The following is a 121,199-nucleotide window of genomic DNA, read 5'->3' on the forward strand; positions in this document are numbered from 1 at the left end:
GTAAAGAATACCCTTTTCCATTTAGTGCAGGCATCAGTTGCCAGGTGATGGCTTAAGGAGCTAAGCAGCAAGTTTGAAACGTGGTTGGGAATCACTGCTTCATATCCCACCAGGACTAGCTCAGCCCCTCTGGGAGGTGAAATTTTAGGAATCTCTTTCTAACTGCATTTTAATTTGCATTAAATGCTCTGGCAGGGTGCACCCTTCGCTTTCAGTGCAAACGTGGTACTTAGCACAGCCACCAGAGAGTTAATGGTGCCCTGGCCATGCGGTCGCTGGCACAAAATCCTGGGTGGATTTTGTAGAAGGGTGTGTATAAACGAACTCCAGGCTTCTCTGCAGCCACCTTAAAAGCACTTGTAGTAACAGAGCTGCATTACGCTGTGTTTCTGCCTTTGCTGGAAGTTATCAGTCACGATAGAGTCTGCAGCAAGGAGACACACTGAGATTTATCCGGAACTGATGAACAGAGAGATCGTTTCCTGACCACAGGAGAGTTATTTAATGCATCATTATTATACCATCGCTTCCATCGAGTCACTCTTACCCCAAATATCTGCCTTGCCTTCATTTAATTTCCTTCCAAAATCCAGATGAGACTCATACATATATGATAAAGCGTTACCTGCCTGCACTCAGTGAGGGGCCATCAGACATCATCTGCTTCATCTGTTTCCATCAATTACCTTTACTGGGTCAGCTGTGACCGCCACCGGAGAGTTATCCACTTGTTCGAGGGTATGATGCCAAATCTGTTGTTGTTAAAAAAAAAGCTTATTTTGATGAGGAGGACTCTCACACTTCACATGGAAAACAGAACACAGAAAGCACTCATAAAACCAGTGATTGAGAAATATGCTGACATTCATACCCCAGTCATGACAGACCCAAAGCCAAGACCCAGACGTGTGTCCCAGCATTTCTGTACTCGTCAAGCACTCACATCGTAACTCCTCACTGCCTCACAACCAGCTCTGTAAAACACACCCCAAACACCTGTGCATTTTCAAAGAGCCACAGGCAAAGGATGAGCACGGAGTGTTTAAAGGATGTCGGTACCCCAGGATGCCCACGCCACCTCTTACCACTGACATTATTGTGGACACTTCATAGGCCACTGCTTTTATTTCTTGATGTATGGGCAAACTTGCAGGTTCAAAATATAAAGATCTGCTAGATCTGCAAAACCAAGAACTGTTACTTCTTTGTATTTCTTAGTATTTGAATCTTTCAGAGTCTCGCTTCTGAGCTTTTCTCCACAAGTAGGAAAGCTAGTAGCTCGTCTGTGTGCTTGCTTATGTAAGGTACATGGAAATGCTGACAAATTCATTGATTCCAGAAGCTGGAGATTTAAGAAAAACACCCGGTACTGTGAGACTCTCAACAGTCATAAGACTTTGATGTTTTGAATGATGGAGTTTCCACCACTTCCACTGGAGACTACTCCATAACAGGTCCCTGTATACTCATGTTGCTGTTACTCAGCAGTTTTGTATTTTCACTACAAAACCACTCCTTTCATATCATTCTTGACATCCCGTACAGAGGAAAGCCAAAGTATGGAGGTTTCTCAATTCTCCATAACACTTAGGGATATGAGACTAATACATTTATGTGGTCCACTTAAGGTTATCACATGATTGCCTGCAGGAAATGAAAGGGGCCAGAGCTTTTACACAGTTTTAAGCATATACCAAAAATAATTATTAAAAAAAAAACCCTCTCCATTCTTCTTGTTTAACAAAGAAGATACTGTTTGGAAGATAGAAAATAAATTCATTTTCTACTATGACCTCATTAAAATTGGATTTCAGTTCCAACCCAAAAGAATTTTAGAACAACATTGGTCTCTTGCCCTTAAATCTCCATCTATTGAAGCTGGTCTATTTATTAATTTCCCTGCCAGAAAGCATATTTTGACTGGCCTGCAAGCTGAGCAGACAGTCTCTCCCCAGAAGCTCACACATGAGGGCCATTTCCTTATTCATTTCTTCTCAGCAAAGAGGGTGTTTCCAACCATATCATTTTTAATCAAAGCACTCTTGACTCAGACACAATTGTTCACATTGATGGACAGATGGGGATTTGATCCTGACCCAAGAAAACAAAAAAGCAGAAAGGGCAGCGCCTCTCTTATCTGCAACGAATGAACAAGATTAGCCATAACCTGTTTTCTTCTCACCATACAACAAATCCAGTGTGTGCTCTCAGCACAGCCGTAGATTCTCATCTTGTAATTTTTAATACAAGACATATATAGCCTGAGGGAACAAATTACTCTTCTGTATTCAACATGCTTCAGTGCCTTCAGAGGACTGTGCTTGAGAAACACAGTTACTTTGCTTGGCAGGAAAAGCCTTTGAAAACAAAGGAGAGGGCTCTCTGCGATGAAAGTCAAGTTCATCCCAAAAGCAACAAAAGCAAGCAGTTTGGGAAGTTGGACATGCTTTGGTGGAAAATTGTCAAGACACAAGTTTACTTTCTAAGTGGCACCATGCATCAAATTGGTTTTCTGTGCAATCCCAAAGCATGACTGTCTTAAAAAAAAAAACAAAATCAAACAAACCAACAGTTTGAAATCGGCAGAACTCTGTATCCCAACTTTCCTGTTGGGAACCTGGAGCTGAGCAGAAAGGAGAGAGGAGCCCTTCTCTTCCCTCTCCCCCCTTCCATCTGTCTGCTGTTAAAATCTCAGCTCTTCAGGACAGGCACTATTTTCTCATGTGAAAGTGCAGGAAAATGGAATCTCAAATGCTACTGAAATAAAAATACCAATGAGAGATGAAAAACGTGTGGGTCTCTATAAATAAGACAGAGTGGGCTCGCTGTCTGATACCCTTCTGCAGCTGTGCCAACCGCGTGTGCACTAAATCATAACAGCATAGGCCTCCACACTCAAAACAGTGACATTAATTTAAGAATCATGAGATTTTAAAAGTTATGAGGTTTGAGAGATCTTATTTGTTTCATTCAGCATGAGTGCGTTTTGAGCCTGTGAAAGCAATGAAAACTAGAAACTTATTCTATCACAAAAAATAAAAAACAAAAAAGAAAGAAAAAGAGATTTTTGTGTAATTGCCTGTCTTCAGAAACTAAAAACCCACAAACACTCATTTATTTTTACTGAGCTAGGAAATGGGGGTCTTTTATATTGAGTATTTGACAAATCACACCAAATGTTCCATGTGAATTTCCTTTTCCCCATGCTTTGCTACATGAAGATTTCTATAGGACTGCAAATGCCAAATACAGAAAATCTTTCTATTTCTCTGACTGCAGTACTTCACACTAACCAACCTACAATACTTCCACTTCTTTTTGCATAAGTACTCTTCATATGAACCTTTTTCAAGAAAAATCCAATTACAAAAACTACCATTTTTTTTGTTTTCCAGAAATGTTTTCAAATATGATATAATTCTATTTCCATTTTAAATAGTTCAAATGAAAATATCAAAATATTGCTGCTTTATACTGCACCCATTCAGAACATCATTTCAAGTTTTGGCAACTGAACCTTTTTGTTTTCCACCTCTGCTGGCAGGGCAGGAGGGTTTCCAATTTCTTAACTTTCTCCCTCTCTACAAAAAACAATATGGCTTGTAAGGAGCATGAAAAAGAAAGAAAAATGTAGAAGAAAGTGATATTGCTCTGCCTAAGGGATGTAAATGGTGTTTATTTACCCCCTTTCTCTCTTGAAAAGATTTAATTAGAATGCCATTTTCAGATACGGATTCTTCTTGTTTTTTCTATAGAACTGAGATTTTCCTATGCATTGAAGTCCAACATTCAAGTCCAAACTACAGTCCTATTTTCTCTTAAAAATGTAACCTAGTCCCATATGGTTTTCTTCCTAAACAGTTACACAGGTTTGGGAACAATGTAGGCTGTATTTTCCAGTTTACAAGCAATAAAGTGTAACATCCAGGAAGGAAACCTGGAATAAAGTATCCTATCATCTTTCCATACAGTGGCTGAGATATTCATTTGCAGAATGAAGTATGAAAAAATATACACAGACATTAAATGTAATTTTAGTGTACATACAATTGCATGGGTAATGACGATATTTTTGTTTGTTAGTTTGTGGGCATACTTCCCTAAGTGCAATGTTTTTCAGTCTGTTCTGAAAATCTGAATTCACATACAGACAAATTCTATCAAGTCTCTTCCTTACTAACAACTGTCATAACAACAAAGAAAAAAACATATGCAAAAGTTTACATATACAGTGCCTATTAACACAGGCTCAAAAAAAATCTTGCAAAAATAGCATATATGCTCCCTGCAGTGAATTTGATTTTGTCTGGTCTGTAAATTCCCTTGATACTCCAGTTTTACGATGGTGTGATGTAGTGGTAAATCAGGGCCATACTGATGATCTAAATCAGAATAAGCAGCATGTTTTTCATTTCAGAAGAAAAAAAAAAAAGTTTGCAAGAGAAAGTTTGCCAGTTTCAGCACTTCCTGGCCGCCAAGAACATTTACTGAAAATCAATGGTCTGTCCAAAACCTAATGTGAGCAGGAATCGTAGTGCAGCTGTTCAGAATCTATACTGCTTCCTAGGCAAAGTTTCTAAGCCCTTTCAGTCCTTTAGAATAATAAAAATGATTAATGGTCTTGAACACTGTGAACCAAGTGTTTTGAAGTGTAACCTGCTACTTGTAATGCACTCAATATTTCTGATCTGTATTGTACTGGCATGCAGGGCCTCTGGAAGTTAATGTTAAAATGGGCAACATTTTAAATGAATGAAGAGAGGCTCATGAAATCTGACGGCAAAATCATTTTCTCCCAAACCAAGACATTATTTTCCATCAGTTCATAAAGGCAAAAAAGAAGTGACAGTAAATATATATAAATATATATCATTTTCTATAAACGTATATTCTAAGAGAGCAATGTGGGTACCACACAATATTTTATCAGCAAAATGATCCATCTCGTTCAGTGCAAGAGTCTGCCATAAAGGGACCTCAACCTGTTCTGGAGAAACATAAAAGCGTTGGGTCTTCTCGAGACTGTGTGCAGCAGAAAGAGGCTCAAAAGTTTCACAGAAAAACTTCTTCCACCTGGGCCTTCTGTACTCCTGCCCCCTTCCCGGGCAGCCCTAGCCACAAGCACAACCCTTGGAGCCAGTTTGATCTACGTCAAGAGCTGGTAGATTCACCCAAACAATAAAATCCAGGGAGGCACAGTAAAATGCTGGTGACCAGCAGCTACCGGGTACCCGCAGCGTACAGTCACGGGGGCACCGCGGGGCACTCCCTTGGTTTGCACCAAGCCCGTCTCCAGCTGCCACACACCCGGTCCCCGGGTCTGCTCACACCAAGGCTGCAGTTGCACAACCGCCTTGTTCTGAAAAATTGGACTCAAGCCTAAGCTGTTAGCTGGCTCCCCGTTTACCCCGACTTGTTTGCTCATGCCCTGTACAAAACTCAAGCAAACAAACTGATGAATTTGGACCTCACCTATTTCCAGATATTGTCAGGGCCCTGAACGTATCAAGAGGCCTTAATTGCCCTGACCAGCCCCGCCTGGGACCCCCCCCAGCCTCTGCCCATGGCCCAGGAGCTCTATTTAAGCTCAGCCCCGGGGTACCTAGCTCCTGCCTGGGCTGGAGGTTTTTGTGTCTCTAGCCCTGATTCCTGCGTGGACCTTGGCCATGTGCTGTAGGTGGCTCATCTCTGGTCTTCTCTTTGGCCCCTTCTGCTTTTGTACCTGACTGGAGTCCCTGGATGGACCCTGGACCTGGTTCATCACTCCCTGTGTCTGGGGCTCTCAATGGGCTCCAAGTGCCAGCATCCACCACTGCCTGTGCTGGGGTCACCGTGGCTCCTGGGTCACCTTCCCTCAGGAATCTATTGTCACTTGCTGCTCCCTGAAAAACATAAAGTTTAAGTGAAGAGTTGTTGGGGGTAGAAAAACAGCAACAAAATACAATGGAACAGGAGAAAGCTTGGCCACTGGGTTGGACCTCCACTGCTGCTTCAGCACCCCTGCTGCCTGTACTTCCCCGTCTGCTTGTCGGGTGCAATAGAAGCTCAGGAAAGCATTATAAGGAACACTCAGTTAACGTTTATAGAGAGGTAATGTGCTAAGTTCTTTTAACATACTTTTTACTCTAAATTTACAGGCCTTATATGCAATATTATTTTGGGGACAGCATATTGTATTCATTAGATATTTCAAATGGTATAAACAAGGCAGGAGAAATACTCAAATTGCTGCAAGCCAGATGGAGATCTTATCATACTACCTCCCACAATTTAGAATAACTCCTCTTGAAAGCCCCACGTTATTCTGCTTATAGCATAGCAGATGAGTGAATCTCCTGGGTCAATGCTGAACAGTGCCATGTAGAGCAGATATTTGCCTGTCCCCTCTCTCTGCTGAGGACGGACACAAAGTGCAGCCTCCTGCCTGAGCACTCGCTGCACTAGTGCACAGTAGTGGGACATGCTTACGAAGGCTTAAACAAAAGCAAAGTAAAAATTAGATCATGTGAAGTCACATTTCTGGAGCATAAGGGAACATTTTAGTCTAATTATCTTCTTGAGCACAGAAAGAAAAGGAAACATTTTACCGGGGTCAGTTTTTAAAAGAATTATCCTAGGTAAATTGATCTGCAGAGAATTGCTCCCAAAACTATAAATCATATTGATTTACTTGCTTTACACTTCTAAAGGGTGACCAATGAGTTATCGGAACGGTGCATGGAGCTCTTGGTCTCACAGATTGAGGATGTGGCTTATTCCTGCCCATAATATGGATTAGCCAGATGCAAATGATCTCTCTGCTGTAATAAACAGAAAGGGAACTATTGTGTTTCTTCTCAATTAAAAAAAAAAAAAAGAGAATGGACTATTTGTGATTTCCTAGCACTACCTGACTAGATCTGAGTTTCTTAAATTTCACTGTATTTTCATGGCAGTTAGGAAAGAGCACTTATTCTTTTAACTTGGGGTGGATCTTTACAGCTTGTAATCGCATGCATTCGTTAAATGCAGTATAAGTTGCACACTGGAAGCATACCTCCTTTGGTACTTCCCAGTTCTTCAGCATATAACATTCTGCCCTTTCATTAGTTTGTAAAACAAATATAAAAGTCCAATGAATACTAATGATGGGAAAATAGCAAAATGCTTTTATGCATCTATTGTACTCTCGGTTTGTTTTAAAATATTTAACAGCCATGTTTTGGACCAATTTTTAAAATATTATGTTAAATTTTCTAATTACAGTTTTGAGGCAGCCAGATTGATGCATCTGAACAGAGCAATTAGTTTGGCAGAATTGACTCATGGTCATTCTACCTGACAGCCTTCCCTTTTGTGGGAATGTAACTCTTACTGTGAAAATGTTGTACTAAGCAAACCTTAGTTCCGCTCGTAAATCAGTTCGATGAAAGGTTTGAAAGCCTGTTTCTATGGTGTAGTTAAATTACATTGAAAGTACAACTGAATTTGTCCCTAGTTTTTCCATCAGATATAACGTGACTTAAAGTTCACTAAAGATAGAGTACAGTTTAGAAAGCCAGATGAGATTTCTTGAATGAAAGTAGATAGAATTTAGGTAAACATTCTCCAAGTTTAAAATAACATACTGAAGCATTTGTCTTCGATTATCAATTTTAACGTACATAATAATGGGACTTCATTCCTATGGGAACAGGCATGCTAAATAACGTTCCAGAGTGCTTGCATTCAGATTCCTAAAATCTAACTCCTCCTTGCAGTCAAAATCAGATGTAAAGATGGAAGAAGGATGGCTTTTGATTCACATGTGAATGAACTTTCCAAATACTTGCCAATTCTACAAGATAAATTAAATGGAAGGTTTCTGGAAGGCTAGTCAGCCGCTCCGTACCAGTGGTGCTGCTGAGCTGCTGTCACGGCAACAGCTGAGGGACATTGATGCTCTTGCATCAAAAGCTAATCAGTGCCTAATTTGGAGCCCACCCAAAATTCAGCTTTTTTTGGCTTACTATAACATCAGCTACCTGGAGAGAGACACAACACTATATGGGTCAGAAGCAACTTCAGTGATGTCCCTGAATTGCATTTTGCCTCATGCACGCTGCTCTAGTCATAAAGAATCAGAGCCAAAAGTTGTAATTCATGAGGAGGTTTGCCAGTCTATGGAATTCATAAGCCTTCCCTGAGGAGGAAGCTGATATCTACAAAACACTTCACCTGAAGTGTAAAAAAAGACAGAAAAGGCTAACCACCCATGAGAAAACAACTGGACAAATACCTTCCATTTTCCTTCACAGACACATGAGCGGACCATATGTCTTCCTTTCGGACAACAAATACATCCTATTTTCAAAGGGAATGTTCTTTTATTAAAATTTAATACAAGTTTTCTTAATCTGACTTACAATGCGTATATTGATTAGAATTGAAAACTGGCCATTTCCCAGCTCTGCTCTAGTGTGAAAAACCCACCGTTGTGCACCTCCTCTCCAAACGGATCAGTGTCCAAATTCTTCCGAGTGACTTTTTCATTACAGGTAACTGAAATAACATATCAAATCTTAACTTTAAAATATTGCCCTAGCTCTGTCTCGGGTCAGGTTTTCAAATCTCTCCTGCAGACCATCATCCCTTCCACCAGCAGAGCCACGGCCGTTTCCCATACTCAGAGCAGGGTTCATAACTGCATGTGCCGAAGTGAGTCAGCAGGAAGCGTATATTTGCATATAATGCTCCATCCCAAGCTAAGAAGGCAGCACAACACAAGAATTTTGCTCTCTTATTATGTTATTAAAAGAGCTGTTAAAAAAACTCATGAAAAAAAATCAAAACGGTCACAAAACTAATATTCCATTTTCATACCTTCCCATGCAAACTAATTGTTACGCAGTTGTGCTCACAGGTGAAATTGGTTTTAGTCCTATTGGTAGAGATGGCTGGCTGCAGTAAAGAGTGGCAGCATCCCACCCTGCAACAAACCATAAATTTTTTGTCAATGGATGTATTGTCTGTGAAATTTCATTCTCTTCATTGTACAAATCATTTTTCTGCTAAAGCACGAGGAACAGGAAGGATGGAGTAGAGGCATCTCTTGTTTCTACAGGAGAAATTCCAAGCAAAATAGTGGGAGGGTATTTTAAAAAAAAAAAAGTAGTAAAAAATTCTGGGTTTTTTTCATTTCAAGCCAGTAGTGGAAATTGATTAATGAAGCCCGTCTGTAGCCGGTACAAAGGGCCAAATCTTCAGTTAATATGAAATAGCAAGCTTCTACTTTTAAAAACCAGAAAGAGGAAGGGGACATAAAACTAAAAAACAAACAGGCATATTTGATCATTTAGTGGTGAAAAGATCAGGCACTCCTCAGTTGCAGGGTTTTATTTTTGTGCATTGTGTCAACGATTGGAAACCATATGTTTTAAGACCAGCTTCAATAGTATCAGTAGCTACAGTCCTCCTCTCAGATTACTTTTTACTGCCTGCCTAATTTTGAGCTTTAATAGCTAACATGCACTTTGTTTATCAGTTACAAATGTTCTGAATTTTGATGAAGCAGGCTAAACAACACATATTGGTTTATCATCAGTACTAAAGACCCAACTAACAATTTGTTTAATATTGTGGCCTCCGACTTTGCAAACAAGTATTTCTTAGAAATAAGAAGAATAATCTTGAAATTGATGGCTCTGGTTCCGAGTGCTGAATGTGAGATGTTAGCACGGGGATCCTGACACAGCTCTTGTCATTCCTGGAAGAATCCATCCTACGAGGTGCTGAGCCTTTTGGCATCAAAAGTGCAACCAAGTATAGCACCGTTAAGTGCCCCCGGATGGCACTCCTGTTAAATAGCCAGTCCTGTATTAAGTGCTTCATTGCACTGAGGTCAGTGGCGGTATTAAAATTAAATATATGTTTAAAGTCTTTCCAGAATCAGACCCTTAGTACCTTGCAGGATTGAGCACTAATACATGACATAGCTCTTTTTTTTTGAGGAATTCTGTTTAGCTGTACAACAAAGAAATTCAAAATAGTCTCTAGCTTGTGTTATTTATCCTCTAATTACTTGAGGACAGAGTACCTCTCCTCTGTTTTTAAAGCACTGCATAAATTAATGATGTTCTAACAATAACAGCAGCAGCAATTCTGGGCATTTACCAGAGAGGAAGCAACCATTAGCCTTGAGAATGAAATTTCACTGCAGTCCACAAAATAATGTGTTAGGAAATATTATGGTTGCCAACTTTCGCAATTTTGTTGAAAGTCTTCTAAAATGTGAGGGTTGGGGTGTTTTGGGTTTGGGTTTGGTTTTTTTTTTTGTCCCCCACAAAGCCTGAGCTCTGGCATCATGTGAAAACATGAAAATGTGATATTCTTAGTTTTAATTTTAGAAGACAAGTAAGTTACTCAGCATTGTGGTTGCAAAGAGAAATTGAAAACATGAACCCAAGGGCCAGAGAACAATTAGTAAGAGCCTGAAAGGCATTGCATCTTACGCTTTGTAAAGCAATTTCATGACACTCAGGGTCTGACTCGGGGGTGTTTCTATGCTTGGGGTTAACCATATTCAGCACCCCAATAAATCCTCTACAGCCTTTTGGGGGGCTTCCCACCTTGGTTTGTACCAGAGGGTGGCATCACATCTTAATTGTCAGAGTGGATGCTAAAGTTAAATATTGGCTCCTTTCTTGTTTTTAAAAATGGAACCAGTTGTTTGTACTGATGTAACTGTTCATTTTGACGATGAGGTGGACAGCAGAAACTGGAAATATCTCCTCAGGGGAAATACACTTTCCACAGTAACTAAACTTTGGGGTCTAGCTCCTTGCCTCCTCAGAGGAGAGGCTGAGGTGTAGCTGTAGGCTCTCCCACACCATGGATAAGCTCTCTGGATCCCAGGCTCTGGCAGAAGGCGGCTCCCCATGGGCCAGGATAGGGTCAGCTCCTCAATCTGTCCAGGACACTGTCACCTAGCCAGGTGATTGGGAGCATCTGGTGAATACGTGGAGCCTTCTGCACAGTTTCCCTTTATTCTTTAAGTTTATGGTACATGGGAATAAGCACAGGGTAACAAGTCAGGCAAACCCCCTTCTAAACCTGGCTTGGTCTTTGACAAAAAAAATTCCATCACTGAGAAATCCCTGGCATCATATGATTGACGATGACCCAGCCTGATGAAATGGAGACTTTTACTGAGCCAGCTACTAGGACTTGCTCTTACTTTCTCCCGTCTTGCAGGCTGGTCCCCCATGCAGCTCTGTGTCCCGTGCACCCCAAGCCATAGCCTCATCTGCGGGGCAGAAACCATTTCGTTCCCTTGCCTTTCTAAATTGCTTTTAAGGTCTACAGATATTCTGTGGGATACTAGCAATGATGAAAACACTTAAAACTCCTAATTGAAAAATATCCTTTATCGTCTGCTTTGCACCCTTTTCCCACTGTGCTCTTACCTACTTTTCTAAATAATGCATACAATGTTTTCAGTAAACAAAAAGGATATTAGAGTAGACAAATAATGTTTACCCACCAGCTCAGGAAAGGTGTTTCTGGCACCAATTCACAAGTTACAAAAATTACTTATACTGAAAGGGACAAGGAGTGTCTTTTTGTGTGCAGGGTGCTGTACAAACAATGAGGTCCTGGTCTCTGACTGGCTTTCTGTGGCATTACCACAAACAATACTACTTCTTAAATACCTGCCTGGCTTTAAGCACTTAAGTAAATAATTGTATTGATTGTTGTAGGACTATTCACATGCATAAAACTAAGCATATATTCAAATACATTGTGAAATCAGGGGTCGAGTGAATTTTGCATGCAAGGCATTTTTAGATGATTAGTATATATGAACTTACTTGTTAAGACCAGCTTCAAAAGGAGCTAATGTGGCAATCAGTTTTCTGGGCAGGGCAGCGGGGGACTATCTAAAGGCTTTCTTGTACTTCAGCGACTCCTCACCAGAACCACGATTATAGGCAAGAAAGGCAGCAAGGAAGTCCCCCAAACCAGCGATGTCTCCAAGTTTAATGTGAGAGCGGTGTAAACTCAGAACTGCAGATAATCCGTGGGGAAATCAGGGGGTTAGTGCTGAGAACTGATGGGGAATAACAACTGAGAGAGTTTTGGTTTTTCTAGGCCGGCGGGAGGTAGCTCATGCTAGGAAGCCTGCCAGCTCTGAACTGATGCTGGGAGCTTTGTCTCCTTTGGATTGTAGGAACACACTTTGCAGTCGAACTGATCTGAGAGATTTTGATAGTAAAACCAGCTGTCTCATTGCAATGATATTTTTGTTCCATTGTCAAAATTTTGAGTTAAATCCATGAGTGGGCTGCAGCTTGTTCAAACCCCTGAACTCAACACCCTTTGTGCTCCTTTGGCTTTTCCACTGCGGTTCATGGGATATCCCCTTCCTGAGGAAAGGGCTAGGTGTAATAAAAGCCGTCGGGGCGAGGACTTGCAGGTCTCCTCTGATGCCTCCCCAGTGCTGGAGAGACAGAACTGGAGAGCTGCAGCCTGCCTCAAGCTGGTGAGAAGGGGGGAATAAAGAGGAAGAGCAGGGTGCGGCAACAAAACGCCCCAATGCCGCTGTGGCCGGGCTGCATCCCCAGCGAGCAGGTACGCCGGCGGGAAGGGGCAGCTGCGAGGTACCTGTGCCGTGCGCGGGGACAGGCCCGCACGGGCAAGGTGAAGCCATGCGCATGGCGTGCGGCACAAGGGGACGCGTGGAGGGTGCACGCGGTGGGAGGCCCCAGCCCCATCTCCCTCCGGAGCCCTCCGGAGGTGCCTGTTGCCCCTCTCTTGGATGTGCGGAGCAGCAGATGATGCACCTGACAGAGGTGCCTGCCGTCGGGCCAGAGCAGAAGTTCCCCTCGAGGTGCACACGCCAGAGCCTGCCTCTGGTTTTGTGCTGGCATGGGAGATGGGGCAGCACCTCTGTATGGCCACAAATCCGCCCTGGTTCCCTTGAGACCAGGGCTAGAAGCAAGAGCCTGCGGGGGCCTTTCGCCCTGCGGGGAGCCTGGAGCTGTGTGATGCTCTGTTCGTGAGTGCAGGCGGATGGCTTCTGCAAGCGAAGCTATTTCTGCAGGTCTGCAGGACCTATGGCTCTCTGGCATAGCACGTGTGAGAAAAACAGACGCCCTGCTTTTTAAATCGATATTTAAAATTGTCACAAGAGATCAGTAACCCAAGGACTGCAGCGAGAATGATTATTTTCACGGAAGCACAGCCTGCAGATAAGGTGGTATTCAAGTGTCCAAGTTCTAAACCATGAATCTCTTCTAGAAACTTGCAGCTAAATGCACGCTCATAGCACCGGCACAGATAAAGCTGCAGCTATGAAAGCGAAAAAGCGTGTTGGGAGCGTACCTGCCAGCAACACCGACTGGCTTTTGGTGGGAAGCGCGGGGAAGCGGCGGGACAGCTCTCCCTGCCGCCGCAGCAGCGGCGCGGCTCCCACGGGGCGGCTCTGCGCCGCTGGCGGGGGGCTGCGGGGCGTCCCCGCGCTGCGCCGGGCCCCGCGGATGCGGGCGGTGCGGGAGCGGCGGGAGGCTCCTCCTCCGCCCGGCTCCGCGCCGCGGGCAGCGCGGAGGCTCCGCCGAGCGCACGCTGCGAGGCGCCGCAGCCCCAGGCGTGCGGTAGGTGCGGCGCGGCGCGGTGCGGTGCGGCGCGGCGCGGTGCGGAGCGGAGCGGAGCGGCCGCCCCCGACGGCGGGCAGCCCCGAGCCGGCCCCGCGGCGCTGGCAGGGGCCGGCGGTGCCGTGACAGGCTGCGGGGGGCGGGGGGCGGCCGTTCCGGGCCTCGCTACCGGGCAAGCAACAGGTCGGCGGAACCCGCTGAGAATCCCCGCCTCGCCTGCCGGCGGACCGGCCGGGGCGCTCCGCTCCGCTCCGCTCCGCGCCCGCGCAGCCGGCGGGCTCCGGCGGGGGTGTGTGGGCGCGCCTCGGGCGCAGCGCGGGGTGCGGAGCCGCCGCCGCCCCGCTCCGCTCCGCTCCGCTCCCTTCCGCGGGCATGCGCGCCCGCCTCGCACATGCTCACTGCGCCCGCGGCGGGCGCGCACACTCCGCAGCGCTACGGCCCCGCGCTGCGCCGCCGGTGAGTGGGGGCGGGCGGGGGGGGGGGGCGCGGCCGCGCAGCGGCGTCTCCCCGCGCAGCGCGCGCCCGCGCGGGGCTCTGCGGGCCCGCCACGAGCCCGCCGCCGCACCGCCTCCGCGCGTGGCGGGGCGGGGGCGCGGAGCGGGGCGCGGAGCGCGGAGCGGGGCGCTCGCCCCGAAAGCCGTCGGGGGCCGGCGCCGTGGGGCAGCGCCGTGGGCCGCCCTCCGCGGGCGCGGAGCGGCTCTGGGCGCGGTGCGGAGCCTTCCGCGGCGTGAAGCGCGGCGGCGCGTTGGGGTCCTGCGTGCGCTCCGCGAGCGGGAATTAAGCGAGGTGGTTAATTGACGCGCGGGGCAGCGTTTGGCTTTACCTTGAAACTGGCGTCGTTTAGCAATTTATTCAAAAACTGAAGCGTGCGTTTAAATAAAATGAGTTAACGCGCTTCTTCGCGGTTGTTCGCATGAGGAAAGCTTGCGCCGTGATTTATGCGGTTTAAGTCAACTTTTTTGAGTGTTAAGTTATGCTTGAGCCCGGTGAATGGCCTCTGAAGGAAACTGTTCCTGGTATACAACTACTGTTTTTCAGGCATTTCAAATAATGACATATTCTGCCGTATAAAATCTTAATTGTTAAAATGCATATGGTTAACCAATAAAGAGTTTATTGGTCTACATCAAATTTATTAACAGGAATTTTGTTCGGCGTAGTATCAAATTCACACATCCCTTAGCGCTGTTAAGGGCAATGGCAGCAATGTTTTTTTGTTTAACCTTTCTTGTGGACTTTACTAATTTACTGAGAATTTCTTATTTATTTATAGATTATTTATGGCATAATAGAATTTATTATGCCATCCATAGAGGGGTTCCCCCCCCCAGTATATTGAGAACGCATGTCTAAATTCTTTCTCCGTGTGTATTAGGGCGGTCTGGTCCCCAAAAGATGGCATATATTTGAACTACTTGTTCTGTGTCTAAACTAATGTTTCTTAGATCCTTTCGTACATTTAGTGTTGCATCGTTTTGGGTTACATGTTGCTACACAGAGGATAAATTCTTTCTCCTCATCCTTTTTGACATGAATAAATCATTTCTATTCTGAAACAAGGCTGAATTATTATTTCTGCTTTGAAATTCAAGGCATCATGTGGCCTCAAATGTTACACATGCAAGTAGGAAAGACTTGCAGTACAAATGCCTTGAAAGTAATCAGTGCTTGCAGCTTTGGAAACATTCCAGAAACTTTTAAAGCATGTTCTGAAAATTCACTTGAAATGGCACAGCAGCTGATAACTTGATTTAATTATTCTAACTTATGACTCTTAAAAAAAAAAAAATCCTTAATGTGTGATGCAAAATTAAATTGCAAAGTTATTGAGTCAAATCGTCCATGCAATTCTTGTGCCTCTTCTACTCCCCCACCAACAGGTCAAAACGTTTGGCTAAATAACAAGCAGTGTACTCTTTTGGTTTTAGGCTCATCGATTTGTTTTCCTTTGCGTTGCTTAGCCTGTTCCCCTCAGCTCATTTTCTTTTAAAATGCTACATAGAGACTTTATTCCCATGACTCACTAATCTTATCACCATTATTTGGTTGAAATGTTTGAAATGGGCTCCTGTTTCAAATGTCTCACAGCCCTGGCAGTCTTAAATTTCATTAGAAAAGCTTCATTAGGGAAAAATAAAAAAGTTGTTGATAATTCCCCCTCCAACAGTAAGTCCCATATTCAACTACATGATGCGTGCAGATACGCCTTGATTATAAAAGGAATTAACACTCAGGTATTCATACAAAGAGCTTGATCTCAGAATATCACTTAAAGAATCTTGTGTGTTGCTGTAGTGTTGTGCTTAGGTGGTTGATACGCTAGATTTTTCTGAAAATTAAATAATTTAACTGTTAATCCTGAAAAAATTAGTTGCATGTTTAATTTCAAGCCTGTAAGGCATCCTCCTGAAGTCGATGTGGCTGTTATTTGCATGTCAGTGTGTATATGTACACACTGCTGACAAAGAAAATAATTAAGTTAGTAATTTTCTGCTGTCTTCCCAACTGTTATTTATGATGTGTAGTAGTAAAATAACTATTCTGAAATCAGCTATAATTCTCTTCAGTAGGATTTGTTTCTTCTGTGCCAAATTTTGCAGTAACCAGATGGTTTTAAGGTGTCTTCAACTGGAGAACAAGCAAAAACAGTGCTGAAGACTAATTATTCCTTGCAATAAATTTCTTCTGCAATAAATTCACAGGTTGGTAGACTAAATCTATGGAAATGATTGTTAAGATTACTCGTGCAGTGAAAAATGCTTTCAAAATTTTGTGAAAACTATCAAAAGTTCTTGGAATGCTGAGAAAATATTTGAGTTAATATTTGAGCTGGAGTAAATTCTATTACAGACGAACTGTTAAATGAAGTTGCAAATTCAAATCCTTTTCATAAACCATGGAACGCTGCAGTTTTAATATGAAGATTTTTAATATATCCCGTAAGTGGAGGGGTCATCTGGTAGATCAAGTAGGGAAATCTTGTACTACTGTCTCCAATGTATAGTTACTGCATGCATGTGTATTATTCACAGCAATAGCAATATAAACTTGATTAGTACATGGTGTAGTCTGCTGGACTGACAATCAGGTTCTTTTCACTAAATTTCATGTTGTACTACACAGGACAGAAAAACAGTTATACTGAGAAGGAACAAAAACCTATGTTCAGAGCTATAAACAATGGCATATACAAAAATAAAGCCATTCAGGTGTTAGATACATCCTCCTTTTCAGTGGCTTAATTTAGTACACGTTTGGGGGGGTTTTTTTGTTTTGTTTTTTTATTTAAAAGCATATAGCTACTTAAAAAAAAGGTATAACTACTCAAACCTCTTGGCATAATATTAACTTTGATATAAACAGGTAGAACTCAGCAAATCTCTTTCCCTCCCTTTTCTACTGACCATCCTGGTTGGGACTGTTTGTTAAGAGGTCTCATCAGACAACAATTGTTCATGGCAGTCTAATTCTTAAAACAATAGTTCATCTTTATTTGCAGATCTTAACTCAAGTAATGATGTTTAACAAACACCTTGCTTTAATCAGGTGAGGATAAGCCCCTCAATTAGGATGCAAATAATTGCTCATCTTGGGTCATTTGGGGCCTGGAGGTGTTGCCATTTGCAGGTAGATTTGGTGCTGCCAGAGCACTGGAGCAGGAGGGAGGAGAAAGCGGGAATAAGGATTTAGGACTATGCAGTCATCTTGCAAAATATTTTTTTGATCACGGCATACAAAACCAGATCCAGTTCCCTTCTTTAGCAGGCTCTTCAGTTGCTCTTGATTTACAGCTGAAAGAGGTGTGAGAGGAAAATTGGATCCAAAATAGTGGTCACGGCATAGATGGTTCCAGTGAGTGTGTCAGAGAGTGAATATTTAATTAAAAATAGTCAAACCTCTTTTCACTCACTCTTTCTACTTGGGCTTTAATGACGTATTTGAATTATTTCAGAGGTGTGTAAAATGAGAGGAGAAAGATTACATGGGCATAATCCTTCCCATTTAAAATTAGTTGTCTGCAGCTGCTTAATGCTCCTAGCATTAGGAGTCATATATAAACATGTTTATTTAACATCAGCGTTATCTGTTAGATTGCACATGGTTCATTAACATGGAGAGAATACTTTTTGTTTAATAGTGTGTGGGAGCTGCCAGAGGTCAGAAGAGGTTGTTTGCCTGAAGTCGAGATGGCATCTTGGCTTTGCTCTCATTCTGTTTGTCACCTCTGCTGTCTCCGGGAAATGCTTCATTAGTGCCGTGCTAAGGGATTTTCCCTCGCGTTTATGTACGGAGGCTCTGCAGAAAGCCAGCACTCTGCTGCACGGCTGCGGTAAGCTTTATGGGGAACTTTAAGGAAGGTTTGTTGTAATTGTGGAGGATTGTTTTAGTTGGGGTTCGATTAGGAAAAGCGGCTTGGAAAGGGAGGAACAGCAGGGGAGCCCAGGATGTTGTGGTGCCCGCAAAGTGCGTGGCTGTAAACTGTGGTATTTTACAGAAGTGGGGAGATGGGGGTCTGATGGCTTGGGAAGTTCAGGGCGTTTTGTGTGCCAGTGAATAATGTCTTGTTGGTGTGGCTGGGTCACAGTCGGGCTCGAAGCGGCTGTACCTGGTGGCGATGCTGAGCCGAGGCTGGAGAGGTGGCACCTCCGTCTGCAGGGCACGGAGCGGGAGCGGGCCCTTCCGCCTCGCCAAAGCTCGCGGGGTGCTGCCCGCTCTTTCTCCTGTTGACTAGAAACGTGCTGGGGTATAGGAAACTGGAACACTGGAAATACCTTGTACAGTAAGTGCAGTCTCACATTTGAAAAGGTTACTTAAAATGTTTTAATATGATTTATGCATACGAGCTAATAGCCGTGCACTGCACACAGTGGCGAGGGAGAGAGGTGCACACACACACGTATACACAATTTCATTTTTTATTTGAGCTTCTTGAAAATCCTTCTGAATGTTTCCGACAATTTGTCCGGCCCGACTGGGATGGTGGGGCTATTTGGGCTTTTTCTGCCTTGGAGGGAGAAGATAATTTAAATTTCCGTTAGAAAAAAATAGAAAATTGACTTCTATGATTTTTATCGAGCAAGGACCCCTGGTAGATCATAACCAAAAGGCATTGAATAAAGTGAGCATTATTGTAGAGATCAAAGTGGCTGTGGAAGATGCAATGTGAATGAAGCATACCACAAATGTGCAGTTTTTTTAAAAGCAAAACAGTAAAAATAGAAGGGATCTTAAAAAAAATAAACTGAACCTCTGTGTCGATTACAAGTTGTAACTGAAGTGCACTGAGGGCCTAAATATTGTTTTAAAAAAGCCAGCAAAACAGCTAGTTCTAAAAAATAGTAGGTTCCCTCAAGGGTAGAGAGAGAACAGAAATAAGTGTTATGTTGGGGGGGAATGTCTGGTGTAGGGGGATTTTTTTCTTTGAATTATTTTCAACAAGTACTTACTCTGTTCTGTATTTTTAAGAAATTATGTGGACAGCAATTTTGTTTCTTTACCAAGGCAGTGAAAACACCAAGAATCCTTTTTATAATTTGGAAAGAATGTCAAAAGAATGAAGTAGTTAAACCTAAGTGTATTAGATCATACGCCTTAAATGCATAAATAAGCATAACTGCAATCACAGAAACCAATGTTAAAACCACCAGGAAAACTCACCCACAAACCCTAATGACTTAAAGGGAATGACCTCAGCCATTGTGAAATTTGTGCCTATTTGTTGATTGACATTTTTTTGTAGAAGCAGAGTGCGTGTTTCGTTGGGTGTGGGATTTTGTTGTTTGAAAGACTGCTGGGGGGTTTTTTGTTGTTGCTGCCAGGTTTGAATACAAAGAGTGAAAATGGGATTGAGGCCAGGAGAGCCTGGATATGATTTGGGCCTTAGCAATTTGAAAAGCAGGTACAGGGTTTGTTACTGATGGACAGAGACGGGTAGAAATTGATTGAAGTTTGTTTTTCAGATGTTAGAAACTTCCTTGACGATAGCCCATTTCGAACTTACTCCCAGCTGGTTTCCTCTTAAGGAAATGAAGGTTTAAGGTATTTGGTTACAAACCTGAGATTTCTTCACGTCCGTGTCTTTGCGCGAGTGCTGCATGAAATGCCGGTGTCATTCATCTCCCCTCTGCTTTTTGGAGAGGAAATTGATGCACGGTAGAACCTCAGCTTGCCTTTGCTGCAACACCGCCTAATAATTCAGGGAAATGGAAGTCTTGAATTATTTCAACAATAATGGACTTCTTTGGGAATGTTTTTGAATAAACCAGTGCTACAGACTGCAGGCCTGTTCAGAGCTAAGTCACTCTGCAGACAAGGTTTCTCTCTGCTGCCTGTTCCAGGCAGTGGGCTCCTACTTTTCTGGATTGCAGTAATTAAAAAAGGTCCAGATTTAATTGCCCCTTGTTAGATGTGCAGAAAGGTTTAAGCAAATTGGTAACTTTAGGCTGTTTGGTGCCTAACTCTAGGTGTTCGCTCTCATGGTGCAGAAATTCTCATTTGCCGTCCCTGCTTTTGAGAAGGAAGACAGCCCAGCTAAATAAATAAATAAATAAAAATCCTGAATAAAAATAACGATTTAATGCTAGTCAGCCCAGATAGTAACTAGTTAACCCGCAGAGAGCTGATGCCTCACTCTATGCTGGAAAGGGCAGACTTCACAGAGAAACTCAACCGGAGTAGGAAAGCCTGGTACTTCCAAACAAAGACCAGGGGACGTGGGGAAAATTTCTTAAACTCAGCAAATGCTGAAATGCCTCTAGGATTACTCAGGCACCCACAAGAAACAGTGAGGGGAAAGTGGGGCAGGCATCTGAAATTTTTTTGTTTTTTAAATAGGTTGAGTAAGCAAAGCAATCTGGGGGCCCCAGTTATTTACAACTTAGTCTGCGCACCACGCAGAGAGGCTCATCAGCTGTCTTAAAGGCAAGTTTTGCATCTGGTCCAAATTGCGTCTTTTGATGACACGTTTGATGCAGATTTTTGCCGTTTAATTGTCCTACAGCTACTTTGAAATAACTTTGATCAGTTTTGAATGTAGATCTGTATCACCAGTTTGATTCCCCTTGTGAGCGCTCTTCTGTGCTAAATTACCACTTTTAGAGTTTAACTGTAACTATCTGATGATTATTTGCAAGCCAAGTCAAAATGTATTTACGAAATACTTTCAGTAAATGTTGACAATGTATGCAAAATTATTTTTTCCCATTTCTGTGGCTGAAGCAACTCAAAATCTTGTTTAGAATTGAGCAATACTTTTTATTTGAAAAAGATTGGTTTTCCACCCTTTAACAAACTAAAAAGCACCATTTTTTATGGAACATGACACTTTCATAAGTAAAACCTTTGAATGTTATATTTGCTGTGCCCAAATTTTCCATTTTTTTAGTAGGCTAAATTTATTTTTTTTTAATTTGTAAGAGCATGTTTTTTGCTAGCTTATGTTTGGTAAGTGCTACGTTGATACCACTCCTCTCCGCTGAGATACAGAGTTAGGAGTAAGTCAGCCTCGATGTTTGTAGCAAAACAGATAAATTTTCTCCTTCCATGTGTTTAACTGTGGGTAAATATATTGGATCCAGTCCTGCTGCCACTGCAGTTCTCAATAATTTCACTCAAATAAGGGCTGACCCCTTACTGAGAGGGAGCAGTTTAAAATCTTCTGTACTTGTTGCACAAGGGCATTCTTTAAAAAAGTTTTTCTAAAAAAATCACATTGTAACTGCTGTCACTGCAAGTCCAATTGACTTCTTCAGTGCCTGAGCCTTGCAAAACGAGAGTAGCACTTGCCATCTTTCTGTGGTATCCACGCTCATAGGCCTTATTTGCAACTCGGCAAAGGTTTTCAGCAGCAGTTAGCAAAAGCTAACAAATCCACGCTGGGTGGGAAGCCAGTACAGGTCCCTGAGAGGGAGGTACCGCAGCCCCTGCGGGAACAGTGGATGTAACCTCCTGGCACCGAAAAGACCTTTGCAGCGGTGTGACTTAGTACTTGGTATAACATCTCCTCTGACCTAACACTCTTAAGTGTGTTGGTGGAGTTAGGTGTGTAGCAGGAAAATAAGGCAGGCGCTAATTTTATTTATTGAAATAAAATGACCAAGATCCTCATTATGTTTAGCCTTGGTAGCCTGTTGTGTAGATGTCTGCTTTAGAGGAATCTTGTTTTTAATAAAATTCAGTTCTCTGAATAAGAGGCAAGCCTAGGTCTCTGACCTAAAATACGTAATCGTTCAGCAATGCTGTAAATGTGTGTAACCCTGTACAAGACAATGTAAGATACCATCTGTATGAAAACTTTGACAGACCTTTGCTGTCTCCCTTTAAAATGACTTTGCCCTCTTCAATATCTCTGCACCTGAAAGTTTTAAGTTGTGGTTCAAAAGAAGGCGTATTCTGCCTATTATGTATGACTGAATTTTGTTTGTTTGGCAACCGTCCTTCCTGTTCACTGCAGCAGATGAAGATAATTTTGGGAAGAGAAATGGATGGGGAAGGGGACTAGGGAAGCAAACTGTGTCTTCTGTAAAATATTTGAGATCCAGCAAAACTTCTGGGCTAGATTAGTTTCGAAACATCACTTATGCCCCCCTGCAAAGTAGGGGTGTGGGCTGGAGACAAATGCTTGATTTAGAATTGAAAGTAATAAAGGATGCGGCTGCTAAAAGTCAGATGTGTTGATGCTGGAGCCTGGCACTTTTCTTAAAGCCTTCTCCTTTCCCCCAGTTCCACCCCCCCTGCCACAAATCAGGATTATTCAGTCACAACAGTGATTTAACTGTATCCGTGGTGGAGCAGGATGGTAGCTTAACGATGCACAGAAGCATCGTGCCCTGGCTTAGGACAGGAAGTGGAAAATGAATATTGTTTTGAACTTGAACTTCGTGAGCAGACGGAACTCCCCTGGGAGAGGCGGGGGAGTGATGCGCTGTGCTTGTAAGCAGCACTGTGGGATCTTAAATATCTAGTTGAGTTTAACGCTTTGGTTTTACATTTCTGCTTTTTAATTGATCTTCTGCTCCTCATTTTTTTCTTGGCAAATAGAGGAAGAAACAAATGCACATAGACTTCATGTACTGAATTTATTGATATACGCCCTCCCTTTGCTGGTTGGGCAGGACTCCTACATTTCTGTCTTGGTCCTGGTGTTATTTTCAGTTGTAAAATGAACTCTTTCACTGCCTGGGTTACTTAATGGGCCTATTATAACATGCAAAATTGACTTAATTGATAATTAAGAGCACATAATTGTGTGTGAAGCCATTTAATCAGAAGCCGTAAGCCACTTGTGTAGTATTTAGTATTAATTATAAACTATAGAGGTTTATCTGTTTTAAAAAGTAGAAAAGCCCACTGAAATAACACAAAGTCTGCATAGTTGTGAAGTTAACATTTTTAGTACCAACTTTCTAATAACATATTACTATTAAAATACTACTGTGCACTTTCTAGAAAAAAAAGGAAGAAGGCAAAGCTCTGCCTTTGCTGAATGTTTTTGCCATATTTCAATGCCCTGTGACTTCAGCAAACTACCTAAGTTTTTGGGGGTTTTTTTTTGCTCTACTTTGGCTACTACTTTACAAGTTCTTGAACAAAGAATAGTCAGTGCAAGACATCACCTGCTCTTACAGACTGTATAAATCTTCTGCAGATTTTTAAAATACTGTTCCCTATTAAGTTAGATAATTAAACAAAGGGAAAAGGTTTTTTTGCTAATTGTTTTGCTAATTTTTTGAAGGTGATACTTCTACCTTTGGTAGGTATGTGGGTTTTGGTTCTCAGAAAGGAATAATTTATTATTTTAAAAATAACATTTAAAACGTAGGAGTAAAATTACATGAATTTTCAAAGTAAAATTAAATATGTGCTCTTTATTATAATGTCTTCCTGATCAAGTTCACAAGACTATTTTAATCTTATATTAACACAGTTGTGGGATTCTTTATTTGTGGTTAAGTTTTAAAGGTAGTAAAATTAAGTCACTTTAAAAGAAGATTCTGTGATGATTTATTGTAGCAGAGTAGGCAAAATTCCCCTAGAGATTTTAATATCTTCCACCTGGTATAGAAATGGAGAGAAAATATTCTTTAGCTGGTGACTAATTTGTCACTAATACCCAGGGGTTCCTTCATTACAATGCAAAGATGTCAGTTTTAAGAGAAACGTACAGTGAAAAAGCTGAGTGCAACTTCCTGTTGTAGACACAAAAAGGAGAAAAATAAAGGTCTGGAAAGCAGCTGAAGCGGTGCGAAGGAAGGCTCTGAAGCTATCAATCAGGGCAAAATGGTTGGGGAAGGATTTTACCTGCAGGCTTCAGTGGAATTCATTAGGACATGTTCGAGGAGGAAAGTCACTCGATACGACTCCAGAGGAGGAGCTCTGACATGCAGGAATACCCAGGCTGACGCTCACTTCTCCTCCAAACTGCATGTACGGCATCCTGGTAATTGTTTGAGGAGCAACCGTATTGATAAAAAAAAGTCACGCTCTGCTTACTGATGGCTTTTATACTTTATCATGATGTTAAATGAATTGGGTCCAAGACTCACCGGATGAAAATGCTGCTAGAGAATATCTGCAGCTACCGACAGCTCAAACCTGACAACAAAGATCACAGTGTCTCTGCCACATCAGTGTCTTGACAAAACATTTTTCCCAGCGGAGAACTATTCCAGTGTCCAGACACTTGTGTAGTGTCATCACTTTGTCTTTTGCTGCAGTAACAAAACTTTGACTCCGCTCCTGTCCTTGCAGTACTGCGGTTTCACAACAGCCTAAGGAGGGGGAGCATGAGCCGTCGCAATACCAGGGGAGAGTGGAATGAGAATTTCAGCCTCCCTCCCTTAAGAAACCAGTTCTGCACTCATGTCGTATGCGAGTAGGCACAGTAAAATGTGGACGTGAATATTGGATAGAAGATACCTGCTTATGACCAGCTTTAGAAAAGTGAAGTAGGCGATTGGCAATGGCAGCGAAGTGTCGGCCTGTGGCAGCAGAATATCTGCAAGCAGCCTTTGTTGTCCTCTTTCCTGGTGCAGGAATCACAGCGACTGGTCTGGCTGCTGCTGCAGGAGCAGCTGCTCTCGGATGGAGCAGCTATCGCTATCCCCTGCCCCTGCAGCAGCAGCGGTCTAGCTTCTTGAGGGCTTTCTGGTTTACTCTTCCCTTACTTCTTAGTACAACCCAAAAAGTCACTCAGGAAGCGCGTTAGCGGTCGACGTCTATGACAAGTAATGATTCAGTGCTAGGGCTGCGGCGACGTTAGAGATTTCGGAAGAAGTAGTCAGTACTGTACCAAGCAGCGTGCATGTTGGAAACAACACGTGTGACGGCTTCGTGGTGGAAGAGTTTATGTAGCGGGGGGAAGCCCTGGCATGTCCTGCAGACTCCAGGCCATGTTGACATGGCTCGCTCTCTCTTGCTAGAGAGTAAGATTTAATCTCAGCTGTTCTGTCGTTAATTAGAGAAAAGGAAGATTTTATGTTCTGTCAGAAGCAGATTATTGGAAAGGAAATCTATTGGTTTTGCTGTTTGTTTCAGTTTTAGTGTATTCTTCAGTCAGAGCACTGAGGTGAATAAGAAACATTTTTGTATGTGTGGTGGGTTGACCTTGGCTGGTGGCCAGATGCCCACCCAGCTCCTCCCCCGCTCCCCATCCTCAACGTGCTGGGGGGAGAAAATAAGGTGAAAAAGCTTGTGGGTTAAGATAAAGACAGGGAGATCACTTACCAATTACCACAACAGACTTGACTTGGGGAAAATTAATTTATTACCAATTAAAATAATGTTGGATGGTGAGAAAGAAAGGCAAGAACTAAACCAGCTCTGCCCACTCCCCTTTCCAGGCTCGACTTCGCTCCTCCATTCCCGATTCCTCTACCTCCCCCCGGGCGGCGTGGTGGGTGGGGAATGGGGGACTGCAGTAATTCCCTTTCTGCCACCCCTTCCTCCTCCTCAGACGTCTCCCCTGCTCCAGCGTGGGCTCTCAGGGCTGCAGCTCCTGTCAGAACTGTCTCCAGCCTGGTCTCCCCAGGAGCTGCAGGGGATCCGCTCCGGCGCCTGGAGCGCCTCCTTCCCGCCTTTCTCTCAGGCCTTGTGCAGGCCTCGCAGCGCTGCTTCTCTCACGTTTTCCCTTCCTGCCGTGCCAAGTTTTGCCCTTTCTTAAGCGCGTTTTCACAGAGGTGCCACCAGCCGCTCTGACGGCTTGGCCGGGTCCTGCTGCGGAGCTGGCTGGAACGGGCCCGGGGCAGCCCCTCGCCTCCCCTCACGGCGCCCTGCGGCCCCCCCGCCCGCGCCTAGGCACACACCCCATACAGTAGCACAGAACCAGCACTTTATTAATTCATGTCGGACTGTGATTTGGAGTGGTTGCGCAACCCATCCGGTGGGAATCACTGCTGATTTTGGAGCCTCTTACAACAGGGAAGGAAGGGGAAGGGTGGCACAGGAGGGCATCCTTGCTATCCTGTGCTCCCACCTGAGGTAGGAGACAGGCCTGGTAATGAGGAGTGGTCCCTGGTTGCTGAAGCTAAAATTAGATTCATCTTTCCAAAGTCTCTTGAGTTGATGCTAAAAGGCTATTCAGGCATCTTGTGGGCATAAGTCATCCTGCATGGAAAATTGAACTTGTGCTTTACTAATGTTTAAGGGCTGAATTTTTTTGAAAATAATCTAATCACACTTGTATAATAACATGCTGGCTTTTGAAATGTGTTGTCATTTTTTTAAATGACTACCTAAATGAGGGATTTCCCCCCCCGCCATGTTCAGGATCCTTTATTTGCTAGATCTGTTTTATTGAGAGTTTTTTGGCGTTTAAGTTGCTTGTAATTTTGTAACTGCTTTGAAGATGGGAAAGGCTACTGTAGGGGACCTGTCCTCCTCTCTGTCTTTCCAGAGGCCAAGTCTTTTTATGCGTTTGAGGTTTTTTGCATGTGTTCTGCTAATATTCATATTAAGAGTGTAGAAACGGGTGAGATGGTCTTGCCATCAAATGGTGGAAACCCTCTGATTTTAATCATGTGTTCAGGGCTTGCTTAACACTTTAAATTTCCTTCAGATGTTGGGCTTCAGGGCTTTTCAAGCCATTAACCTGAAGCTTGCATGGCATCGTTCTTCTACCTGACTTACGCTACAAAGGAAGAACTGTGTTCAGTTCCCTATGAGCTGCTTGCCATTCCTGTTGGTGATGGCGGCTCTGTGCCTAGGAAGAGCCTGGAGTGTGCGGGGGAGAGTTTGTCTGAGCGGGCAAAGGATCCTGCTGTTCTCGGTGGAAGTAGGTTTACTTTGAGAGAGATCTTGCCAAAGATTTGCCTGTAGCTGCTGACAAGGTGGTAAGCGAAGATGACTATATGGTTCTAGTGTTATTGCACATACTAATGTGCCAGATGCTCTGTTGACAAACTAAGATTTTGCTGGGCTGCTTTCTTCTTCTCAAGAGAGCCTTACATTTATGCTTTTGTCCTGGGAAGCAAGCTAGAAAAGTAATTTGAATGGCAGTCAGCAGCTCAGGAGAGAGCGCTATGTAAGCGTTTTTATGTTCAACCTGACAAGCCAAAGCCTTGGCCCAAAATATTGTCTGCCACTCTACAAAGAAACTATCAGTCTTTCATTAATCATTCAGCGGTCCTTTAATTATATGGTAAACAAAACCCACCAGGCCTGTGTTGTCCTGCTTGCAGCCAATTCTCTTTTGCTCAACACCTCATGCAGAACTTGGTTTGAAACCCAATCTAGCGAGGTGCTGCCTCCCCCAGCAGACATACTATTAATGGCCCTGATGTCTCCTTAATGAAAGGGTTCTGTTGTGCCAACACGATGCTCTCTGCCCTTCCTCAAATGGATGCTCTCTGTGTTGGTGCAGATACCATTACCAGAATAAGTAGTATGGAATCTGCAATCTTGTGGTCACTGGAACTTTAAATTCTGTAATTATTCTTGGCATAGACTCTTAAAGGTTGGTACATACTGGGCTTTTTTCAGAGTCACTGAAAATCAAGCCCTGAGTTGTGTCACGTGTTTTGTTTTGTAGTGTCTCAAATGGTTGATAAACCCTTGTGACTTTTGAAGTGCAGTTTGGATTGTAATCCACAAATCAAATGTTAGTAAAGAAGAAATAGCTGGGATGTGACTTGTGGAGGTATTTTTCAGATGGTCCCCTGACAGTGAAGGGGGTGGGGGGGAGGTGCTTAGAAGTTGGAGTATTACATGTGCAAAAGGGAAGCTAGGGTTTAGTTGCCAAAATCTGACTACTTTGACTTGCGAGTTGACTGAATATAGGTATGCTTTGCCCTGAAGTCTTAGCCTAGAAGTTACACAGCAGTTCCTGACATTGTAAATTTGAAGATTGCTGGGCTCATTTAACTGCTGTCAGCCAAGGCTTGTGTTCAATCTTAAGCATTTTTCACTTCAGTTAGGAAGGCCTGAAATAATCAGTCCCTGGAAAGGAAGCTGTGTTATCCTGACATGAGTTTAAAAGAAATATTTCTCCCAGATTGTAAATGTCCAAAATACACTGCTCAAATTTGTTCTGCTGAATGTTAACTTACAATGGTGAAGGTAAGTGACTGTAAAGTCAATTTTCATGTTTAATGCGTAAAGTTGTATGCATGATTCTTTTTTTTTTTTTTTTTAATTCTCATTCCACTTCCTTGCCAGCCTTATTTTTATACTGCTGTGAATCTGTGAGTTTGTATTTCAAGGCAATACTTGTGGAGTGATGGCCATCGGCTCTCATCTTTCATGGACATACCAAGTGCATTTTTGATCTGAGGATTTTGACTCTCTAGATACTGACAGATTTTTTTTTTTGATACAAAAGGTATATGATCCAGTTGTCTTTAAGAATGCGTGTAATCTCAGAAGAGTAAACCCCTATGCTTATCCCTTAAAAAGCTCTTCAGAAAAAGAATTGCATGGAGGAAAGAACCTGCCAAGCTTTCTTCTGCTTAAAAATGCTTACAAGTACCCTGTAGCCAGCCACTATGTTCACTGATACTAAACACCAGTGAACAATCTCCCACCAGTTCCTAAATGCTATTTAATTTTCTAGTTATCTAGTAGAGCTTTTTGGCTCTGTTTTTAACTGCAGTAGATGGCTGCCAAGGTATACGCATGGCATGAAGTAAACCCACAAAGTAGTTTGATACCCCTGCAAATAGGACAGTGCTGCAAATACCTAAACTAGATGTCAAGTAAGAACTGCTGACTCAAAGTCTGCACATGAATGTAGTTTATGGATTAGGTGGGGTGGGCATAGTCCTCAAAGCCTTATTAAATTAAGCTGTATGTCAGTTAACATTAAAATAGTAAAGATGGTGCCAACTTCAACTGTATTGGAGTACGTAATTGTAATCCTGTGTTTACAGGGAAGTACAGGTAGCTGTCACCTAAACACTGGAGTAATTTGGGCAGGCTGTCTTACTTGGCATTAGAACTACAGTCACCCTGCAAGCAATGGGACCCTCCTTACAGCAGTTGTGTTAATAGACTGCAGGTATGGTTTGAAGACTGCATTAAGCCGAGTGCTGTGTTGACATCGAAACAAGTGGCCTTCTCAGCCTGGCTGCATGTTCCTGTCTCCTCTTCTGTGTTGGTGCTATCGGACATGCTACAAACTGAATCAACTTGCTGATCCAGCTGAGAAGAAAACCAGAAAAAAAAAAAAAATCAGTTTGTTGGTCTGGCTGTAAACAGACTTTTGTGGCTGCAGGAGCTTGTGGCTGGGCTGGGGAGAGGACAGGGTTGCATCTTTGGTCAGTAGTAAGGTCTTTGAATTTTTAAAGTCCTTTGAAGCTAATCACATCCCAAGAGATGATGATACAGTTTTGCTATTACCCTTGATAACTGAACTGCCATGTAACAGTTTGGGAAAGAAGTCAATTTACAAGGTGTAGTCAGCTTAGTTGTAGAGGATTAATGAGCTTGATGCTTTAGTTTAGGCATTTTTTTCATGTTCCCTCTTTTATTTATGCATCTAATGTATAAAATTCCAACCCTTACCTGGCTTGGACTTCCAGCAGCATGTGCCAAGTCCTGTCCTGCTTCTTCACCTGGTTCCCAAGGGCACTTTTGGGTAGGTATCTTTGGAATGTGCATCTTAAGCACATTCCAGAGGAGGTTCAGAGCAAGAGGTGAAGTTTACTGCTGCTTTCAAGACAGCCAGAGAAGCTGGAGGAAAATCATGGTTGTGTATTGAATAAGAGTACTTGCCCCAGTCATAGGAAGCCCAGGATGCTTTCCTCCAGGTGCAGGCTGTGTGTGACATCCTCAGTGGATAACAGTAACACACCGATTTCATTCACATTTGGGATCTTGTCAGAAGTGACCTGCCCAGAATCTAACACCATGTTAGTAGGACAACGATAAGAATCATGAATCCTTAATTTCTGGGTTTCTGAAGTCACTGGTGCGTTGTCTACTTGAAGACCTCACTGAAATGAGCTATAGCAATCCCAATTTTTTGGTTGCAATTTGTACTATTTGGAAATTGTATTTTAAAGTAGCATTAATTCTCCCTTCAGGTGGGGTTGGTAGGATTGACTGACTAGTTATTTTAATTACTGAATGTAGGTTACATATATGCAAGAAAAACTTCTCTCTGACAAAAGCATATTATATCTTGGCTCTCAGTACTAACCAGCTCAACTTTAATTTCACAGCTTGCTGCCAGCAGCTGCCTTACTAAGACATAGTACTCATAATAAATGAAATTTCACGAAAAAAGAAAAATGAAAACTTCGTTCCAGCTGGATTGAAAAGGCAGTTGGAGCATTTCTATCCTGCATATAAAGCTGCCATCCACATAAACATTTCAAATTACTTTTTCATTTTTAATAATCAGGATCAGACCTTTTCTCATTATTGAGGCAAATGCAAGATATTAGAAACATACAATTTCATTCAAAGTCCATTACTTATTGAATCCTGTCCAAAGTTAAGCATTTGAAATGTTTTAGGAGAAACTCACCTTCTAGTTTCAGGTTTTTGACAACCTACTTGGATGAAAACCCTGAAATGAGCAGACCGCTCTAGTCCCGCTTGGTAGCGCTCAGAGGGATGTTAGTTACATCATTTGCTCTTGGAGTTGTTGCCTGTGTATTGTTGAAAGCCCTGCAGCTGATGAGTGCTTGCCCGGACTACCAACGGGAATCTCAGTTAAATTATCACACAGCCTCTCTGCACATGGAAGAGATTAATTCTCATAGCCACAAACAGAATGAATGCTTTGTACTTAGTACCATAATGTAAGTTCATGCTGAAATACAGTGCCAGTAACCAGCTCCTTTACCAATAAATTCACAGTTCTAATAACCATGTGTTTTTACAGCATCCTGATCCCAAAGGATCAAAGAAACATTGATTTATTTAGCTTTGGGTCCCATCCCCCGTTGTTCTCGCTCCTTCCCCTTGCTCCCCATGAGCTCCAAAGAGCCATATATGAGATGAAACCCAACTGTTGTTGTATAGTCCACAGCAGGGAGGGACACTTTGCAAAACCACAGAAAAGAACATTTTAGCCAGTAGAAATGACAGGAAGTGTTGTGGGCAGACAGAACACAAACACTAGAGCCTGCTTTGGCCAAGAGTCGCTATCAACCTGTCTAAACTGCCGTAATGTTCTCTACTGACAATAAATGGATTGAAAGTTAAAAATTCAACATCTTAAAAAATTGCACTATGCCTGTGTCATACAACTTTGCTGCTGTGTAGAAAAGTTCCTTGAAGAAATCACTGACCTTCAGATGCAGCTAACAATTTTAGTTCAAGACAGTGAAGTTGAGAAGTGTTGATTTGAGTGTCTGATGGAGCAGGTATGCTATACTCAGTAGAGGTGCCAGCAGCAGAAGTGTTTGTCCTCTAGTTAGGAAGCGGTGAATAGTGCTCACCAAGAGCATTACTGCCCTGTAGCTCAGCTATTGTAATGTGATCATGTCCGCAGACCTCTGTAAAGGCCCCTTGTCCTACTGCAAGCGTGGGCTGAGACACCATGTCACATCTCTTGTAAGTAGTCCCTGGGGGCTGTTAGGATTTGTACCCCAAGGGTTTCCAGCGTTGTAGGACTGGTTGATGTTCCTCATCAAAAGGCCAACCCAATACAAGGTTTCTGAAAATTCGAGTTGACAAAACTGTTTAGCAAGCATTACTGAAATTACTTTACAAAAAGGTGTTTTATGGTTCAGACAGTATTTGGTGGCTGTTGTATTACAGCAGCACACAGCGGTCCCAGCCTCACTCTGTATGGAGATGTAACTAAAGTGCTTCTTGCATCAGAATATTTATTTCTCATGACCAGAGAAAAATGTGGGGAAAATCAGTGTGGACACAAGGTACAAATTGCCATGTCCGGGTCATTATTTTGTTACAAAGTAAACCAAATATTTGTTTTTTGCCTGTGAATTATACAGCTTTGGGAAAGCTCAATAATTCCTAATGGCTGAACATTCTAAGCCTAGAAATCCTGCTTCTGACTAAAAAAATTATTTTATAAAGAAGAACCTGAGGCTGAGTAGCTGCAACTTTCACTGTTTTAAATGCTTTTCAATTCCATCTTAGACCAGTGCAATGAAACAGAGTTACTGGTTGTATGCAGGCCTATGGGTCTATCAGAACTGGAGATTGTTCAGGGAAAAGAAACTGGTACACTGAACAAAAACCCTGTCAGCAATTGGAGAAAATCCTTTTCTGGCATAATGCTTCCTTTAAGATGTTTATGCTGCTGAAGTATACTGTCACCTTGAGCTTTGCTTTGTTTGCTTGTTTACTGCTGCCTAGGGTCTATAAAGTAGAGATTGCAGCCAGTACTTGAAGCAGCATAAATTTTTGTTGCCAGCAAGAGTCAGAAAGTGGTGTGGGGAGAGGAGGGAAGATGACATGTTTCTATGTTCAAGAGCATGTTTCTTAGGGTTTTTTTTGAAAGGGAAGGTCCAAAAACATGTGCTGCAAAAATGTCATTACGTTGTGTCTTTGTGGATGGGAATGGCAGAATTACGTACATGTGTCTTCCTATACAGAGAATATATGTTGAAAATATTTAAAAGTGAGAATGATTCAATATCTGAAACTGTTCCCAATTCTAATATTTTCTCCTGCATCCAACATGTAGTGCAAACTTTTTTTTGACATTTGATCTGTACTGTTCGTGAGTCTTTTTATATACACAGAGGGATTTACTGCTTTGTAATCAAGCTGCTGAAGAAAAACGTTGTCCTTTTATTCACCAGGGATGACTGTAATAAATTAAAATGGTTTCCCATTAGCCTTCCCTACTTAGTTGAACCACTTAAAATTACTTTGGACTTTGCCCTTGTCTGACCTCATCACCTTTGCTGAAACATTTCTGCTTCCAGGAGTGCAGCAGTGTTGGTCCTAGAGCCTTATTTCTGTGACTGAAGTTACAATTCATGTCAGGCTGGAAGCGGAATACCAAGGTGGAGCCCATTTGGAGTTAAAAGAAATGTTCAGTAGTTTTAAAAGCCTAAAGCACGGCCTAACTCACAGGTGATCTCTGGCATCATAGGTTGCTGTTCGTGTTAAGAGCTGAGTATAGCTTGATTGCATGCATATTTTTCAGTAAGACTGTATGCATGCAGATGAAGATAGGTTGGTTTTGGTTTAGGGTTTTTTTTTTTTTATTGCTCCTTTGAGATTTCTGTGGCAATAATGGCTTTACCAGCTTGTGGACAGAACTATAGAGTTGAAACAACCAAATCTCTGAGGCTTGTCTGAGCACAGAAGTACATTTAAACAAGCATATGTAAAGTTCTGTCTTTCTGCTGCCTATTAAATGCAACCAGAATTACATTGATGGACAAAACAAACTGCAGGTTTAAAACTGCTGTTCTGTCAAATGTACAACTCTTGTTTTATAACTGATAGTGCCCTAGTGTTAAATGCATACACGTTAATCAGTTGTGCTAATGTAAAAAGAAAGCCACAATAATTATTAGCATATATGCTGTTCAGTTCTGGATTGTCATTTTTAGTTATGGTATGAACGGAAGGGCTGGATTTCTTACTGAGTTCCCAAATCTTGTGTCCTCCTGCCTGTTACTTCTCTTTGTATTCAGGTTCTAAATTCAGGTTTTATACTTCTCGCGGGCCTGGAATAGTAAGTAACTTGGAGGTGGTTTGGGATGGCCTCAGTGCAATGAGCTTGTAATCTGGAGAACCTGAGAGACGATGCCGTGCTTGTAACAGTTCAGAGAAATACATGGCATTACTCAGTAGGATTCTTTGAAATACTTCAGTGAAGTAAATGTGCATGAGGAGTGGATAGAGGAATAGTGATGGGATTGAGAAGTTTTTTTAACAATATAAAAATCACTTGTTTACACATAGCAGTCTGACCAGATTGACTTGTTTCTGTGCCAGGAAAGCATGCAGGGCAGGCCCAGAATGACCCCACGTTTGTGGCGTACAAGGTGGTTCAAACGTCTGACTTCGGCTTATTTCATAGACAGTGAAACTGGATAGAGCTCCAGCTATGTCTCTGCACACCCATACGGGAGACAAGTAAATGCACTAGGGAGAGAGCTAACAGCACACTTGTGGGAAGGTAGCAACTGAAAAACAAGCTCAAATGGCATTTAGCAAAGGTATCTTGCAGTAGCCTACTTTTATAGGACTTAGTAGCTAATGCCAGTCCATACAATTCAGGAAGAGTTCCAAAACTGTGCTATAAATCCCTGATATTCCAATTTTGAAATATTTTTGTTAAGCAAGGGCTAACCTGTTGGAACGGAAGTAGCAGCCATAGGATTTTTGGCTGGTCCTAGTGAAGATCTCACATCTTAAATGTTTTCAGCTATCTGTCATTATTCCACATAGGTAAAAATAACTGATAGTCTGGATAAATTTGAATAAACACAAGGAAACCACAAGCTGACTGCAAATGTTACTTGAAGAAGAACAACATATCCTGTATGTCATTGATCAAAGTAATCAAATCATAACTGAAGGCAGTTTGGTATCACTAGTGTTTTCTGGTCAAGAGGATGCTGGGACTAGGGTAACTCGTGGGGGTTGTATTATGGGCTTCAGGTGCATTGGATGGCATAGGGAATATCTGCCCAAGAAATGTGAAAAAATACTGAAGTTTCTGAGGCTGTTTTTGGAATCTCTGCTCATGTATCTTGGGCTGTGGGGGTGCCAAGGGCAATATTGTGAGCAGTTGAGAAAAGGAAACTTGTTCCCTAGTTTTGCAATTGCTGGTGCACTCTTGCATCCTGGGAGGAGAGCAGACCAAGCAGAGCATTTGCCCAGTGAGGCTTGTGTCTGTTCCAAAGCAAACTCTGGGCTTTTTGCATATGAAAGTATGCAAGAATTCATAATCTGACCCTCTGTATTATTTGTGTGTATACATAACCTGCAATTCATTAAATAAATCCTTGCTGCAGATCCCTGCACTGTCTGGGAGCGATGCAGAGATGAGAATGGTCTTAGCAATTGCAAGAGGTTTTGTACAAAACCACCAGCTTGAGCGAGCTTATCACTGGTGAGAGAATGCTCTCTGGCATTTCATAAATCATCAGCAGTACTAACATGCTGTTTGGAGATTTGTATCATTAGCAAATTAACTGTGTTTAGGAACACTCCCGTAGCAATGTTGGATGAGGCGCTGTGCAACGCCTTTCTGCCAAATAAGCTGCAGAGAGAGGGGCCTGGGGGATGGAAGGTGGAGAGGAGAAGCCAGGCTCAGCTTTCGTATTACCTCAGTGTTGACCTTGATAGCAGTCTTTAAAAATATTTAAATAAAGTGACAGTGAAAAGCTTCTTAGCAGTTTGACTTATGCTGTTGGCAGACTATGAGGAAGGAGTGATTTCTGGTTCTGACATCTTTAGTTTCTGTCCTCACAGGAAACATCCACAGAAGTTTGCTCAGTTGCATTCCAAGTCTGTAACGTCTCTGCCATCCTCCAGCCCTGGAGTGCAAACGGTCACCAGGAATGTAAGGAAGAGTAGAGGTGCAGTATTTTTATAGGCCATAGGAAAACCCCATTTTGGAGTGAGAACTAAACCTGAAGTTCTGCCCACCTGAGTACTCCTGTCGTAAACCATAGAGCTTTTCTTGGCATGAACCCAAAGTTTTGGTGTAACTGAGGGTAAGTTTGCCAGCCTTTCTAGAACTTCATTTATACACTCAGTTATTCATAGATTCATGCGGTATTCATGTAACTCTGTTTTTCCCTTGAATTCACCGAGCTTCAGTTTTGAATTCTAAAACCAATTGGCAGTATTTCCTATGCATTGCACTCTTGAATGCATACTTGGATTTAAGTTTCCATACAGCTAAGGATAATGTTTATCCCACTGCTTCTCTGATGTTGCCTCCTCTTCCCTTTAAAAAATAAACATAAACATATACCATGGAAAAAGAAGTGTTGGACTGTTAAATCATGCCAGTTTTCAGTTGCTGGGTGTTGCCTGCAAATTCAGTGCTATAGCAATGTGACAGACCAGCAGAACCATTCTGTATCTAGATATTTGATAAATTTACTTGTATGTAGCCTTTATTTGGCTTTTTTCTTTGAATATGCTTTTGTGTTAACCAAAATTGAATGCTTCCACTAAGAAGTAATGAGACGAACTTCAGCAGCCTGGAGTCAGGAGAGGGTATTTCGGGTGTTGCCATACATTACATTAGTCCAGAGACCACCACTACTCATTTTGTGTGCTGGTATAAGTCAGATAACTACAGTTAATGACTAAACCCACAGCATAAATCTGCTGTTTCAAGACAGCTGTTAGATTAGTTCCTTCAAGTCTTCTTCTGTGCCAGTGGATGCCAGCAAGTTCCAAATTTAAATGCTTTTTAATGCTTTGTATAGCACCGGACGCATTTTATAGAGCTGGGTTGGAGATATGCTATATTGTGCTTAATAAACTACTCTAAAATATCCATGATTCAGCTGCTTGTATGGAAAAATGTGTGCTTAGCTTTGAGAAAAATCTTAACTCTTATAGCTCTCAGTGTCAGGCTATTGCTTTTAAAACTTGGATTTTTGCTTAAGGTGTGCATACGTCTTTTCAAAATATTTGTCCCACATATTTACTGGCAAAGTGGTATGTGACAGGACAAGGAAAAAGTTGCCTTTTTCAGTTAGATCTTGTTAACCTTTTCCGCAACAAGACAGAAACTTGAGTTCTTGTGGACAGTCCTGTGGTAGAGGGAAACAGATGGAGTGTAATTCTAGCAGAAACTCATTGTGTTTGTTTATAAATTGTAGGAGTTTTTTGTTTGTTTGTTTTTTTAAATCCAGTGCACAGAAAGGAACAGAGATTGTGTTTTTCGGTAGTACTCCATAACATTTCAAAAGGCTTTTCTCAGGCCCATGTCCCAGGATCTTTTTTACTTTTATGTCACATTCTTCTGGTTTTGTGTTATTTTCTCACTGATCTTTGTCTCTCTTAGCTTTCACTCTACTGACACATGCACGCTAAGGAAGTTGTTCCTAGACCAGTTTTAGAGGGAGAAGTTCTGGTACGGGCTGTCCTCTCTTGTGAAAGCTTGCAGTTTGGGATCTTTGTTGCACCAACTTACTCTGCAATATCTATTGCTGAAAATGCACGCTATTAACCTTCAGGAACTATGTTAGAAGTGAAAGATGCAGGATTTTAAGGTGTTAGGTAAGCTTCAATGCTAGTTTGTGAAGAGAAGCTAAACTAAGCGAAGCTGCTTCTCTTAATTGTGGCATTTCAATTCCTTCCTTAAATTTGCAGCTGAATTCATTTGCTGGGCTCCTAAAGAATCAAAATCCCACAAGCAGCACACAGACAGTCTTTGTGATGACAGCCTGTAAAACCAGCAGCTGTCCAGGGGTTAGCAGATTGGTTATGCTTAATGTGAACCATGGCAGGACATGTGCTAACAGAAGATGCACGACATACCTAGCACCTATTGCTCGAGGGTAGAAACAGACCAACTGGGGTAGAATGACTGGGATAGAAGAGTTACACAGCCAAATGTGAATTAAAGGGAGAATTTGGCCATACAAAAGTTGGGTGTAGGAAGGAAGAGAGGTGTTACGTGGTCTAGGAGAAAATAGGAATGTGAGACTTACGCTTCTGTATTGACAGCTGCAAGCAGTGTCTGCTCTCTGCATTGGCAGAAGAGCAGAGAAAGGTTGTGTAGTAAGGAGGAGTCAGAAATATGCCAGTTTCATGGCATTTTTAGTAGGTGTAGGGTTGCATTTCTGTCTTCGGCGTTTGTATAGTTTTCTCCCTCATGCCCTTGTGCTGACTCACCTGAGTGCACACATTATCTTCATGGTTTTGAGCTCAGCATGCTCAGAAGTGGAAAAATGCAGTAATCCCTACTTTACAGAGAAGGGAAATAGAGGCAAGCAGATAAAATATGAGTTGGCTTTGTAATATACTCCAGTAACAGGGAAACCTGTGGCTGACACAGAACTGAATCCAGGTCTCCCTAATGAGAGCCCTAGCCACTGGACTATGGCATCAAATTTGCTGTTTCTGACAATTCCACTTGAGAAAAAAGTAATTTTTTTTCCTAATTGCAGTTTTATTGGTGTTAGTATTTTAAGGTGGCTCTCTAATTAGTAGTTCAGGGAAATTCATGTAGCACTGCAATACAGTAATTTGTCTGAGCTCAAACCCCTTTACTCCAATTTTTGTTTTACTCCTGTATATACAGTAGTAAAAAAACCCCTGAAATTAGGCACACTCTCCTTTTTTCTTGTTTGTCACTGGAGTTACCAGGACTACTTTTCTGGGAAGAGGGAAAAGAGGTGAGCTGCTGTAGTTCCTTTGGAAGCCAAGCACTGCATTCAGATGTTTTGCCTGGTGTTTTTTTTGGGGGGTGGGTTTTTTTTTTTTGGTAGCTCTTTGCTGGAAACAGTGGGGGTCAGCAAGAGCATCTTTGCATGCCGCTTATGAGTGAATTGGTCATATCTGTGCCATCCTGTAGTAGCCAGAGGGAGGAAATTATTTGATTCTTTTGTCTGTTGTTATTCCATAAAAGTGTCAGAGATAAACTGTGCTGAAGGCAATGAGCTGAAGTTAATCCAATGTCGGGAAACGCATCAACTGTTGAACCAGGCTGTCGGGCTACTCTTCTGGTCTGTGAAAGGTTGAGGGCCTTTGAAGTCCCATGCGCGTAAGAGAAATTTGCCTTCAAGCTAGGGATATTGCAGATCAAATCTGAGTTTTAAGTCTAAGGCAGTCACCTTCTTAATGGCGCATGTAAGCTTGTTCTCAAATATCCAAGAGGCTAAAGTTGGCTTCTACTTGCAGCTGGATTTCCTAATCTGTACAGATGATAAAAATCTTTTCTTAGATTATTTGAATAAACTCTAGGTAGCTGCTGTTTTCTGTACCTGCAAGGAATTTTTTTGAACTGCCTTGCAGTCCTGTAAATGAAGCAGTCACCTCTGTTGCTGTTTTGAATCCCGACACTCCTGTGTTTACAGCAGCCCCCTGATTTGGCATTGCGCTTGAGCGGTCGCTGTTGACAGGTGGCCTCAGAGGTGATGAGCTGTATTGCAGAGTAGCTTGAGCCTTGGACTGGTGATCCCAAGGGTAAGTGGTAGGAGGAAACTGCTCTTTAGTGAAACAAAGTGGGCTTTAAGATGCTAGTTTTGTCATTGAAGCTGTAAACATCTTTCAGTAAAAGATACTATGGTTTGTGGTCACTTAAAGTTGTCCTCAGTTTTCAGATTTGACAGTTTTGTTTGAAGAATTTGAAGCCATCAGAGAAAACGTTAGGTCATAGTAATCAGATTCTATTTTTTTCAGTTTGTTTGATTTTGAGTGTGGGGAAAAAAAAGGTCAAGTTTTCACTTTTAAACCAATTCTTGCTTTTCATCCGTGCCTATGTTGCATGGGAGGCTGTAACTTTTAGATGCCTGCACACACAAACACCATATTGGATATCCCATTAGGAGTGCTTGTTGGTACTATTTATGAAAGTGCATGCTTACTACTGAGGATCGGATAAATCGCTTGAAGTCTGCTTTGAATGTTCTTACATGTTTTAGTACTAACCAGATTGGCAAAAAGCTGTTATGGCACTACACGTGCTTCTGACTTTTATGTGCCTGGTGAAGGTGGTCCCTTCTTTGAGAGCTGGTGCTTATAGAGTTTTAAAATTTGGGGAAATTTGGGATGGAAGATGGAGTTTTTCTGCTAGAGGTAATGAGTTTAAAAAAAAAAAATTAGTAGCAATTGAAAAATCCTGCTATTACATGGCTGTCTAGTTGTCCGTGTGAAATAAGCTGGTGGCATCTGTCCAGTTGCAGGCAGATGTCTACATCACAAATCATCAGACTTTTATATAGAGCAGAGAAAATCAGCCCACACTCTTTCAGTTCAAGCTGGGAGAGAGGGATACAGTGAAGAAAACTTGCATTTCTATTCTCTGTTCCATCTGCATTTAAAAAAGAAAAATACACATCTCTTTCCAGAGCACTGCTCCAGCGTCATTGAGTAGGAGCAAATTCCCTCTCAGGAAAGCATAACTGAAAAGTACTGGAAAGAGAAGTTTGTTGAGACAGATGTGTTCTTGTATGGACCAAGTATTTTTCTTTGAATAATCTAGTGGAACTTGCAGTTGTGCACAGAGGTTCTCCTGGCTGATAGATAGCTAGCTGGTGGGTTTTGTAGGCTCAGTTTGCTATGATGGACATATGAAAGGCACTGTTACGTTACACTTTGGTCCCTGCTGCTGCCCTTAATTTTGACATGCTGCTGTAAAACTCTCTAGTTTTCATATATAAGTAGGTGCTAGATTAAGTGGTTAGCTAATCGACGTCTTTGTTCCAGTAACAAAACCATGGTCTCTTTCAGCACTTTTCCGTTTACTGCTCTGTGTGCTGTTTATGGCAGCAATGGCAAACCTTTTCAGTGTGTCTGCCAAATTTATTTTAAAGATCATGGTGTTTGGTGCCAACGCTAATCTCTCTTGGTGCCAAACTTGGCTCCAGCAGCAGTAGCCGTACATTGTTAGTCTTGTGCAACACTTGCATTACATCATGGTGAAAGGAGGAAAAGGGATTTTAAAAATTCCAGTTATTCAAATGCAATAGTCACAGGGGGGAAAAACAAGACGGAAAACAAAACTCCCGCAGTTCAGATGTCAGTGTCCCTCTGTACTTTGCTAAGTCATTTGAGGCCTGTCTAGTATCATAAAATGACACTTTCAGGAAGTGTTTTTCTTTATCAGATCAGACTTTGCAAAGGAAAACAAGGACATTTGTGTGAATGGCATTGGGTTGGTTCATTTATCATTTGGTATTTTCACTTCCATGCTGCCCAGTGGTGTTACCAGTGATGGGATAGCAGGGTCTCTGCAAAGGTGCCCCATAATTCTTCCTTGTTTGATTATATCCTCTGGTCATCCCTGTAAAAATCCCTTCCCTCTGTGTTGAAAATAAACCTGATGCTAACAGCTTTGGGATCTTGGGTCCAAGTTAGCTTTCACCAAATAAAATGCTTCAGCCTACTGTCACACCAAAAGTCTTGGGAAATCAGACCTCAGTCCACCTGAACCAACAAAGTGAATCAAACCATCCCATTTGTTATTTCTATGTTGTTATTTTAGCCTTACTTTCAAATATCCACGGAAACAAAATATTAATGGAATAAATATCAAGGAAAACACTATGTGAACATTTGCTCTGAGTAAACTCCTTCTCCCTTTGGCTGTTTGCACACTATTAATTGGTACGAGAGAGAAATCAAAGTGCAGTTATTGCTCAAGCATTACTTTTGATTAGTTGTCTTTTTTCTCCTAACATCCCCAAGATATGCAGCAGTTAGATTGTGTTACTTTGCTTACTGCTGTTGTACTGTAGCTCTTTAAAACGAGAAGTCTGCTCCCCTTAACTTTTGTCTATAAACTACGATCATCAGCCTGTCTTCTGATTCAGAATATCCCTTTTGAACCTTCCAGTTAGAGATGCAGGAACAAAAATATTTGCAATTTGTTATTCCTACTGATGAAGTAACCAATTTTCACTACAGAAATAATATTTACCAGAAGAGTAACTCCTACACATTTCATGCAGATTCTTGAAGACTTTAATCTAAACAACTTCTTCTTGTGTTTTTAAAAGCATAGGAGGAGCTCAGTGCTGTAAAAATGCATATCTGGTATGCATACACAGTTGCCAGTAATGACAGCACAAACCTTTCTGCATTTGTATGGGCAGATGAAAACCTAGCACTTGCACATGCAGGTACCCAAGTTCCAGTAACCAAGAATTACTGGTGTGCAGAACTGCTTGTTCTCAAGTTAAATAAACCTTTAACAGCCCTATAATAGGGAATGGGCAAAGGAGACGTGCTGTGTATGGCCAATGAGGTAGTGTCAGAGCCGAGAATGAAAACCTTTGACTTCCTGGCTGTAACCTCTAGCAAACATTTCCTCCTTCAGATAAATTATTTGAGATTAATAATCATTATTAATTATGACATTTGATTTGTATTTTGTTAAGAGTCAACAGAAGGGAAAAAGACGGGTTTAATTATATCAGTGAACAAGAGGAGGGAAGGATAACTTCTTGAAGTTTAGCTGAGTGATAGCCTCTCTTCCAAGACCACCCTCTGCTCTTTTCAAAGAGAAAGGATCGTGACTAAGTGAATGTTAGAAGTTTATAAATTTGATTTATTTAACCACAATATTTACTAAATCCAGATTGGTAACCTGACTGACTTCAAATCAAAACCGGGCAAGTATATCGGAGTACAGTTGGATTTCATAATTCAGGAGCAAATCAGCTGTACATTCAGGCCCAATACATGGGTATTTGGAAAGCAGTTCCAGGGTTAAGTGGTAATGAACCTGCATTCGTAGTACTCTTCATAGCAACTGCATTAGTGCTGTACAAGCTTTGCCTACAGCATTTATGATGAAGAGTGTGTTAAGCAGGATCAAAAGGAGAGAAGCAGCTCTTTTTGCATTATTAGGCTTAACTAGTTTGACTCAACATGTTTGAAGATGATCCAGCCAGAAATTCACTGTTGATCACAGAATGGTCTAAACCTTGTGAATCTCATGTTTCCATAAACCTTAGCACTAATAGAGCAGTTATATTCAGACATCACCTAGGCTTATCACTGTTATTCTTGTTTCATTGATAGGGAGAGCAAGGCAGGAGGGTTGAAGGGTGGCTTTCCCTAGCGAGGGCACATGGGCCTCGACTTTGTTATTAGAAGTGCTGTCCTAATTTTGCAGAAGCAGGACAAGAGAGTCCTTCCTACCCATGCAGTGTTGAGCCTCAGGGCGAATCCGTTGCCCTGGCAGGCAGACTGCCTTCAGACCAGGTGGCAGGGCTTGTGTCCCACTGCTGCCACAGACGTGCTCAACCAGCAATTACTTGGGAACCACAGGTTCTGATTTAGTGATGCTTTAATTAAGACCACGGCAAGGAAAATCCCAAATGAAAAAGAAGAACCCAACCTCCTTCTCCCCTGTCCTGAAAACCGTAACCCAAAAATCTATCAGGCGAAGAGAAGCAATTAGGGAAGCCAACTTTGCAGGGGTGGGAGGGGTGGTGGTGCTGGTGGTGGTTAGAGTTTTTGTTCTCTCTCATGTATAGTAATGGACTACCACAAAGTTTTGGATTTTTTTTTTTTTTTTTAATATGAGGAGCTGAGCAATGGTTGGGAGGCTGCTTAAATTCCAGACTATGAGACCAAGCCAAAGCAGTACAGGGTTTTCGGATGCGTTGTTAAATTATATCACACTTCAGTTTCTTAAGAAAGTGTCTTCAGTTTTAGAGAGACCACAGACTTTGTTGCATTTCCTTCTGGTATGTAGGGCATCAGTTGCATTTAGGACAATGAGGCCAGCGTTTGTGTTTTCCCTCATAAAAATACTTCATAAATAGATGAAACAGTGTACTGAAGATATAAAACATGAGGCATTTGTTGCTTCTGAATCCTTGAAAATTATCTTACTTGGTTTATTCCTGCAGACAGATGAGGTAGTCTTCCCTTCCCTTACTGGGGGCAGGAGGAAGGGAGAAGAGAGTCCGAATCAAAGCAAGATGCTTTCAACCTTCTACATGTGCAACAAACCTTCCTCTTTGCTGTCTTCCCCGGTCAGAGAAAGTCTGACTTGGGGGATTTAACCAAGGAGAGGGTACGTCATTCTCACTCCAGCCTCACCTGTACTGTTATGCTAGATTTTTCCCTCACATCCAAGGTCCTTTTACTAACTTACATTTCATAGTTCTTTTCCCATAGCTCTCTTTGAATTATTATTCCCTGAATGCTACTCCTTTACAGGCTGAGAATGGAGGTGCTGACACAGGCCTGTTATAAAGGGGCAGCCTTACCTTTCTCACTGGGTTGTTGGAGCCATTGCAGGACTCTGACAGGTTTAAGGAGTAAATCAAAAGGGTGTAGAAATTCTCATAGTCTGGGAATGGAGAGCTTTTGGACCAAAAATGAGTGAGAGAACATGCCCTGAAGGACAGCTCTCGTGCCTCACCTCCTTCTTGGCTGTCTCATGTTCAGAATGACCATTATTCATCGGCATGGATATTGATACTGGAGTGGTGTAACAGATCACCTGAAGATTTCGGAGCACTTTCCAGCCCCTTAAAGGAGCTTAATTGGCAGTTTATACTGTATTTCCTAGTTTTACAGAGGCCTTAATGTAGTCCTGAGAAACTTGCCCAATCTGCTAGTGACAGAGCTTGGGAGCAAAACTAGAATTGCAATTCTCTGTTGTCTGCTTCAGCTGTGACACGCAGTTCTCCCTAGTTGGTGTCAGACCCAGCCTTGTGACAACATGCACCTTCGTACTGCACCACGTTGCTGTTTGTAGGAGCAGCTGCCAGCCGTACAGCATCTAAAGCCCCAGGGCACGTGGGCAGCCGAGGCCGCCTGTGACATCCTTCTGGCAGGGGCTGGTCAGGGCCTTCTGAGAGTCTGGGTTATTGAGTCCGTCTTGTTTTCCCTGGATCATTCACGTGATGTAGCTGCAAAGGTAAATATGACTGGTGGAGATATCCAGACCAGTAAAAACTCTGGGTCAGTGCATGCTTAGCTTGTACCAGGATTAGTGCAGGTCTGTGCCTCCTCCTGTCTGTCCATGAAATGATGTTTTTGTGGGACAATTTTTAGCAGTATCTTGCCTGAGGACAATGTGGATGCTGGTGTGCTCAAGACACCCAAGCACATTTTTCTAAAAATCTCCTGCTATTGATGCAGTTGTGGTAGCAGTGCTGAGTCTGACGTGGTCCAGTCATGGCATAAACCAAAGTGCTTTCCATATTGGAAGAACTCAGAAGAAGCTGCTTGGTGTTACTTCAAGATAAACTGCAGCCCTAGGGAAAATTATGTACGTATATTTTTTGTTATTGCTGTTTATTTAGTACAGCAGTACCTGGAGGCCCCACTGAGAGCAGGAGGCCATTGCACTGGTCGGTGCTTCACACGTACAGAAGAGGAACACTTGTCCTGCAGTCTGCAGTCTCTGTGGGGAAGGCAGGCAAAGGTCAGAAAGCACAGTGGTGGCACAAAGGATTTGCCTAGGGATCAGCTGAGTTATTAGGGGCAGAGTGGGGAGAAAACTCCAGGTTTTCTGAGTCTCAGACCAGGCCTTGATCTTCTGTTTCTCTGCAGCAGAGCTAATTTGTCCTCACTGTGTCCTCTGGGACAACTGTGAGCACCATCCTTTCCTGCACACCTGTGGATTTTAAGAGCGTTACCTCTCAACTATTGTGGGCAAGTATTTTCTGGTACATTCATTTTTCTATGGAAACTTCATGAATGATGCCTCACTACCCTTTGAATCAGGAGCTCTTCCTTAGGATCTGGCTGGTATAAATGTTTATAGGTAACTATGCACATTTAAATCCACAACAATGTGAAGCCATCCATCTGTGGAGAAAGACAGCTGCTGGCACTCCCTGCAGCCAGTGCTCCTTTCCCCAAGGTAAAGCTGTCCGGCACTAAACTTCCTGGAAAATGTTTCCCTTTGGCACTCGTTCCAGCTAATGGCCAACTTTCACTGTGTGAAACCGTCTTGGTTTCTCTTGGTGTTAAGAAACTACCCAGCTCCTCTCTTCCTTCCCCTGACTGCTGAGTAGCAGAAGGAAAAATGAAGTTGCTACTAATGTTCAGCTCAAACTGAAACAGAGTGAAAGGCTCCTGAGTGGGACGCATAGCTCAAAACAGGTTGTGTTTGTGGTGAGAGAATTCATGTTGCCCCGTAACTCATGGATGTGTTCAGCCAGCGGTCGTAGCTGCCGTAGCAGCTCGCTGCTACTTCAGGCCTGTCTGGCGATGGCTTTTGTGTGCTGTTTGCACAGTGCTTTCCTTCTTGAGCCCTCTGTGGCTTGTGAGGACTTCTTTGACTTGTCCTGCTTCATTGAATGTAGTTTTGCAGAGATGATTACCTGCTGCATTGAATATGTAGCTTTACACAAATTATTACCTGAAAATGGGTTCTCACATGCCGTGATGCAACTTGGCCACTGGAGTCTGGGCGGGTGTACCCAAGGCTCCATGGGTGGGAAAGCAAAGCTCTGTTTTCCACTTGTGATTTTTCACTTTTTGAAGCAGATGTTTGTCTGTGATATTTAGTGCTTTATTGTCTCTACCTCATCATACTCTGGTAGAGCTGAAGTAGTTTCTGGCTGCTTAATTTTGCTTCTGTAATTGCTTTATGTTACAAAGTATTAATATGAATGTTTTATGAAATAAGCCCCAGTTCTGCAAACACACACACCAGTGTTCACTCCTGAGAATGAATTTTCTGCTGATAAGACCAGAGTTTCATGTCCATAGATGCTACTCCTTCCTCACCGTGGCATGTGTAAAGCAGAGAACTCAGTGAAGGGGAAAAAAGCCCTAAAAACAACAAACCAAAATCAGGTTCAAACCCTACTGGCAAGAACTGATTAAAAAAAAGATTGAGAGAGGAAACAGCGTAAAAGTACTAGCCTCAGTCCCTGGTGGCAAACGTGGAGGTGAGCCACTAGCCTGGATGGGGGGAGCATGCTCAGAGGAGGATTGCGGGCAACAGAAAGAATCTTTCATGTCTTTGTCTGAGGCAGCAGCTTCATGGCTGGAAAAGTTTGACATTTTAAGAAGCAAGTATGATGATTTCAGCATTTCTCCTACTTACTGACCAGCATTGTTGAGAACATTCTGATACATTCTTACAGTTTTGACTTAAGTTACTATTCTGGTTGTGACCTATTCGGGTTTCCCTTTTGTTTTGCTTCCCCTGTGAATTAGCCACATGCCTGCTAAAGGCCCTGCAAAATACATATTTATTCCCATGAAAAGGTATGTTAGAACATTTAAGTTTTTCCTCATTCTGTGTCAAACTGTGCTGCTTTTAGTGCAGTTAAATCTATAGTTTTTCTGCAATTGCATGTAGATAGCTCCTGCAGTAGCAGCAGGCAGAGTAACTGCTTTCATCTGTTCTTGCATGGAGCATGGGGTGCACGGGGAGCACGCTGCTGCCTGCACCCATCCTTTCTGCAGTCCCATCCCTCAAACCCCACAACTCTGCTCATTCTGAGTACTGCAGAATTTGTGGAAGGAGTTATTTTATATATTTTCTTTTGGTAGTCTTCTCTGTGGAGGTTATTGTTCAAGAATTGTAGATGACTTAGTGTCTCAGAGCTCCTTTTCCTATAAATTTCAAAACTAGATGAAATCAGTGACTGGACTGGACTGGACATAAAACTAACAAGTAGACTACAAGACAAAACACATTCTTGCACACTCCTGTAACAGAACCCAGACGATTTCAGCACGAATATCTAAGTTATCAGCGGTTATTTCCTCATTCCAAATCTCATCATTTTTCTTAAATTATATTTTTGTGATTTACATTTAAGTGAGTTTTTAGCTGGTGTGATTCTGAAGAGAAGGGATAAAAAGCATAGTTCTTCAGAGTGAAAAGAGGTGCCTGAGCAGTGACAAATAAGACTCATGAGCCGGACCCTACAGTACCCAGTCTGTGAAGCCCTGTCTTTGGAGGCAGTTGTTTTGCATTATGGGCCATGATTCTGCAGCTGGAGCTGCCAGAGTGGTTTTCTGCAGTTGCGTGCAGTCCTGGCACGCTTGGGGGACTTGAACAGGGAGAGGTGTAATGGAATTAAAAAGCTTGTGAATGTCAAAGAGAAATGTGAAAACTGGAAGGGATTATATATGTACGTTTGTATGCTTATATATATATGTATGTATATACATACAATTTTATTTTTCAAATGACTGTAGCATTTCTTTACCAGCTTAGTCTGTTCTGTGTGGTACTTGATTGTCCACAGTAAGTCAGCTGACTAATTTTATTCTTTGTCAAATAATAAGATCTTTTGCAAGTGTTGCTCCATTTAGCAAACAGGTTCAATAGACACAAAAAAGGCATTCTGAAAAATTCAGCTTTCTCATTTTGACTTATTCTAAGTGAAATACTAGTATTGAAATTAATTTTAAAATACCCAGTGACTCAAAGCAATTACATAATGTATTTCCTGGTTAGGCTGCCAGATTGAAAGCCTGTGGCGCGAACCCCATCATTAGCTCACTTTGAATTTTCAAGCTACCTTTCAGACTGCCTTCATAAGAGACAGTGAAGGTAGCTCAGCTTGTTTGGTTTTATGTGCGCTGAATCCCCTTTACCTTGGCGTGCTCAACCGGAAAATGCTGATGCTTCCCCTGGTCTACCTTCCTTCAGTCACTTCCTGAGTTAATTGTAGGAAGCGTGGGGGGGATCACAGCCCAGCCTGGCCCCCCTCTTTCTTCTCCATATTGCTCTGTGTTTGCAACATGGGGATCGGGGAAGGAGCACCTGGAGAAGGGAGAAGCAAAGCCTTGATAGGAGTAGGAAGAACATTTATTTATATGAAGACAGCCTACGTTTTTTTAAATCAACAGGTCTGAAACTAGAAAGAAACAGCATGTTTTAAAAAAAAAAAACACATTGAAAAGGAGTCTAGAATAGCTGGTGCTGAAGCCTGGTGAAGCAAGCCAATGCTTCTGGAAATTCAGGACTTCCAGGGAAACAAGGCATGCAATTATTTTTGCCAGTCCCCAGTACTCAAAAATCTTAAGGCAGGCTTTCCTCAAAAAAAAAAAAAAAAAAAAAAGTGAAGTTGGCTCAGAAAATTCATGAGACACAGTTTTTAATCTGTTTTTTACTGTCTGGTAGAGCAAGACAGAAAACTTGCAGTGAAAGTAAAATTTTGATCGAAAAGACTGTCTCATTTAAAAAAACAAGACACAACAAAAAAGAACATGCGGGGAAGGATTTTTAAGTTGTTTGAATACTTTGCGTATTTTTAAACAATAGTGGTTTCAGAAGTGTGACAGAAATGGTTTATTTTGCTATTTTCTCAGTTATTTTTCTTAAAATTGTTTAGAATTAACACATTTAAAAAAGAAAAAGGAATTTGAAAATCTTAATGTAAACCCAAACCAATTTTTTTTTTCATGTGAAGTGAATCATTTTAGATGTACACAGAATTAATATGGAAAAGGAAAGGCTGTTTTTCTTTGTGAAAAGTTTTCCATTTGACTACTGAATTAACAAACCTATTTGTGATCCAGGTCTCACTTGGGTGCTTGTGCTCTTATTTCAAGTTTTGGGGTCGTTGTTTTTGTGTTGTTTTTTGTTTGTTTGTTTGTTTAAACTGAAGTGCTGTGTGTGTATGTTACTTTGTTAGAGTTGTACCTTTTTTTAACATAACCTTATGGCCAGCTCTGCCAGTGCTGGACTGAACAAAGGATGAATGTTTCGGAAGACCAACAGTAAGATTTAAAAACTGGGTGACAGTACGTGCACATGGGAGTGAGGAGAGGATGCAATGCATCGCAGCTGGAGACGGCAGGGAGGGCTTGGGTGTCCCTGCGTGCTCCGTGTGCAGCCTCTGCCCAGCTCTCTCAGCCGCACGAAGGCACTGCTCAGATGGGGCTTTCTCCCCAGCTCTTTCAGAAAGGGAGTGGCATCCTGCTTCAGTTGAAATGAAGATTTTCCTTGCCGTGGGCTAGAATTTAGCCAATACGCCTCCCAGCTCCTTCATCTCACCTGTTTATTTTTTCTCATTTCTCGTACTTGACTCAATCTGACCAGCAGTTGCAAGGAGGGTTAGCTGTGTGCCTGTCATCTGGAGCAGCCGCACTACTACCTCATTTAATTTCTGATTTCAGTCTGTTGTGCTTTGTCCCCTGCCTGTCTATCACAACTCTTGTCTCGTTTCCCTTGGTTTAATCCTTAGCCTGAGATATTCTGTGCTGGAGAATAATGCAACTACGTACCCCCACCCCCAGATGCTGTGTTACAAGCCATAGTACTGTGAGTCCTCTTACTTTTTGTGTCTGGAATGGGCTGGGCAATGATAAATCCAGACAAGTACTGCTGCTTTTATTGTCCGATTACGTCAGCGAAAGGCAACTTTCAGGAATATAAACAGCCTGAGGGATGCTGCCCTGCAGGTCACCTTGAAAGGATACCTTGTCATCGCGGCTGTACTGTCAGTCTTGTACATGAGCATTTATGCCAGCTCAGGTTTAACTTTATGCCTGTTCAGGCCTTTCCTGCATACATCTATCAGATGTACTTGTGGATGAGCTAAGATTCATTATAAAAGAGAAAATAGTGTCGTGGTTTTCACCTGCTGAAGCATTTTTGAGTTCTTGAAATGCAAGGAACAAAGGATCTATTATAGATAGAGAGAAAATGTCCTAACAGTGTGAGGAGGAATGTACTGACAGAGGAAATGAAATTACTTTCCTCTGCTTTTGAAACGTGTGCATAGAAGTAGCCAAAATCTTCAGTATGGGAGATTCCCTATTATTATACCACCTGGAAGGTGGCTGCAAGATAATAGCATTATCATTTCCCTGCTTATGAAGGATTCCTTTCTTTGTGCAGGAGCAGAGTAAAATGGGGAGTGTAATTTTGCAAGCAGTTAGTCCTGGCAAAGCTGGCTAAGCTGTCATGCTCCCCAAGGAATTAAAACAGCAGAAGTTTTAATTCCTAATGAAAATTAATGAGACATAGCAGGTGCTTTTTAAAATTTTACTTGTGTGGAGAAAAATTACAACAAATCTCATATTTCTTAGGAATGAAGAAAAGACAAACTTTCTAGGCTTGGGGTTTTGTTTGTTTTCTTTGAATCAGAGATGGAGAAAGCCATCTTCACACTTTTTTTTGCAGTTACCTTTTAGTAATTCACTTCTGAAACAAAGTGGGGAATCAGACTGTTTCCTTTTTTATGATGAGTAGCACTGGAGTCATAAAGTTGCAGATTTCTACTTAGTAATCTGCACCATTTTTTGAAGGAGAATAAAGGTGAAAGCAGTTGATCAAGTCATTAAAACCAGATAAAGTCATGGAAGCAAGACAAAAATGTTACTCTTGCAATTAGGCTGCAATCTCTGTCTTGCCTCCTCCCCTTCCCAGCAAAGCTAAAAGCAGAGGGCTTGGCTTGTACCACTCCTGCCTAGGGCTCTGTGTTGGCATATGCGTATGTTTAGGAAGATCTAGTGGTTTAAGCTTGTAGTTGGCCTCTAGCCACATACAAGTAAAAACTCTTGAGAAGATGATCGCATGGGGTTGTTGCAGGGAGAGTCATTTCTAGATTTGCCTCTTCCCTCATTGATAAACTTTCCTTGCAATTTCTTAAAGTACCTTGTCTTTCCCATTGTAGGATCTGGCAGGTTTTTCTCAAGCGCAGGAGTAATGTCTTTCGTTTCTGATCCATTTCATTCTGCACGGCTCCTAACTCATCAATTCCTCCACTGATGGCAGATGCAGAGCTCATTGTCTTTATTTTCTCCACAACCATGCCAGCTTTTTTCCCCCCCTCCTATCTTTCACTCCTGGTATGTCCTTTCTGAACTGTACCGTCAACCTCCTGTTGCTCAAATACTCTCCTACAGGCTGCTGTCACTGGGGCAAATTTTCTTCCTTGCATACATTCCCTCTGAAATATCTTCATCACTTGACCATTGAGTTTTCCCTGGTACTCCTTACTACCCAGGTGTCTTATTTACTCAAAAATGCCCTGGAAGTGCTCTTTTGAACATTTATTCCACTTCATGTATGATTTGAAGTCAGAATACTATCTTCTCACTCCAGAAATGGGGTAGAGAGAAGTGAAATATGCAGACTCCCGGGAACAAGTCCACTGCCTCCGCACTGGGGATGGAAATGCCCGTGGTCCTTAGATGATGCCTTTAGTGTGTTGTGGGGAGGATGTTAAAAGCAAGTTAGAGCAGACTGAGAGATGTTTTAAATTATGCCTGAGCAGCAGAGGTCCAAGTTTTGGAAGGAGTCTCCTTCATCTCTTGCTGGTGCCTTCTGGCCTTTCAGCCGTGCTGAGCAGAGCTGTGGTGTGGTTGCATCTGCCCACAACGCCATGGTGGTTTCCTCTTTTGTCCTTCCAAAACATTATCCATCAAGTTCTCATCACCATCAGTATCCAGAGCACCTTGCTGACTCAGTCTGCACGCTGGGTCGTGCTTCAGCATTGCACTTATGCCCATCTTTGAGTACTTTGCTGGAGAGAGATGGAATTGCTCAGTAGTTTGATCTTCAGCACACATTTGAGTGTTTTGAGTTGGGGTCTGGAATCACTGCCTTCAAAACGTCATTGTAAAAGAAAATGTGATTTGTAGGTTATCCCAACACCTCAATCAAAAATTTGAAACCTTAAAATGTTTAATTTGGCATTCCTAGCTTCAGAATGACTGAAAAAGACTTCTATTTTTCTTTTTTCCTTCCTTAAACATTAGTAAAGAGAAAAGTTTCTGTTCTTGGCAGAGATTTTGTGGGCCAACTTTCAGGGCAAAATATTGGTTTTTGAGTAGGGGATTCTAATGGAAAAGCTGAGCACCAAATTCACACAAGGTTCTTCTTAATTATAGAAGCCAAAAGCTCTTCCAGATGTCTGTCAGCCCAACATGCTAGATGCTGCCATCACTGGTTTTAATAAAAGCTCATATTCAGCAAACTTTTATTACTGATTTACTGTGCATTACTTAAGCCAGAAAATGTTTTTGCTCTAAAAAACAAGCAAACAAAGACCGATATTTTCATCAGTTGCACTGCAGCATGTCATTTACTGTGTTAAATACCATCCTGGTTCCATTATTTCACTGTAGATTTTCTGTAGATTGCCATTGTTAAAACTGGAATTTCAGAAACTTGTGAAGTGAGAAGTAAGCAAGAAATGCACATGAACAAGTCTGTAAATGGGGTGTGCAAAACAGGCAAAGCCACTGACAATGCAAACACATACGTGACATGCACAACCAGGCAGGCATTTCTGTGAAAAGTTACCTGTTTGTACATGCAACTGATACATACTCTAAAGAAAAGTGGAAGCTTAAAAAAAAAAAAAAAAAAAAAGCCCAGGGAAATGTTATAGAACAAATACAGGGAAGTGTGATGTGACTTTGTGAATACAAAAGTTAAGAGAACAAAACCAATAGAAAAATCATTAGTCAGAGAGTAGCTAATGAAATCTCTGAACAATGATGTAATTAAAGTGCATTAATCATTATAAAAGATCATTTCCCTTTAAACATCTGCTCCCATTCACTTGGCAACGGTCTGGGTAGTGTCATGAATGATGGTGTTTTGGATTATGCTGAGGGGCATGTGTTATCTGAGAAACAATGTAGAACATCCCCAGCTTGACGGGATCTGGGACAGCAGTGCTTTTCCTCAATTTAGGTATAGCATTAAGGAAATAAGGGGAAAAAAACTGGACGTTGCTTACACTGGAAAGGAAAACCTGGTATAAAACTGAACCCTGCCTTCTCAGCCGTGCAGACAAAATTTCATTTGGTGCCAATGGATTCAAATAAAGTAATTCCTCTAGGAAAAGAGCCCCCAACCAGCCTGCTGCTTTTAAGAGCCTTAGGAGCCATAGTTGCCTGTAGGAGAGACCTTGTTCCTCCCCACTGAGAAGTAAGCACCACAAAAGCCTTCCTGACCCCTTTTTCTGCAGCAGCCTGGCTGTACCAGTGAGAGTGTGAGATTAGCCGTTTCAAGAGAAAAATCTCTTTTTCCTCTGGCAATAAGCAAAGTGTGCAGAAGGGCCAGGATGGTCCCTTACTGCCTGACAGCCTGTGGCTCCGACGCATCTGCCTGCCTCTCCGGTGCCCGAGACTGCCTGCGAAGGGGATGCGCCTGTGCTTCGGTGAAGCCTCTGTCTGCAGGTACCGGTTTGGAACATAGCTTGCTCCAGTGCTATTAGGACTGAGTAAAGTTGCTCGTGGGCTGTGTCTTGTTTAGGGTTAGGTCAGGAGTCCTGGATTGCCACTTTGGCTCTGCCATTAGACTGAGTCACTTCCGGAGGAATTCATACAGCTAGGGACTATTTTTTTATCCTTGTACAAATCTGGCACCTTGTTGCATTTCCATGCAGTTGGTAGCATGGAGACTGGTTGTGGGCACAACTGGTGGCCTGTGGGCACCTGGATTTTTACTTGTCTTGCTGTGCTTTAGTATCTGTGTCTAAGGTGGGGCAGGAGCTGTGCTCGTCTTACAGGGACGCATCTGAAGGTGGAGCCCTTTGAGGCCCACTAGCAACAAAGATCCTCCAGCTGCAAAGTAACACTGATTTTTATGCTAGTCTTGTTTCCTTAGCAAATCAATAACACAAAGCAGCTAGGAAGCATGGATCTCACAAGTGTTGGATTCAGAGTACTGTATTTCTACCCCGTTGGTCATTTACTGCTGACCTAAGGTCACCTTCATGGCACATAATCAGGAAGCCTTTACTAACCTCTGGACTTGAGGCTACATTGGTGGTGAGAATGCGTATGCCCACATGGATTTCAAGGGAGGCAGACAAGAGGAGCCCAGATCCCATTTGGAGAAAGGAGGACTGGGGCTGGGGACATTGTACGTGGTTATGCCGCTTCATACCCGTTTTTGGCAGTTCTGCAAATTCACAGATGGATGCTTTTTCTGCCTGGGCAGAGTGCCTTTCCAGCTGTTAGGTGGGGAAAGTGAAAATAAACTCAGCTTTGGTATTTGCTGTTCAGTTACAGGTAAAATACTTCATCTGGTTTGTTCCTGTTCATAACAGTACTTACCCTCTTTGTAAGGGCTTTGTAAAAGCGATTGGAGAGGTTCAGATAAAAAGTATGTGGTTTATTGTTCTCTGTTTCTCAAAGCTGGTAAAGTCATACAGTGGTATTTAAGCAGAAAATCAAAACAAACCTCTCTGCTTCTCACAGAAGTGTGTAGATTACTATTGCAGAAGCCCAGTGTCAAGATTTCGGGTTTAAGCGCTGTTGTCTTTAACTTCATGATGGTTTAGGTGTGGTATGGATTGCTACCAGCCTGTTGCTGCCATGCCATATGCTACCTTTATAGTCCAGCTCAGATAGGTGCCAGCCCGCGAGCAGGGGCGTGCCAGCCGCCTTCGCAGGTAGCGTGTTCAGTGCTGAGCGAAAAGGGGAGCCCTTGCAGGCTGCAGTGAGGTGCCTCGGATCTGCTCACCACCGTATGCCCTCTCTCCCATCGGCTCTTGCCCGGGCCCTGCTCTGTCCAAGAGCACAGGTACACTTTTCCCTAATAGCCCTAATTCCCCCCAGTTGCCTCTGGGGGACTGAAGTGAGGACGTACTCTAGCTGGCTGCAGAAAGCAAAGAAGGACATGGCATCTTTGAGTTCTCCTCTTTTCATCATTTGTTCTGGACCTGAACCAAAAGCTGCAAAATACATTGGTGTAGTCTTAGAATATTCAAATAGGTTTTCATGGCATTGTGTGTATTTAAAAAAAAAAAAAAAAGAATACAATTAATTGACAAAAGTAGCTTCAGGTTTTCTTTGGCCAGTGGGTTCTTCGCAGTTCCAGCTGCAGGCATTGGTTGCGCAGGAAACGAGGGCAGAACGTTACGGGGGTAAAGGTGTCCAGGAAACCTGCCTTGCATAAAAGCCATCGTGCAGATATCTAATGTAACACACAGTTTCCTTACTGTACTCACCCCGTTGTCTTTACGCAACCTTGCAAACGTAGCTATGCAAATCTATGCACTTAAGGCCATGTTTTATACCCATCCAAAACATCCAACACTTCCAAGGAAAGCAAGCAGCTCTATTGCAAGCGTCTTCAGAGCCCACTTCTGAAAAGGTGTATAGCTGGTTATATTGAAAATGGTGGTATTTAGATGAATAGACCTATTCATGTTGTGCATAGGGTCTGAAATGATGATTTAGTCACTCTCTTTTCTGAACTCCTTGTGTAATGCAGAGTTTGTAAGCTTTCATTGTAGTGTAGGTCATGCGCACACACAATTATGTTTTTCTTTGGACACTCAAGTCCTATATTTTGGTTCATTTGAAATTTTCGGTTAAATCAGATGAGGTTATTGATGTGAAAGGGACTGTACTTGTATCACTGCCACCTAATGGTCAGGACATTGTGGTTAGGTGCCTGGTTTAGGTGTCTCCTGGAAAACTGATCCTATGGTCAGTACTGACCTTATTACCTTGTATGACTAGGTAATGCTGTTAACTGCCCTCAACTTCATTTTCAACCTGTAATAGTCTGTTCTGGAGCCTCACTGGACACTGGTGTGTGCATTCTCGCTCTGATGGCGTATGGGAGATAAGGGAGTTTAGTTTTCCTATGGCAAAATCCAGGAAGAAAGGGAAAGCATTAATCAGATGGGTGTAATCTCCAAGGGAGCAAGTACTTCATTTTAATTCAGCATTTCCCGTTGATGAAAACTTTAGTGAATGTTATTATGTGGAATTTATATGAAGCCTGGGTTTAGGTAATCAGCTTTAATATTTATACTCTTAGGGAAAAAAATTGAATCATTAGTAAGCATGCATAATTAATGAATAAATTATATTTTTCCTTTGTTTTCCTTCAGGTATAAGGAAATGCTAGATCTAGTGATATCACCCAGCCTGACTGTAAATAGAGAGTGCCCTGACAGACTGAAGCTTAACCTTTCTAACATTTATGCCACGGCTCCAGATGACATAGAAGGTAGGCTGCCTCTTTTGCTTACTGTTTACTGGCTTTGACATAATGTCTGTGTGTATATATATGTAACGAAAGGAAACTGGACACATGCAAGGCCTCTGCCTCTGACAATTAGTTCTACAGCATAGTGAGCAGCTGAGATTTTTGAGTATTTTTTTGTCAATGCTTCCGTTGTGGCTGAATCCTTTAGTTCAGCAGTATTTTGAATGCAAATGGAATTCAAATGTTTTGTATGTAGATATATAGCCGTGTATAGTAGGTGCATACATATGCACACGTGCATGCATATGTTTGCTCCACTGGAATAATTACAGGCGTAAAACATATTTTGTGTGGAGCTGGTAGTTTTTGTTTGGACCCCACTTGAGCCCCGGTGGTGGCATGCACGTGAGCCCTGTGCTTCGGTGGCTGTGCTGTTGGGGTGGGGAGCGTGGGGGCTCCCAGGCCCAGCAATGTATCATGCAGCCAGAAAACATTTTGCCAAAGCAGCCCCGTGCCCCATCGGTCTCAGATCATTGCGATCATCTCCAAATGGTTAACCCTGCTGGCCTCTGGTCTGAAGTTTCACATTTGGCAGGTACCAAGGACAAATTCTTTCAGTGGTTGAAGCTCTGATGGAAATTTATCTGCTCTTCTCCTCCTCCTTCCCCCCCATCATACTGTTCAAGTGAAGGAAACAGAAGAATGTTAAATCTGCTAAAAAAATTATTGGCAAGTGATGCAGCTGAACTAGTTCTTGCTAGTACAATCCCAGCTATTGTTTGCTGCGGTCAGGATCTGTCAGCCTTCCTGTTGGAGGGGAGTTAGCAAAAGGCACTGGCTATTATGTTTTAGTAGTATGCTTAACCCTTCATTTATAAGCTCTTGGAAGCCAAGGAGATGTTTTGCTTGCGTGTTTGCTAAGGCATTAGAAATTGCGTAATTAAATCACGTACATCATGACTGCCTATTTACAAGAGCAGTTGAAGGGATAACAATCTAAAGGAAACATCCTTTTAAATGTATGTGTTTGCAGAAAAGATTAGACCTAGAAATGATTTTTAAATACATCATTTTGTAAACTTCTGGTGCAGGAACTATTTGTTGTTATGCGATATAAATAAGAGCCGACAGCACTTGTACTGTTGGACACCAGTTTGCTAGTGACAGCTCATGTTACTATGTTTCTTGTAGAAATACTGTGGTTATTTTTCTACAGAATGATCTCCTGTGCTACCAAGATTATGCTCTTTCCCTTGAAAATGCTTCTTGTTAATTTGAAGAACAGGAAAATACTTGTGTGTTTGTCAAGTCTCAGACTGCTAGAGCATTTAATGCAATAAATGCACGCAAATGTATGCTCTGTATTACACATAGTTTCAATTTTAGGAAGTCTAGTTGTAATACTTATGTAGATGTCCATGTAGATGTCTGGCCTGCTATTTTCATGTGTATTTATCTTGAGATGTGCAATTATATCAATATAATTTTGAAATGCACATTTTGCCTGTAGTCCCACTTTTGGGTAGAAACACATGTAGGTTTAACTTGCTTTTTTTTGGCAATGACAGCATGATATTACATGTTCACATGCAGTAAATCCCCACTTGGCAAACGTATTTACTCTGTACTTCTTTCAAAAATAAAAAAAATTGAAGATGTAATGTTTTTCAAATAGAAAAGAAATTGAGCTTATGCTCAAACTGTTTGTTCTGCTGTTTTTCAAATGTAAAATGCATTACGAATTAAATGAATGAAAACTAAAAAAGTATATTTCTTCAATGCAATTCTCTTTCTCAGTGCAGAACAGTGTGACAGAAATGGTATAGTTTTTCTTTTCACAATGTAAAAATCTAATTTTCTAAACTGTTTTCTTTCAGGTAAGTCAAAGCAAATTTTTCATGGTAAGTTTGAAGGTGAGTCAGGTAAGCCCAGCTTTGGATTTAAAAATCTTTTTTTCTATATCTGTATGTGTAAATGAATATGTACATTTGTATAACACTATCCTTTGTCAATTTTTAATTTTTTTTTTTTTTTAACTAAACCTGTCTGCCTGTTGCTTGGGAAATAGGTTACTGTTACCTGCATTTTACAGGTAGAGGAACTGAGGCAGGGCTGCTAGTGAATTTTACTTTTCTAAGGTGTTTCAGGGTTGTAAGAACATGAAGAAGGAGTCCTTGTGGTTTTGTTTCTGTCAGCGGTTAGGGTGATTCTGTTAGCGATTAGGGCTGTATAGATTGCACAGTCGCTCCACCGGCACTCTCTCCTCCTGCCTGAGCTGTCCTTTGCAAACAGGTCAGCGTGCAGAGCACGTAGTGTCTGCAGGGGACCCTGGAAGAGGACACAAGGGGGTTCTGGCTGTGATATTTGCCCTTCTGCAGTGTTTTGGGGGTGCACTCAGCCAGAGGGAGAGCTCTGGCAGAACTGGGGGACAACTTAGGAGAGGTGGGATCAGAAAGGGCACGAGGCTTGCATTTGTTGCGGAGGAGGGTGCAGTGAGGGATGTGGCACAGGAAAGCACTTTGGAGGAGGAAGAGTGGGCAGTGGGTGATGAAAGTGTGTTTGATCACAGTGGCTGTATTTGGGCGAGTTTGTTCTGTTGTTTCTTCATGCCCAGAGAGGAGATGAAGGGGGTGGAACAGATGTCCAGCGTGGTGCTAGGGAAGACGATAGAGTCCAGAGCATAGGCTTGTGGATAGATGACTCTTGGGGTCTGTTGCTGCACAGACAGATGTACCCAAGCTGGGTTTTTCTCTTAATAAGCAGCAGTGCTGATCCAGTTGTGGCCAGCTCACTCTGAAACCTGTTCCCCCTAGTCATCAGTGGCTTTGTTACCAGAGCCACCTTCCCTAAAGCAATGATGCCGCAGTAACACTGCTCTGACACTGCACGTGAAGCATTTGGGAGACTCTTAAAGGTACGCATGGGGCAAGAAGGCGGTTGCAGTCGGCTTGCAGGCACTCGGCGAGTTGCTGGGGAGAGAGCTGAGAGGCTCGGGAATGCTACCAAAAAAGGTTGTTTGCTTTCAGATGCAGAAAAGAGTTCAGTAAGTACCTAAGCACGGGCACCTTTAATTTTCACATTTTTTATCTATTCTAACCTAATGTGTAGTTCTTATTAAACAATTGCAATTATCCTGGAGAAGAAAGGAAGGAGTACATGGATATTATTTAATTTTATTTTTTTTTAATAAAGTTATCTCTGAAGATTTCCGAGTTTGTGAAAAAAGGGCCTCCTTTTTGAAGAAAATGTGCATTTTAGATGTTTCCATCTTTTAATCAAATACTGTTGTTTCCTAGGAAATTCAGCTCGGTCTGATTAAGTTCAGTATTACGTTTCCTACAAAATTTAGAATTTCAGTATTGTTATTATATACAGTAAACATAATACAAATTAACATTAAAAAATCTTATAATTAATATTTGCAGTATTATTATTACATATAGTAGACATTATACAAATCAACATTTTAAAACATAGTATCTAGTAATTAATATTTTTAGTTAGAACTCATGCACCTCCGTGGGTGTTTTTCCATAAACAAATGAACAAAGATAAAAAAGCATTTTTTAATGAAATTTAGTTTGAAAAGGCATCAGATTAAATGTCTATGTTTTTACAAATAGTTTTGTGTAATCTCCATGTTAAGATGTAAAATGATAAAGCCATGAAAAATATTGTGAAAAGGGGTTGTGTAGGAAAGAACAATTTCAAAAGAGAGTTAAATCGGGAAGAAGGAACATTTCATATATGAGCATGTTGGATCTGTTTGGCCATTCTCTCCATGTTTATGGCATAACAAGTTACTCAAACGCATAGGACTATTTGCATGTATTTAGACTTTATATGTGCTTGCATATTTCATTACATAAAACGTGCTTTAAATGTTTCATTCGCCAACTTACAAACGGCTGAACAAATGAAGTAGTGCTGGTTTGGACAACTTCTTTCTGAAGATGATCCTTCTACAGCATTGCGGGTATGTCCCTGTCGATGCGTGGGACAGCACTGCAGATGTTTCCTGCCTGGCAGTAGCAATGTGCAGGCACTGGGGGCACTGCAGGAATCTCCCTTTCCACCCAGCATGTGTGCCTGCAGTTGAGAGACCATCTTCTGCATGACATTGGGTGATATTTCCTATCCTGTGTAACAGATTACACCATAGATGTCAGCAGCCAATGTCAAGTATGGTGGTGCTCCCATCAGCGGACAACATGATGCTTGATGTTGTCCCTGCATGGAGAAGCTGTGTGCAATTAGTCTGGTGTGTTCATTGATGCAGCCAGCAGATAGAGAGGCTGAATCTGTTGTGCCTAATGTCATTATTGATTGTGAGGGTGTTTTGGCATTTATAGTGTTGTAATAACATCAAACAGCTCCAGCCAGGAATGGAGAAGCAAAATTTGGATAGCATTATGGGGGCAGCCTGCACAATACTCATGGTGGCATTTAGGTATGATGTTTTCAGTACAACTTGCAGGTTTTAATTTACATTTTTTAAAATTTTTGATTAATTAAACCTAAATTTATCTCTAAATAAAGATGGTGGCACATTTTGCTTTGGTAGCGTTGCAGGACACAAGTGTTTGGTACATTGGAAGGCATCCTGCTCATATAACCTACATGATACGTTTTCTACTGGTTTAATATTTTGATTGCTGCCAGGTCAATAAGGTAGGTAATAGTTAACTCAAAAAATTCAAGAGTAAGGAGATTTACAGTGTTGTATTTTTAATATTTATTTTGATTTGGTGTATTTTAATGAACATTAAAAGAAAGTGAATCATGGTCTAGGAGAGTACTAAAAAAAGCAAAGAGGCAAAAAATGCAGTGAGCTTAAATCACTTCAGTAATTGTAGTAGTTGCTTTTATAGTGTTTAGCGTGTGAGTCATCCCACCAAAGCCCAGCTTCATGATTGATATCAGTCCCATGAGAAGAAGAAACCGGTAGCTCAATCAATCAGTATCACCCTCAGTTAAAAACTAAATCTATATTTATTTGTTGTTAAGTGGAGAATAACTTTCTTATCTACTTCAGTTTGTGGAGATTCACTAAAAACAGTGTCTTCTAATTCCTGTATATTTTTCTCAAACCAGCAGTGGTAAAAACAGTGGTATTGTCTCGGCCGTAGAACAGAACTTGATGAAAATCTAAGACCCTTTAATTTTGTTTTCCAGGCAGCAGCAAAGCAGCACCACAGTGTCCTCTCCATCTGTACTCCACAAAGTAAGTGCTCATGTCAAGTGCTGTAATTTAAAAACTGTGTTTTGCTGAACAGCCATTTTGTGCAGACTTCTGTCACCTTAAAAAGCATTCTCCTTAAGCCCATCCACCTGTTCCCCTGCATGTCCCTGGCCCAATGAAGTAACTGGTTCTTAATCTTGTTAGATATGGAGTGAAAGAAGGTTTGAGGTACTGTGCACTGTACTTTCATACCCCTGGGAATCCAAACCTTATTAGTTTGAATATTGTTGTGTTTATGAGTGATCACAGAAGAGTATGTTGAAATGTCAGAGGTTTCCCATGACACTCGGTTGTTTGGCAAACTCAAAAGGAAACATGAAAAATCGGAGTTTTGATTTTATTTTGTTTTTTTAACTTGCACAGTCTAAAAGTCCCCATGCATTTAGGTAGATTAATCTCAATAGCTCATATCAGGAGCTGTATACTGAAACAACCTTTTGCCTCAGTGTAGTCAATTCTGACTTCCCAAAACATTCACCATCATACTTCAGATATTATTTAATCAAAATGTCTAGAAATGTTCTACATGTGCTCTAGAAGATCATGTACGGTAACTATTGCCTTAGACCTTCTGTTTTCTTGTTCTGAATAGACATTATCCCCATATAGTGACAGTCCCGTCTTTCCCAACAATGGCAGCGTATGGACAGACTCAGTACACTGCGGGAATCCAGCAGGCTGCTGCATACACTGCCTATCCTCCTCCAGGGCAGCCCTATGGCATACCCTCCTACAGTGAGTACCCTGTCATCATGTTACCTTTCAGGACATCTTCCTCTTGCTCCTAGAAAAATAGATTTGAAGTCTTAAGCTGAATGAAAGGTCACTTCTGTCTTGGCAATGTTCTCTTCTTAGGCTTAGAGGAAGATCTGACTTTGTTAAAATTGTTAAAATCTAATAGCTCCTGATATCCTGGGTTATGGTCTTACAAACTAGGTAAGTTTGGAGCCAGTCGGTAGTAGGATATGAAGCAGCATATGAGAAACTCGCATTCAGAAGGATGTGCCTCCTAGGAGTAGTAGCTGGAGAGTGTTCCCATGACTCACTGCCAAGACAAAGTCTCTTGCAGTAAATATGATATTTAGGTAAACCACACTTTGCCTTCCTTGATTCTTCCTGGGGTTTCAATGTTACAAGGTACTTGAAGAAAAACTTTTTGTATATTATTAGGGAAGAACCAAGACACAGAGCAGAATAAGGTATGGGTGAAATGATAGAGAGTACTTCCGTTTTGGAAGACAGTTCATATTCAAATGGAAGGTTGTTAGCTGTAGGTGCAGTAAACATTTCTAACCCCAGTCAGCTTTGTTCCCTGCTTTCCTGCACAGCCGTGCCAGCAGCTGTGGGGAGATGGTGCTGGGCAGGAGCAGCTGGGGGATTCAGGCAAGGGGACTAATTAAACCAGCACTCCTGGTGGGGGAATGTCTGGTAAACCAAGTGTTAAAAGTGTCCTCAAGCTCTGCATGGAAATACTGAGCTTGTGAGGGACCTGGGAAGTTCTTTCCACTCCTAAAAACCAAATTGATACTGCTCTTGCTTAGGTACAGCTCTTTAGCATAAAGCTTTGGGCCCCTTATTCCCAGCTGATCCTGTGAGTGCTGACTCTTGCAGCATTAAAATGGCTTCACAGTTCTGTTTCCACTCCTGGTTTCTCTTGTGCTCTTAAACACCTTCATTTGTTTGGCAAAATACAGTATCCCTTCCCAACAAGAAGCTTTTATACAGCCCTTGACAAGGCTTTTACTGAAAGGAAATTCAATGCAATGGTCTGGAAGGCCAGGGAAATGGGCTTGGCAGAGCTGAAGCTCTACCAGGATGATGAGAGGAATGTTTTGAGACCCTTTTCTGGAGCTACTTGTGTGTTTGCATCAGCTGGCTGATTTCCAAGGCAAACTCTGAACAGTTGTCCTGTTAGAGCAGGTGAAAGTAGAGCCATTTGCTACTGCCTAGAGACTTTAGGGCATACATGTGTCAGGCCCATATGCTGCTTATAAATCCTGCGGATGACCTCTTAGCATCCTTGAACAGTGATTTCCCTCCCCCAGCCCATATACCCTCTCTAAGATACTCAACACAGCATATGAAAAACTCCACCTGGCTGACAACCAAGAACAATGAAGCAGTATTGTTTTTAGGCACAAAAATAAAACTCGGCCAGTTTCTAGACAAAACAGAACACTGTGTGGAAATTAATTTGGTGCTAAGTTATTTTGCTGTCTTACAACAATTTTTAGACTTCCAAAAAGGCCCATTCGCTGAAGATTAATTGTAGCTGGGGTGGGTTGAGTGCTTGCATGCGGAGTGCTGATGTAATTGAAAAGCATGGGATATTATGAAAAGCAGCTTCTCTGCGCACACTCACAAATCCCTTCGCTTCCCCAGCAGTAATGGAGCCGGACGCTTGCACCAACACATGTTCATTCACTGTCCAAATAAACTTCCTGCATTTCACAATGCAGCATTGTCATCTTGTTGCTAAGTTGTGCTCAAATTGCATTACAGCTATTCCCACCTAAAGCTAAAAGAAGCAATTTTTATTAGAGAAAACATTATCTGGGAGAACTTATTCCCAACCTGAGCAAATGCAGACTTTTTTGCTTTTAAGAGCAATAAAGCTAGAAAACAGCATGTTTGGTGAAAGGCGTGTGAATTTAACTTGTCTTTTGGCAAGTTTGCCTAAAAGTGCTAAAAGATGACAACAGGCTGGGAAGTGTATAAATCCAAGGCCAGAATATCAACAGGGCCTTTGTTTAGTCCCAGCACTCAGGGTGTGTCCAATGGCTATTTTTTGTTTTGTGCAAATAGGCATGCAAAGGAGGGAAGGATCACGCCCAAAGGGTTCATAATAAGACGCACCTTTCAGCTGTTTATTTTAATAACACAGCTGTACAATCTCAGCAACATCTCAGAATAAAATATCAACCCCTTTCACTACCAGCAAAGGTTTCATCTTGCAATGTTTAATTCAGCTATTGCTGTTCCCCCTGTAAATTGTCAGTTTAATTGCCTGATTTTAGTAATGAAAAGATTTTTGTGGCTTCAGGGCTTACCTATTGTTCCTGAACTGTATGTTACATCTAACTGAATAGCTGATAACGCTCCTGTATGACTTGCCAATAAATATTTTGCTACCAAAGCTGAAAATACAATGCAAGTAAAAGATAACTCTGTTGAGAACAGAATTGAGGTTATTTCACTGAAGATCCTGTTGCTTTGGTAATCATTGCTTGCATCTGATAACTGTTCAGAAAAGTTCATGAGTCAATGAGTTTGTTTAATTCTAAAACAAACCTATTTGTTCAGAATTGTTTTTGAAAACAATATTATTCATGGTTGTTTCCCCATCTTAGCAAAAGTTCATTCAGGTGTGGATACAGGATGTAGCTGTCTCAAATATTATTTGTGATGAAGTTACCTGACTATTATTTAAGAGACCCGTTCGGGTAATGCAGATAATTAAAAATATATATATATAAAAGAAACTGTACAAAAAGAAGAGTTTATTAGGTTAAAATCTAGCTGAAAAATTGTTAATTCCTAAACTTGCATTTTTACACCTTTATATGACAAACACTCATGTTCTGCTCTTGATTCCTACTATATGCCCCAAAGGCATCAAAACAGAGGACAGCCTGAGCCATTCCCCAGGACAGAGTGGGTTTCTTAGCTACGGATCCAGCTTCAGTACCCCGACCGCCGGACAAGCACCGTACACGTACCAGATGCATGGTGAGTACAGCTTGGTGTCTTGCAGGATGTGCTATGAGAAGTCAGAATCCTGTACCCCCGTATTAGACCAATTCTTCTTTTGCAATTACAATGAAAAGCTTAGGTGTAGGCAGTCAGAATAGGGAAGGGGATAAGTCTTCACAGATCTGTTTTGCTCATCAAGGAATTAATTTCTGGCTGAGGTACTGGATTTAGCACTAGTATACCCTAGCAAAACTTCACATATGATCAATATATAAGCTTTGCCTTTCTGCAGAAGCTGTGTTTTCTTTTTTTTTTTTTTAATTAATTTTGTGGCTGCATATCTGGGATTGCTGTGTTAGTATGAATTCCTAGATTCTGAGTGGAAGCAAAACAAAGGTGGTTTTACACTTCCTGCGAACAGTAATGTTAGTATTATGCTTCTGCCCTATGCTGTCCTGAACAAACTGCTCTGTAGTTAAACTGCTGTATATTCTCTCCACTTTTTTTTTTTTTTTAAAGCTGATATCTTGGTACTAAAAAAAAATTTTTTTAATAATAAGACATAACTAATACCTGCTAAGATACATCTGCCTGTTTTAACTCCCGAAGTACCAGTGTCATTAATTACCTACAGACTACTGAGGTAAGGTTCAGAAGAGCAGAGCTGAAAGCAGCTGTTTTTTCCTCAAGGTTACTGAGCTAAGATTTAGTAAGTTTAGAATAACTGTTTTATTATTGTCATAATAATAATTGATTATAAAATAATCAGTTGGATTCCCATAAGTCTTCAAAGACAGTGCCTTGCGCTTATAGCTTTGTAACACTTTGTTTTGTTGTACAACCAGGAAGGCCAAAACATACTTTTATTTCTAAAAATAAAACATAAAGTTCTTTTCTGGTCATTCCATTTGAGAGGCTGTATGAAACACCAGCACTCAGGAGATTGAATGTTGACTTGCCAACTCCAAGAAAGTCACGAAGGGGTTTAAATCTGAATTGCCAAGAAGGGTGAAGTAAATTAAAATGGTGCAATTTCATCTGTGATTCCCTTTAGCCCATTTCTAGCATGGTATTCAATTCCTTTGAGCATTTTGGTGCTGTTGGTCAGAAACCTGAACTGCATATGGCAGGTTTTCATTGTTAGGCTGGTATTCCACATGCTTTTTCGTCCAGGGTGTACTGTTCCTGATCTTTGTGAATTATGTTGATTTTTTTTTATTTATTTATATTTTTATTTTCCTAGGACTTGCTGAGTCATTAAGCATCAATTGGAGGAGGAGTACTAAAATTTGGATGTACTCTCTGTAATCTGAATTTAAAAACACCTGTCCAGGCAATCCTGCAAAGAATGATGATAAATTCTAACAAAACAATAGCAGAGGAGAGGAACCATAGCATAACCACTTCAGCTTTATCAATCGTTTTACATAGAAGAAGAATAATGAGTATATTCTGAGAAACAGATTATGTCCTTAAAATGTCACTCCATTTCTGTGCCTCTACCTTGAGTCCCCTGGGAGTGCAGTTTCATTTCTCACCTGTAGGCCTCATATGCTGAGTCCACTTTGGTGTTTGTATTGAACTTTACTAGTAAAAAGTAAAGATTAGATTTTTGTCTTCTGCTAAACCTCAGCCCACCTGCATTTGAAAGTGCCCTGCATTAAGCATGAATTGCCATGAGCGCATGAATTGAGCCAAGTGTTAAAAAAAATTTCCAAGAGATCAAAATGCGACTATTGTTGCTGTTTCTTAGCAAATATCTTTGTTACTGTCAAAGATGTGACAGTAGCACAAATGAACATACCTCAGGTAGTTTAAAATAGACCAATTTAGGTGCTGATGAATGGGAAGAGTCAGGAAGCCCATCAGCCATGCAGGCTAAACAAGCTGCACCCTTTCCTGCTGTGGCATATGTATCCAGATTCGCTAGTTTAAAAGCAGCTCTGGTACAACTGCAGCAGCTCCGGGCAGCAGTGTTGGTATGTCTACTACACGCACGTGAGCTCTCCGAGAGGCTGTTTCACTGGAGGAAAAAAGTCATTCCAAGGGGAGTGACTTTGCTGGAGGGAAGGCGAATTCACACTAGGATAAAGCTCTGCCTTGACTTTGTCCTTCCCTTGGAGATTTTCCAAGGGTTGGAAACCCAAAGAGGAATTGCATGGCTTTCCCAAGTTGTGGAAAGCATGGAAGGGGAGAGAGATCAAGTCTCTCACTTTGCTTTTTTTATATTGTTGGGGGTCTTTTTTAAAACTCTAGGCAAAATGCCCCTTTGTGTCATTACACTTAGCCAGCCCCCTTGCAAAACTGTCTCTGTCAATTCTCTCAATTCTTCCCCACCCTGAATGTGAAAGGTGAACAGACACCTCCACTTTGATTTTAAGTCTGAGAGCAAATAAAATCCTAAACAGTTACGAAAACTGGGAAACAAGGTAAACCCCATTTTATTCTAGAAATTATTTAAGAAAGCTGAGAACTGAGAGGTGACCCTCTCCTGAGACTTCACATACTAGTTTTGTCACACTAAGGTGGTTTCTGTGGCTTGAATCCCTCATGGGACATGCTGGATACACCTGGGTTTAATGTGGCACAAAAAAAAAAAACCAACAAAACTATGATTTGGGTGGGGTTTTTTTGTCACCTGGACTCCGACAAGCTTCATCTGTCCTACTCCTAACAGGAGTTCAGGTTTTGGCTTCTATTTTGCTATTTGAACATATCAGTCTTGTCTTGAGATTGTGTTACACTGTCAGCAGTGGAAGTCCTCTCTTTTTGGTAAAACTGTGGCTTGCAGTTACCAGCGGTTGTAGGTGCTGGAGTGTCAGAGCTGTGCTCTCCTGGAGCAATAGCAGCCATGCTGCCTCCTGACTCACTGCTGTGTGATTGGATACTGATGGCTGTCAGACTACTGGCATTTTCTTTTGCTGCCTTGGAAGATTGCTGTATTCCTGTCTAGGTTTCTGTTGGTTTTTGTTTCCCCAGAACATAGCTTCCACATGTGCTTTGTGTTAGCTTAGAAGAATCTGAGCTGTTTGAGAAGGCAAACTCTTGACTCACTTGGGACTGAAGTTTTTAAGATGGCCCCTTTGCTCAATCAAGAGATTTAGACAAGCAAATTTTGTGCATCAGGACTTGAAAATGTTACACTTGCAAACAATAGTGACGCAACCATGTGTTGTACCAAAACAGGCTGGGAGGAACTTCGTGCTTATGTGTATGAGCATGAATGTGCCCAAAGTGCTTTCAGATAAGGTTCTCTAGGGCGATGCTATGGTATTCGGTGAAATCACTTCTTTCCAGATTTTTATGCCGGGAAGATCATTTCAGCCAGCTCACTGAGCCTTTAATGCAAAAGAAAACAGAGAAAAACAGTTATTGCAAGTGGCAGGTGCTTACTCCAAGGCAAAGGGAGCAGGAGTAAATGTGTCTTACTGTTGTAAACAAATATTTCCACCCTTCTCCTTGCTCATGAGAGGAAGAGTCTGAAGCTCCCTGACAGTACGGTTTATTTACCTTGCTGAGTGCTAGTGAAAGGTTTGAGTGAGAAGCCAGGAGCCTTCCTGTGCTGAGTGCTACTGAGGAATGCTCAGTGCTTTCCCACGCCACAGCACTTGGGGGCGGGGAGGCGATCGCTGGTCTCCCTAATGCGAGCAAGCAGCTCTCCATGCTGCCCAGCTCCAGGACCACCGAGACTTTTGCCGGGTTCACATCAGTCCTTTTGGTCAGCTGAAAAGGGCAAATTTTTATTTACATATTTTTATAAAATCAAATTTCAGGGGACTTTAAGAGTCAAGCTCTTAACCCCTACTTCAAGGACAAAATGTTTATTGCATCATGTTGAAAGAGAGATCTTGAAGAGGGTGATGTGCATATCAGCAAGGAAGGGTGTCTCCAGGAGTGGGTGCTGCTCAGTTTTGTATTTTAAAGTGCAAGGAAAAAATTATTTTCTTAAGCTAAGCTCTGCAAGTATTGTAAGATGGTAATAGCTTAAGTATGTAAGTGAAATAACTTTGGTATTGTTTGCCTCCATTGAGAACCAGCTCCCAGAGTGTCGTGGTTTAGCCCCAGCCAGCAACTGAGCACCACGCAGCCGCTCGCTCCCTCCCCCTGCCCCGGTGCGATGGGGGAGAGAGTCAGAGAAGTGAGAAACACTCCTGGGTTGAGATAAGAACGGTTTAATAATTGAAACAAAATCAAGTACAATAGTAGTAGTAGTAATAACAATAACAACAATAATAATAATACACAAAGCAAGTGATGCACAACACAATTGCTCGCCACCCACTGACCGACACCCAGCCAGTTCCTGAGCAGCGATCGCTGCTCCCCGGCCAACCCCCCCCAGTTTCTATACTGAGCATGATGTCACATGGTATGGAATAGCCCTTTGGGCAGTTTGGATCAACTATTCTGGCTGTGCCCCCTCCCAGTTTCTTGTGCACCTGGCAGAGCATGGGAAGCTGAAAAGTGCTTGACTAGCATAAGCAGTACTGAGCAACAACTAAAACATGGGTGTGTTATCAGCATTCTTCTCCTACTAAGTCCAAAACACAGCACTGTGCCTGCTGCTAGGAAGAAAATTAACTCTATCCCGGCCGAAACCAGGACACAGAGCAATGTAGAGAAGTCATCTGCAGGTGGGTGTGGGTGGTCAGACTGTGAATCTTGAGCAGATTGTGCAGCCTATGCGATTCCTCCTCACTGTCCCCTCGTTTAGGAGTTACATGGTCCAGCCAGCAAATAGGCACCCATCGTAGGTGTGTTATGTCAATCACCAAGGAATAAATGACCTCTTGGGTGACAAAAACTTTGTCTCACAGGGGTCTAGGACAAATGTTCTGCTTCAGTAAGTGCCAACATAGTTGGTGCTGGTTTGTTTGCTCTCATGTTTCTTTGGTACCAGCACTAACTCTGGGTTGGATACGTGTGGCGGGTTGCAGCCTCACCTCCCTGATGGCTGTTGTCAGTAACATGGTACAAATTCTGTTCTCTCTTAAGTCTGTTCATTTTCATTACAAACACAGATGATGCAGGTGTAATAGGGTAGCATTCAGCTTTTCATCTTTAATTCCAATTATCAGCTGTATCCTGGTTCTTGAGCAAGAACAGAATCCACTAAAAAGCAAGAATGAGGATAGAACATTCTTTTGGCCATTAAGAATGTAAAGAGAAAAAAACAATTTTACAGCCAGCCGAAGGGGAAATCTATTTTCATGCTTCCCTAGCATGAAAATAAATTAAATATGGAAGGGTTTATAAGCCAAATGCAGTATGTCACACACATATATAAATATAAAAGATGAGATTGGCAAGTTCCATAGCTCATAAAAATGACATGAAATTATATCACAAAGGTACTATAGATTCAAATAATGATTTTAATTGCCATGTAACAGTGGATATGATAGTATATTGTCAAACTTTTATTAACATTCAAATAGACTGAAATTTGCTGTTCACTTACTTGCTCTGGAGTGACTTTTTTCTCTCTTTTTTTTAGCAGTGCTGTATACAGTGTTGTTTCATTTCATTATTGTATTTATGAAACAAAATTAATTTGTTTCATAATGAAGCAAAGATATTTGAAATATGCATGTGACCAGTCTGGGGATGCCACTCATTTTTTGTCATGAATTGGAAGGGGAGGCAACAACTTACGTTAGATTTTTGTCTTTAAAGTGATACATTTGTAATGCTGGTAAAGAAATAGTGCTTCAGGGTCTATGCCATTTCTTAATCAATCCTCATGTAATTGAACAATTACAGCACCAAATCCCCAAACAATATCCTAGGCTAGATAGTAGAAGTATATTGTGCTTTCTAGCATACGTTTTTCTAAGTTTACATTTTCTGACAATTCAGCAGTTGAGTGATTTGCTCAGACTTTTGGTAAAATTATTATTCCGTAATAGAAATTGAACATAAGGCACACAGATTATATTCAGCTTCTGCCCCAAAGAGCTTACGGTCTTAACTGGTAATTGAGGAAACTGCTTGTTGTTGCTGAGGGTGGGGGAGAAATCTTTGGAATATAAGAGACTTAATCATTTAATGAGCTATGGAAAATACAAAGAGAAGACTGTGCTAGCACATTAGCTACCATAGAGCACCATCAGCTATGCAGAGAGAGCAATAGCAGCCAGCTCATAGAGCATTTCCTGTGGTCACAGGAGCATGTGCTACCCCTTGACTGCACATCAGGCCATCTCCTCAGCTTGTCATTAATTCCTAGACAATGCCTTGCTCTTCAGTTATTACTACTAAAATGACATCTGGTATGTAACTGTGAAGTTGCACAATAGTTAAAACTGTGGCCAGAGACCACTGTGGATACTGTTGTTGGGCAGGAAAAGATTTGACCACTTTTTTTTTTTTTTTTTTTTTTAAATATCCAAATCCATCTACCCACAAAATAGTTTTTACATTACAAAGGAAAATTCAGTTATGTAACTGGGATAACTTTCCTTTGCCAAGGAATTGCAAAGCAGTACTGAGTTCAGTACAGACATAAATTTGGGGCCAAAGACCTACGCAGTGCAATTCTTTGCTACTGCTGAGCATTTGTTTAGTTTGTAGAGTCCACTCTGATCAGCTGTCAAATAATGAATAGAAGCATTTCTTTTGTGCAACGCTGATTTGAAATGGACTAATTAGATATGTTGCTTATGTTTGTGGAATGAATTGCTTATGAATTGTTCTCCTGGCCTGAGACCCAAGTAAAATCTGAATATTTAATCAATTGAAGTGTTTTCTTACGCTGGAAACATTTTGGCTCTTGTTAATATCTGGATAATCTACACAATTTTTTTTCCAAGAGATGCCTGAACTTCTTGCAATTGTGTGCCAGTTTGTGTATTACATATTCAATATGAGCCCATAAATATCTATTTGGCATGAATAGTTAGCTCTGCATGCATGAATTTTGCAAAGGAAGTGGCATGTTTAATTTTAAGCTTCAGTCTTTAAGTACTTAGTGATGAAATGCGTGAGAAGGGGAAATTTCAATCTGCATTTGAGAAATGTGGATCTCGCTTCGGCATACAGATAGTGAATCCATCTGAAGTTCCAGAAAATAAAGGAGAGTGAGAGCATGTTCTCAGCAAACTGTCACTCAGATGCCTTAGATTCATAAAATTAAAACCTCAGTAGAAAATGAGTAGTCTCTTTGAAAAGCCTCTGCTTCACAGCTGGTTTGCATTAGTTGCAGTCTAAAACTGTGGCGGTAAAGCTGTGCTCCACTCCATAGTGAGTTCAGCAGGGAGAGGCCTCTCTTCAGGAGGGGTCAGACCTCACTTTTTACAGTGTAAATACAAGGTTCCTCAGAATAACAGCACAGTCTCCCTTTCAAAGATTTTTAAACACCAGGGGCTGACCATGCTACATTTCCTTTGTTTTAAAATGAGCTATCTTACAGGAGAGGGAAGTCAAGGGGTGAGGCAAAGGTGTTGACAGTGATGCACTGTAAGCTGCAAGGGTCTGTGCTACTGCTACCCAAGGAGAAAGCCCTGCTCTAACTTTTCCCATTTACTGCTTTTTTGAGGCTGCATTCAGAACTCACTCCTTGGTCATTATTAAACAAGGAGGGACTTGGGAAGAGGATATGCTGTTGGAAGGAGTAGACACCAGGGTGGATGCTCTTGAAGCTAGGGGAGCAAATGTGTGTTTGCAAGAGAGAAATGGGCTGACAAATCATCTGTAACTTTTGCTCTGTCCGGGCTCATCAGGGCTTTATTGTCAATGTCTTTGTCCCTGAGGAACACCAGCGTTTGTGGTAAGGCTTAAAGCTTGTGTGGGGACACAGGTTCTCATGGCTGAATGGCACCCATGGAAACTCAGAAGTAATGGCAAAATGATACTAACTGCTGAGATGACGGTGGTACAGCCAAAACCAGGAATCTTCTCGGAGACAGAGCATTTACTTTGGAGGTATCTCACATCTGCTGTCTGCTGAGGTGCTCAAGAGAAGGTTTCACCAGAGGGATGTGTGGAGGAGGGCTCTGCCCACGCCCAGCTGCCTGCGGTGAAGAGCTGGCTTGCACTTCATGAGGCTTCATTCTTCTAGCTTATTTCCTACATTTCAGAGTGTCTGTCCAAATCTCTGTGCTTATGAACTACTACAGGTAGTTTTAGAAGGATATATTTGAGTGTAAGACAAGTCATTGGTTCACTGCAGGAAGTGTTGGATAGAATTTTGTGGTTGTCCTGTACAAAAGGTCAGACTTGATATCCATAAAGTCTAGCTGGCTGTCTGGGTGTTCACTCTGAAGCAAAATGTGTTAAGTGCTGCCCAGTGATGGTGGTGATGCTGTTTGTACATCAGCACTGCAACTATAAGCCTTGCTCATGGATTGGGGTGGATAAAGAGTTAGGAAAAGTATAAAGGAAGAGTTACAATAGTAATCTGCGTTAGAAGCAGTAACTCGAGCATCTTGGCCTCCTACTCAGTGTCAGAAGTTTTGGAGGAATTGCAGAAAATGAGTATTTTGAAACCTTAGTTTTTCAAATATTTAGGAGGAACCCTCTCCTCAGTGTGAAGAGCAGTGTGGGAGGAAGGTTGAGAGGTTTGTTTGACTGTCTGTCATCAGGCTGGCAGAGGATGGCATCGGGGAGATGGAAGCAGGCATGACAGTTATGAAAGAGAGAGAAGCAGTAAGGTAGGGGGCTGTCGTGGTTTAGCCCCAGTCCGCAACCAAGCACCACACAGCCGCTCACTCACCCTCCCCGCCTGGTGGGATGGGGGAGAGAATTGGAAGAGCAAAAGTAAGAAAACTCGTGGGTTGAGATAAGAACAGTTTAATAATTGAAATGAAGTAATAATAATAAATTGTTATGAAACAGAGAACAATGAGAGTGAAACAAAACCCAGGAAAAAACAAGTGATGCAACCTCTCGCCACCCGCCGACCGACACCCAGCCCGTCCCCGAGCAGCGATCGCTGCCCCCCAGCCAGCTCCCCCCAGTTTCTATACTGAGCATGACAGCGTATGGTATGGGATAGCCCTTGGGCCAGTTTGGGTCAGCTGGCCTGGCTGTGCCCCCTCCCAGCTTCTTGGGCACCTGGCAGAGCATGGGAAGCTAAAAAGTCCTTGCCTAGTGTCAGCACTACTTAGCAACAACTAAACCATCAGTGTGTTATCAGCATTATTCTCATACTAAATCCAAAACACAGCACTGTGCCAGCTACTAGGAAGAAAATTAACTCTATCCCAGCCGAAACCAGGACAGGAGGCAATAGTGAAGAGATTGGATAAAGAAAATAGTTTCTCTGTGGTATGATGAGGAAGTGGGAGCCAACAGAGAAGAAAGGAGCAATGTTTCCTTAACCTGCTGCTTGACTCTCTTGGGAACATTTGTGGAGGTCAGATAGAATACTCAAAACATGGGTTAATGAGCAAAATCAGCATAGAAAACAGTCACAGAGATGTTTGGATGTCACAGAGACTTCTGTTTGTGGATTTAATTTTCATCACTTTTGTAGGATGTCAGAAAAAAAAGCATAGGATGATAACAGCTTGGGAAATTAAGAACTTGGCCTTGATTATTCAGCTTATAGTGCAGTTGGCATAGAATATGCTAAAATGTTATAGAAGCTTCACTGAATAATTGATTCAATATCCCTAATAATGTTTTCTTGAAAATATCTAGAAGGCAATAGAAGAGCTGGTGTAAAATTACATATAGAAATCTACATCAAGAAACATCATACCTGCATAGTCAAGCACTTGAAAGTTAGGAAGCATCAGATTCATGATGCTGGTGCAGTAGCGGTACTGCTTTCTGTTGTATCTCATTTCCAGCCACTGTGTGAGGTAGTGCACTGATGGAGAAAATACAATGCAGTCATACGGTCAAAGACTGCGATGCTGTTTGTGGACAAATAAGGTCTGACCCCGCTTCAGTTAGCACAGGCTGTGCAGCTCAGGAGTTTCTTAACTGCTGTGCTGGCATTGGATAACATTTCTTGCATGGGCTTTTTTTATATGCAATTTGGATGCACTTTCTATTTATATTGGCAGGGTTTAAACATTGAAGCTTCTGCACTACAATACTGTCGCCTCTACAACTACGAGAATACCTGCACTGTCTGAAGAAGAGTCCATTGACAGTTATTAAAAATAAAAAGAAGAGGATATAAATTTGGCTGAGAAACTCTGTAACTGGCAGATTAATTGAAGCTGACAAGGCAATACCAGGGCAAAGATCACTGTGTTTTTGTCCTGTTTCTTATACTTTTCTCTGAGCATCCACTATTGGCCACCGTTGTGGTTTTCTACCTGGAGGCACTGCAGTACTGAAGCAGTGCATAGAGGGGCTGGAAAAGCCTTGGGGCAAATGCCTGGCTCCAGAGTGTTCGGTAGAGAGTTACCATGATCTAAGTGTTGCGTCAAAGAGTGGAGACACACTGCCCAGATCACTCTTTTCTTTTCCATTGGTGTTTAGATTCACCTTTCTCAAGGGGAAAGGAATTGCTAAGCACATGGCTGTGCTCACAGGCCAGATTTTTAACCCCAGTTGCATGACAGCAGATGTTATAGGGCTAGTTAGATTTTAATGCTGACCTGGGAAGTGGAATCTGGTAGCCACTAAACAGCACAGGAGGTGACAAATCCAGCTTTCCTTTATCATGTCTTGTTATCTATCAGTGGAGTATTGTGTCCAGGATGAAACTGCAGCTGGAGGAATCTCTAATCTTTGGTGTCCATAGAGTCACCCAAATAAAGTCATTTTTGCTGGTGTTTTTTTCAACAAGGGATTGCACAGAAACAGTCTACATTGTTGTTATAAGGATGTTCACTTTTTGGCCCAAAACATTTCCTTGTGATTTGTTTTTGAAGACAATCCAGTTTGATTTCCTTCTGTAGCTGCAGCATCATTTAATAGGAGTGGTTAAAAGGAACACTTTCCCAAAATATAATAAAATTTAATTGCTTTCCCATGGTTCAAATCCTGAGGGTAAATATAAACCATCCCAGCACTGTCAACACCATTGTTGAGCTGGATTGAGCTATACAGGTGACCAGGCTCAAAAGGATGGTAAAAGCCAGGCCCTTAAAACTGCTCCGGTCATCACTTGTTAAAGGTCTTTGAGGCTCTGTGGGTTGAGTACTCCCAGAAGCAAGCAGCAGAGGAAGAGCTTTGAGTCAGAAAAACTGTACCGTAAATGTGGTTTATATCACCATTCAGAGTGCCCTCAAACACCTGGTCAGGCTAGCAGGACTGAATGGGATTGTAGTGGGAGACAAATGGACATACTTTAAATGGGTTGCATATCGGTGAGTATTATCTGCAGGAGGTGTTCATACACCCCTGGGAGCAATGTCCTTTAATAGACACTGCTGATGTCAAGTGCTGTAACATTGTAGAATCGCGCTTTTCATCTAGGTTAATACAGTGTGCTCTTCCCTATACTGTCTGAGCCCTTCCAGACAGAAATACAAGACTGATTTTGGGGAAGGGTTCATTATGCCTAATGGCAAACAGTTGAGCAATGTGCTGCAAAGTACATATGGGTTGAGTTTTTCTTCTCCTTTAACAGGTCCGATAGTCTTGAAATACCTCTACAGCTGACAGCCATGCAACATTTTATGAGTTTTCTTGCCCAATAAATGCAGGCAGATGTTGTAGGATTTGGAACCTTACAAGGCACTGGAGTATAGCTGGTGGGAGGTAATTTTGATGAGTGCTTAACCTCTCACTAAAAAAGTAGCAGCTTGAAGAAGGCAATATTTACTGCAGGAAACATTAGCTTGTCAGAGAGCTAAAGCACTGCAAAGAACCTTTCTGAAGGACCATGCGAGTCGTCAGCCAGATGTTCTTCGTAGCACAGAGTAATGCACACTCTGCTGGGAGTTAGACTAAGGCCTTGCCTTGCATCACTCACAGTCAACATTGTTTCCTGCAGGAAAACAGCTTGCTGATGCAAGAATACACAAGCCGTTATATGCAAGCTTGTAAAATAGCACACAATTCAGCTGAACCCTGTAGGCATTTATTTTATTAGTGCAAACTGATCAAATAATCCTTTGAGAGACCTCTCCCTGGAACCGCTGTGCGATTCATCTACAAGTTAGAGGAAACACTTGGATCTAGGCTTCATTGTTCTATCTCAAGCATATTCAGAAGTGCCCATGGTAGCCACCCTCTGAACGCCCTCATCTCAGTCCAGTGTTCCATCTTGTGACTGTTCGTGGACTCACAATTGTTGCTGGCTACCCAGAGAGCTGTGATAAATACCCTGCTGTCCACCTGTGTTGAACCTGGCTATCTCCTCTGATTGTTGAGTATTTCATTGAATATTTTAAGTCCAAACCATCTGTTCTAAATATAGCAGCTTATTCTCTTTTGAGCGGCACAGGAGACTTGGAGAACGCCTCCCTGATATCAGAGCCCCTCTGACATGCAAGGACACAAACCTGATTTTCAAAGCTTGCTGTGGTATTGATCTGAACTATATCACAGGCCTATCCTGTCTCTGTAATCACAACTCCCTCAGACACCAATATTCCTGTTGTACTGTGTATTCATAAGCTGAAAGAAAACTTTTTTTAGCAATGCTAGAGCTTAGTTCTGAAGATACTGAAAATAACCGTGAATATTCCCTCATTTTCTTTACTTGCTCTTACCTGGAAAGGAGGGGAAGAAATGCAGCCTGTTATTGCTGTGCCTGAAAGATAGAAAGGGAGAAGCTGAGAGGAAGGAGAAGCTGGCATGAAATTTTTTGCAGGAACACAGTCCGGATCACACACCATTGAAATTGTCAATGACCATGGTATAGATTTTAAAATACTTGAATTAAAAAGGGAATGAGGGGAAAATAGCAAATGAAATCCATCTGTGTGAGAACAGGAATACAACATCAATCAGCTCACAAAGAGTTTCTCTATCCATGTTGCCCTTGGACACTCATATAGAGAAGGGCCACATCTACTTATCAAGGAAAAGTTGTGGCACTGAATATGTATGGCATATGCACGCCTTTTATGCGGTGTCTTTTCATGCAAGTGTGTTTGTGATATACATGCTTTACAGGAACATTTACAATACCATACATCTGAAGAGCTATCCTTCTCTAGAGTCCAGATTGTTTTATTACCAGCTAAATGTTCTTTAAGCTACCTGTGAATGAGGGCATTGTGACATTTAGCAACTGGTTTGATTGAACACAGATGTGAACCATATTGCATATAGAGAAGATCCAGAGGGAAAGATCCTAGGCTTGTTTCTGATTTGCAAGTAGGAGTTTGAATGCAATTACTTGACATTGAGCTACAAAGATAGATGGAAACAAATCACTTGCACATCTGCAGTATTGCAAATGTAAAATCATCTGCAGTTTGAGATAGTGCACTGTCTTCAGAGGTCAGGAAGAAAAGCCGATATATGTGAAAGGAGAAGTCCCGTAGAAATGGGCAGTATCCACTCAGAAATGAGAGGGGGCCAGGGATTCATGTACATTGCTTACCCAGAGGCTTCCTAGGTGTGCCCCATTCCACATAAGCACCACTTTCTAATGTCATTCCAGTCTCTCTCTCAATATTACAAGAAGCACTATTACCTGGGAAAGCATTTGAAAAAAAAATGGTTATGTGGGGAATTGGGCTAAATTGATAATGCCTGCATGCAAGGTCTGTTGATAATTTTCCAGCATTTCTTGAGTGTAAAATTTACTGATGCAAAACTGAACATGGGAGAATTCATTTTATTATGGAAATGTTTATCTCTTATCAACACCTTAGGAAGGAAAAGCAAATATTTGGGGCCAGTTCTGATACATGTTCTGAACTGCTGAATTCTACAAAGCTGCTCACAGGAACTAACTAGCAGGCCTCATTTTCTGCTCGTGAAGAGAGAGGGTTTATCCTTGTCTTCATTGCCTGTGATGCTTGTTTGTCTTCCTTCCATTTGAACTGATTGTGCATCACTGAAAACATCGTCTCTCCAGTCTAGCCTGCAGAGTGGAACAGGGACTGAGCTGTGGTAGTCCTTGTGAAACAGCTGTAGTCCCTAAGACGGAGGTTGATGTTGAAATGAAATATTTCTGAACGTGAATCTTCCAGAACTTTCTTTTCCATGCTTATAATTATTTTTTTTCTCCCAGCTTTTCATCCTTGTTCAGCTGGGAAGAAATTCCAAGTTTTTATTAGCTTTAGTTGTTTGGTTGTCTTAAGTGTCCTTATGTGTAACTATTCTGCTATAACAATACTGAGCTGCCAAGAGATACTGAGCTTAGCAGCTCTCAAGGTATACCATGGTGGGGGGGTGTGTGTGTGTGTGTGCATTCTCCAAATGCGATGCTGTAGGGGCAGAAAAAGGGTTGTGTTTGATCTCAATTTAGACAAACTATGCTCAAATGATACTCCTACTTAGTCAGGATACAATGACAGGGGCCAGAATAAGTGAAAAACCTGAGCTGCCAAAATCTGTTCCCAGGCCTGTTGAACTTCAGATTATAGGAAATACCAGTCTTAAGTACTTTCACAAGTATTTAAATGTGTAGGTAAAAAATGAGGAAGTTTAGTTTCTGTCTCTGCACCACAGTCCTTCCTTTTGAAAATCCCCTGGGCAGAGGGAGTGAGACTGCAGCAGCCTGGAGGGACTCCTGAACGTGGACCTGGGGTAGCTCAGCTAAAATGGCAAAAATATATTCTTCAAAACCACAGTGTAAAATCCACAACATAGGGTTTAGTCACAACGTACTGTGGGAAGCTATGGAGCACAAGTCATTCTCCATCCTCTCACCCCTATGTTTCTACCCTCTTCTCCCTGCTCACATACGCGCCTTGCGTGTGCATGGACATACTCACTTTGCACAGCTGGGGCAAAGTTCAGAGTAAGTTCATTCTAATTGTGCAGATCTCTCCTTTTTATAATTCTCTCTGATTGTTTGGAAAGCAGGAAGCTATGGTATCATGTGCAGGTAGCACAGCAATAAACATGTTCTCATCACAATTTACACATAAAGCGTGAGTCCCTCGAGGTAACTCATCCCCCTCTTGACAGCTTTAATAAAGGATGATGGATTGTTTCTAAATGACAGTTTAGGAAGATCAAAAATTCCCCCCTGTATTGTTTTGAGCTCTGGTGTACAAGAGCTGTTTTGTGTTCTGTGAAGTTGTTTTTGCCTGTAAGCACTGGGGCTGTATTACTCCCCTTCACAGTGGTGAGAAATGCTTAGTTACCACAGGAATATATTCATCCTGCTCCTGACTTTTTGAAAAACTCTGCAGAAAAGCAAAGCTTAGCACGGGGGCGGGAGATCGGGAAATGCCAATAGCTGAATGTGTTGCCACCTTTGGGATGCTGCTCTGGGCCGTCTCCCCATATGGGTTGTGGGGAGGAGGAAGGATTGGATACTGATCCACCCAGCGTTGCCTCCGGGGGGTGAATGCCAGGGGGAGGCATCACCTGAACCCACCTGCACTGGCTCAGCTCCCAGCCAGCACATACGGGGGACTTGGGGAGACCCAGGCCTCCAAGTACGTGGCAGTCACCTGCACCCTCTTTTCCTCCTCTCTGCCTTTTTCTTTTTAAAGACTACATTGGCAGCAAATTAGTTCTGGAGGGCAGAGTCCACCCTCTTGTTTCTTTTTGGCTTGAGATTTATTTCTTGGTGCGCGTGCTTTGTAGCTGCACTTGGCAGAGTGGAGTTTGTTCAGCTGTCCATTCCCTAACTAATCTGGCGTCTTAAAATAAAAACAAGCAAGTGGATCTTTGGAGAAAGGTTGCCACATGAAGACGTGCAGAGAGTCATATGGTTAAAACAGCATTGCTCAGTCATTCACATGGTAAGAAACCAGATAAGAAAAAAAAGCCAAGTGCCTGATTAGGGCTTGGTCTGATGGTACATCGAGGTGACATGAAGCCCAGACAAGAGCCTGCTGTGGCCGTGCAGCACCAAAATCATACCTCTTTCACTGTGGAGGTAGTGGGTCTGAGTGCTCTTTGGATTAGGGTGGAATATAGGCAGCTTTTGCTTTTTGTACATGAACATCCAGCCCTTGGAGCAAGTATTGTTGCAAAACACTGGAAGAAGACTTTTGGTATAGATTCTCATCAAACCGCACAAACTCAAGAGGAAGTTCTCCAACCGTGTGAAATGGAAAATTTTGAAATAGAAAACAGCATAGACTGGAGTTAAATCAAGGCTAGAACTTGCCAGGGGTGCAGGATCCAGGCGATGGGAAGCTTGCAGCTCTCTGACCACTTCCCTGTTGGGAGGCAAAGGGGGACTGTCCCTGTAGATCTTTTCTGAACCTTTTACTTCTCCACCCGTAAAATTTTTGCGGTAATGCTTCCTCCAGCTAAGGAGGCGTGGCTGGATATCAGCTGCTTCATATGGGACAGAACCATGTAAACTCACCTGTCTGTCCTTTCTCTTCCTAACACCCCAGGATGAGGCAATGTTTTTGCTCCCTGCTGTTCCAGAAATCTCATCAATATTGTTCTTATGTTTGGCTTATCAACACCAGGGAACAAATTTTCAAAGTCTTCTAAAAATTCCCAGGTACCTGGTCCATAAGGACAGGTTCCAGGGCATACCTATGCATGATAGAGTGTGTGTATGGTTGTACACGTAATCTGAGGAGTTTTCCTGCAGGAGAAGATGATAAAAAATACTCTTCCGTTATTTATTGGAAAAAGAAGTACCTGGATTTTAAATTTGGGTTGAATCCTTGTTTTCCAGCTTTGTTTTCTAGCTCCATAAGTGTTTGTTTTAGTGTATGTAATGGTTGTGTTTGAATGCCTTTCAGTAAGCAGACCTCAGTAATAGTCCTAAATCTTTACAGCCTATATTTGTCAAGATTTGCGATATACTTTTTTTCTAGTGAGCAGGTAATTTACTTCCTGTTGGAAATTATTTATATTAATATATCCTGTTACTTTGATTGCTGGTGTGGTTTATGACTGTGATATTCTTTCCCTTAGGCACAACAGGGATTTACCAGGGAGCCAATGGCCTGACAAATTCTGCAGGATTCAGTGCTGTGCATCAGGTATGGTTCAGCATTTATTATTGGCAACCTTGTCACTTACTTTAAACACTTGGAAGATTGGTAGATCAGAGAGATTATTCTGGTGTTTACATATATTTAAGGAAGGTACTGCCACATGTTTTGCTGAACACCAGTTTGCTCTACTCCTGTGGCCTGTCCATTTGCTGGACTTCTAGGTATCTTGATTAATTTTAAGATGTGTGTACCGATACACAGGCTTGCACAGAGTGCAGTCCTTGCAGGAGGAGGATGCCCCAGCAGTCTCTGCTGTGCTGCTGTAGCAGTGCCAAGAGTCTCATCATTCCTCTGCCATCTTACAACTTTCAGATACGTTTTCCATCCTCTACAGAGAGCTCCACTTCTAGGATCCTGTCATCTGCTGTTTTGGTACCGTGTAATAAATACGAGCAATTTGAAAGAGGCGTTGGCAGGCCCTGATGAATATTGAGCCATCTGAGCTGTCTGTGCGCTTCCTTCTTTGAGAATACACCTGTCTGTGGGCTTCATGCTTCAGATACCTTGATAAATGTGTGTGCATAAATAAACAGCATGCATATATACACGACAGATGTTTTTCAGTAGCAAATGGTTCTTCTTGATGTACACTGTACACTGTCCCAGAAAATGTGTTTTGGTTGGCCAGTGATTTCAATTCCTTGTTTGTAAGACGATTGTTGACTTGTATTTTTAATGACAACAGTGGACAATTGCTTTATTACTTCAGTTTTCGCTAAAAACATGGTCAGTAAAAGCTGATAGAAGTGCATTTGATTGAAATATGGAGGTTACCTAAAAAGGGAAAAAATAATTGGGCTGTTTTCATTATTTTGTGATATTCTTCAAGAGAAAACAATGAAATTCTCTCATTTCTTTTTCAGTTTAATTCTTATTATGACAACTTGAGTCTTTGTTCTTGAGAGTTCCTGGTGACTGAAAGTTAATGAAATAGCTGTGTTACAGACAAAGATGTAAGCAGTTAAGGAGGAAAGTGCTTTTAGTCTTTCTAAAGACTATTTATTATTTGATTTTATTTAATACCAGAGACTAATTAGCATTTCTGAGGAAATAAAAACCTTTTGCTGAAAGACAGTCCCCAGAGCACGAATACAGTTCTCTATCTGAAAAAGCGAATAGGTGGACAAGAGCAAGAGTTGCAATTAAAATGAAAAGAAACAAATTAAACCTTTTATGTTTTAATTGTCCAGAGAGAAGTTTTCTAAGGTATTCCAGTGTCCTGCTTCTCACAGAAAAAGAACATATAGGGATAATGGTATGAAGTTTGTTTAGGAGCCTTAAAATCAAAACAAAGGGTTTCATGATACCTCAGCTCCCCAAGGTCACTTGCACCTCATGTTTTTAGTTCATTTTCCTGTAGGTAGGGAAGATCACGCAGACATTTAATTCTTGCTGAGATAGTTGGACAATCTCAAATGTGAACATTTCTGCAAAACAATTGTTAACTTTCTTTCCCTTCATTTCTGTAACCTGTTCTAACGGCTGATCAGGAAATGTTGCTGATCATGGGAAATGCAGCCGGTTTTGCTCCTTCACTCACCCAATTATTCATTCCGTTCTTCTAATTTATCAAGTATTTCATTGTTTACAGAGACTATGTGTTCCATCATGGTCCTTTTCAAAAAACTGCCCTACTTCACTCTTACATAAAATTGTTGAACCCTGTAATACAAAATGTGTCAGCGCTGATAACTAAAATCCTACAGAAAAAGCAGAATTCACCTGATTTCTGACCTCTTGTTGATTAATTGATCCTAATAAAATAGGAGCATATTTGGGAGAAGCAGAAATGTAATTTCATAAGAGAATGAAATGTGGTTCTTGAGTGAAATATTCCTGAGCCATGACTTGCTGCATGTGTAGGTAACACTGCCTTTGTAGTGCCTTACTCATTTATAAGATAAAACCAGGTACACAGAAGTTAGATGTTTCTTTTTTCCTCAAAGGAATATTCATCATATCCAAGCTTTCCTCAAAGCCAGTACTCACAGTATTACAGCTCCTCCTACAACTCTCCATATGTGTCTGCAAACAGCATCAGCCCCTCAGCCATCCCAACTTCCACTTACTCTCTGCAGGAGTCTTCTCACAATATCACCAGTCAGAGCACAGAATCGCTGTCTGGTAGGTGCATCTCTTCTGTTTTCAGTTTGGCAGTCTGAGCCACGTGTAGACATAAATGCTATAACCTTGTTGTTGGGATTTTTAAAAATACATATATTTACATGGATAAATCAGATTTCCTAGCACTTAACAGTTCTGCTTACATGGTGCAACACAGTGTTTTGGGAAGAGATTAGAACATCCAAGCTCTCTGAAACCATCCTGTGTTGTTTTCATGAGTATGCGAGGTTTGATGTCCTCTGAGGGTAGTACAGAAAGATAAAACAGTTACATAGAAAACCCAGATCAGTACCGAGGGCTAACATGGGTAGCAGTGAGGTCAAAACAAACAGCCATGTTCTGAAAGGCCCCAGTGTGTCCTGATTGTCTGATGACTTTTTAGCCCATGTCTCTGTCAAGGTTTGTATTCACCTCTTACCGTAACACGTTAATGCATGCATTCATAAATAAATACATCAAGAAAAAAATCAGCACAAACTGAATGTCTAAGTTGAAAGTTCAAGGTGAATTCCACGCAAAAAGGCTTCAAAATTTGTGGCCTCTCTTTTGAGTGCATAATTTTTAAACTCTCAAAGCTTAAATGGTTTATGGAATTACTGATGGATTATGGTCCTCCAATGTACTGTTCAAGTACAATCTTCAGATATCACTTCCCTACTGAAGTTTTCATTGGCATGCAATAACATTTATATAAAATGCCACATAATTTGTGGGTGATCACAGTATACACCCATTGTAGGTCTGCTGACTTATGAAACAAATCTGAACATCTGTGGTTGCTCTAAAAGAAAAATAAACTAATATTGGTTTTTAAAAAAAAGTGATCACAGATTGGTCTAAAAGCAGTTGGAGGATTTTCTGTTCCTTAGATCTTATCTCAGCCTTTTTGAGAAAGGGTGATTTCAAAAAGGCTTGTTAGGCACAATCCAAACTTCTCTGAAGAAGAATATGGTTATTCTAGGAAGCTGGAGAGGCCGCAACTTAGCAAGGTGAAAAGAAAAATATGTTTGAAAAGGATTTGTAACGTAAGGTAAGTGAAATCCAGACAGGTTTATGAAACTCAAGCCAATCAAAACAGGTACTTTATACAAGGGAAGTTCACCTTTGACTGTCTCTTCTCAGTTATTTCTAAAATACTATCCTCTCTGAAATGGAATATGGCTAAACAGGCTAGTTCTATATTTTTAAATAAAAGTTGATGTTGAAAGTATATTTTTAATCATGAGCATTCATCAAATTTAAGAGAAAGAAATTTTTTTTCAGAAGTTGAATTGGTCTTGGTTTCCTTTTCCATTGCCTTTCTAATTTCTCCCTTGAAAAGCAGGGGAAGAGTAAAATTCAAGAAGCTATTTCTTTTTCAATGAAAAATGTGGTAAGGTTTTTGAAGTGACACGTCCAGTTAAAAATGTTGTATATACAGTCTTTGTGATTTTTGAAATTGTTTTAACAAACCTTAGGAGTTAAAAGTTATTTCTCTAACAATGTCACCTACTGACATGAAAAGAGTCAGATTTTCTGATGTTATTTTCACAATGTTTCTGTTGCTCTCCCTTAAAAGGTTTCATGCTTTAATTATAATGACACAGTGCAAAATTTAAGTTTACAATGGAATTTCTTGTTTCATAATAGGGGAATATTCAACACCACCAGCAAAAGATACGGAGACAGACAGACATCACAGAGGGTCAGATGGCAAGGTACGAGCCCGGTCAAAAAGAAGCAACGATCCTTCCCCTACTGCTGACAGTGAGATTGAGGTAATAACTTTAATTTATATTCCCTTAGTAAATCCAGCAAAGATAAACAGTTGCATCTACTAGCAAATCCCATCATCAGACTAGTGGGTTGTAAAAGCCAGAATAAAATCAGTAATATAATTGGAGCCTACAGACATGGGTAGTCAAAATAATTGCTCAATTTCTATATTATCAGCATCTCAAACTATTCTTCATATGTACTTTTTTTTTCCTTTGGGCTTTTTATAAGTCTGCTGTTTTGTTCCCCTGACTTGACGTGCAACAGGGGATTTCTGTGGTGGTTAGGAGGGCAGGCTCTCAGGATGGCCAGCACACATGTAGTTCCAAAATTCCTAATGTTTCATTTTGCCTGCTTTCACAAAAGCAGTCAGTGCTCCAAATGGGTCTGAGATCTTAAAAAGCTCTAGTCCAACAGGACATATTTCCTGACTGAACAAATTCTTGCAATTGCTTAATATGTAACTATATTTCTTTTTTCCACCCCGTCTGTCATCACAGCGTGTGTTTGTGTGGGATTTGGATGAGACGATAATTATTTTTCACTCCTTACTCACGGGAACGTTTGCTTCCAGATATGGGAAGGTAAAATTTAATTTTTTTAGCATTACTGCTTGTCCAGCCAGATTGCATCGGGAACTGTGGGGGCAGCTAACGAGACAGCTTTTCAAACAGATGCTGCCGATTTTATTCAGATGCATTTGTATAAATATGTCCTGTGGTATTTCCTTCTAACATGTGAAAATTTAATTTACCTCCCTTTCATGTTGCAAGTAGTCCCTTGTTTTTCAAAAGCTTGTATTGTTCAGCTGCTGCTAGATAGGATGTTGTTTCAACGTCTGTCTTCGACAATCAAGCAGCCAGACAGCATTAACTCTAGCCTGAATGAGGTAACCCATGTTTTGTTAGACCAAAACAGGTTCATTCTTATGAATCTCAGGCGACTTTTTAAGAGCAATTTTGTGTTGGTCAGTCTAGGTTGCCATGCTCTGCTTCCCACATGGCTGCTAAAGCTCACATTTTTAAGGGGTTTTAGGAACCAAACCTTTAGCTATCCATACTTTAGATACCCCCTTGGAAATGCAGGCAATTCCATTTTTTTAGGTAACTTTCTCTGTGGCTGAACAAACTGAACTTGGCTGCTAAGGAGAAAATGCTGACTCTTATATTTAGTACCATGTGCTTCAATTTCTTCCTAAGGCAGCTTTTTATGATAAACACTTAAGTCACTTGGAATTACAGAATGTCAAACACTTCTAAATGGGTAGGAAAAAAGACAATATCATTACCTAATTAAAGGTGGATGACCTAGTTGGCAGCTGTTTCCACACATGGCTTTGAACAGTCAGCTTCATCAGGAGACTGGAAAATAACCCTGCTTCTCTCTAGAAAGCAGAAATATGATTTGACATCATTTCATGGCTTTACCAGCTGTACTTGTTTTATGATGGTTATAACAAGCTGAATGTGTAATTAGTAAGATAGATTTATTGTTCGCTGTTAGATGTGCACAGTTGTAAAGGATATAAAATGGTGTTTGTGGTGTGGAAGTCTACTGCAGCACTTGGAATGCTGCTAGCACTTCTAACGGCACCCTCTGAAAACCAAGCACATGTTTCCAAGCAGGGATTTATTCAGACCCGTGTTGTACAAGGTAATTGAGGCGGTTACTTTTCCCAGGGAATGTAATGAACGAGGCAGTCTGAGGTATACATGTGTAAGCTCAAACCCACTGCCTGGAAAAAATAGAAAGAATTAGGCAGGATCAGGAAACATAAACTTACGCTGCGTAGATCTGCTATGTGGTCATGCGTAGCATTGGGTACGGGCTGCAGTATGCATATGGACAATTCCCTTAATGGGCTGAGTTTGTCCTAGCATAAAACCTCTGAAGCAGATGCCTTCATCTACCACCTCCTGCACAAGTTTAGAGGGTGTGGGGTTGGGATCTGTTGCATGGGGGCAGGTGGTGATGGACCGAGGGGTGTGATGGACCTGTGGAGGTGAGAAGCCCTGCCACCACAGTACTTGTGAGCTCTTGCTGATGGGCTGCCACAAAGGCAGAAGCTGCCATCTCTAGAGCAGCTGATGTGGGGAGGCAGTGGGGTCAGGGAGTGGAGCCAGAAAGGGTTTATCAAAAGCACTCACCAGTGGCCAAGCTGTTCCCGTTGGCCGTGAGAGCAGAGTTGGGCCAAGACAGGGCACTTGTGAACATCAGCCTGCAAAAAGGACGAGGGAGAGAGGAAAACAGGAAAATGGAAACTTGGGGGATTGTCTGCTTTGGAAGGCCTTTAAAGGTACAAAATGACAAACTTCTGTTGGCTGTTTCCTTTATACAAATGTAAAGAATGATACGAACAGGAATATTTTTTTTGAATGAATGAATCACCTTTTCTGTTAAGTTACAACAGGCTCTTTGAGAAACTTCTCTAGAAGAATTTTTTTTTGTAGTTCTTCATTTGTTTCATCAGTATTAAATTCCTTAGGGCTTTTCTATAAGGGAAATGGTTGTGTTATAAAAGTATTATAAGCTAACAGCTTGATCCAAAGACAACCAGAGGCTTTGGTGGGCTTTGGAACAGACCTTAAACCAACAGGGAAATACAGCACACTCAGACAGGCTGTCCTGGGAACCGTTAAATAGTAACACAATTCAAAAATGTTTAAGTGAGCTGAACTATCAAGTACAAGTGAAGCAGTGAGCCAGAGGTTAATAGAGTTTCAGAATCTCTTACTTGAATAATGTAGGAAGTGTTAATCTCAAAGCAAATTAAGTATCAAGGCCTAAAATTCTTATTTTTGACCATAATTGATCATAAAAGATTCATGTGCCTGTAATTAGACATGCACATGCTTTGAATTAGATCTCACACATGGAAGCCTTGGTTCTGTATGTCTTCCTCCAGAAAAAGTGTCAGTTTGTATCATCTTCACCATTCCCCTGACCAACATTAATGTCCCAATATCATCCTGTCTGTTGCACTGGTAGAGCTGCTGTGCAGCCACTCAAAGAATTAGTCTATAAAGTTGATCAAACTGAAGAATAATGCTTCTTTTTGGGGTGATTTTTCTCAGAATAGGGGAGGAGGAACATTAACCATAGCTTCAGAGATTTGGGTCTAAACTCCTGTGTTCTTTAGCTACAAAATCTCATATGGTTCTGTGTTGCCCCTTTCTTGGTGACGGCAGCGATAGGGAGCTGTCCAAAAAAATCTCATTTTGAAAAAAGAAAAAAGAGGGGGAAGAATTCACAAAAAGGATTATCAACTGTAGTCATATTATTAATCATTAATGCTTCAATGTATGCCTTCTGGCCTGATTTCATGTGAAAATTCTCTTTGTTTGGTTTCTGAGGGAAACCTCTATGGTCCTTGCCATAGATATGGGCTCCCCAGAGCATGGACAGTTCATCTCAGGTGTTTAGAAAATAATTTGCTCACAGCATTAATAGAAGTTAAAACACAAAATTTACTCAAGGTTGAAGCATGAATGAATAGCCCAACCTAGGTTGCTCCGTTTTTAGTCCCCTCTGCCCAAACTCTGGTCTGTCCCGTGGATTACACAGTCATCAGACATTTGGTCTTAATGTCTTTCCCATACGGTCACTGCAGTATAACCTTTATGGTGGCAGTGGCCTGCAAATTCACATCTCCTTTTGCTTTCTTGCCCACGGTTGAATGGATGCATACCTGCACAAACATACGGAGTCACGGTCTAACTGATTGGGGCAGCAAAGCTGTCAAACCCGAGGAAATCTCTCCACCCTTTGGTTTCTCAGCAGGAGGCCCTCTGACAAGAAAAGGCCCCAAAAAAAAGTTCCATAGGCAGTGAACCCTGGATATTATGTTCGGGAGGGTTTAGAAACCTGTTCTGCAGGCTGCTGATCACTGTATGGGTGCAGAATATTTACCATGTGCCCAGAGACCACAACAGATCTAGACCATCATTATAGCTTAATGTACTGTCCACCCAGCCCTTTTAATCCCTTCAGGCGTGCATAGTAGAGCTCCCATTCAACAGGAAGATGGCTGCAGTCTTTGCTATGTCTGCAAAGATCTGCCTGCCAAATCACTGACTAAACATAATGGAAAACCGGGTCAAAATCCATAACAGTACTGCTGGGGTTTCACATGAGTTGGGTAAAAGTCAAGGGGCTTTGGCCATTTGCTTGAAGCAGCTAGGTACAATACAGAAAGACTCTTTTGGTGGTATTAATTCAGACACAATAAAAAGACATTGTATGCATTCCCGTGCCAAAAAAAATTGTAAGTCTATTTCCCTTTCCCTGACTGAGATATTTGCAAGCTTGTTCCATATCTGTGTTGTCAAAGCATTAAAAAAAATTTCTGCGTCTCTCTCAGTCTGAGAAATTTTAAGTATTTTATTACAGATTCATTCTCGCACTTTTCGAAGGACTAGTATCAAGAAAAAAGGGGGCACTGGGTGTGTTGTTTTCCCTAGCTGAGGAGTATGTGTGAAGCTGGTACCTTTTCTCAGTATTTTGTATTGTTCCCAGAATGTGTGTTCTTGTGTGTTGGTATACTTCTTGGGATTGTAGTGTCAAAATGAATCGCGAGTAAAGTAAAATCTGGAGTTAAAATTCATCTTTACGTGCAAGTTACTCTGAAATTCTGGAACCAAATGGAAAGTATTTTATTTTAGCACTGACTTAAAGAACCAAATACATAGGACAGTCTAAATTCTTGAATTGTGTTGGATCTTTATCAGTACTTTGACGATGTCTGCTGATACCTGGGAGTTACGATCTATAAAATTCCCTGCAAGATGCATAGCAATTTCTGAGATTGTTCAGCACCTTGAATTGGCTCGAATTAAGAAAAACATGCTGCAAAAAATAGTAAAGCACATTATGTCCCAGTTTTAAATCAGTCGTGCAAAGTCATATTCTAGATTTTAGTTAACCTTAACTGATTGCGTGTATTACATTGTGTCCCTGTGAGCCTGGTCACTTTGCCTGGAGTGGCCACTCTGGCTGCTGTCAGTGAGGACTTGCATTTTGCCTTGTAGTTGCTTGATTGATTTAGAGGCTTGCTTGATGTAGAGGCTGTTTTTCTATGATAGCCATATTTTTTTATTGCTTTCGCATTTCAGAAGTTGCAGCATGAAATTTACCCAAGTTGTAAGCAGACAGGTATTGGTGAGATAGAGAAACCATGCGCACTCAAGCTTCCAGCCTGTGCAAACATGGGCTCTGCCTCTCTGATGAGGGGCTGGCAGTGGCACAGGTATGTGAAGGACTAGGAGAGGGTCCTCCAGCTGGGGCGTCAAGACCTTTTGGACAGAGCATCTAAAGTTGCTGCGTGGCCCAGCTGAGGACAGGACATAAACATGATTTCCTAGCATTTCAAGCAAATGTCATAGCTGCTGTATGTTGGCTGTCTGTGAACTGGACTGTTCTGTTCTCACAAGAAATGATGTTGTGGACCTAAGAAACCTTATTCCTCAAAAGTTTCACTGGCAGTTTTATGTTCTTACAAAAAGTTTTCTTTTAAGTGAATTATAATTTCCAATTAAAAAAAAAATCATTGAAAAGTTCCTGCTTGGCTCTACTCGAGATCCTTGTAAATACCTAGGGTTGATTTTTTTTAAAATTTTTTTTTCCTGCTTTCATTGAATGCTTCAAGTAGCTTGTGCTTTTCCTTGCTTTGTTCTCTCGCAGGACCCTAAAGCCAGGACCTGATTGAAACGCCATAGGGATTTAATCAAATCTGATGGTGATTCATGCTTCTAATGGCCGAATCTGTCCTTTACTGCTTTACAAACTGAGAAGGAATAAAACCCCATTTTATTGCTTGGCTGTTAAAAACTATTTGTAGAAGTTGCTAAGGTTCAAATCAAAAGCACCCTCCCTTGAGAACTATTAGTTAATTCTAAGTGCCATGGCGTCGCTTTTTTTCTTCTTCTCTCGCTTGAGATGTGGTCTTATATCACTACTGCTGTTCCAACATCTGAGAGTTTTCCATTCCTTTGACAAACATGAGCCAAAGTGCTTAAGGACATCTGTTTATTTTATTTCTTTAATGAGAAAACCTTCCAATTTCTTACTGGCTCAGCTGTGTTTATTTACATTTTGTTAGTCATATGTGTGGGGCACCTTGGGACATTAAAAACCTGCAGAGGCCTATGCCGAGGGCTGCTAGCAGGCATCCTGGTCAGAAAGGCAGAATAAGCCCTTCCTAAGGAAAACACAGTCCTTGGAACTCCATAAAATAGATTTTCAAAACAAATAGAGCCTAATTCACTCAGTAGATCATGGATTAAGTCAAGATGAATACAATTTGGAAAGGATTTTCTGAGGAAGTTGAAGATTTTTTTACCCACTGGAGGCTAAACCTTGTATTTAATGCCTTTTTAAGTTAAATTAAAAAAGCATTCAATCACTGCAGGTAATAAAAAAGTCTGTTACTTTAGACATGCTGCTGTATCAATTATTAGTTCATTATTGGAGAGAAGGGAGTAAATAATTCCAGCCATTTGATTATTTCAAATGTGTATTTCGGGAGCAAACATCTGTGTTTATCATCTGTACTGGTTGATGAGAAGCAGCAGCAGAAACAGCAAAACCAGATCCACAGCAGCTTAGGTGGTGGGCATGCGAGATGCTCTGAGCTTGTGTAGATGTAACCTCTTGTCCTAGAGCTTAGGTGAGCAGAGGGTTTTCTAAGCAAAGTGCACACATGGCATTTGGAAGTATTAAAGGATTATTTTTGACATAAAGTATGTATCAGAAACAATGCTGGATTGTCAAACAGGCATGAGTAAAGGGAACCTGCTTTCCAGTATCGCTGAATCGTAACTTGATTTTAAGGGAAAAACAGTGTAAAAAAACCAAAGGGACATAACTTGTGTTAGGAAGTTGCACGTGCAAAATACACAGTTGTGCTGATGATTATACACCGTGATGTGTTTCCACCAAGCTTTCCAGGAGTTTTGTATTTTTCACAGAGCTGTCAAAGGCTTACGCATAGAAATACAGTGCTTTTCCTGTGTTGAGGGGAAGGGAATGAAGACGTATTTTGTTTAAATTCCACTCCCTCCTTTGACATTTATGCCCTGTATAGTAAAAAGAAATTATTTGTAGATTTTTGGTCATGAACCTTTTGTATTACTAAATAAAAATAATTTCCATTTGTTCTCAAGTATGGCCCAGCTTTTAACCTGTATTTAAGCACGGTGTTCCCACAGGACTGGAATCCATTTCAGAACTCATGGGTTCAGACACTGGATAAATTAGTGTAGTCATTACTGCTTGTCCCTAAGCGTAGTTCATTTAGAGAGGGAGGAGAACCTTTTCGACCTCTGTGTGCTCTTGAATGTGAGGATTTAGTGACTGACATGCCCATTTGCTTATTGGAATAATTTCCAAGGTGTACTCCCCAACCATTTCTGAACAGATACATGCCAGTAAAAAGAGGGTCCTTCAGTAAATAATAAGCAATACTTTGGAAGTACCTCTCAAGTCACAGTAAGGGTGAATATGAAGAAAAGGTATCTGAAGAAAAGGGATTAAATTATATTTGCTCTCCGTCTAGCCTGGACTTTTCACACAGTTACACTGTGATGACTGTAGATGCTATTCATTTAAATTTGGTAGATTGTCTAATAAACCTGAATATATCAATGTTTAGATAAAACAGTATTTCTTCATTTTGGGGGAAAAAAAGTTTAGAGCCTGAAAAGCTGAGTGATTCTATTTGAAAAGGACAATCCTTTTTTAAAAAGTCTGAAGTGTAGTCACTTAAGTCAGTCACTTCTGAAAATGGGTTTCAGCTCCTGAGCTACTTTGGTTACTTAAAACATCTTTTCTCACGAATACCCACTCTCTCACTTGAAAAGCTCTGAGAAGCTAGGTCTAGCTGTAGCCCGTGTCTATTAAAAAGATAAAATTGCAAGCTAAGCTACTTAAGTGTAGTAAAAGAACTAAATGTGTTCTCTTCCTCAAAAAGACATGGATTTACTTGAACTAGAATTGATGCACATGGTTAATTTCCCATTGTTATGGGAAAGCCTTGTTCATGTCTCAAATTCTGATCAAGGTATAAAATGTTGCAACCAAAGAATGATTATTCTCACAGACTCTTTTTGTTCAAACATGTGGCCCAGGCATTTGTGTCTTTGCTTTTTTTATTATTATTATTATTATTTTTACACTACAACCAAGCTGGTCCATTTTCCAGGAGTTTCCAAGTAATTAAACCCAATTAAAACTATTAAATTCTTTCTTTTGGTGACAACTTCATTATTAACAGCTAACCACAAGGAGGAGATTTAACTTAGAAAGCCCTTGATTGTATACTAATCCGTCTCTCACCTCTGGCTGACACCTGTGGCAGATAAACCCTATAGAATAGGAGTCTGATGAATACTCTTAATTAATACTTTCTTCCTTGTAGAAAAGTAATTATTTGCTCACGGCATAAACAGGTATTTGGCAGGGTTTTAAAGAGACTGATTAGTTTTAAATACTAGGGCTTTATTTTGTTTTTTTTAAAGTGGGGTGTGTGTGTCTGAATCCAAGATCCACGCTCAGGATGACTTTGTCCTAACATTTTGAATGTCGGGTTAATTGGCACATTGCTAAATAGAAGGAGAGTCAGACAACAGGCTGATTTGTTATCCATCTCAAAGGAGCCAGCTTTACCCCGTTGCTAATGGCCTGCAAGTCTGAACAGGGTACCTGTAAGGCAGAGGCTTGGAATGGGCTTTGGAGCCAGGATCGGAGGCGAGAGTGACTTGCACTTGAGCGATTGCCAGAGATAAGTCTGCTTCTCTCTTCCTTTCAAAATTACGGTGTACAAGAGGGGAGAGCTGGCTGTGGACATCCAGCCAACTGAATCAGTAGTAGCTGCAGGTGTTAACAAATACATGTCTTTTTAATGCGTACTCTAGGGCAAATACAAGCAGTTTATGAAAAATCAATCTCAGTGTTTCAGGAGAGCAGTGGTAAGAAGGTTTTAATACAGAGCCATTTGGGAGGATGCTGACGGTGCAGTTTGAAGTGTGGCTGCAGTGTACGTGCGCTTTTGTGTAGGTAATGCCAGTACCTTTTGTAGTGAAGATAGGGCAATGCAGGCTTCTGTGTTGGTTAGCTCCTGAAAAAGGGTCTAGGGATCTACACAGTTCATGCTGCAACATACTTGCAGCTATGTGTACTCCCGTACTGTGGAAATTACCTTGCTCACAAGGTGTGGCTGTTGTCAGCAGTAGGCAATAGCCCATCAGTCCTTAGCTGAAGGTCACAGCTGTGACAGAAACAGCAGAGAGATGTGTCCAAGGATGCTCTTTAGGGCAAACGGTTTTGATCCAAAATGTTAAAAAAGGGCTTATCTTACTCTTTGTATGTTTTGATCCTTTATTGTTTATGAAGGAGTAGTAGGGAATGGGAGCTTTTTACCGCTCAGTTCCCTCAAGATAGGCACTAAGCAGAAATGGGCAGCTGTGAAACTACGACTCCTGTTCGTTCAAAGTGGGAGTGAAGGGTGTATTGAGGAGGGAGAATTAACCTCTTTGAGAATGAATACTTCCAAATGACCACTGCTCCCCTGGTGCTTATTTCCCCCAGCCGATGGGAAGAAGCCTGTTAAAGCTGTGTGTTGGAGGGTCAGGAGCGCCTGGTCCGTCATGTCTGAGCACCAGAGGTTAGCACTAAAAGTAATTTGTGGGGTTGTTTAATTTCGACCCTGAAGGAAGCTCCAACATGGTCCATGGCAGAGGTGAGGCATATAGGGATACGCTGTAGTGCTGGAGGTTTTATTTACAAAAGGAGTTTGTTGCCTGCTTTCTATCCCTGCCTCTCATTGTCCTTGTTTGTGAAAGCATGACTCGTAGATTAGCAGAGGGGTAGGACCTCACTCTTCTTAAGTTACTGAACAAGCACTCAGGTTTGAGTTTTCAGATTAATCTGTTTTCACTGTAAAAAGTGGTTCCTGGAGAAGATTTGATTTCAAGCTGTCTGTGGCCCATTCTTCCTCAGGCTTCATATGCATCAGAAAACATTGGCTAGATCTGTTACCCAGGAAGCTTGTTCCAGGGCTCCAGGGTGCACTTTTCCTGTGGAAGGACATGTTAGCAGGGCTCATCGGTATGAATGCAGCAACTTTACGTTGCTCTGCTAAACTCACACTGGTCTGACGTAGGCATTACCAGTCCACCGGGGCATCCCCTGCAGCACAGAGGTATCCTTCAGTGGTGCAGGATTTCTGTGCCTAGGAAGGGCTCTCCATCGGCATCTTCAGATAAATTTCCTAATTCCTTTCAGATTACTTATACACTGTACAGAGAATTTGGACGACACGTTGATTGCTAAACCTATCTCATTTTGGTGCTTTCTCGTCAGTGTGATTTTCCTGTTTATTCATACTTGAATTGAAAGCTGTAGTGACTGTGTCCTCTGTGTGGGTACAACCTCTAGCACAGTGGGGTTCAACTCTGGGACTAGTGCTTGTGGATGCTACGGTAATGCAAATAAATAACTGCCAGCGGAACCCTGGCCTAGTGCCTCTAGACACCTATATCATACTGGGAGTACTGATTTGCCTTTTAACTTTATCAGCCTCTTTAAGACTTGGAAGCATGCCTTGCTATAGAGGAAATGTCCATACTGTGAAAGCAGCGATGCCAAATCATTTCCCCAAACGACTTCCCCTCTGGGTGGTAAAGTGCATTTTTCTGTTTTATTTTCATTCCATCATATTCTCTATCTCAAGAGAAAGATTTTTTTCCTCTCATCTACAGTTTAGTTTCCATATTGTTTAGTTTAAGAGAAGGTAACTTCATACACTGTGTAAATGTTTCCTACTCCCCATTAGTGATTAATACCAATAAAGCTAAAGACAAAACTTAGAGGATAAATGACAGATACCAACCAATGAGATTTCCTGAAATAGTTTTAAAGGCTAATGATCCTTGAAATGTATAAAAATAAATTGCTTCATTAAAAACTATTTTACAAAATAATTTCTTCCTAGCAGCATATTTTCTTCAAAACAGTTCCCCCATGTAACTACACCTGGGTAGTAAAATTTGATTCAGTGCTGTTTGCATGGGGCCACGGTCAGATGCCCTGATAATGCCTGTGTCCCTGTACCTCGTCAGGGGAGCAGGTTTGGGGCTTAAAATCAGAAACATGTTCAAGGCAAGTCTGTTGAAGTTTACTTTTTGCCCAGAGGAGAAAGTGCCCTTCTTTCTGGGACAGGAACAAACATGTTTAAACATGAGTGACAGAGTTTTTCTTTAGATGGGCACAATGCTTGTGAGTCACACACATGGCTGAAACCACAGCCATTCTGCTCTAATTAAAGAGAACTACACCAAGAATGCGTAATAATTAGGTTAGCGTGTAATACACCATCCATGTCAACAGCATCTGCCACAAAGGTTGATTGAAATGTACTCATCCTCCGAACATTGTGCTCCCTGTTAGAGCTCCTCAACTAATTCATTACTGTCCTGTCATACAATAACATGACTCCACAGAAATCTGCAGAAAATTAAAGCAAAGACTACATATAAATCTGCCCTGGTTTAGCATGGCTTGTAACTTTAGTGGAGGAAAACCACACCCATAAACATAAAGATGAGAGATCCCTGTCCTAATGAAGAGGAATTACAAATAAAAGCCTGTTGTGGGAATGCTCTTTTTTTTTTTTTTTCCAAGTTGTCTGTTGTTGTTTAGGTTGAACAGGCACAATGCTTTTGAGCTATGAGTGTTTATCGAATTAACCACAGGTTATTTTTGCTTGTGTTTTTGAAGTATTTAATGAATAAGAAGATGTTCTGCTGGCAACCTTGTTTGCATCAGTGCATTTTTATGCTTTTGCTGTGGGTTTAGGAACAAGGTCAGTTGTTTGGGGGTGGGAGGGGTGGTTGACTTTATGCATGAGAGACATGGAAAAGTGACTTGAGACTCATTTAATATTGCAGTGCACCAGGCTGGATACAGCATGTCACTTGATTGTGTTTCAGAGTAACAGATCCGCAGAAGCTGTATCCAGTGCCCACTGGGCAGCTTTGAAGCACTAAGCCAAGAGCTTAAGGAGTCCTGCGGCCGCCATCCTCCATCCAAGGGGCAGCTTGGAGGACCAAGTAGATCTGCTGTGCATATGCACTCAGCTGTCTTTTAATTTTCCGAAACGAATCAACTAAACTCACTAAAGTAGAGCTGCAGGTAGTGTAGTCCTTCTCCAGGGGAATTTACTTAAGGCTTTGCTGCTGATGTTGGTCGGAGCAGGATCTAGATGTGAGAAAGTTCACACGTGCTTAAGAATGTGTAGAAGCTGTTTTAGAGCTGCTGGCGTGTGCATTTTCACATTCTCATAGTCATTAAAAAAGTGTGTTTTAAAAATGCTGCAGGCAGCCAGAGCTTCTGCATCTTCCCTTTTAGGAAGCAGTTTGGACCCTCCTGGGGAAGGGCCAAGGTAGACCCACACCCAGCCAGTCAGGGGGCTGCTGACACAAGAAAGTGGCAGAACGAGCAAACCGTCACAGTCAGCCAGCCCACGCAGGCAGGAGCAGCGGGTGCATGTTGCCATTTCTAACACTAGCTAGAATGACAGATGAAACCATCCAGCATTTTAATGTGCTGTGTCTTGTCTTGTTTTGTCTTTTTTTTTTTAATCGATGTAGTTATTTGGGTGTAACTGCCATGATGGCTACAGTTCTGGCTCTGCAAGCGTGCTTTATACCACTGCAGAGCACAATCTGTCCTGAGCAGGAATAGTCATACTTGGACAAGCTTTTTATCATGCTATAATTGAGTTTACATGGTAGGATGGGATTGTTTTAACTCTGCTGAGGCTGTTAAATAAGTAGGCAGCTTCAGTGGGGATGAGGCTGTTAAATAAGTAGGCAGCTTCGGTGGGGACGGAAGAGCTTTGCAGTAGTGTGGCTGCCCTTGCATATCCTGCCCAGGGGCACGTGTGCTGGCGAGGACAGTAGATACTGTGTCATGCACTGGGCACTGATGCGGGAACAACTCTTCTGCCTTTCTGCCCTGTTCTGTGTGGATCACCTGAGTTAGCATGGCAGTAAAGACCTAAGCCAAGTGTGCTGAGACATGGATGCTGCACCCTTTAGAGAAAGAGACTCAATTTATGTTTGAGCTCCTGGGTTCTGTTTTCAGATTTTGCTCAGCAAGTTGCTGTTTGACATTAAAAGAGAACAATGCTGACCTTCTATGGCTGGTTTGGAAAACGAAGTCAGGAAAGGATCACTCTCTGTGTGCTCTGTTGCTCGTAACTATCCCCTAACCATTCACTAATGACGCTATAGGAAATCAATTCTTGGTCTAACCTACTGAAGCAATTCTTACATAGTCTCAGGTGTTTAAAGGTTCTTGTTATATCATCTGAAGTGTGTGGGCTATTATTGGTCAATGCAAGCCATAGACATCCTTCAAAGAACAGAATTTGATTATCTAGGAGAGCAAAAGAAAGGATGGGAAAATCATGTTAAGATACACTTGGGAAATAAGATTACTTTAATGAACATATCTTCAGAAACAGGAATGTGTAGATCCTATGTTTGCTTTAAGATCTCCCACCCCACCCCCCCAAAAAAAAAAGAAAAAGAAAATCAAAGTGAATGGAAAAAAACTGATTTTCCCCTAACAGGACACTACAACGTCTGTGCGGATAGGTCTTATGATGGAAGAAATGATCTTCAACCTTGCTGATACACATCTGTTCTTTAATGACCTGGAGGTATGTAGCTGCTTATTTTATTTAACATCTCTCTCTCTAATCATTTGCATCTGGTCTACAAACTTGTTTTTCTGGCCAAGAAACTTTCATTTTTGACCCCAAAGAAATGGGCTTTAGATGGCTTATTGGAAGCATACTTTACTGTGTCCCTTTGACATCTTCATTCTGTTAAGTAATTTTTTTTCTAAATACACAGTAACAATGATGGCTTTTGGCAGTTTTACTAAATCTAATAATGAGGACATTGCTGCTGCTTCTCCTGAAATTTGCTATTTAATAATTTTATTAAGCTAAATTAGCATAGATCCTATGGGGCAGGTAGCAATTAGCTATAGCCAGTGCAGAGGTTTTAAAAATGGTCTCTGTTCTTGAGGAAGCTCTGTTTGCACACACAGACAAAGCAGGAGGTCTGCTCAAGCTCAGGGACACTGCAGGATGAAACTGTGTGAGTTTCAACATAAAAGACAAAGAGGAAGAATCCTTCCTGTTTGTAGCATGGTTAGATCTGACTATGCCTTATACAAAGCGAAAATCCTTTTGAATATATGGTAAAATTCAAGCAAAATTATGTTAGCAGAATTCTGTTACCAGCTGAGAAACAGCTGTACAGTGCTGATGAAAATCTGTTTGCATTTGCAATCAGTAGAAATAGTCTGAATGAGTCACATACAAAGTGAGTAAGATGAGGTTTGTGCTGTGGGCACCTTGGAGTCAGAATACTGCTTGGAGGTGTTTGGAGGAAAAAAGTCTGGCATCCCTGGGCAGACTTCTATGGTCTTTTTCTTCACTTGAAAAAGGAAGAATTTGTTTCTGTGCCAGATGAAATGCAAGAACTTTTTCTGTGCCTGATGAGTTTAGCGAGAACTTCTGGTTCCTTCACTGCACTGTGGTCCTCTCCATTACAGGAGGTGCAACCTTTCCTGCCACCTGTCTCCTTGCAATCTGAGGTTTCACTTGCTGAGAATTTTTGTTTTGTTTCAAAGACAAGTAGTGGGTAGCACCTGAACTGACAGATTTTTCCTCTTTCAGCTTTTTTCAAAGAGGGAATGGGTGATGAGGGTACAGGAAGTGCAAAGTGAACAAATCCTTCTCTTAGGAAAGAAAAAAAAAGAGCGTGCTGCTGTTTGAGAGAGAGTCCAGGGCACTATATAAGTAGTGATAATATTTAATATGCAACTAGCACTTTTCACCCATCAGATCTCAACATGTGGTGCGACAAAGCTCCATGCCCTGCACAAAGCCACCCTCCAGAAACCCTCTGCCTATCTAGACTTTTGCAAGAGTATAAGTTGGCAAATCATTTTAAAACAAGTTTTCTCCTTGTTTCACTTACCGCTCTAAAACATGAAATGAAGTAGCAAATTGTCTGGCCTCAGTAAATTCTGCCCATATATCAGTCAGTAACAGCTTTGCCTGCTAGAAGCAGAGTCCTTAGGTCAGTTTTGTCTCGCGTGGCCTCTCAAGTTCTTCTTCAGCCGCTACAGTAGAACAAAGTTTTTAATTATAAAAAGTTAGTATGTTGGGTTTTTTTCTTTTGTGGGTTCTAGACATTAAGGAAGCAAAAGCTAAACAAAAGTCCCTCAGATATGGGACTCTCTCATCCAGCAGGACTATGTAACTGAATAAGAACTACTCCAGTGAAGAGCTAAAGTTTAGCACTGTGTCTCCGAGTAGAAATCAGAACCTTCTGCAAGATACCTGGGCTCCATCTCCAACACAGGCAGAGAGCCGTGTGCTACAGGACACATCTGTTCAGCAAAATATTAAGGGAAGTTGTCTCTAAGTAGTTTGGGCTACAAAGATGATAAATAAAAACATTTATATTACTAGTGCTATTTTGTTGTTGAGAAAAGAGAAGCAATTTTTGCTGATTTCTTAGGCTATCTTATCAGCTTACCTTCTTTTACTAAAAAATTGAGAAAAACCAAAGTTGGCAGCTGAATGAGTGAGTCAGTATAGCCTTAATGGACTTGCCAGAGGGTGTAAAGGGACAGCATAGGCACCTAAACTTGAGAACAACTTACTGCTGGACCTGGACAGCTCAAAACCGTGAAAAACATTAAAAAACGTTGAAAACAAGTAGTGTTCCAGCTAACCAGAGCAGAAATAAGCAAAGAGATAGCATTGTGAGACAATTTTATCTTAGGTCCAGCACTAAGATAAAAACACTAAGCATTCTAAATGATGATACATGGCCCACGTAGCTGGAAAGAGAAGAGCATTTCATACTGAAAAATTGTAGTTTTCCCTTTTCACACATGCTTGATAAGTGAAACAAACCAAAGTTTTTCTCAAACCAAAACCAAACCAAGGTGGTTTGGTTTTAGCTGAGCCTTTTCGATGAAAAAAATTAGGGACGAGGGAGAATTCAAGAGAAGTACATGTTCTTTACAAAATTTCACTTTCAAGAAAGTCCATTTTGGTTTGGAAGAATTTGCAACAACAGAGTCATCCATCTCTGTTTGTTAACCATCCTACTCCTTCATTTAGGATAATAAATAAAAGTCAGGTTTGAGTATTCACAAAGCGATACTTAAGGATCATACATCACCAAGTGTTAGGCTTAAAAAAACCACAGTGAATGATAGTCTTAAAAAAGAAAAAAAGAGATTGATAAAAAACAAGCCCAGGAGCTGATTCATTTCTAGTCCCACAAGCATTACCGTATACGTTAGCACCATCATGTGGTATAACACTGGCCTGAACAAGACAAAATAAGCTCAAACAGCACAGGGCTGAAACCGTTTCTGACCATCTTCTGTGTTGGGGCAGGGTGAAAGAAGCTGTAACTGAGACAGCCGCAGGACAGTTGCCCCATTCGAGACCAAAGCAAGAGTACCTGTACTAGAAAATGCTAAACATAACAAAACATTTCTCTGGCACCAATCCATAGCCAAGTTCAGGCATTTTGGGGGGCCCAGCAGGCTGAACCAACAAGAGCATGGCTGGCCTCGGTCCTAACAGCGGAAGCAGGGGGAGAAGTGGAGGAAACGTCACCCATCCTTGCCAGAGAGGCAGGTTGGACACGGAAATCAGTTATTACCTTGCTTTAGCACAGGGGAATGGTTTATTTTGCTGTTTGTATTTGCAGTTTTCAGTGCTGTGCAAAGCAGAAGGTGCTGCCACGATGTAAAGCCCTTTTGAAGCATTCCCAGAAAGTGTCTGATGAGGATGAAGCATTTGTCCTTAGATACAGCAAGGTTTGCACAGCCTTTATGAGCATTTGTGTGATCCTGCTTAGCCTGGTGAGGATGTGATTTCACATCGTAGCAAAAAACTGGCCTCAAAGTCTGAGTGAGGAGCCTGAACTGGAATACTCCCTTTTTTCTGTCAAAAAATGATTCTGAGACTTTGTTGTTAGCCAGGACTTTATGTGTTTTCAGGGTTTACCCAGAAGGGATTCAGGCAACCGTTTTCTGGATGCATTGTCTGGATGCATTTTTCCTGCTATGCTCAGGAGTGGGAATCTTGGACATGTGAAAGGGCGAACCAGCAGATCCATTCGGATAACCTGCTTCAACCCATCCTCCTTTAGTCCTGCAGCCTAGTAGAGGGCAGTTTCCCATTCGATTCTCCCCGAACCTCAGGCTAGTTGGATAGAAGGAGGCTGATCACTGGTCCCCAGGGCAGGTGGGTGACTGGAGAAAACTTAGACCTGGACTCCTACCAAACACTTTTGGTCTTTTTAACAGAGAGGGATTCTCTGTCAGCAAGTTAACTCTTAAGTTGTACAACTTAGAAGCTGGACTTCTTTCCAGCTGATTCAGGGCAGGAGAGGAGGTCAATGCTTGTTGAAGCACAGCTTAGTGGTGTGCCTGCCCCGTAGCAAAGAATCAAGGCACCGAACCGTGACGGGGGCAGTCGGTGTGTAGCACTTCCAAGGCATGCAGTGGCACAAGCATTGCCCCTTTCTGGAGGTTGTTAGCAACACAACCCAGGCGAGCAAGGCCTGTGTTTGCCGAGCCACATGTTGAAATCATACAAGTGTGGTTTTGTCACACTAATTCATCCACTCATGTAGCACTTACATGCCCGTCGACCACATCATCTCTGCCTGCAGTTGCAACAGTACAGGCAGATTAAATCCCTACAGTCTGCAAGTCTAGGCCACGCAAGGTGGTGTGTACAAAGGGCATGGATTACTCTGCAGAATATATCAGCAAATAGTCACTTGAAAGGAGGTATTCTCACTCTCTGTTCCGCTTTTGGGAAATCGGGGAGAAGAGGAGTTGCCCAAGGTTACAGATCACAGTCAAGTTAAAATACAAACTCTGGGCTTTCCAGGGTTGTGCTTTTTCTCCCAGATGGCTTTTGTTCACAGTGCAACACTGGCTAAAGATTAGTACTTTCCACCCCCAGTCCCTCTGGAGATACTATTGCCTAGCACTCTGGAAAACAGGTATTAAGGACGGGGGACTGGCAAGGGGATGAGGAATTAGCAAACAAGGGGATTAGTGTGTTTACAAGTTACTGCCTTTCAGAGCCATCCCTGGAGGTGGTGTGTTCTGGGAAGTGTTAACCCCCTGCCTAATGGGGGATGCAAGCTCAACTGGTCAATGAATCCACGAGATGTTTAAAAATACCTCACACAGCCCTGATACACAAATAGAAAAACTATGTGTTCATAAGTTGTTTTCATATGTGCATGAGACATACCTTGAGAGCATTCAGAGGGAGCGTAAGTGATAATAGAAGGAGCTTCTCCACGCGTCCTCAGGAACAGCTTGTATTTCACAAGGAGGCAGCAGAGGCTTTCTCCAAGCCTGCAGTACCATTTCAAAGCTGCCTTAGCCCAGGCTTCTTTACTTGCGGGTACAAGGGTCTGGTCTCACCTGGAGGCAGGTTGTGTAGCACAGACTGACCTAGAGATATCACAACAGTAAAAACAGTTCAGTTCCCAGAGTTGCGAGGGTTGACTGAGGTCTTACACATTTGACTCGGTTATAGGCTGTACGTGCCGCACATCATATACCTCTGAGATCCTACAGTGTAATTTTAAAAAGTCAGCAGATGTGAAAACTGGGATATGTCCCCCTTGCAGACTTCCATTCGAACAGTCTGGACCTTCTTTTCAGCTGCCCACATATCCTGCCTTGATTCCCTACTCACCAAGATTTCAAGGAAATTCTGCAAGAATGAAAAATTAGTCTCATAACCAAGTAGTAAAACACGGTCCACATTCTTGCTTTAACCAGCTTCCCTGTGTTTCACCCAGTAACACGATAGGCTCAGCCGGCGGACTATGAGGTAGCGTCTCACCAAGTGTCATGGTATTTTATTAAGTTAGAAATGTGATAGCTACTGTTGTCACACTTCAGTGTACAGAACAATTCATTCACAAATGAGAAAAACAGATCCCTCCACAAATACCTTTCTCCTGACTTAATGCCCTGCATCATACAACTGGAGTGGAGTGGGCTGCTTCAATATTATCCCAGCATGGCTCACAACAGCTATTGAGAGGGGGGCTTGAAAAATGATGGGGGTGGAGGAGAAAGAGAGGTGCCAGCAGAGATCTGCTGTTCAGCTGCTTGGCTTCAATTATATACAGAAATACACACCACAGTGATAGGTTGATAAGAGGACTGATGAGATGAGAACAAGATAAAATGGTGTGTCTTTTTGAGAATTACCTAAAGTAAATGCTGCAGAAAATCTCATGATTATGGACGAGAACTATCTGTGACTTTTTGCCATTGATAGAAGGTTTGGCTACTTGTTTGGGCATTCTTTCTTTTTTTTGAAAGGAGCTAGTTTAAAGTAATTCATAAAACTCATAATTGTGTAAGGAAGGTAAGACAAATGGTGTGGTTTACAGAATACTGAAGTGGTGAAGAATAACTGTACCTTGGTTAGCTGCAGTTGTTCTGACTTCAGAGTCCTGTTGTACCAAGTGCTTTTACCTCTGTTGAAAAATCAACCAGAACAAAAGATAGTGTTCATCAGCTTGAAGGCTTTCTGTTTTGTTCTTACCTGCAAGGGTCATGGAGAAAGGAGATTTAACGTGGTGGGAAAAGCTTCCTGATTTTTCTCTTTCTAATCTTAATGCTAAGACTAGGAAAGAAACCAAAGAAATAACATTTCTCAAATGTTTGAGGCAGGGCCTCCACCATTCAAACAATGAAGAATTTTTGGAAGATAAGATCTAGAATACATACTTCATGCAGGCTGAGCTCCAAGTGTATATTCTGGTTAAATTTCCTGTGCATAGATTTCCTCATTACTGACACACTTTATTCCTTAACTCTGTCTGTGGCTGGGGCTATGAAAGGGTGTTGCCTTCAGTGCTTCAGCCCACCTTCCCTGCACATCAAAGGAAGCTCAGCCTCCTCAGAACAAACTGGGAAAACACCAGCAGGACAGGCGTTTCTTTGGGACAGATCTACTCCCCTTGTAATTATGTGGGCATACACCTCCTATCCAAAGCAGTATTCTCACAGGGGGAGAGGCTGCCAAATCTCTGCCTTAGCATGCATACAAAGTTTAAAAAACACAGTTTTCCTGGTTAAAACACAAGCATCTCTCTCCCTCCTGTCTGCATTGGAAGGAGTTTCACTTACTGTATTATTCAAGAGCTGTTGTGCCCTTAGATAACAGCAGATCTCACACACAAACACTCTGTCTGTTCATGTCTTGTGGAAGTGCTATGTGATACTTGTCCCTACAATTAAATGGCTAGACTATGCCAGACAATACTAGCAATATGTAAGATTTTATCTCCTTAATATCACCCTTAAAGTAATTTTTCATTACATTTTTTCAGAACTTTTTTCAAAGCATTTACTTACTGCTGTATTTTTTTTCATATGCTTCTCAGGACTGTGACCAGATCCACATAGATGATGTATCATCAGATGATAATGGTCAAGATCTAAGGTACGGGATCTCCAGGCTGGAAGCTGCAGGTCAGGTAGTCCCCAGCTGTTGCAAAATAGCAGGGGGCTGGTCAGTGATGTAAAATAACATTCTCAGCCACGCGCCCTCTCCCCTCCCTGGCTCCACGCTGTCTGCATTTATTAAGCACACGGAAGCACAGGAGTCCCCTTTCTCACATAAATATGCCTGTGCCTACTGTCAAGCGCTGACTATACCGAGCTTTGAACCATTCTGGGACATATATCTAAAATTAGGTTGAACTCCAGTCAGGCCACACTAGTTTCTGATACGGTTTGGCCAGCCAGTGGCACAGGTGTGGCCAAAATGCTTCAAAACCAGATTGAAAGGTTTCCCACTGCCCAGTCTGTAATGAATGGGCCTGGTAGTGAGGATTGGCTCTAGCCATGCTAGAGCCTTGTCACCAGGAGAAGCTGGTACCAAAACTGCACCAAACGTTATTATTATCTGTATAAGTTAGATCATCTTGTACATAAAAACTACTTCTGCATAATTACATCTACCTTTCCCAAAGTGTTGCCTGCAGAGTCATGGTAATTGGCACAAAAATTAAATGTGCAGAGCTCATATAGAGCTTTATAATTTGTATTTTTTATGGCTGGTTATTATGAGAAATAGGTGCAGAAACAGCACAGAAAACAGTGAAGTGTTTTAGGGAAGAGACTTTTCCTTCTGCAGAGAGCACTTGAAGGATTTCTTGCTGTAACCGAAATGCTAGTTTGTGCTTTGCAATGCGCTGAAATGGTGCATGCGTATTTAGGTCCTTTGGCTCCAGTGGCCTGTAAGCAGGTGAGTCTGAATGCTTGTTCAGGCATTGATTAAAACATTAATTTGGGTTTTATCTCAATCAGTGCACTTACTTTGAGTGAACAAAAAAATCCATATGCTAATTGCATATCTTGAATCCTGTGAAAAGCTCCTGCCTGAGTGGTTTCAGTTGTTTCAGAAATACTGCTCAGTTGCTCATGGCTTGTGTATGTGGGAAATAAAGCTGAGCTGTCTCAAGTATGTTAAGCATGTTAAACTCCTATCTGGATGCTTTAATAGAGAAATAAAGTGGCATCAGGGCTTTCTAGAAGGGAAAATAGCTGTGCAGTAAATCAGGCTGTGACTATACAAGCACTGGCTACTCCCCCAGTGAGGTGTCAGAAGCACTACGAGCTGAACTAACTTCAAGCTGCAGCTGAGAAGGCTCAGTCTGTGTCACTGAGCCTTTCTGTCCTTTCCCTTGCTCTGGTTCAAGCTGAGTTTGTGCAAATCTGCTGGGTCTGTGACCTGATCCAGCCAACTGTGCCCTAGAGCTGCAGCTGCCCTCTTCCATTTGCAGCTTAGTCTGAGATCTGCTGAAACCGTGAAACCCATCCTGATGCTGTCATCCGGCAAACATTTTAAGATGACGTGGGCAGGTACTGCCTCTTTGCGTGCCCCCCCTCCCCGAAACCAGGGAACTTATCCAGCTGAAAAGCAACTTCTTTTTTTTTAAAGCTGTATTATCTCTCAACTGGAACAGTTCCCTGATCTGACTCACCTCAGTGCTGAAGGAGCACTTGTGCTGGTACAAAGAAAGGGACATCGAGGAGGGCTGAAGACAGGAACAAATGCCTGGTAGAAGGCAGGATTGCTTCCTTCAGAGACTGCCTGTTTAAGGTGTTTGTGGAGCTGCCACTTGCCCCCAGTTCATTGTGGTAATTACTCTAGAGTTGCTTTGAAATATTAACTCAGTTACAAAAAAACCAACAAACTTTACATGTTGCAGGCAGTTAAGGCTCCTTTAGTTAATTTCTTAATTTTTTTTCTTGATCTAATGTGTGTTCAGAGCCTGTTTAGCAATGTAGCCAAGCAGTCAGAAAGAACCTGTAGTCCAGAGAACCTCAGAATTGGCCGGGAGTGCTAAGTAATGTGTGTTGTGTTTACGGTAAGAACATTTTTTAAATCTGTGCTAGTAACCATGCTAGAGATGAACTCCAGTTCTGTACAGCGTGTCCTGTGTATATCTCTGCTGCCACTTGTCTCCACATTTCTTTTCAATTGTTTCCACTCCCTGCTGGCACTGTATAGAGTGTAATTATACTGACCTCTCCCCTTCCCTCCTCCCTTTCCCAGCACATACAACTTCTCCGCAGATGGCTTTCACAGTTCAACCGCCAGTGCAAATCTGTGTCTGGGCTCGGGAGTTCATGGGGGAGTTGACTGGATGAGGAAATTAGCATTCCGCTACCGTCGGGTGAAAGAGATGTACAACACCTACAAAAACAACGTAGGGGGTAAGTGTCTATGGCCAGGCAACAGGCGTGCCTTTCATCTTCCCAAATGCTTCTGACCCTGCTAGGGACATGCTATGGAGGAGGTGCAGAGAGCATCGTGATTAGAATACTTCACACTGAGCTGAGCAAGTGTTCCAGCAGTCATCTTTAAATAAGGTTCTGTATGGGAGTTTCAGGAGGTATGCTAAAATACCTGGTTTAGCGGTTGGAGGACTCAAGTCTGAGTGTGGGGCTTTATTTTATAATTTCTTTGGCAGGAAAGCAGCCTTCTTCAGTTTTCAAAAATGCTTATTAAGCAAGCAATCATATGCTTTTAATAAATATGCTTTTTTTTCCACAGAACACATGGCTGATCTCTGTCCGAAGGCATTCTTGTATCATAACTGCTTGTTCTTAACTCCCCCCAAACAATACCACCAGATACCAGGTTGCCCTGGGTTCCTGCATCTCAGCTAGTTCCAGATAGTTCTTCCAATAGGCTGCTCTGCTTCTCTTTTGGAACATCAGTGCCAGGTCTCTGACTAGGAAGATAAAGAAGCAAAACTCAGAATATCTCCACAACGCTTTTTTTTTAGTTGGAAGAAACGTACCTGCATGTACTGGAAATGGTGCACAGCTTTCAGCAGAAACAAAACCATCCTGGCTTCAGCTGTCTCTCAGCTCAGGCCACTACCCCTATACACAGCACTTCCGTCCTCCTGCTCACCTCCCATACGAGCTTTATGCTAATTCCAAGAAAGGTGTTTTAGTGAGGTCCCACAGTGTGCCGGTGACTGACACCATTCCTCCGGAGAGGAAGGAAGCTGAGCTGCAGTAGCATAGCAGTGTGCTGCAGACGGGCCTCGGGTACCTCAGGGCAGAGCCCTGGAGTGACATGGCAGTGGGCAATGGGAAACAGCCGGCACCACGGCCGAGAGAAGGGCAGCGAGAGAGAGAGGGTTCAGAACACAGGCAGGAACTCTGGCATTCTACACACAAAGCCATGCAACTCCCTTTCTGTGCTTCTGCAAAGATGCTTTCCCTGCTTACAGGTTTAATAGGAGCTCCTAAGAGGGAAACCTGGCTGCAGTTAAGAGCAGAACTTGAAGCGCTGACTGATCTCTGGCTCACACATGCTCTGAAGGCACTGAATTTGATACATTCCCGGTAAGAACAGCTTAAAGAATTGCCTACAGGCTTGATCCAGGATCTCCTTTGCTTCCCTTCCCCCCCCCCCCCCCTCCAAACAAATCGAGACACATTTATAGGACTTTGCTGGCCAAACCTGTGGGAGGCCAGTCTGCACATGTTTACCAGACTTGAATTATCAGGGGTTGGAGTGAGCTTGAGATGATGAACTGAGCAAAAATAAAACCAGTCCTTTTTCTTGCCTTTCCTTGGCTACCTCATCTGTGGCACACTTTTCATGTGAGCAGATCTGCAAAAAAGTAGGAAAGAGAGAAAAGGGCCCTTCTATCCCTGAACATGTTCACTCAAAGAACCCAGCATGGACATTACTACATGGGGTTTAAATTCCTGTGAAATAGATCCTGGCATGCATGCAGTAAGGCTGCATCACTGCTGCTAGTTTGGTTTATGGTTTTTTTCATTCTACTACGTTGATAAAAAGACAGTACCAGTACTCACATTATCTGCCACTAGCTGCGTAATCTCCCAGTTGGCTTGGGAACTTCCAGTTGCAAGAAAGGTTTGCTCCCTGCCATCTTTCAGTCTAGAGTAAAAGAGAGAAACACAGATTGCCACTTCGGCTAACTTTTATTTTCTAGGCCTAACTGTGTGAATGTGTTGGTCACCACAACTCAGCTCATACCAGCTCTCGCTAAAGTGCTTCTCTATGGACTGGGCACTGTCTTCCCCATTGAAAACATTTACAGTGCAACAAAAACAGGTAAGAGCAAACTAACTTAGGCCTCACTGAAGATAGATTGAAGTTTTGTCCCCCAATCAGGCACATCCATTCAACCCGATCGCAACAAGCAATGTATGAGCTTTATTTTTAGCTCCATGTTTACGCATCCCTAATTCACATCCTGAGGGCCCATGCGCAAGCTAGTACAGACTGGGGAAAAAAAAAAAAAAAAAATCTTCCCAAGTGTCTCCATGGGGGAGTGAGCCTGAAAAATACCTACTCTATGGAGCATCTGCTGCATGTGGGTTGTTCAGCTGTACCCAGCTAAGAGGAAGACAGTCCGGTTGGATCCGTTACATATAGAAACTCTGTTTGGATCCTCTTATTCTTGCAGAGGGGTTAAGTCTGCTGCAGGAGCTTTATGAAGCTGTGTGAGTAATAAATACTGGTAGGGTTGGCTTGGGGCTTTTTTTGTGTTCTGTCCTTTCTGGTATAAGTGTTTGAACCTCTGAGGTTTGTATTTTTATGTTTTTACTGCAACCAGAATGAACAGAAGGGGGCTCTCGAAACTGCATACTGTGAGTGTCACATCAGTCTACCAACTGCCGGTCTAAGCAGTGCATCAAAGTCACAAAGCTTACAGAAAACTGGCAGCACTTGGAAGTCCTTGGCTGATAAAGAAAATACTAGTAGCTGTCATGAGGTGCAGAGAATCCATCTCAGATGAAGATTCAGTCAGGTTCTAATTTCAAAAGAAAACGAGGAATGTAGCAGCAAGTTCTGTTAGGTCCCAACTCCACTTCCAGTACCTGAATGTCAGCCCCACCTGCTGTATGTGTCCAGATTAAAAAATGTCTTCTCTTCTGTTGCTTAGGGAAAGAGAGCTGTTTTGAAAGAATAATGCAAAGGTTTGGAAGGAAAGCCGTGTACATTGTAATAGGAGATGGCGTTGAAGAGGAACAGGGAGCAAAAAAGGTACAGTTTGTGGATGCCATGCTGGATTCTTCCAAGTTTTCATTTCAATGACCCTTTCTTTACTTAAGCATTCAATGAAGCTCCCTCCATTTGAAGCAGTTTACAATTGGTCTCATTTCTTAATATGCAAAATACTCAACAACCTTGTGAGAAATTTCCTACTGTAAATCCCCCCCACCTTGGCAGCTAGTGCAATTATTCAGGTAGTCGCTGTGTCACATGTTCCAGGAATCATTCTTGCTTAATAAAGATGGCTTTAAACACATGAAAAGGAAAACTCCAGTGTGTGATCTCAGATGAGCAAGCAGGGTGAATTTCTGATCTGCACATGCTGTTTTTATAAATTCCAAATTACTGGAATTAGTTTTGAATTACTTATTAGAATATGCATATATACATACATGTACTTACATTTAGGACTCATTGAGATCATAGCGTGTAACATTGGTAGAGTGAATACCAAACGGACTAGTACTGAGTTGCTGCCTTTATCAATGATCTGTGGATCAATGTGATTGATTTCACAAGGAAAATGAAATTGGAAGATGTAGTGAATACAAAGTAGAACAGAAACTGTGAATGCAGTATGGTCAGGAGTAACAAGCCCTCGGTAATATTTCATGCTCACTGCATAGATGTGGCCTGCTGACATAGGCAGCCTTAGAAAGAATTAAATGGACTAACCTGTGCGTCCAGTTGAGTCCTCCAGTCATTAGTATCCACAGTCCACTGACTGGGAAATGAGAACTGGAGTTTTAGGGACCAGTTGAAGCTTCTTTGTTTTGGGTAGCCTGTAAGAGGAGAGAAGCTGGAAGCCCAAAGCTTGGAAGAGATAAAAGCAAAATTTGAGAAGACCAAAGCTTGCGTTCTGCTTACAGTGACTTGGGGGGGGGCGGCACAGGGCTAGAGATCCAGCAAGGAATACCCTCTGCCATACACATGGGATACCAGTGTCTTACAGAAATCCAGGAGTGGTAGAAACATGGAGAACACCAATGACCTGAAGGAAAGCAGTCAGGTACATCAAATGAATTGTACAACGTGAGAATTGAATAGCCGAAGATTACATTTCCTAATCTTTAGAACAGAAGTCTGCCTGGAATCTCCATTTATTTGGCTTTACAGGGACAGGAATACAATTTGTTAATGGCAAGCATTATTTGCGAGATGTCTTTGGGCGTCCTGGGTCTTGTGCTCCTGATGTGCTGCAGAAATGTGATTGAGCTGCATTTGCTTCAGGAACATTGCACATGAGTTGAGATGCAGGAACTGACTGCATGAGTCCCATCTGCAGCAAACTAGTTAATTTTTAATAGGCACCCAGATTACTGTTGTAGCTCAGGTGATGTACAAAGTCGTACATCACAGGAACTCAGCTCTACAGCTGAACCTTGTGCTGGAGGACCTCACATCTCATTCTGAATGAAGATCCTGCAAAGACTTTCCAAGCAAATTTGAGCTCATTGGGTGCACAAGCCCAGGAACAAAGGGATCCCAGCAAATAAGGTGATTGGCACATGTTCTGTCCCCAGAGCTGTATCTCAGATTGTCTTCAGCTCAGCAGAAACCCTCTTTTCTGTAGTGTATTTCCCCCGGTCAATAGAAGCAACAATGCCTGCCCCCACCTTGGAAAACTAGCTAAATCTGCAGCTGGTTCTCTAGTTCATGAAGGGTTAAGGAGTCATCAGAGAAGAGTCCAAAATGCATGACTGGGAATGAAGTGATAATAGCGGCTGCTTTTGACAGCCCAGTGCCTACTTCAAAGGCAGTGGGTCAGTGACCATGACTGCATCAAAGGCTGCAGGGGCTCTCTGCCTCTCTGGCGAAGTGGGAAGGTTCAACGATCTTCTATAGGCAGGATTTCAAGAACCCTCTTGCTTGTGTCTCTTGGCCTAAGCAGCTCTCCCATTAGTAGAGCACATTCTTTGCTGGGCTGTCGCCTCCTTTGACTGATGACAATCATTAGTCAAGGCTTCTGCACACCTGAGCTTTATACAAAAAAAAAGGGGGGCAGACAGAGACCCTTTCACTGTTTTGCCGACAGCGCTGATAATATCTCCATTTTAGTGGGCCATTTTTCTTCACCTGTCTGATGAGTGATAAAGCAGTAAATGCTGAACAACAAGAGTGGCTGGGAGGCCAAGTTTTCTTCTCATTTAAGAAAGAAAAATAGATAATTTAATGGAATGGGTTTAATAACAACCAGGGGAGGGAGAGGGAGAAGGAAATAACTTTTCCCCTTAAAGTGAAATTGCAGAGCAACAGATTCCAATCGCTTCAGATGTCTGTGCTTGCTTGCTGTCTCTATACACACTGATAAATAGCTTGAAGGAAGCATTTGTTTACTGATAGGCAACATACCAGAGGGAAGCTTGAGTTGTATTTAAACATTAGAGGTGTGTAAATAGACACTGTAAGACAAACATCTGGAACCACTGGATTTTTTTTTACACAGGTAGGTACACTTGGAAAAGGAACATCTCCCTTCAGCAGGATCATTTATCTAGGAAGTATATATTCTCTAAAGCGTTGTCTAAGCTATTTATCCAGAAGCAGTATGCTTACATTTGAATTTTGTACAGTGATAAAATACTCAGAAATTTTATTCCCACACTGGAAGGGAAGTAAGCTCTGTCAGTTAAGGCTTTCTATATGTTACTGCATATGTGTCATTGACTGTACGGAGACCAGAATTTTGGGAGGAAAGAAAATCACAAGCCCAAATGTTGTTATAAAATCTAAGCGCAGAAATGAGCTGTGTCTTTGATTTTTAACTGTTTTGGATAAGAAACAAATCAGTTTGAACCCCAGGCTCACCAGAACATACCAAGAAAAGCTGTATCTAAAAGCAAGTTCTAATTATTTTGAGATTACCTCTTTGCAAGTAACCACCAGGAGCGTAGCTGTTGCTAGTGACTGCAGAGCTACATTGATACGATGATGCTTTCAGACCATTTTTTGTACTTTACCAGATTACAGTTTCCATCTCGGGTCCCCTGCGTAATTGAACAGCACTTGTTTCACTGCACTTTAAAAAGCTGGTACTTTATCCTCTTACAGATGCAAGTCCGATTTTCCTAGAGTATATTCACAATTTTCAAGAGATGAATCAAGATATACAATAGGTCACAGATAGCTGACCTTTCCAGATTTTGACCAGATACTAAGGTTTCAAGTGGAACTGACTGGTTTGAATTTGGACATTTGTAGCATGACTTTAGAGTTATCACAGTGAATATGAACTGAAAAACAGGGAGAAAAATATCCACCTATCAGATAGTCTCTCAAAAAAGGGAATTAGGGAAGTTTCTTGAGGACAGGCTGTCTTATCAGCCTTTCTCTGAGGCAGCAGTGTCACACTAAATGAATAATTGAGCTGAGCAGTGATACCAGTTCCTGCATTTACTCTTCCAGTTAACTTGGAAAGGGAATTGTTACAAAGCGTTTTGACTCTGTGTGGTATTATATTCTTTTGTTTATATTTTTGTAAATTTTAATAACTTCATTTTGTGCTATATATCGTTTACTTGTCTGTGAAGCACTGGCAACAGCTTTCACTAGTAGTAAATAGGACAGCTTTGCAATTGGTGCTATAGGACAGGATTGTGATGCTTTCTGGAGAGTAAGATTCTTGTATAGCTTGTTACCATAGGTGAACATCACTAAGTGGCAAGAAGAGTGTTTCTAGGAGTACTGCAATTCTAGAAACATTCCTAATTAATCCATGAAAAAAATAGAGTAAAATTTAGTAACTAGTATGTTCAGAAGGTCAGCCCACATCCTCCATGATCTCTGAAGCAGGACACTCCCACATGGTGGAGGAGCTGTCTTCCGCTCTGTGCAGGAGAAACGCGCCGGCACAGACACTGCCCGCTCCCTCCCTCCCTCTCCAAGATGAGCCTCCTTGCCTGTGACACCGTGACAACCTGGTGGCCCAAGTACAAAGCTCTGTTCCCGAGGGTGCAAACTAAGAAAGTTGTTTTGATCTCAGTATTAAACAAAAACCCAAAAATACCCTCTTTTGGTTTCACTCTAGCACAACATGCCATTCTGGAGAATCTCTTGTCACGCTGACCTGGAAGCTCTTCGGCACGCCTTGGAACTTGAATATTTGTAGCAGACCCCAACATCTTAGCACTGTGAGGGCTTCACTCAAACTATTACATCGGTTCCACCTATTCCTCAACATTTTCTTATTAAAAAAAAAAAAATCCCACAGCAACTGCAGTTTTTCTTTTTTTTGAAGGAGAACCCTTTCAGTGGAAGCCTTTAAGAACTTGCAGCCAAAGAACATTGTGTCAAGTCCTTCTTCCTTTGGCCAGAGGAAAGCCTTCAGATAACTCACTGGGGATGCTGCAGTTACACGGTTAAGGCGGCTGCATAGAGCTGTAACTGCCTTTTGCCATCAACGACAAACACTAGAAGTCTTGGGTCTACTTGTCAGTTTTCTTGCTTTTGAAGGGGGAAGAGGACATAGTGAGGAGTCTCTGCACAGTACATCACATCACATGGGACTTTTGGAAAATAAGAGTGAAACTGTTGATTTTTTTTTTTTTTAATTTTTTTTAATTTATGAACTAATCTCATTACTCCGGTATTAAGCTCTGTACCTGTGTTTTTAATCTGGCTTTTTGGGGTGGGGGGGGTGGGGAAAGTCTTACTGTTCTAAATTAATAGTTCGTTTCTCCAGAACAAACTCTGGGGAAAATCATAGTGTGTACATTAATAATAAGGACACATGGTACTGTTGGTAAGAACTATAGCTGTGTTTTTAAAATTTACATAGATGGTATGTGGACTGTGCATGTGTCTACACGGTGCCTTATGCTGCCATCTTGGTTTTGGGGGTTGGGGGTGGGAAAAAGTACCTTGTGATGAGTGAAAGGCATTAAATAAAAACGTGTTTACATTTCGGGGGACTAGATTACCTGCCTTCTCTTCTCTCCAGCCACTCTTGGATCTAGAGGTACACATAGAATACATACTGCCCGCTAACAAGGTGGGTTTAGGCTAGAAGGACTCTGAACGGAGCCCCTCGGGTGCAAAATGGAGTCTGTAGCCAGCTCTTCTGTCTGCTGGTGCGGCAAAGACTGGGCAGTCGGCGACTGTGTCCGCTGGGAGAGAACGTGGGCGCTCGGCAAATCCAACCTGGCCTGCAAAGGAAGATAAAGGGCAAGCAAATACTGCAGCTGTGCATATTTATTTTTGTGTAAATAAATGCATCTACAAGTAAGCTTCAGCTTTAGGATTTCTGCTGAGCTGGCCTGTTAATTATTGCTGTCAAAATATTTCAGTTCGCTGGGCCTGGATGAATCCCTAATTCACTTTCAGAACTGCTCATTCTGCTTGCTGTGGCACCGAATAACCGCAGAAGGCTCAGACCTCACTGGAACAAGGTGTTAGAGAGATGCAGCAGGTAACACAAGCCCCTTACCTGTCACGTGTGAAGCAAGATCAAACAAGTAAGGGTTATGCAAGTTGTGAGCGTAACACAAGCCTGAGTGGCGCTCCTAACATCTACAAACATTCACCTCCGGAAACAGATTCATTGCTGGATCTGAGAGGGGATTTTTCTGCTGGGCTAAAACAGAAAATCTGATCTCAAAATGATCTGATCTCAGTCTTTGGCTCAAGAGGTAGCAGCCATGTAGCAGCTGTAAAATACGTTAGCTGTACTTGTCAACAGCAGGCATGAACAAAAAACATCCTTGAAGTACATGCTTTGGAGGCCTTTGCAAAGAGCTGCTCTCTGGGCTGAGTACAACACAAAATGATTTTTCTAGCAGAATTGTTGCTTGTCACAGGGCCTGCTGAGAAGCAAGTCTGGCAGAACTTTTCCCTCAAGGTTTCCAGCTGTAAGCCAGTCACAAATGGGAAGCTTTAGCACAAGTCAAGGAAATCAAACTCGGTGGAGAACTGACAGATGCTTGCAAGATAAGCACACCTGTAAATAAAACCTTTGAAAGAAGAACAAATGCCGGGATGGCAGACTCCTAAGAAAGCACAACTTTAGCTTTTAACACACTGTCAGGCAGCTAATTGCTCTTCCTTGAAATTCCAAATTTAACAGCTGCCTTAGTTGAGTCAATTATTTGAGTACTGATTTTTTTCTCCTGAAGTTTCTTAGGAAGCTTTTGCTTGCTGAATGTGTTTGTTTAAAGATGCTCAAGCTCTTGTTTCTGTCTCCAAAGTTCTTGGCAGAGGCCTGTGCTCTGTTAGTGCCTGCTCGTGCTCCACGTACCATTGCTGTAAGTGACTTCCCCATATTCCTCCCGGCTGATTTTTACTTACCCGCAGGTTACACAGCTGATTAGGGTGGTGTACACCAGCATTAGGCACACTTGTTTGTCAGACAGGCCTACCGCTTCCTTCCAGCCAAGGGGCACATGTTCATCTCCCGCTACAGCAAGGATTTACTCTTTCCAGGGGAGCTGTGATGGCTAGAACAGGGGATCTATAACGACACAAGCATACAAAAGGCCTGGGAGCACACACGCAGACATGTACAGGCCTTGCTCAGCTCTTGCACCTGTGTTTTCATGTATTTCTACATTGCTACAGCCTAAAATCCTTTCTTAGTTGCATCACTAACCAGACCAGAATACAACTATGATGTGACAAAGGTCCCAAATAAGTTGCAGCATAGCTGAACCCGAGGTGAACAAACCAAGCAAGTCATGTCAGTACCATTATCAAAATGTATAGCTGATACCAACGTCTGTTCTGTCAAAAATGTTCAGTATGTTAGTACACATCTGCACCTCTACTACAGACTATTTGTAGCTCAAATAGAAAAGGGGACGTGAAAGATCTATCTGGTGAGATAATATGGGTTGAAGTCTTGAATGGGACTGTAAGCATGATGAGGGCACAGTAGCTGCTATCACAGCTACCATACACTTTCCCAAACAAGGAAAAAAGAAAAAAAAAAAAAAGGCCCACCAAACCCCACCACCTGTGCACTGCTGGGACATACGGCATTTCCAAGAGTATCCTTTGCTCTATTGCTTCCTTATAGATAACTGGTATGACTACAATGCTGCACAGTTAAAGAAATCAGCTTTTTAAAACTACCAATTCCTGATCGCTGGTGTTCCCATAATTTCATGTTCTAGACTGTTTCTACTCCATAATCTTAACAAGTTTCATAATCTTTTGTAAAGGAAGCAGTCTCTCGCCTGGCAGCTGGGGTGAATACTTCATTGCCTCTGCCACCACCTGGGCCCCAGCCATATGTATTCTAATTCTGAAAAAACCCGGGGCTTAAAATGCTAGTTCTAGAAGTGCTGACAACCTGCACCTCGAGTCATGCCATGCGAACCCCTTAAAAATGGTTGTTCCTGTTCAGCTGTAGCGGAGCAGAAGAGCCACACTGGACCCTGTTCCAGAAGGGTGAAGAACCAAGTCCTTTTGAAGCAGAGAGCAGGCATTACAAACCTGAGCAAAGCTGAGCGCTAGCGGGGAGCGTGTAGGGCTTCCACTCCAAGCACCGCTTGGGACGGTACCGCCAGGGCGGGCAGGGCTCGGAGCCACGCTCCCCGGAGCAGCAGCCTTGTGCCGAGCTACCACCGCCAGCTGCATGCCTCCGGTTTAGTCTGGCCAGATAAACACAATGCACCAATGCTAAAAAGCCCATCAGAAACAGCGAAAAGCCTCCCCCATTGATTTGCCAAGGCTGCGATCAAGGAAAGAAACCAAATTCTGTTTTTTTGTGAGGAGCACCTGCTGATCTGGGGATTTTCCCCCAACAGTGCAAGGCAGACTGCTTTGTCTTTTAGAATAGAGATTGGATCTAAGTTAACAGCAGAGGCACACACTGCAAACTTTTAAAAATATTTTACAGCACTTTAAGGGTATTTTCCAGGCTACTGCACACTCACGGCATGTTTACTGTTTGCATTTTTGATAACTTGCTAGAGCAATGAATGAAAAAATTGGATAATGCAAGTTGCCTATTTGGGCCAGAAATTCCTGAGACAGGAGAACAATCTGACGTAGTTTGTCCTTGCATTATTGTATTATGAAATTAAGGGCAGTAACTCCCTCGTTACATGCTTTTTAGAAAGGATGGAGTTTCAAATGCTGATGCCCTCTAAGTTTGCAGCGGGGTTTATTGCTGTGCTAGCACCACGAGTGCTGACGGCGCGCTGCGGCTGTTTGGAACACCGCAGCTTCACGGAGATGAATGACTTCACCCAGATGCGCTACGGCCTGTCATCCCAAGGGGGGGTTCTGAGGGCCAGAGCAATTCTCCCCGCTTTTCCTAGAAGTGTTTCATGTTGCTGTGTTACCTTTTCCTTCTGGTGTTTCTCCGTCAGGTAAGGACCTTCCTCACTTACTGTAGTTGTCCTTCAGGAACATACTGTAGGCTTCATCCGAGCCTGAAGGTTTAATTGGCTTCAGTGTGACCAGAGCTTCGTATCTAATAATGCTCAACAGACTTACAAGGCACTGTGCAAAAATTTATCATAATAATTCACAGTATCCTTTCTCTTCCACTTTTCACCATAAGGTTTTCTGGCATGCCAGGGTTCTAAATAAGAAGGTAATAGTTTATTTTTAACAGACAAAATTTGATAAAAAAAATACCATTTATTTCAGTATGTAAAATGTGAGTGGAACAAAACCTGGAGATTCTTCATCTTTCCCTAAGTTTCACCTGCCCATGTTGAAGAATGAGCAAAGAGCAATAGCGAATTCAGTTGTGAAGGGCTTTTACCCTGAGAACAGGGAACTTACTGAATGCTTAAAATGAGAAGTAACGAAGCAACGCATTCACTGGAAACCTTGCAACCACACAAAGATCGTTCAGAAGTGAGGACGGATTCATGACCTGTGCTGTCACTGGGAATCGGGAGTCAAGGAATTCTCCCAGCAGACAGGGATCAGAAACAGCCTTTTGGGGCAGGTTGCCCTTCCCGTCTCCGCCAGGCCCTGGAAGCGCTGCCTCGGGGAGGAGCTCAGTAGCGCTGCTTTTGCTGCGCCTTTTTCCGAGACGGCCGTTTGCTTAGCACGGCAGATTGCAGTTCTGCCTGCGCCTTGGCCTGGCTTAAAGCTCCGGTGCGTCTCCCAGCTCGCTGTGCCTTATCTGATGAGCAGCACCCGTGTACACATCCGTAGGGCCTGTGCAGCGCGCCTTGCCATGCCG

At 42.0% G+C, this 121,199-nt stretch overlaps 1 protein-coding gene across 2 annotated transcripts; it reads left to right on the forward strand.

Annotated features, from left to right (window-relative positions):
- The first annotated feature begins 14,001 nt into the window (after positions 1 to 14,001).
- EYA2 (EYA transcriptional coactivator and phosphatase 2) lies at positions 14,002 to 116,168 on the forward strand. Of its 2 annotated transcripts, XM_075721012.1 has the most exons (17): positions 14,002 to 14,066; positions 56,432 to 56,550; positions 58,407 to 58,451; positions 61,705 to 61,753; positions 62,364 to 62,506; positions 65,384 to 65,500; positions 82,388 to 82,455; positions 84,417 to 84,594; positions 86,224 to 86,351; positions 86,850 to 86,933; positions 99,980 to 100,069; positions 106,887 to 106,945; positions 109,067 to 109,227; positions 110,259 to 110,373; positions 110,994 to 111,115; positions 111,951 to 112,051; positions 116,088 to 116,168. In XM_075721012.1, exons 1-17 carry the CDS (start codon positions 14,002 to 14,004, stop codon positions 116,166 to 116,168), a joined length of 1,725 nt encoding a protein of 574 aa, XP_075577127.1. The 2 variants fall into 2 exon arrangements, with proteins under 2 accessions (XP_075577127.1, XP_075577128.1); XM_075721013.1 differs by lacking the exon at positions 58,407 to 58,451.
- The last annotated feature ends 5,031 nt before the right edge of the window (positions 116,169 to 121,199 follow it).

Source organism: Pelecanus crispus, chromosome 14 (assembly GCF_030463565.1).
Source record: "Pelecanus crispus isolate bPelCri1 chromosome 14, bPelCri1.pri, whole genome shotgun sequence".
Classification (NCBI taxonomy): domain Eukaryota; kingdom Metazoa; phylum Chordata; class Aves; order Pelecaniformes; family Pelecanidae; genus Pelecanus; species Pelecanus crispus.

Coding starts and splice junctions, on each gene's coding strand:
- EYA2 (XM_075721012.1), top strand. CDS start 14,002: ATGCTCACTGCGCCCGCGGCGGGCGCGCACACTCCGCAGCGCTACGGC. Junction 106,946..109,066: donor GATAATGGTCAAGATCTAAG/GTACGGGATCTC, acceptor TCCCTTTCCCAG/CACATACAACTTCTCCGCAG. Junction 111,116..111,950: donor TTACAGTGCAACAAAAACAG/GTAAGAGCAAAC, acceptor TCTGTTGCTTAG/GGAAAGAGAGCTGTTTTGAA.